Source organism: Liolophura sinensis, chromosome 13 (assembly GCF_032854445.1).
Source record: "Liolophura sinensis isolate JHLJ2023 chromosome 13, CUHK_Ljap_v2, whole genome shotgun sequence".
Lineage (NCBI taxonomy): Eukaryota > Metazoa > Mollusca > Polyplacophora > Chitonida > Chitonidae > Liolophura > Liolophura sinensis.
The window spans coordinates 9,617,254-9,756,632 of NC_088307.1; the positions used below are offsets into that span (position 1 = coordinate 9,617,254).

The window sequence follows — 139,379 nt, forward strand, 5'->3', positions numbered from 1 at the left end:
ACAGCTTCAATGTATGGAATGTCCACCTTGGGCAAGTCTGAGATTGCTCAGACATGGTATACTATATATGCCAGCTCTGACGTTAGACGAAGTGATCTCCAATGCTCATTATGGCACACACATTGAGCATTGGAGATCACTTGCTTTCCATCAATATGGCACACACATTGAGCATTGGAGATCACTTGCTTTCCATCAATATGGCATACACATTGAGCATTGGAGATCACTTGCTTTCCATCAATATGGCACACACACTGAGCATTGGAGATCACTTGCTTTCCATCAATATGGCGCACACATTGAGCATTGGAGATCACTTGCTTTCCATCAATATGGCACACACATTGAGCATTGGAGATCATCAGTATGGCCAATGTGGCACACACATTGAGCATTTGAGATCACTGGCTTTCCATCAGTATGGCACACACATTGAGCATTGGAGATCACTTGCTTTCCATCAATATGGCACACACATTGAGCATTGGAGATCACTCGCTTTCCATCAGTATGACACACACTGAGCATTGGAGATCACTCGCTTTCCATCAATATGGCACACACATTGAGCATTGGAGATCACTTGCTTTCCATCAGTATGGCACACACAATGGGCATTGGAGATCACTTGCTTTCCATCAATATGGCACACATTAAGCTTGCTCTATGGGTGAAAATCTGTTCTACATGTGAGAAAGTAGACCCTTTATGAAAGTGACCACCAATTAATAAATGAAACATTGTTGAATACAGGTAAGGCAAATAAAAAAGTTATATAAAATAAATGAATAAATGTGTAAATGTGTGAATTTATTTTCAGACTTGCCTGTAATGAAGAAGGAGAACAGAAACATGAGGGTATTTTTAAGCAGGTATTGACTTTTCTGTTTTTGTTGACAAAACTTGCTCTTTTGTTGTAGGTTGAATGGTTGTAAAGGTGAAATGTCACTTTTCTTCACTGATAAAAGGTCATATCTCACTGGCTGAGTTAGATATCATGTGTGTTTGTTATTACACACCCTGATGCCATGACGTCAAAAGAGAAACATTTTGTTCAATGATCTTCCAGTCCGAGCTCAGCGGAATGATGCCATAATACAAGTTCAGTTAACTTTAACGCTCTTAAGTCACACAAGAAGACACGATATCATACAAGACGTCATGTACGACGTCACGCTATATACGAGAGTCTGTGAAGAACAGCTAAAACATTGCTTAAATTTGTTCAAATACACAAAATCATGATATTGTCAAAATATAAATAATAAATAGGATATTGCATAGTGAAGGTTGAATACCATAAATATTATTGGCTTTGCGTGTCATGGGTTATCATTTTCAACTCTTACTCAAAAAATATCTATGATATTCAACCTTCACTGTGCAATATCCTGTAATATATCAAGTTCATCAGAGTGATGAGAAATTTAAAGGTATGCAATGTATTAAATTCCTTTTAGAAACATTGTACAACAACATGGAACTGGATCAAGTACAACAAATAAATCATTTATGTGTCAGACATTACAAATACTTGAAAAATTCATTGTTACCTTTGGGATGACCTATTCTCAATGTGCAGTCATCATTTTTATTTTGAGCTCTTAATAGCAAGTGCGTGATCAGACATTTTGACCCCTGCCTTGTGGCTACATGTTTGTATATCCAGTGAGTGTTTTCTTCGCCATCTCCAAATACTATACTTAACCTTAAAATTTGCCCCAAAATGTGAATTTTTAGATTTAAATAAAGGTCCGACTCAGAATAACGTAAAATTAGTTACTTTGTTTTGGATGCAGTTTTAGATGATATGCACAGGCATAAAGTTTTGTTCCAGGTGGCTAACTTCAAACTTAACTGTTAAAAATTTGGAAAGCAAATAACAACTGATTTCTTCAGAGCAGGTGGTTGCTAATGTAATACAGAGTTAGGTTAAGGAATTTTGAGACTATTTTGGGAAACTTAAGACTATTTCCTCATCATCAATTTCCATATCGATAATATGTTCTACAGCGAATTGTCTAGGGTAGGTAAACATATGGACATTTGTAGCAGATCTAAACATATGGAGGTTTGTAGCAGATCTAAACATATGGAAGTTTGTAGCAGATCTAAACATATGGAGGTTTGTAGCAGATCTAAGTTCAAATTTGAAAAATAAATTAATCAAAGCAAGTTTTTTCCAGTCTTCACTAATGTAACCAAATAACAATTAAGGTGTCACTATAAAACATGACTTTGACACTCGGTTTTAAAATCTTTCTGTTTTTTAGTGATCGGTCCTGCAGGATGAAGATGGACTGTCATATCTTCATGCCACATGCCACTAATTGTGAAACAAGTTTCCCAGGAGTCACATGAAAATCTAGGTAGGTTTGTTCACATTTAGTCTTTAATGTCCAGTCATTAAAACTACAGATCATGCGGTTTAGCAAAAATCAGGGTGGGTGAAACTCTGAGATGCCCCTCACATAAGATATTGTAAATACCCCTAATGATGGCATAAGTGCTGAAATATAGAAAAACAAAATAACAGAGGTTCTAAGAGTTTGTGTAGGTGCCATTGACGTAGACTTACATTACTTGAAAATCATTTGTCTTTGGCAAGTGGGATTTGCAAGTGTGCCACTCACAGTGTGGGAAAATGCCTGTAACTCATGGCAAAGGTCAATGGGTTACCTGGAGTGGGACACCTTTTTTTGCAAACTATCATACCCTAAATAACTTAAAATTTTGCCTGCAAAAGTGCATTTTAAACACAAATAAATTTCACAAAATATTATATGCGGTGCTGAAACTTACAATTTTCCAGTAGAATATCATCCCATCTTCCAAGCAAACCTCAAAACACCTTTCAAAAATCAATAGAATTCAGGAAAAATGGGCAAATTAGTCATTGACGAAATTTATGGTCTTTTAGAGTACATGTATTTGTTAAAAATTCACGAGTAAGAAATGAAACAACAATCAAATCAATAAATTAATCTTTTAGATGTTTTTTAATTCAGTAGTAAGACCAGCCGATTAAGACCTGCTTGTACATGTACAAGTTACTTGTACACCATACTGGTTACCCTCTGTGTTCTCTGGCCAATCTCCGTTTTCCACCCACCATAATGCTGGCCGCCGTCGTAGAAGTGAAATATTCCTGAGTACGGCGTAAAACACCAATCAAATAAATAAATAAATATTTGGCAAATCAAACCAGAAGTGGAAGAAATTATGCCATAGTATTTTGTGGATTTTTTGCTTATTTTTTTTCTAATGTGATTACCATATAAGAGTTTGTATAGTAATTAAGCCAGATGATGCGAACCATTGAGGCTATCAAGGGTGAAATGTACCGAAACTTATTAGAAATATATTGACTTCAGAAGAAATGTTCCTGGAACATCTGATAAAAACTTGTCAGATTCGAAGATATATGTTGTGTCGCAGTATAAGCAAGTACATGATATGAAACTTCTGTTAATACCTGGAGAAAGGAATGCATTTTTCAAAACAAAATTGCTTCCAAAATTGTTACATGTTATTCAATAAAATTTTTAATTACATGATCCTACCCAAAATCATGTATATAGAGTTATATGCAAAAAAAAAAAAATTTTCCACATGGGTGGAATTTTATTTTGGGCTAGGAAAATGTATTCTTATTCTAAGGACAGGAGTTTTTGTGTTGCTGAAAGACATTTCATGTCACAGATCCGTACTATGGAATTGTCAAATTATACCCTGTATGTGTGTTAATATTGTCTGTACACTTTGCTAGTGGGGGAACCCATATTTACATATACAAGTGTATATATCATTATATGCTTATATATACTCGGAGGCCTGAAATACTGGTGTGACTGTGCTCCAGATTTATCAATGCCATATGTTGGGTTGAAGTACTTTAATTGCTACTATAATGATTTAGAGTTCTTGCTTTATGTATGAAACCAAAGAAGTTCTATAATTGAGTGAGAAATTCCCTAGTATGACACTACAGAAAACAGTGAAATAAATAAATTGCACGAGGTCAGATACTGCTGGAGAATAATAACATGTGCACGTAGATGTTGTTTATTGTTTTCAACAGGGATGTATTAATTCCATTTGTCAGATCATTAAACTCTAAACTTCCTGTCATCTAAATGGAGTAAATGTTTCCCATGTTGCAAATTACACAAAAGGAAAGCTCAGTTTTACTAAGTTTCTATGAAGTGTTATTCTGTGTCAGGTATCCCTTTTGCTTGCCCATAACAATTAAGTGTCCAGCATCTTACTATAAATTATAGTACAGACCTCCCGCACCCCTTTTTACTGTCAGAAGACTTGTCATGCACAACTTTCAGCATTATTCTCCAACCCCTTCCTGCCCCCCTTTTGCTATCCCCATTTGAGCCCCTAGATCCTGGGATGTCTTGAGGGTTTCAAGGCCAAAGTCCCCTTGTTTTAACCCTGCACCCCCACATGCTTCTGCTTAACCCAAGGACATTTGTCTCAAGAGTAGGCAGCTTTAATCATTTTCATCTGTCCCCTGGCATCACCATAAGCACTGGGAATTACATTGGTTTCCCTTGCCCATTTAGTACATAAGCATCTGTCTGCCCTCTAGGGTGGTGCTTGGTTGGGGTGAAACACTGGGCTGTACTGTGTATATATGTGTTTATAAAGTCTCTGGGTAACAAGTGGATAAGAATAGATGAACCTGGTATAGTATTTATATGTTTGCAAATAACTTTTTGAGCAATGCCATAAAGTAGAAGCAGTTTCAAAATGCATTCAATCCAACTTGTGTTTCTGAAGATTCTGCATATTATTTACATTTAGTTGAATTTTTGTATACCATAGACAAGACGGGATTTCATTCCTGAGAGTGTCTTTGCAAGCTTGTGTCGTCAGTGCATACATGGGCGTTTACATTTGCTTTGTGGTATAATATAAGAATCATCACTATTGTGAATATACTGAAACCAGTGAATATACTGAGACCAGTAAATGTACCAATACCAGTAAATATATCCAAACCAGTAAATATACCAATACCAGCAATTACAACAGACACTAGTGAATATAACATCAAGGACTGAATATATTTACTCACACCAATGTGTGAATATAACTGACATTAGTGATAATAACTTACATCAGTGAGTATACAAGTAACTGATATCTGGAAGGGAATATAACTGACATTAGTCATAATGACTTCCAGCAGTGAATATACAAGTAACTGATATCTGGAAGGGAATATAACTGACATTAGTGATAATAACTTACATCAGTGAGTATACAAGTAACTGATATCTGGAAGGGAATATAACTGACATTAGCGATAATAACTTACATCAGTGAGTATACAAGTAACTGATATCTGGAAGGGAATATAACTGACATTAGTCATAATGACTTCCAGCAGTGAATATACAAGTAACTGACATCAGGAAGTGAATATAACTTACACTGACTCCAGTGAATACACTGACACTAGGAAGAGAATACACTTACACCAGGGTTGAATGTACTGACACCAGGGAGAGAATACACTGACACCAGGGAGTGAATACACTGACACCAGGGAGTGAATACACTGACACCAGGGAGAGAATACACTTACACCAGAGAGTGAATATACTGACACCAGGGAGTGAATACACTTACGTCAGTGAGTGAATACACCTACTCTAGAAAGTGAATACAGTGATGACAAGGAGTGAATATACTGATGCAAGTGAATATTCTGAAACTGATGCCAGTGAATATACTTACTCTTAAATATACATGTAAATACATGTAAATATATGCTGCTGAAATTTAGTGTGATTTCCAAGCTATGTATTCGATATGAAATTTTAATAAAAATACTAGATAACTTAGCAGGAGATATACTCTGAATATGTGCAAACTTCTGAAGCAAAGTGAAAATTGGTGGTGAAAATAAAAAGATATATGTAGATGAGGAAAAGCTCAACAAATGCTGTATGTTTGGGTATTACATGAACACATATTATATTTTGGTTAGGTTCCTTTCTCCTCAGTCCAACTTTCCTGAGCTTAAAGAATGTACATACATGCATGTATATGTACATACCAACATGGTGAAACCTCACCAGCCAATGGCCATGTGTTTATAGTTTTGCCCAAAGAAAGACCCTTACACCATATGTGGCAATGGTTAATTGTAAAATGGAAGGGTTTGTGTGCTTGAAGTTATACACAGACATGACCTTTGTCCTGTTGTTAACACTTTGCCTACAGCTACTGTCATGGTGGGATGTCCTTTGTGGTTTTGGCCCTCTGTACCTACATGTACAGTAGATTCTCTAGTTTCTCAAAGCTATATGTACATGTATATTCAGGCATTAAAAGAAGCAAATTTGCAAAAGTCTCTGGCTTATTCAGCTAAATTAATGGTTGTTGTTGCCCCAGTCAAAATTAAGGCAAGAGCGACTCATATTCTTCTGTACAGCATTAAACTACGGACAACCAAATTAACTGAAAGCCTTTCTTAGAGAGCAAACCTTAACCACAGCCTTTGACAAATTCCCTGTCTGCATGCAGATGGTGTCTGCAGTGATCTGTCATTTGAAAAATCTCTGGATTCAGATCTTGAGGTGATTCATGATCCAGATCCAGGGATCCAAATTTTAATGAAGTGATCCATATATAGCCAATCAAATTCAATTAAAGCATAGTTGAAGGTAATGTCTTTACATTACACCTGGCGGCCATAACATAAGCTAGAAATGTGTTTTTTTTTTTAATTTATGTCTCATTTTGACAATGGATGAAACTTTTTTTTTTTTAAAGAGGATTATGGCAGAATTAAGAGTTGTAAGGTAATGGTGAGTGTATATATAACAACTCTGTAGGGTCCCCTTCCTGTCTAGACCTGGGTCTATCATCTGTTAAGTATTCAGAGGAGAAAAGTCTAAAACAAGAGAAACACAACATTCCTGGACCATTTAACCTAAACTCCGCATGAGCCTGTATCATGCACATGGTATGCTCTATAGCTGGATTTCTTGTGGAGGCTAAGCGACCGTGTGTGGGAGAGTCTGACAGCAACCTGCTGATGGTCATGAGTTTCCCTTGGGCTCGGCCCTGTTTTCTCCCACCATAATGCTGGCCGTCATCACTATAAGTGAAATATTCTTGAGTATGGCATAAAATACCGATCAAATAAATACAAAAGTATTGACGCTAAGCGATATTTGGAGGAAAGCATTCTGTCATTTATGAGGCTGAACTTCTTTGCTGCCTTAATTGTTACATCTACATTAAGTTACTTAAGGCGCCTTGCTGGTTTGAAGGTTATTTATTTATTTATTTGACTTGGTTTTAAAGACATTCTAAAGGGGATTTTGCACTTATGCAACTTCAGTCAAGTTTATAGGTGAAGAAAACTGAGAAACTGCCCTTCATCACAAACATGCCAATTCTGCATCCTGACTTAGAGGGACTCCATACAGCCTGTGACTTTATTGGTCCATGCAGTGACACAGTGCTATCCATAAATAGGTCAGCAGTACAGTGTTAAAGCTAACTTCAAACAGACAGGGGGCCTCCGTGGCTCAGTCGGTTAGCGCTAGCGCAGCGTAATGACCCAGGAGCCTCTCACCAATGCAGTCGCTGTGAGTTCAAGTCCAGCTCATGCTGCCTTCCTCTCCGGCCGTAAGTGGGAAGGTCTGCCAGCAACCTGCAGATGGTCGTGGGTTTCCCCCGGGCTGTGCCCGGTTTCCACCCACCATAATGCTGGCCGCCGTCGTATAAGTGAAATATTCTTGAGTACGGCGTAATACACCAATCAAAAAAAAAAAAAAAAAAAAATCAAACAGACAGTCATGGTGTCAATGACTTGTATAGTTTGAAAGTAACTTCTCCCCACCCATAAAAATAAAATTATTAAATTTAAAAAAAAGATGCCCCCCCCCCCACCCATCCCCCTGGGACAAGAACTCTTCTTCCCAAAAAAACCCCCAGAAAACAAACAAAACAAAACACATGGTGTTATTTGTAGCTCGGGAACTGACTTCCTCTAGTGGATGTAATCATCATAGGTAGGCTTAAAATTCTGTCCTTGTTTGAGTAGAGGCCTGGCCTCCGTGATCTAGTGATTAATGACCAAAGAACTGCTCACAACTGTGGTCGCTGATAGTTAATAATAATAGTAATACTGGCTTTATTTCAAGAGTGTAAAATACAATGCGTACTACAATCCGTATACTCAGTCAGCAGTGGGTTGATCTACCCTGAGGCCCTCAGACACAAACAAATTTGAAACTATATGTTATATTACATATGCATTGGAAAACATGACAATTTGAATTGTGTAAACCAGTTGCAACAAGATTTTGACAACAATATATATATATAGATATACAGTGGCATATTAAATCAACACAAAATACTTAAACAGAGAAATAATAATAAAAGCAAGTGGGAATTTTGCCACCATAACTATCCTAAGTTCAAGCCCAGTTTATGCTGGCTTCCTCCCTGTTTGTACGTGGAAAAATCTGCCAAAAACCTGTGGATTGCTTGTGGGCTGTGGCTCTGCTTGATTTCCTTCCACAACCCCACCATAATGCTGGCCACAGTCATAGTGAAATATTCTTCACTACGGCGTAAAACTTTAATCAGATGAATAAATTAATCAGAGGGTCATCAGTGAGAAATTAAGGCCTAATAGCTACAAACAGAAACAGTTATGGTGTGAATAACTTGTAAGGTGTAAAACAATGTCCCTCTATCCGAAAAACAAATGAACAAAAGAAAAAAAAATTGAAAATCAAATATTGTTATTTTTAGCTTTGTTTTGACTTCTTATAGGGATGTAATTATTGCTGGTAGGCTTATAAACATTCTATTACTTGTGAGTAGTAAGGAAAACTGTTAAAATTGTATTAGTGTCCCATTAAATGAGAATAGGCCAAACACACTTGATTCCATGTGTCTGGTCACCTTCCCATATTTGTAATTACTGAATTAACATTATTTTACCAGAAATTGTAACAAATGTCATTTATGTGATCAAATAACAGCCGAATTAACAGTAATAAAAAATAAAAATTATTTGCGCCACATGTACCTTGTCCAAAATATTGAGATGGAAAGCAAGGAGTCAAGTGTCACTGGCCCCTCTGTGTGTTAAACCACACCTCCTTTTTCCTTGAGTGGTTAGGTCAAGAAAGATGTGTTATGTGAGTATATGGCCTGCAGCAGCCTTCCCTCAGCTTCTGCAGTCCAGATTGTCAGCCAGTGTAGTATGTAGCGGGGGTTTTCTCACACCCACGTAACTGCTCTCTTAACCTGTTTTGGTGGCAGAGTATGTCTATTATGTACAGGGAGAGGCTGCGGGTTAGAAAATACATGTACAGTGCTGGAACTTATAACTTTTTGAGACAAATGCTCTGAGGGCAGGTGATTTTCAAAATCTGCCCTTATACGAGTTACTTTCCAGAAAATCAAGTAACTTCTCAACAAATTACATGCTGAAAAAGGCTTGCCTGTTTATATGGTACTGTATTACCCACCTAGCCAGTGGAACATGTACAGTGTATGCTGCAATGATTAAAATCATGTATCAATTTTCCGAAAAAATAATAATAATAATAAGACAATAATTTAAACAGTAAATATGTCAAAAAACTATTTTTTTAAATCAGATTTTATAACTACATGTATTAGTATTACCCAACATAAATTCTGACTTCATTTCATGAGATATATTTCTATGTTTATCACCGAATGGCAACACTTCTGGAAATGGTGAAAAGGTTTCTAAGAGGCTGACGACATCTGACATGAAGGTATTATTCATGTATATCTGGAATTGTCCAAGAGATCAGCACGAAAGAATATGTTTGGAGGGCATTCATAACCTAGGCTTAGAAGTAACTGAGGTGTGAAATGCATATTTGATCTCAATAAAGCAAATGAGAAGTGACCATAGACTTGTGGTATTGCCTACAAGGGCAACCATTAGGGACATTTTGCTTGCCTGCACGTATTTTCACTTGCCCACGGCAAACAGGCAAGTGTTAAGTTCCAGCAGTGATATGTAGGCACTTGAATCCTTGTCATACAAGTATATTATCTAGGCTTTGAAAAAAGACACCAAGACATTTTGTTTACAGCCAGAATCATTCTTTTCTCAGTGTGTGATTTTTCTTTTACTCAGTCGTGGTGCTAGAGTGTAAACTGCTACTGTTCATGCATTTACATTCTCTGATTTTACTCTCTGTGCTATAGGCCTAATTATATTGTGACACCTAGCAAATTGTTTTGTGCAATCTAACAAACAATCATTTACAAAACATACTAACAAACTGTTATGTGCAACAGGCTACATGTTTAGGACAGGCCCACCCAGTCATTGGCCTGCTGTTGGCTTCATCCATGTGGAAGAAATCTGCAGAGGTATTTAATGATGTAACTCACTGAGTGTTGATGAGGATGACTGTGTCACCCTGTCTATGTCTGGCCTTATTTTAAGGATTCAGGATATGTCCATGTACATGTAGTGGACTCATTGTTGAAGGATAAACCAGTTTAAAGAGCTAGTACAACATACATTTACCCAGATATTGTTTAAAAGCTCATAACTGTCACTTTCATTTCATTATTATAAGTATGTAAAAGAAGTAAGTATGTAACCTGTACATGTACAGGTTGCTTCTGTCCCCAGATAAGATATCTGATAAGTCATCAGATTGAAGCTTACATCCAAGTCCAATTCTGTATCTCACAAGTTCTAGAATCACTTGCTTTGATCAGTTGTTTATGGTGCGCTGGTGGCATTAATGGAGTGTTTGATGGCGTTAGTGGTGCCACTTGCGCAGTTTTGCATTTGTTGACCACTTGTTTTTCAACAACATGAATGGTATGTAAATCTGTATGTAAGAAAGTTTATCAGTAATTTGTCAAAGGTCATTATTTTCACCATTGAAGAATTACGCTCAGAGTCGATCACTCAGAGTCTTATATCGCTAATTGAGCTTCTTTCCACTGGCTAGATGTGGGAATTAAGTTTGCAGATTGATTTATAAAGGTTCTGTACTCATTGTTTGGCTTTCCCTTTGTGGGAAATGCAACAGTGTCTGATCCAGTCAACATTTGATAAGTATGACTTTTTCAAGCAGTGTAGTATATGCCTATCCGATTTCCTCATCAAGTTCTCTCTAAGTAGCCAAACCTTGATGAAGGATAATTTTTTTTTCAAATTTGCTAACTTGTTAATTTCAGGTAATATTGTTATGCATTGATTTAAAGGTTCCATCATGATCCACACATTCACCATGCAGTCATCCTCTGCATGTACATGTATCTCATTTATCCCTCACTTTCCCTGTAGTCCATACACACTAGGGACACATTGTCTGGGGTAAAGACTTTAAGAAATTGTAGTGGGATCTAAATGCCTCCCTAATGACATCCACATGTGGGATTGAACTGGTGTACATTGTACATGTTCTTATATCACTTGAAGGGGTTGGTCCCTGATACATGGTAGACTGCCTGAAACTTTAGGCTTTAATGCTTGTAGCATGGGTAGGAACCATGGGTACAATGGGGAATACATGTTCCCTAAATGCACAGGGAAGATCAAGGCTCATTTACATGTGTGTGCAGTAATTTGTCACTAGAATGACAATTGTAATGGGACCAGACAGGTCTCTGTGCAACTTGTGAAAAGGAATTCAGTGATTTTTTGTTGTAAGGATGGAGTCTATTTTATTTATTGCATAGCCTAGTGCTAATTTGCATTAAATACTCAAAAACTTTTTCCTGTTGTTGAAAGCAGCTAAAGTTATTGAATTTCATTTTTGGTACAACAACTAAGCAACATTTTTATAGCATTTTTGTCGATCTTCATTCAGGTTCATGTATTGATATCTACAGCTGTCAAACATCTTTTAGCTGAGAGAAAAAAACATTTCTCCTGTTACCAGCAGTTTTGTTGCTGGTTTACAAATACATGTATTTTACTACTTGACATACGTGACCATGGTTACATATAAATGCCAGTGGTTTTGCGGATTGTTGCAAAACTGTTATGTCAGAGGATGTATTATTACTCTCTCAATCGCTTTTGGTAAAAGTTTCTGAAAAGCTGTTCTGAAATAATTATATCAATCACTGATCATTGAAATGGGATCAGCTTCTTTAATATTCCCAAGAAAATGTTTGTCTGGGGTTCTGTTGTAGAAATACTCATAACAGAAAATGTCAGTGGTTAAAGACCATTCTGTACAGGTTGTTTTCGTAGTCAGAGCGATCGATTTTCTTTTGTCATTCTTTTCTTACAAAACAAATGTTAGAGGTTATGGAAAAAGAGACAAAAAAAGAAAACAAAACAGGAACAACAAAAAATAAGAAGAAAACTCGGACAAGAAAGTTCCACAGCTTTCTGGATTTTTGTTACAGAAATACTCATAAAAGAAAATGTCAGTGTGGTTAGAGACCATTCTGTACAGGTTGTTATCATTGTCAAAAGCACTGATTTTCTTTTGTCAATCTTTTCTTACAGGACAGATGTTAGAGATTATGGAAAAAAAAAGAAAAAAAAAAAACAAAAAGTAAAACTTGGACAAGAAAGTTACACGACTTTCTGGATTTTTGTTGAAGGAATAAAAAGAAAATGTCAGTGGTTGGAGACCTCTCTGTGCAGGTTGTGATCATGATCAAAACCACTGAGTCTCTTTTCGGAAAAGTTGTTAGATGACAGGTTTTGGATAAATTAAAAGAAAAAACTTGGACAAGAAAGGGTCATTGGGTTTAGGCCTAGATACCCATCTTTTGGTGGTTTGGGTGACAGGATGCAGCCTCAGGATACTGTGACTGGGTTGTGAATATAGCAGGTTACATTTTGGTCCTGAGTGAAGACCATATCCCCATCAGTAAACTCAATAGCTGGGTAACTGTTGGTCTAAGGTTACCACTGGAACCACTTCAAACAGGGAGGAATTTGGTTGTGATCTACATATACATATGGGACCATGTGGAACACAGGGCTGGGATCCCTGCTACAGTTGAGCTCAGGGGTGACCTCCCCCAACTAAGACCATTGGCTGCTTGCTAAGACATATGTCACCTAGTCAAGTCAGTCAGGCAGGCAGGGTTTGTCAAGGGGCCGCTGGGTTGTCCTTTTGCAGCGACGGCACATCCACAGGCTGGAAGCAGTAGAGTTGCCTTCTTACATAGTTCTGCCCTGTGACTGCTTCGAGTGTTCAGCATAGAGTTAGACATTGTAGGCAACCTAGGTTGATTCTGCAGTGGCTGACTTTGGCGAATACATGTAAGTAGGGAGACTGGGCAGCAGTGTGCGAGGGTGCCTCAATAACTGCCAGAGCCTGCCTACGGGTGCTTGCTCTATTCCCCCTCCCACAAAGCTTGTCCCAGATTGTCGCCAAGCCGACAGGGCCTGGACTGCAATCCAAACTAGAGCTGCGAAGCTTTGCCTACGGCGACATGGTGGTGTGAACGTGGTGATGAGGGAAGGGTGAGCGTTTTTGTAGTCGGATTGTGATTGGAGAATGGGAACTGGTGTTGGAAGACCTTCGTGTCCAAGGTGTTCTGGGTGGAGTGGGAAGACCATGGGGCATGGTGCCTCCATAAGGAATACTCTCATGGATCTCCACAAAGTTATGGAGTCGCTATTTCTGGTGCTACTTCTCCTTCCCGCCATCTTTGGGGCCAATGTCCACCTTACTCCAGGTAACATTAATTTTTTCTTTAATTAATATAAACTATGTATCTACTTGTGTAAACTTTTTGCATCAGATTTATGCATTTTCTGGCAGGTTCTCGAACCCCATTGTGACTTTCTTTGGTAAAATTCTTTCTTCGTGCTATTTCGTTTTGAAACTGGACATTGTTAGATCTTGTTTCATGTAAGGATGCCTAACCGTAATTTGAACTTTCCTCTTTGACCACAAAGGTCAAAGGTCATGTGTTATTTGATGATTGCTGATGGGCTCTGGTGACAGACATGGCCATTGAGATTGTATCAAAGAGGTGTAAGCTGATAGCCAGTATCTGGCTTAGGCAAGTTTCTTGGTTCCCATTCACTCTGAGGCTTAGCAGGCAATGGCTCCAAGCTGTGCCAGTCTGTAATGGGGACTCTAATGGCTCCTACATCATAGAATGATAGCTTCAGAATGTCTCACCCCACTCCCCCACAACTTATCTCACCAGAGTCTATGTTAGCTGACTGGCTGAGTGAAACCTGTGAACTGGAACAGTGGGAGAATCTGCCAGCTGTAGCATATCTAATCCATACCCTGTGGTCAGGGCACATGGACTGACGATCTCAACACCTAGATATTACCTGGGCCTTTTTCACAAGAGGCTTTTGACTTCAGTCAAAAATTGAAAAGTTCATCGAAAAACTTTGTCACACATCAAAAATAATTTTAATTTTAAATTCAACACCCCTGGGAATTTTCCTCGTTGACTGATTTCAGACATTTTTGTTTAGAATTAGAAATACAGAAAGGAACTGATTGCTATTGTATCACTGTTCTCATGGCTGTTTTGATTAAAAGTTACTTCATAGAATCATCCCCTTTTACAAGCACGTAAAAGTCGTAAATATTACGTTTGGAAATGAAACTTACATTTTTCCAGTATGATATCATCATGCCTTCCACATAAACTCCAAAACATCTAAGACCTATAGAAATTTCTCAATCAAGCAAAATGAGTGTTTTGCATGTGGATTAAATTTAAGTGTTGAGTAGGTGTAAGACATGACTAGCCAGGCCTCTCAGTAGCAATGTGAGTGTTGACTTCAGTTTTGCTGTTATGTCAGAAGGTTTGTGACTGGCAGCAGAGCAGAGTTTTCTCTCTTCAGAAACCTAAAAATGTAGTAAATACACAAATATTTGTTTATTTTAGTGGAGTTCTATGCAGTACTCAAGAATATTTCACTTATTTGACAGCAACCAGCATCATGATGGTAGGAAACCGGACAGAGCCTAAGGAAACAAAATACACAAATAAGTGAGATATTCAGCAGCAGATGTCACCAGTCGACTAAATATTCAGACAATGTCCTTATTAATGCCTTCAGATGCCAACGTGAAAGATAACAACATATTGTACGTTAAAATTGTAGCACATCAAGAGCACGGTCAGCAGTAATTTGGTGAGGGGAAAAAAAAGACACCATTGACACCAAGACCTATTGTAGAAAACGAAGGGCCCTTTCTAGGTTAAAATTTGCCGTCAGGTTTTTGCAAACTTTTGGCAGAAATTCATCACAGTGAGTTTTGAACTGGTAAATACATGTAGCAAGGGGACTTTCAGTCAAGATTCCAAGTTATAGGTTTAAGAAGGTAGCCTAGGTGTTTTAAGTGCTTATAATTTCCACATTCTTCAAAATGTGTTTTTACCTTAAAGCCTGGTTTATTAGGACATCTACATGTGAGCTTGCAATGTTAATGTTTTTGTTTTAGCATGTGTTGAACAGCTGATCCAAATTCACGGTAATGTGCTCATGTTCAAATAAATTTAGGTCTGATCTCCAGCATACGATTTTAGTTAATACTTCCGCTGAGAAAGATCATTCACCACGCCTATGAGCTCTAGTAGTATTGACTGGTGTATTTCTTAACTGGTCCAGTGTTAGAACATCATTTGTTAATACATATATGCAGTTTGTTTCTCTGCTGGACTTTCAGTTTGTGCATCACTTAATAATACAGATACAATAGTACATGTAGATGTCAAGAGGATTCCACATGTACCTGCAATTTTCTGTCTTAAAATTAATGTATTGGGGCTAAAGTTTGGACTGTAAAAATGCACATTTATAAGCTGAGAAAGGCTGTATGATCATACTTTTGATGCTGACATTCATGAACCTTCAAAAAAAACTTGTAAAAAAACATGTAAGGTGGATGAATCAATCAGAATCAAGCAAAGTGTGACGCTAGAAGGTGAGTTTATGTATTTATGTGTATTTTTGATAGGAGTTTAATTGCCTAATGAATAATGTTGGTCAGGTTTATGGGTAGAGAAAAGTTTAGAGTGCCCAGAGTGACCAATGGCCCTATTCCAGATACATGACAAACCTCCTGATTTAAGAGCTGTGGCAGAGCTATGACAAGAGCTGTATTCGGGCAGGTATTTTCTTTCTTTTGGTACCTGATGTCAAAACCAACCCTTGACTTTGGTGCTCTGAGCCACAGACTTGTACGCCAATTTCAAAATATGCTAACCTAATGCCTCAGCTTATGCATATGAAAGAGCAACTTTGGTGCAAGTTATTCACTTGGTTGATTTCATTTTGGAGATGAAAATACATTGGTTAGGTTGGCCAGTTTCAGGGCTTCATAGAAAGTCATATGGTTTTAGTAGTGTGCACAGAATAATGTCCTTATTCCTGGTTGAATAAACATCTTGCAAACATGTTAGAAGGTTAAAGAATTACAGTTCATGGTTTTAATGAATTTCACATGCTAATAATGTAAATAGTGCTCTAAAACATTAAGTTCCTTTTAAAGCATTTTCGCCTGTAATGGTTGTTCTGGATAGCCTACTTTCCTGGATGTCATCTGTTTGTTAACTGCAACAGGGTTTGGTCCACATACATTACATGTACATGTAAGCAAGCATTTGATGGCCTCTACCCATGACTGCATGAAAATGTAATGATTCGAACACAGTTTAAGAATGTGCACAGCCTGCCTGTGGTGCTCTACATACAGGTGTGATACACCTTCACTTTAAACTACATTTGGCAAAAAAAAAAAAAAAACCATTGATAATTACATTAATATCATATCTGATAGGAATTACATGTACTCTAATCCCAGAACCTTTTCACGTATAAAAGAGTAAGTTTAAGTGCAATTTATGCACATTTTTTATTTGAGTTTGAAGAGAAAACTATATTAGTTGGATCAGCCAATTTCAAGGCTTCACAAAAAGTGTAATTTTATCAATCTACACAGGGTAATGCTCTCAGAATTTGCTTGAATAAACACCTTGCAAACATGCGAAAAGGTTAAAGAATTACAGTATGTGTACGTGTGCCTATATAAATACTAATCTTATGAAAATGTGCTCATGGTTTTGTGGTGCAGAATATGCCGCTGTCGCTGATGGATATGTGTTATTTCAGCGGTGAAGTTATCCTGGTCACTAAGCCGTAAAATGAACATTTCTTGCTGAGACATGCATTTTTCCAGAATAGTAGTGGTGTGCAACCTTCCCAACAAACTCTCAGAATAAAGCAAAACGAACAAGTTAGTCATGTTGGAATTTTAGGTCAAATTCACTGGTCCGATTCCACAGAGCCATTTCTGGCTTAAGTCAAAATTTGAAATACGATTTGAAAGCTTATTTTGGGGGTTTTAAAAATTAAAATTTTGTATCCCTCATTAATGTTATCTTAACACAGATGTGTCCAGATTTCAACTTCCAGTACCAAAAACTAAGCATCGTACAGAGTTTTAAAATTTTGACTTCAGTCAGATAGGACTTTGTGGAATCTGCCCCAGGTCAGTACTAAAACTAAAACTCAATTCTTCCATTCTTCCCCCTCCACCCCCCCTCCCCCCCCAAGAAAAAAGCACTCCATAAGGATTGTATTGGGCTTACCGCAATGCTCACTAGGCTTTTTTGGGGCATCAATAGAAAAAGCAATTTCATTGTATTATTGGTCCAGCTGAGGAAGTTGGCATGGTCTGAGAATGGCACCATTGTGAGCTGTGGAATATTGGAGTTAAACCTTGGAGTGGGTGTGTTCAGAAATTGTCGGTTTTGTTTTCACCACACATACTTGACCATGTGCTGACAAAAGTAAGGTTGTAAACACATGCTGGGAGAAACACATACAAGGTTGGTGATCAGGCTGAACAGTCCTACTGTATATGCCTTCATACCACTCTCTGCCACATTGGTATGTACTGGTTTCCTGTACTTACCCATGTAGGGCTGGCCATGTATATGTATGCTCTATCAGTACAGTACATGTACTGTGTGTATTGCTGAGCTATGTATGTCCCTTTTCGGAATCTGATGTCAAATATACATGGGCAGAATAAAGTGTATAGATGGACAAGCAGGCATGCACATGTATGGTCAGTTTTGGACAGCTTGATATTTAGGCCAAGAGACTGAGTTTTTTTTTTTTTTTTTGCAGAATTGTACATGTAGATATATAAATGTACTTGATGACCTTTGAAGAACCTGGATGCAAAATCAGTAGTATAAATGTTCGGTTGGGCTTTTTGAATTAAGTAAATGATATTCTGTTCAAATATCTGAAATGAATGCTAATCATTGCAGAAATTTTTTAACATACAGTGTGAAGGCTTAAAATTGTATAGTTGCTTCATCGGGTTCAGGCTTCTTGGACAACAGAGCATTAGTTCGGGAAGAGGAAAAAGGGTAGGTACAAGAACTACCATTGCCTAGATGGGCCCTTGCCGTTTGTGCTGTTGGGACACCTGCCCACCCCATACCTCCTCCCCTTATGTTGAAACTCTTCTGCCATGTCTGGGTTCCATGTTTGAAATTAAATTTTTTAAACATATATTGCAAAGCCTGAAGATTGTTTTGATTGCTTAATCTGGATAACGTTCCTTTAGCAATAGAACCTTAATTGGGAAGGAGAAAGGGCTATGTTCTAGACAACTCTTATTGTTTGTCTGGGTGATGCCCCCATCCTCCAACCCACTCCTCCAGTATTCATGTTTCATGTGAAATATTTCAGATGGCCAAACTGCAAATGAAAACAGTCAATGCTACTGTGGTAAAACCTGGTTCTTTGCCTCGTCCAGTTAGTAAATATGCTGAATAGTACTGAACAATCAGAGAACTGAAATTTCAAGGAATGTAAAAGTCACTTTATGCACGTGTTTGTTAAGAAATGTAGAAAAATCTCTTTTTACAGGACGTACACCATTGAGACCATTGGCACTCATTCCAGTCCAAAATGTGTAGCAAAATTCTTAAGTATGACATGGTAGAAATCAAATAAATAAGTAAAACATTTCTCTCAGATGAATGTCACCAGGTGCCTCTGGGTAGGGTGGAGCTTTGCTGGTTTGTCAAGTACGTATCAAAGCCATGGGACAAGGGTTTTCTCATCCCAGTTTTGTCTACCCATAATCCTGACTGCCCTATAAGTGAAAAAAAATTCTTGACTGCAGCTTCACACATCATTCTTATAAATCACATTTTTATAAAGTATTAAGCTTGTAGCTTCACTTCCGTTTCGGAGGTCAGGTGTAGTGTGCCCTTTTTGTAGTAGGCTAGCAGAAGTCAAGGAAGTATATAAGGAATTTATATACATAGGTATAAGTTCTACAGCTTCTACTGAATGGCTTCCGTAAACAAGTGGAAACAAGTCACATAACATATCAGTGCCTTGTCTGGCTTAATTATGGTGGAAACTGGGTAAAATGGCATGGAAAAGTGTCCATGGCTTCATAGTTAAAAAAGCAGTTGTCTGCAATTCAAAGTTGCAAGTAGGATTTCATGGAATTGTCAAGATTTCCCTGCTTTCGTTGGTGGGGTCTTGGTGACTTGCCTTAGGTCGGTGGTTACTCCAGGCAGGCGGGTTTCCTGAATTGATAAACTGGTGACTATAGTATATAAACATAGAGACCATACTTGGAATGTACAAAGCTGAATATCATTTCAGGAATGCAATTTCATTCAGAATCAAAGGGTTGCTTTGTCAGAGGTTTTTAGACATCTTGGCCCAGTTTTGTGAAACATCTTAAAGTGAACATAAAGTCAGCCACTAAATGTGAATCAATTTATAAAGTAGTATTACAGAAATGTTCTGAAAATATTTACAAAAGCCTACACCGCTTATTAACAAAATAAATAGCAAACAATCGTCGGTACCTAGCCACTTATTTGGTGACGCCATTTTGCCATGTTATAGCTGTCTAGAGTGACGTCTCACTACCTAGGAGCTCTCCTGTACCATCGGTATAAACAGTGTGACAAAAACGCCTAACCAAAGACTATCAGCTATGTTCCTACATGGGTATAAGCCTTAGGCCTAGTTGTCTGTACCGACTTCAGGGAATTTACTGAACATAGCAGGGCCTTATGAATTATAACAGACTCTTTCATTCAGATTTTGGGAAGATATTTTCGTAATAAATCTGACTTTGCTAAAGAAAAATAATGCCAGGTTACAAAAGTTTTCTTCAAGCAGTAACTCTCCTGTAGCGGTTTTCTTGCCAGCTCACCCTGACAAGTTATCTGCAGTCTCCTGCCCAACATATATGCACTGTGACACGGACAGATGAGTTCCCTGCTCATAAATGTGTGGTCCAAAATGCACCCGTTAACACTTAAGCTAACCGCAAAATCCAATTTATTGCATCAGTATCTGTCTATCCACTATAAGAAATCGCACTGACAATGGAGAGCTAATAGGTTTTTTGAGGTAACAGCTAATTATCATGTATCACTTTCAGCGCTTGTGATTGGCTAAGTTCATAACATAACTGCACAGAGTGAATTGTATGTCAGTGCTATATCCTCAGTACTGAATTTTATCTTCTCGGCTTTCAAAACTTAAAATTTTTTTACATATTTTTCTGTGATAACTTTGTCCTATATTCTTTTTCTGTGTATATATAGTGGCAGAATTTCTATTCACTTTAAATATTTTGGCTTTAACAAAAGAGTTTTAGAAATATTCCATGTTTGACTTGCACAAAAAACTTCCAACTTAAGCAATTTACAGAACCTTCTGGGAAGTGGGCCCTGGCATATTTGGAAAAGTGGACTGTTGTGTGCTTTAATAATTGGCTTAAATAGTTCCCTCCACCTTAAACCTTGTCATGTTAGTGTAACATTCCTGAGTACAGAATAAGACAAGAACAAGAAAATTGGTTAAATAAATCTCTGTTAATAAAATGATATGGAATATGACTTAATATTTCTGAATTAATAACCAACATGTGTGCATTATTCAAGAGGTCCCCCTTGAGCTTTGCCACTAGAGAGGCCTGCCTGGTCTGCCTGGATGGCCTGGCTCTTTGGTGTGGCCTGAAATCTGGGAGGTATTGTGAGGAGTATGGTTCTAATTCCAGACGTGAAACAGAAAACCTGTCTGTGAAGTCTCATGTGATTCCAGTTTAGCTAACCACTTCTGAGGATTTTCTTGAGAAATTGGTTCAGTTTAAGATCTGGCATTGTTGGTGGTGATACAGTTTAGGATATCTTGCAGTGTTATTTTATTGGAATTCCGAATGTGGTTTCTCTCAAAACACCCCTAAACGTGGACAACAGAAAGCCATGGTAGACACATGTATTTTGTCATCCAGGAGCCAGTTTTGGGAAGGTTACGCTTTCAGTAGGTGTTCTGGTTGACATTTTTGTAAGTTGTAAGTTATTGAAAGTACAGGTTTCTAGCAAACTCGTCTCTATCTTACCAGATGGAGTCTGTAACCATATGCTCATCATAGCCAAGAAAGACCACTACACTGTCTCACCTGCTGGTTGAGACAATTGCAGGGGCATCAGCCATACTGTATTTGTCCTTCGTTACTGTATACATGTAACTGTTTCTACGTATTGTTTTGTTTTTGTTTGGCTTTGGCGAAGAAAACAGTTTTGGACAAATTGACTTAATTTCCATTCATAAATAAAGATATTTTTATTATTATTATTACATTGTGGTGTTTTTGTTCAAAATAATTCACCAAATGTTTGTTCCACAACCAGTACATCAGCATAGGATGTTTACAATTTCGTGGAAACACCATTGTCACCAGCCCCTAAGGACAAATCTCGTAACAATAATAACTGCTTGCAACACCAGTGTTTCTACATAATCGTAAGAGTCGTGACAAAGAAATACATTAATTTACTTCACTCGTGTAAACAGTGTTAGTAATTTGGGTTCTTGCGATGCCTGGGACATATATGAAAAGCTTGAATAGCTAGTGTTATATGCATTCAGTTTTCATGAGACTTTTTTTCCTGCAATCAGCCAGTTCCTTCAATTTTTTTCTTGGAATGCATTATTGCACATTCGTATATGATGAGCTGTTTTGATGATTGTAAGAATCAGTGTGAAGTGGAGGTGGAAAATTATCTAAAGAGCCTGTATGTGCTTCTCATGTTATGCAATATTGTGGTAGTGGATATTAAATAGCACTGAGTGACATTTATACATCATCCTCTTTTATAAGCATTTTATTATTTCATCACGCTTTATGTGAGTGTTTGGGTACTTGATGATATAATCCAGGAAGGGAGTTTGATGATGTGGACAGAAGATAAAGCCGTGTCAAGTGGAGAAATATTTAGATGCACATGTAGCTATAAACCAATGCTCTGTCTGCCTCCAGTCATGCATTGTTACCACTGATAGTTTCAAGGGCCTCTTGACCTACTCTCTGCAGTGTGGGCAACTTTTACTTTACTTAATAGTAGGAATTCAGCGGTTTGTCAAGTGGGATTGCGATCCCCATGGCATTGTCCCGTGGTTACGTAACAGTGATTGATGTAGTTAAGCAAATAGTACTTTGTACTTCAGGGAAATCAGGCTTCATTCCAGCTTTCCTGCCTTCCACCCCTCATTCCTAAAATGTTATAGTTAGTGATGAAAAATTGTTCCACTCCCTGTTTCTGCCCATTTCCAAAATACTCTGATGGGGAAACAGGAGTTAAGTTTCAAATGTCATTAGCCTTCATACTTGCTGAATGTTTACAGATGATTAGTAAGGGTGTTCTGAGCTGTGATTACTTTGTTACAAAAGAACTAGAAGGTGGTATTTGGACACACATGCACATGCATGTAGTGTATTTTGCCAGCATAAAAAAGTGAGAGAAAAAAACACACACATAAACTATTCATTTTTAGGCAAGTAATTATTTTTTATTCGTTCATAACCAAAAACACATTTCTGTGGTTTGATCGTGAAGAACCTTCCAGAAAGGTTTCTGGGGATTGAAATCAACATTGAAAAATATCATTGATTACATGCAAGCATGTGTACTGTTTTGATTAACTACACTTTTCTCTTTCTGGCAGCAACATATGACTAGTTTGGCAAGTACATTTGTGCAGTAATTCAACTGAATGTTGGGAGCCAAATACATGTACTCCTAAATTTCTGTGTCGGCTCTTACTTTGACTTAATAGCATATCCAAAGTGGCCAAATTGGGTATCAAATATTTCATTGGCTTCTGAGTTAAGACTTCTGAGTTTGAACCCCTAGTATGATGTGCTAGTTGTCCCTATAGAATGATTTAAGCAGACACTTGGTAATCACCAAATCTGTGTACCAGTGGTTTTCTCCTTACGTTATCACTTGTTACATGACCTTCTTCATATCAGTTGCACATTTCTTTTCTTTCTTAGGCAGTATGACTTAAACAATAAAAAGTATTCAAGCAAATGATAAGTTAGGAGTGAACAAAAACTATCGATAGTTTCTTTTTCTCCTGCATGTGTACATGTATTTATTTTTTTTAAAAAATCTGTTTCAAACCACAAAAGTGTGCTTGTAGTTACGTACCACAGAGTAACTGCCCCTATAGCCTACATTTTGCTCGAATACTTGGGTTGTAAGCTGTATAATTTAACATACAAGATATTAAAAAAAGTTTTAAAGCTTTTTATTTGATTAATTTATATCATCAAAGTTCAGCACGATACTCAATACTTCAAAATGTGTACATGTGGCTTTTTTCCTTTTGAAAGATTTAAAAAATGGAAAGTAAAAAGTGAAATATTGATTTCTGATGCCTGGGGGAGGGAAACCAGGATTGAAGTGTATACATGCTCCTTTTGCTGCATTGAGGTTCAATCCATTTTCCCTGATAGTAGAGTTCTCTAATCTGAAAGCCTTTTGTGTATAACAATAAACATTTATTTCTTACATTACTATAATTTGATTTGAAAAATAACACATGATGTAAATTTGCCACATGGACCTAGTCAGAATCTTCAATCTTTCATGCACAGTATGTTTACGCTGCTCATGTGCACAGAATGGTGCTTTGGACATGTTTTTAAAGTACTTGGTGCGGAAAGATGACTTTCCGTGTTTCTAAACTACATGTAACAACATTGCACATGTAGAGTAATTCTAGTCTTTCTCCAGTGGAAGGCAGCCACATGCATGTAGCAACAAACTGTCTGTGTGTCCCTGTCCCTTTTATTGTGACCTACATGTATAATTCCACTTTAAAGACAATGCGGCAGTGCCACTTGCCACTTAGGCATTCTTTCAACTTGGGTGGCAACATCAGACTTGATATCAGTACGACATCTTCATACTAAGATTTTTGCCAGTGGATTTCTTGTATGACATTCTCTTCAACTCAAAGTCGGGAGCCCTGCGATCAAACCCGGATCGGATCAGTCCCAGGACTTTACAAATGGTACTTGTTGCTAGGCGCTCAGCACTGGCAGGTTAGAGCAAGGAAACATGACTAGTGGGCCTGGTGGCTTCTGCATGATACTTCATTGGCAGCAGCACTTAGTGCCTGTTGGCACATGTATGCAGGCAAAGATAAATGTCTCTTATGATGTATGGCACTTGCACATGTTCATTAATGTGTGGCATTTAGAAATGTTTTGTGTGATGAATGGACATTTTGATAGTGTGACCCCCCAAAAAAAACAACAAGCCACTAGAAAAAGATGACACAAGGGTAACAAATTGAACTACTAGTGCATTCAAATTTTGTAGGAGTTAGATATAAATATATAGGTATATTCCCTGTGTCTGAATATATTCTTTCAAAGACATCCAGTACATACTTTCTGTAATTTGTACAAGTTTTACTAAAACATGTGACGGAACATGCTGATTCTATGGTCATTACTCATTGCAGTATTTGGTGAGTTTGTGTATATGTCATTCTTTACCATTTACTTCTACATTCAAGTGGATTGCATAAAAACTTGTGGCTCAATCCAAAGAAGGCCAGATTAGCATCCAGGTTGTTTTCACAGCCTTCTCTCGTTCGGTTGTAGACAGCAGAACACTGTTTACACAGATGGAAGCACGGTTACCCTGCCATTTGTCAGCATTGGAAGCAATTTGTCCCAAAGAACACTTTTGTTAGAGTAGGAATTCTTTTCAAGTGAAGTCTTTGCGATATAATCATTCTGGATGCAGTAAAATTCTGTGATGTTGGGGACTTTAGATGGCAATGCGTTTTGAGGTTGCCTCATTGATTTGCACCATGTCACACTGACATATTATATGCTCTTGTACATGTGCTTGTACTAGGTGTCAAGGCCAAATCTCGGTTAATTCAGAGTCATATCCGAATACTGTCCTTCCTAATTTTGACTCAAAACTGTCCTTTTTAAGGCAAATATAGTTAAAAAATATTTAATGTAGCCTATTTAACCCTCTTTAAATGTCTTTCGCCACAACATGGCTGAAATATTGCCATGGACAAAATGGAGTTAAGCCATTATCATCCATTCTACAATGTCCTCTGGAATAAAAAAAAAGGGCACTTGCCTTTCAGCATCTGTATTAGGGCATGCCTGTATGAACCCGTCCCTAGTATGCAGTAAGTTTGTCAGTTATCATTGAAGCTGGAAGTTGATTATGTACATGCATATTGCAAGCAGCAGAAAAATATGCACATATACTGGATTACAGAATAATTGTTTACTTTTCTTAACCTGGAAACACTTCCTTGTATTGTTGAAAGTTTTCATTACATTTTTTAATGAATAACTTTTTGTTTAATAAATTTTGTTTATTCATACTTCAAGTTATTAACACTTGTTATGCAGCTGCACAGTAGTGTCATTCTGATACTTTTGTTTTTAAGGAAAGTTTCACAATTTTCAGTAAAATGTTTCACTGTAATCTAGTCAAGAGCATTCGGAGAAATTGTAAATTGTTGCTATCAGGTTCAGAATATTTGTATTCCGTGTTAACAACATTATAAATTGCTGGCTAAAGAAACTACATTAGTCAGCAAGTTATTCTATGAAGAGTTCTATCGTTACTCTGCAAACAGTTATATGCATAGTTTTTCCATGGGAGATATAAAGCACAGAAGTGACATGTGTTACCACACAAGGTGGGGAGACACATGTATGGCCGTATTTCGGGATCTGGCTGACAACCCTGTATTTATTTTCAGAAGGTGCAACCAAAGTTCAACCATATTGTCTGTTATATTTTTAAGCTGGCCTGAAGGTTGTTTACATAATTCCAAAGCCTTTGACATGTTGCCTTCAGAACAAGGGGTTCCCCAATCTGTTAAATGCTTTAGAAAGTCTGATTTCAAACCTGTGTCTGGTCATGTCTAAGTCTTTATGCCTAAGCAATCTTAGTGCTTCCCTTGCATGATGACCAGCAGAAGGAAATCGGAGAAGCACTCTGGAGCAGTGTTAGTACATGATGTACAGTGTATGCACATAATCATTGCAGGGACAGGTGGGGTGTCATATGTGGTGGGGTGTTGTATGTGGTGGGGTGTCATATGTGGTGGAGTGTCATATGTAGTGGGGTGTCATATGTGGTGGAGTGTCATATGTGGTGGGGTGTCGTATGTGGTGTTTTCGGTCCACTATTCCTATGATATATCACTTTTTATAAGTACCCTAAATGACCATAACTTTCGTTCATGGCTAATTTGCTCATTTTTTCTGAGAGTCTGTGAGTTGTAGTCATTTTTGAAAGGTGTTTTTAGGTTTGCCTCGAACATGGGATGCCATTCTACTAGAAAAGTTTCAGCACCAGAAATAATATGGCATTTATTTTCAGCCAAAATGCTCTTTTTTGGGTGAAATTTTAGGTCATTTAGGGTGGGAGTTGGGACGGACCTGATATCAGGTGACATGCAGTGTGAAGATACGAACAAAATATGTTGATAATGTCAAAAGTGATGGTAAACCTACACCTATTAAAGCAAAAAGTAACAGAGCAACAGATCCACTTTTTACCAAAGGTATGAAAGTGTGTTTTCTTGATTTTGGTGCTGTGCATTTAGTTTTCAAACTCTTTTTGTATGTCTTCATCAGTTGGAGACATTTTATTCTGAAATCTCATCACATGACATTTCCAATTGCATCTTATCTTGCAAATTCATATTTTGATATAAGGTGTCAGGCAAAATGTACTTTTTTACAGTTTACGTTTTTTTTTTTAATTTAGGCTGTATGAATTGTTCTTGACCAACTTCAGGTGTGGTGGTTAGAATAGGATTTTTTGGAGCGGTAAATGAAATATGGTTTATGTCTCTTTCATACATATGGTCTGTGTTGAATGTTGTTTTGGAAATTGATCTTGCGATCATTCATCATGGCTGTTATACATGTATGAGTGTCTGTTTTGATGCTTACACATAGCTGTACACATATGAGGGAGTGTCCTTTCCAGGTCTTAAACTCAATAGTGCCCATGTGATACATGTATTTGGTCAGACATATAAAGTTTTGTGACCAAAAGTAATATTTTACATGTATGACCTGTATTTGCCTCTAAAAAATTCTCATTTTGGGCCAAATTTTAGGTCATTTACCATAAGTTATATAGGTTCGTTGGTTTCTTTTTGTGGTGTACATTTTGAACTGGGGATCTAAGTTCTGTGGTATCCACTAAGTAAGCCTATACAGTGCCTTTTGACTCTGTCCAGACAAACTGCTGAGTAAGGCTGGCTTGTCCTGCAAAATTGGGTCAAAACCTTGAGGGACAATCATGCAGCGACTCAGGTTTCCAGCGGTACAATAACATATGGTCATCATGTGGCCAGATATGCTGAAATGTGGAATGTCGCGGAAAATACACCTACAGACCAACATTTCTGTCTATGCCCTTGAGAGTATTGCAATTTCCGGAAGCGCTCTCAGGGATGGTGAATGAAAAAGACACATATCCACAATGTCCTAGAATAGCACTCCGCATGTTGTAAGCATTTATATAACAGGAATTTTGAGATGTGAAACATTTTACCCTGAGAATATTTAAGTCTTGTGTAAAAAAAAAAAAATGAGCCAAATTGAAAATGCTGTGCATGACCTAAATTTTTGTTAAGGTCATCACTCTGAAGAGATCAAAATTTGAAATATTTCAACCTTTGACAATTGTGAATGAGTTATTGGCTCCGTCAGCTATAGCTCTTTTGTTAGTAACTTGCACAATTGGCTCCCTGACCATAGAGCTTGCAGACTAAGCCAGGAAATTGGTCAGGTGCCTGGGAATTACTGTAGCACATGTAGTTTGCTCCTGGGTTTAACCACAGAAGTAGAAATGAAAGATTAGTGACCACACTGTTAAAACACAACTAAGATAATTAAGTAAATAAATAGATAGATCCTAGAAGTATGTGTGTAGACTGTGACTACCCATGAAATTGTGTGAATTAATTGTCATTGCTGGTCTTGTGGTGTAATAAGATGTGTTATGTACAGATTCCAATAAATGAATTTAAACAGATATTTGTGTATTAAAATTTTCTTTAATTTACAATGTTTAATTATTATTTTCTTTCCTGGGAAAGTAATGCTCTATTATGTTTGTATATTTTAACCCATGAGTTATATTTACAGGTGAATCCTTAGAATAGGATATCCAGTATCTTTTTCATTACTGGGGTATTAAATAGGTCATGAGGGACGCCAATAAGCCACATTCACATTTCAGGCTGAGACCTACTATGCATTTGGCACAACAGCGTTGATCAAATTAACAAACACTCAAGTACAGGCTTCTTTAAGGTTTGAGGTCAAACCTAATTTCTGTTATGTGGCTAATAAAATAGCAATATAGCAGAAATATCTCCCTCTACTTAGCATTTTTATTTTCTCCATTGTATTCCTTACAAGTTACTTAGAGTGGAAATAGGGTTTGTTTGCAGTGTGGAGCTGTAATGAAACAGGTACCAATATTTAATGTAATTAGCATGCCGCTGCTAGATTAAGTCATGGGCCATACATGTAGGTTGAAATTCAACACTCAGCTCTCATCAACCCTGAGATCTCACAACATATCAACTGAAAAAAATGGCAGCTATCTGAAACGTAAATGTGGCTTATTAAAAATGTTGTACCTTTGGTCTACAGGTTACTTCTTGTGATGAAAATTCTCAGATTTGTTTTCTTGATTAACTTATTTATGTAGCTTGATTTTGAGCTTGAAATATTGAATCATTACCCTGTTGCTCTCATGCATAATGTTCTGCATTCCCCAAAGCCCCATCCCCACTCCCATCTCACCCCCTTACAAGCCTTTCAGAATTCTCTATAGGGTGGTAACACAGCCATATCAGGAAAAAGTAGAGTCATTTGGTAGGGAAATTTTTATTTTTAGTTTGAATAATGAATGGAATTTTTCAAAAAATTAACCTTGAGAAAGGAATTTTGTCTAATGTCTAATAATCACTGTAGACAAGCCCTGTTTTGGAGGGTCATTCTGTTTACCCCAATGAACATACATATATTTTAATAATGGCTCTGTCGCTGGTTTCATAAGATCCATAATATTAGATTTAACCTGGAATCTTGATTACGGCAAGCATTTCCAGGATGGTAGTCACATGCACTGATGGGACTAACTCTCCTGAACATGTGCAAATGAATTGACCATTTACTTGTGGATGTCTCAAAGTATGAGTACAAATTAATTGTTCTGTACCTCTTCTGGGTAGTAATATATAAGTTATCTTGGACATGTGAAGGATGTTTGTGCTTGTACAGAGTGTCTGTTTTGATAGAATATATTGTATACCAATGTCATGTGACACTCGCTCATTAGCTGAGAATACATGTATATATAAGCATATACTTACATATGTAGGACATTTTATAGTAAAATTGAACATGATAAATGAATGAGGTATATCCACATTTCACAAAAAAAATGATGTCTACAGCATCTTGTTAAACGTATAACGTCTGTGCTACTGCTTTCTTCAGATCTTGTTTTAAATCAGTGACCTAATTAACGGTTTTTGAATTCCCTCTTTTCCAACTCTGAATGAAAAATACTTCCCGGCCATAAGAACGTTCTGGAATTTCCAAAAGACAGTAAGCTTCTTTATGTGACCCAATAGAATTTAGATGGACAAAATGTTTATTAAATACTTAATGAAAATTGTGAGAATAGCCATGTAACAGATGCAGTTTTTAATAGGTGACATGTAATGGATTCATTTCTTTAATTTTTCAAATAGACGTGAGTACTTTCTGGAATATCCTAAAAGAAGTCACGTTGTATGCATGATTGGTAGCTGATGGTAGTAGGATACATGTAGGTATGTAGGGCAAACATGTAAACATTGTGTCATCAGTCATTGGTTATTCATGCTCATCAGACTATGATGCATAAGTGCCACTATAGGATAGTGTCATGTTTGACCTTGTGGACATTGCCCCTTCAAGGATTTAGGTCTTTTGTTTTGTTCCAGATCTTTCTTGCAGAGATCAGTGTGTTAAATTTACGATCTGATATTTTACATACATGTAGGGCAAGCATGTAAACATTATGTCGTCAGTCGTTGTTGTTATTCATGCTCCTCTGACTGCAATGCGTATTTGCCAATAAAACAGAATGGTGTCATGTTTGATCTTGAGGACATTGCCCTTTCAAGAATTTAGGTGTTTCGTTTCATTCCAGAACCTTCTCCAGAGATCAGTGTATTAAATTTATGGGCTTATATTTTACACACATGTAGGGCAAACATGTACACATTAGGGCATAAGTCATTAGCTCTCATACACTTTTGGACCAGTATTCAGGATTACCGAAATCTAGGGTGGTGTAAATGGAGAGCTATTGTGGTTATGTTTGACCTTGAGGTCACTATGGTTTCAAAGATTTAGGTGTTTTGTTTCATTCTAGAATGTTCTCCAGAGATGAGTGTAAATGGGATTACAGTAAATGAGCCAAGGCTTTGCCCATGACTAACTTGCAAATTTTGCTTGATTCAGAGATTCAGAGCTTAGAATGAGGTTTTGAGATTTTTGGAAAATGTAAGTTTCAGCACCAAAAGTAATATTTGCCTATTAAACATGCACATTTTGTGTATAAGATTTTAGGTAATTTAATGGTATATGGTACATGTATATAATTCAGTATATGTGCCTTTTTCATGGCATATTTGTATGGATTCTTTGACCAGTGAGGCAAACTAGTTGAATCCTGAGCTTTGCTTTTACATCAGGGAGTTTGTTATGTGATTGGCAAGTTCCATTGATTTCATGTGGGTTCTGTCCAATTTCATTTGGGCTCTGTCCAATTTCATTAACACATACATGTAGTAATAGTACAAAAACAAATGATCTCAATGCCGTGATACACGTGCAAGTGACATCTTCTAGAAATTTAGTCTCTTGCATTTGGACAGAATTCTAAAAGGTTTGTGATTAACATTCTTTTTTTAGTCAGGGTGGGGTGGTGAGGGAGAGTCGTTCGTGGTTGTGAAGGGTGGGTTTTAACATAACATGCAATTTTCAGCAGCAGTTTTGTATTCACATTGTCTTTTTTTCCTGTCACCTGTTGATTTTCATATGAGCAAACTTGTGTACATGTCATGACAGAATTAAGCATTGTACATGTAAACAAACAAATAAGAAGCTCTTATCACCCTCTTATTATGTATATGTACTTCCATATAACCTTTCATCGTTTATGTGGTCATACTCTGTCTGGAAGCTTCTGTAACTTGACATCTCAGATTTCATGACCACATTTTGGAGGTGATGAAATAGGTCAGGGCTGCTTGGAGTGCATTGGGTATGTTTTGTACATGTACATGTACACATAAGATGTGTGAGGCCCCAAGAGTTTTATATCCTTGTAAACTAGATGTTAACCTTAACAGCTACTGGTTTGTGCTTTTGTGTCCAGTGTTAATGTGTGTGTAAATACTCATCAGACATTTTCCAACCAAACATGCTCTTTAAAGTGCATGTGAATATCTACAGTGTTTGTCCATTGTTGGTTTGTTTAACGTTGGTTTGTTTTTTTAACTATCCCACCCTTTCAAAAGCGCTGTTAAATTTGATTTTTATAACGTTTTTTGTGCAGATTATATTTGTGGCCCCTCAGATTGAGTTTGAAAAAGTTTTGCACATATAGTGTTGGATGTAAATTTTCAGAATTGACTTGTGTTTCAATATTTTCTTTCTTGTGGCAAATATCAAGCCATTTCTGATGAGCCTTTTTGAGGATGATAGTTTTGCACTGTGTTCTGAGAAGGTTCCTAGCTTTGTGAATGAGTAATGATTTAAACTTTTATATTGGAATTGAATATTAGAAAAATTTATTGAATATTGGAAAAATATTCAGGATTTTCTATCCTCTGGCTGTATTTTTTAATCAGCAAAAATTTTTTATTTAACCTTTAACCTGGCTAAAGAAAAAAGTTATCTAGAAAAAAGAAAAACATTATATAAACACTCAAAATGATGAATGATACCTTTCTTTTTCAAACCTTGGTTACTAATATTACATGTATTTTAAAAATAAAAATCCTTTAAGTTTGAGATTTTGAATACATGTAAATAGATTATTAATCCAATATCACTTACAAATGATTGTACGGCTTCATTCTTTCATATTACATTTTATGCCATATCTCGGTGTCAGTTTGAATGATATCTCATATCTTAAGCCCCAGTCACACCAGTGCTACATCAACATAATAAAAACTTGTGTGATTCGTCATGATTGTTTAATCATGGTCAAGTGCAGCTGCTTTACCCCAGTTGAAGGCCAAGAAATTGTTAGCAGGACTCCAATATATCCCCAGTATGGTGATGTGATCATATTAAATCAAAGGCACTCTGCGATAAATATGTGAATTCAGTTGATGGAGATTGTTTACAGTGCTCATTTGCAGCTCTTACCACAAAGCCAAACCAAGTAAGATCAGTCAGAATTGACTTGCATTGCCCATGTAGCTGGTTTTGCGACCACTCCAACTGCCTCATGTGCTGGAGATACCTCCAGATTCATCAAGATCTGTGTGGCTTGAGTGTGAACAATGAAACATTTATGAAAACTGCTCACAGTTTTTCATTAACAATTTGTTTTTACCAATCATATTAAAGTGTATGTGTGACTGGGACTTTATTGGAGTCAGCACACTCATTTATGTGCAAAGTTTTGTTCCTATGATGTGGGAACATAATACATGAACTTCAGGGCTTCATTCTGCATGTTTCTATGTCAAAGTTTAGAATTCAAGGAGAGAAATTCATTCAAGCTGCGCAATATAATATAGTAAGAGTATTATAATTTATGTAATTTAAATTTAATTTATAATTTTATTGCATATGAAATGTTGACAATATATTAATAATGTCTGTAAATAGCAGTGAAATTAAGTTGATGGTCGTTAAATGTAAATGTTTCTAATGGTTAAAGTTAAAATGCGACTGAAAAAAAACAGACAACAAAGGTCTAAAAGAACAGTTACCATAAAGCCTGTAAAAACAGTAGTCTCATGTTTATAACATTGGTGTCATATACTAGTAACTCAGAATGCTATGTTTTTCTCGTCCAAGCTAGTTAACCGTTTAAAGTATATTTAATAGTGTAAAAACAATGTTTGCCCTAAATGAAAGGGTGGAGAGAACTGTATCCAGGGACCTTTTGACTAGGTTAAAATCAATTATTCCACTGGGTGGGTTTTTGAAATCATATATTTTCCCAATTTTTTTTTCACATTATATTTGAAAATTTATTACAACTTACTAGAATTATCCTTAGGTATATGAAGTTTGTACAGACATTACCATTTGCAAAAATGGTTCGTCTGCAACTACGTGTAAGAGAAATTCTGATGAAAACAGTGATACATGTATGTTCCTACAAGGCCACTATATGTTATCCTATGTTAAATGCTTTCTCTGGCGCAGCAAAAATTCTAAAAAACAAAAATGAAATAGTTTCAGGGACAGTTTTGCTTGGCGTCTTGAATGGCACTGACTTTGTCCCAAGTATGTTCCTCATTCGAGGAAGACTTCAGTAAAACATGTAGGTCACCTTGCTGTTCATTCCATGCATAGTGTGTAAAGTAGGTATTGTGTTAGACAGTGTTTAATAGCCACTGAGTATCCATTTCTGTGTAGACTTGAACCTTAACTGACACATTGACATACTTTCTTTTGGCTTTGAATCTAGAAACTCTATAGCAAGCCTTCCACCTACATGTACATCATAATAATACCAAGGGACAGATTTTTATGTTTCTTTCAGGTGGTAAAAAATCATACCATGGATTTTCCTTTCTTTTTTTTTTTTTTAACAATTTTCTTTGTCGTAGATCAAGAAGCTGGGTGGAGAGGGGCTGTATTTGTACAGGTTGGCGTCCTTCACCTGAACTTCAAGATTTCTTGAAAACTGCTGGGTGAAATTTAATCGAGTTTAGTTTCAAAACAAAAAAAAATTTGTTTTGGTGTCCTTAATAGCCCAAAACTGATTAGACTTTATTTTGTCAGTTTGTAGCAATTCTGATTCTGACTACTGCTTGTCTGCAAGATCTTCCAAACAGCATTATGAAATTTAGTTGTATTTGGTTTCGAACTTTCTTACATATATGACTCAGATCCATAGAGTTGAACTGCAAAAGTGTTTGGTCTGAGCCTAAAAGCTACTGAAGTAAATAGATAGTGATCATTGTGTCCAACTTTCCATTTTCTTGTATATATGTGTCTGCAATTTGTAGCTTATGTTTGACCAGAAATAAACTGTTTCAGATTTTGACAGTCTACAATTTGCTGTACCAATTGGCTTTTTGTGGATTTTGGAATATTTTGAACACATCACCCTGGTTCATTCATCTGGCCACGGACATCGCAAAAACAGTGTCACTTTTTGTAAAACATGAATTTTAAAGTGACCACCACAGATGTCATTGCAAACAAAGTTTTTCTGAACAGTTGTAACCATTTATGTCAAAATACTTAATGAATTTTTTCCACAATGAAAACTTCCACAATCTTGTATAATTTCCGGAGAAGTCTGTCAACAACTTATGCAAAAATTCGAACCATTGTACTTGTGTATCACTGTTAATAATGGATAGATTTTGGAGCCTGTTCGGCAGTCAGTTTATCCATTTGAATGTGTTTCTCTTGAACTACTTGTGTATGGCGTCTGATTGTCCATTTTATTGTTTTAAACAATTTAATTGGCTATTCCTTGTTGGTAGTGTTTCTGCTGAACTCCATGTACTTCAGCAAATGTAATCAAAATTTGGCTGGAAGCTGTGAGACGTAAAGATACTGCCAGACAATAAGTAGTCTTTATACTTTCTAACTCTCTCTTGTTAGAAAGTATCTTGAAATCATGGTGTTTATTTGTGATCTGGTCTGCTGTTTTGTCAAAAACATAAACGTCATTATCTCATTCAGCATGAAACATCATTTTAAAAATGCGTGATAGAAGTAGTGTTGAGAGTTATTGGAGGTGGTCACCTGATTTGGGAAGTTTTGTGTCAAAAGGTGAATGAGCTAAAAGACTAGTTTTAATCCCCCGTGTTACATGTGGATGTTCTTTGTGTTTCCAGGATCGGTGGACCTTCTTCATGAGGTGAACATAGAGGGTGCTACTCAGGGTGTTCAAAGTGAGATTGGCTTCTGTAATTCCAGAGCTGGCGGGGCTCCCGATTTAGCCTTTAGCTTAGATCCTACAGCACAGCTTAGCAACACAATGGACAAAGTCTTCCAATGTAAGTATTGTCTGCCATGTACTTGTTTACAAAATGGCACTGTGTCACCTTATGCATGTACATGGTCGTCCCTGTCACTTCATCTGTCCTTTTTAATGCTATCATACAAATATACCTGTGTCTCACAGTTACTTCATCTGTTTACAAAATCATGTTTCACCTCATAGTGATGCTTGTACTGATACCTCACCATTACTTCATTTCTTCACAAAAGCATGTTTTACCTCATACATGTACCTCACCCATACTTTATATGTTCACATAAATGATATCATGTTTCACCTCATAATGATGCTTGTACTGATACCTCACCATTACTTCATTTCTTCACAAAAGCATGTTTTACCTCCTACATGTACCCCTCCCATGCTTCATATGTTCACATAAATGATATCATGTTTCACCTCATAATGATGCTTGTACTGATACCTCACCATTACTTCATTTCTTCACAAAAGCATGTTTTACCTCCTACATGTACCCCTCCCATGCTTCATATGTTCACATAAATGATATCATGCACGAGTACTTCACCAGTACTTCATCTGAGCTGATTTGCAAATAGAAGAGAACACATTGGAAAAAAATGATTTGATTTAAAAAAAAAAAATGTATTTTCAGATAGGTGTTTAGTTGATAAGCATTCATTTTGTTGTGTCATGACTGAATCAACAATGTGTGACATATCTGTGCCAGCCTGGGATTATGCAGCAGGACAAGGACAACGTCATCCAGCAAATAATATTAATATTTTGATAAGCACAAACTGCTTGGTATAAGACAAAACTGACATGTAAATAACATTCTGATAGTAACTTTTTTTGAAACTGCCATTTACCATTATGTTCTGCACCAACTTAAACATTATTTCCAGGCTTGCTATGATGTATTCAAGCTCCAAACTTTATAAATCAGTAAAGTTTTCGAAATAAAATCATGATTAGATAGTTTATGGTATAAAGGCCATATGTCTGTATATAAAACATTGAACAGGAACATTGCATGCAGGTATACATTTAGCTTATTGACATTTTGCAGAATTTCTGTGCCTTATGACACAAGTAGATTAAACCTATGATGAATGAATGAATCATTATTGCTTAACGCCACATCGGCATTATTTCAGCCATATTGTGGCAATTAATCTTTAATCACATGTAACACTTAGTTTATATAATAAGATATTAACAACCCTTATAATCAACTTATTTCTGTTACGTTTCAGATGGCTTTCCAGAAGATTTTTCAATTATAATGACTATAAAACCCAGAAAATTCATATCAGGGAAACTTTTCACAATATATAGCTCATCCCAGGGGCGTGAACAAATGTCCTTCCGTATTGGTCAGCAGACAGAGTTTTTATATAGTGATGAAAATGACCGTCCAGGACCTTATGACTCCCCCATTATCCCACTCAATCTGGCTGATGGAGAGTAAGTTCTTTTCTTTCTTACTTCCCTAATTCGTCTAATTTTTGGGACATCTGATCAGCTCTTTTCGCCCATCATATTTGTAACTGTTACCGGAATACACAGTGTCCCTTTTCTCATATAATTAGTCCATCTAATGAACAACACATACATGTACATATCGTTACTTTGCTGAAAAACAAAAACCAAGGGAGAAGTGTAATTTTTTGTTTACAGGACTACTAATATCTGCTCTAAAAATTAGAAGAATTAGTTGTATGTTGCTCAGTCATTTAACGCTTTGGTGTTTGATATTCAGATTTATCAATAGAGATTGAAGTTTCAGAATTTGTAAAGAATGATGAATGTTTTGGACTTATAAAGGTCTAATGTGTGCATATAATTTGACCATATCTGGATTTTGGACAGTTCTCTGCTTCCATCTTTGTCGCAAGCACCAGGGCCCAGTTTCACAAAGCCATTGCTGACTTAATGACCCCATAAATCGTTTACATCGGATTTGGTTAAAATGAATGAAATGAACACTCAAACAATGGGTGTCAGGTTCTTTTGTTTTTTTTTTTCCTTGCATTCGATTATTAGAAATAGCTGTAGAGAGAGAAGGTCTGGAGCAAGTAGTCCCGCTAGCACAGCAGGGATTATCTTTCCAACATGACATGTTCTCAATGCACTACATTAAATACCAAATTAAGTTACGAATCAATTTTTATTTTAGCTTTCTCACCTTTTAGTTTCTTGCTTCAAGAAAATGTAATGTATCCAATGAGTCGATTGTTACGTGGCAAGATTTACATGGAATGCACCTCCCTGTGTGTCTCGAATTTAGCAATCGCTTGGCTCCATGGCCAGTCGTATATTGGACTTATATGTGAAAACAATTATACAAGAAACATGTACGTTACAGTCCAATCAAAAAATGTATCTATATATATAAAACAAGATAAAGCACCATGTAGTTTGAAAAGAGAAACTATATACATTCATACATACAAAAAGCAACAATACAACCAATAGTGCTGACCCCGCAGCTGTCCCATCCAGCAGGAGAAGTAAGGTAGTGGCCAACACCTTCTTCACGTTGCCCCCCTGCTGGCTGGAACCCCCTACACACATGTACAGAGAACAAAACGATGTGACTGGGAGAAGTTAAGAATGCTAGTTTCTAAATTATTTCTTGGAGAATTTTAATGCAGATAAATGAGAAAATAAATGAGGGATGAGAATGACACAAACTATACAATGTGTGTGGATTACAAAATCAGACAACTGTTACATATTTATTTTAGAAATTATTAGCATATAACAAACACACAAAAAAGCGTGATTAAAATATTATCCAAAACTTCAGACAAAAGCTGAAAGTTGACAGCTTGTATGTATCCTGCGGAGATTTTTAAGCAGCTTTCGCTAATCATCCCTGTGTGAGCTAGTATGCCCACTTCTACATATTTTGCTTCACCAAGACTAAGGTGTGAATAGATGCTAACACATGGTGCGCCTGACCCAGTTTTCCGTTAGCCAATTAAAGTGCTCCATTTAGTATTCGATATTCATCCGCAACCGGCTATCCGCTAGTGTTACGCGATATGAGATAATTAGCATGGTTTTACCCAATTTGTTTAGCGTTTGAGTTTATTTACTTACGTTTTTGACAAGTGGGTGTATAATAAATATCATACAGGACCATACAATCCAATAACTTATAAATATGACAACAAAAAGTTTTAATGAGCGGGAAGCAGGGGTCATCAGCAGGAGTCGTCACCACCTGCATGACGGCCTGAGCCACATCGGAAGTCGCGAGGCTGGATATAACATTTCACATTAAATGACTTAAATATTCTTTATTAGATCTCAAGCTAATATTTGCCCAAATCTGAACAAATGCCCACTGCACAGTATAGTAGTCAGCACTCGACATCCGCTTTTATTTTTTTATTTATTTTTTTTTTGATTGGTGTTTTTATGCCGTACTCAAGAATATTTCACTTATACGACGGCGGCCAGCATTATGGTGGGTGGAAACCGGGCACAGCCCGGGGGAAACCCTCGACCATCCGCAGGTTGCTGGCAGACCTTCCCACTTACGGCCGGAGAAGAAGCCAGCATGAGCTGGACTTTGAACTCACAGCGACCGCATTGGTGAGAGGCTCCTGGGTCATTACGCTGCGCTAGCGTGCTAACCGACTGAGCCACGGAGGCCCCTCATCAGCTTTTACAAAATGTCCAGTGCTTCTGCAGAACCTATCATGACTGGACACACATGTAGGCCTCCATGCGTTTTGGACATAGGCAGGCCTACATATTTAGGCCTGTATACATGTAGTTTGGGCTGGTGAACTCTGGAATATCATCAAAATATGTAAGTGTGAAACTTGGGTTTCCTTGGGGAAATGTTTCATGAGTGCAGCTTCCGTTCTCGCAGTTGTTTCTTCGGATTTGTGATCCAGTGTAGACTCTGATAGCTGCTTTACCGATCGCGGGTTTACAAAACAATGTTTAAACGTATCACTACGCAGTGACCAACCGATACGAGGATTTGTTTGATTCCTTTCATTTGTTTAAACCGAATGTGCAAGCAAAGGGTGCAATTTTGATTCGGGTTTTTTGGAGAGAAAAAAAATAAAATAAATCATATATATGCGAATGATCTCTTGGTCAAAATTTAAAATCTTCTTACAATGATCGGTTTTTAGTTTTGGGACTTGAAATTTTGACTCATTTGTCCTAAAATAACATTTATGAGGAGCTCCAAATTTAAATTCCATGCCTTCTAAAAGCTGTTAAAATGGCATTTCACATGTTTTAAGTCAGAAATAGCTGGAATTGGTCCCGTATAAAGGAGGATGGGTTTGCTTAATCCCTCTCTGGGTTTATACATTCATAACATTGACAGCTATCCTACAAGTGCAGAGTGTTTGTAGGGGCCTTGAAAATCTTGAAAGGCAGGAATTTGAATGTTCCTTTTCCAGGCCTTGAAAATCCTGGAAAATCAGAAAATTTTTGTATTCAAGCCTTTGAATTCAGTCTACATGTACAAGGCCAACTTCAGCTAGTGTTTCCGCTCTGCTAACATTCCCTTGAGTAAATTTTGTTAAATCTAAATGCATGGCTGTGTATATGTGCAATAAGCCAGGAATTTCAAAGTGTCTTAATAGACTGGAAAGTCAGAGGTGTTTGTAGCTGGCCCTGGAAAAGTCTTCAGGACCAACCTGAGTTCATAGCAATATTTGGCATAATATCGAAATAAGATAACTAATTTGTGCAAATTTTGTACGTACAATACATGTATCTATGCAGCCATTGTATTGCATACCATTTTACATCAGTTGTTGTCATTTCGTTTTAGATGAATGTACGTATTCTACATTGAGAAACCGATTAGTGAAAATCGATATACTCTAATAACCTAAAAACATGTGTATGTAGCTCTAATGTATTGAAGGGAATCCAAAAATTGTTCAGTGGGCAGACTGGTTTTGCTAAAAAAAAAAAGGGGGCTTACAAATTGCACTTAGGAGCCATACATGTATGTACAGTTGTATTGAAGTATAAAATTCAACAGTGCTCAGAGGAAATAGCTGGTCCACAATCATTTCATTGCTTCCAGAATTTATGCTCTGAATCTTTCACTAGTACACAGCGTATATTCGGTGATGCAATACTCCAAGATACAAAGCCATCCTAATACTAACATGTTTTCTTGGATGTTTCTCCGATCAGATGGCATAGGATCTCACTGAGCATTAAGGGTGACTCTTTGACTGTGATACATAACTGTAAACCCAACGGCACCTTTGAACTGGACAGGACAATCCCGTCTTACTGGAACAATGAGGGCATCTTGCTGGTGGGACGGGAACTCGTCGCCGAGGAAACATTTGTGGTTTGTACTCAAATATTTGCCAGTTTACTTGGCAGAGAAATATGGAAGTACATGTAGTGAGCATTTGTATGACAGTTTGTTATTAATGTAGAGAGTGGTCATACTGTGGAATTGGTCCAAACTTTGTGATGATGCGTGTGACATTTGCTGTGTAGTGAGTCATCACGCTGTGGAAATGGTCCAAACTTTGTGATGACATGTGTGATAGTTGTTATACGAGACAGTTGTTATACGTGACAGTTGTTATATGTGACAGTTGTTATACGAGACAGTTGTTGTATGTGACAGTTGTTATATGTGACAGTTGTTATATGTGACAGTTGTTATATGTGACAGTTGTATGTGACAGTTGTTGTACGTGACAGTTGTTATACATGACAGCTGTTGTATGTGACAGTTGTTGTATGGTGTGTTATGATTATGTTGAATTGACCCAAACTGTATTATGACATATGTCACATTTGTTGTATGATGACATGTGTGACAGTGTAACAGTTGTTGTATGGTGTTATGATAATGTGAAATTGACCCAAACTTTGTGATGATGCATGTCACATTTGGTGTGTTATGATAATGTGAAATTGACCCAAACTTTATCATGACATGTGTGACAGTGTGACAGTTGTTGTATGGTGTTATGATAATGTGAAATTGACCCAAACTTTGTGATGATGCATGTCACATTTGTTGTATTATGATAATGTGAAATTGACCCAAACTTTATGATGACATGTGTGACAGTGTGACAGTTGTTGTATGGTGTTATGATAATGTGAAATTGACCCAAACTTTGTGATGATGCATGTCACATTTGTTGTATTATGATAATGTGAAATTGACCCAAACTTTATGATGACATGTGTGACAGTTGTTATATATGTGACAGTTGTTGTACGGTGTGTTATGATAATATGAAATTCACCCAAACTTTATGCTGATGTCCATGACAGTTGTTGTATGGTGTGTTGTGATAATGTTGAATTGACCCAGACTTTATGAAGATGTGTGTGACATTTGTTGTATAGTGTGTTGTGATAATGTGGCGGCAACACACACAGTATATGTACACACACCTAATGACTCCTATGACTGAAAAATTGTGAAGTACAACGTTAAACCCCAAGCATACATACACATACATACATCACATGGTCTCAAAGTTTACGATGTAGGTTTACACTTGTATGATGCAGAACTACACTTGTATGAGTTTTTTGTATAATGTCACGGTGACCTGGAATTGACCCAAATCATATAGTTTGTATGATATTGTATTGTGTAATCCTATCATTATGTGGAATTGAACCAAACTTTATGCTGTATATTTGTACAGGGCCTTGTACAAGACCTTATCATTGTGCCCAACCCAGAAGCTGCCTACGACCAGTGTGAATATTACACTCCTGACTGTGAGTATTCATTCCCGGTCTTTGAAGAGGAATCTGTGGACATCACTATGGAACCTGAGATGGTGACGAAATATACAGAGGTACATATAGGCCTAAACCACTTAACAAAGCTTGAAAGTGAAAGTGAAAGTGAAAGAAAATGAAAGTGAGCGTCATCAGTGGGATATCTGAAAACTGTACAAGAAAAGACTTTTGTTAGTGACAAATAAAATATTTTCAAAAATAGACATTATCAATCCATCTGGTAACCCGTACTTTATTTCTAAGGTGTCTAATTAAAAAAAATCTTTTAACAGATTCAGGACTCTTTATGTAGGTCATGATTTTTGTACAGTGACCTCATGTTTCTCATAAGCATGTTGTACAACGGCAGACATGACACATACATGTACATGGATTGTAAAATTTGCTGTTGTTCATTTCTTTCCAGAGGTTTGTCACACGGTATAAGGTGGGGCTCCTCTTTTAATAGTTTGCAGCTCTCCTTTACAACATGTGCTCCAGATATGCAATAATTCTATAGCCTTACAAATTAAGCAGCATTACACAAGTTTGAATCCGTACTTATCATTGAACTGGTCAAATATTAACACAAAAATGGTGCCCTTGCTCGTGTTCTTAAATCCAGCTCTTGTTGGTTATGGTGTTAAAATAAGAAGGTTTGCGAAATACCACGAGAAGGTTGGTGGTTTACTCTCAGCACTTAGTGTCTTCAACATATAAGTGCATAGTTCGTCAGTACACCTGTTAAATAAATATACAGTATTTGTCACTGTTAACCGCATCATATGTCATATTAACAACTATGTGTAAATTAAAGTTTGACTGGTACAATTGCTTTTGTGAGAAAAATTTATGCTCTGTATCAACGTTTCTGACAACAATGCACGACTCACAAAAGAGAAAGTACCTGTATCTTCATTTCTAATGTGACAAAATTTTCTTCTCAAACTTACTACTGCACTAAAGAGTCTGTCAACTGTATGGCCATGCAAATCTTGAAAACCAGGTGCTACAGAATCTTTGTGTCTCCATTTGATGTATGTGTCCAAGCATGGCAAAAGAAATGCCTATGCCTGTATTCTCAGTCATGATTTGTAAGATTAGCATTTTTTTAGTTTCAGTAATCAGTAACGTGTTCAAATCAAAGGATGCAGTTACAGACTAAATGTCATTTCCTACAGCTATGCCTCAGCATCTGTGCATTTTATTTATTTGATTGGTGTTTTATGCTGTACTCAAGAATATTTACCTTATACGACAGCAGCCAGGGTATGGTGGGAGGAAACCGAGCAGAGCCCGGGGGAAAACCACAACCATCCGCAGGTTGCTGACAGATCTTCCCACGTACGGGGCATCTATGCATGGAAAATGAAACTATTGAATTTTGCTACTGTGCTGCTCGGTAATATTATGAGGAATGTTGTTTGTCATTAATAAGGTTGTCTTTTCATGATTGACATATAAAAGCCCCAGTAGTTTTTTTGGAAATCATGATCTCCACATTAAGTGACACAGAATGAACACTGATTGTCATTGATAAGGTTGTCTTTTCATTATTGATGTATAAAAGCCCCAGTAGTTTTTTTTTGGGAAATCATGATCTCCACTTTAAGTGATACAGAATGATCCTTGATTGTCATTGATAAGGTTGTCTTTTCATTATTGATGTATAAAAGCCCCAGTAGTTTTTTTGAAAACCATGATCTCCATGTTAAGTGATACAGAATGATCCCTGATTGTCATTGATAAGGTTGTCTTTTCATGATTGATGTATAAAAGCCCCAGTAGTTTTTTGGGGAAATCATGATCTCCACGTTAAGTGATACAGAATGATCCTTGATTGTCATTAATAAGGTTGTCTTTTCATGATTGATGTATAAAAGCCCCAGTAGTTTTTTTGAAAACCATGATCTCCACGTTAAGTGATACAGAATGATCCTTGATTGGCATTAATAAGGCTATCTTTTCATTATCGATGTATAAAAGCCCCAGTAGTTTTTTGAAAACCATGATCTCCACATTAAGTGATACAGAATGATCCCTGATTGTCATTGATAAGGTTGTCTTTTCATGATTGATGTATAAAAGCCCCAGTAGTTTTTTGGGGAAACCATGATCTCCACGTTAAGTGATACAGAATGATCCTTGATTGTCATTAATAAGGTTGTCTTTTCATGATTGATGTATAAAAGCCCCAGTAGTTTTTTTGAAAACCATGATCTCCACGTTAAGTGATACAGAATGATCCTTGATTGGCATTAATAAGGTTGTCTTTTCATGATTGATGTATGAAAGCCCCAGTAGTTTTTTTGAAAACCATGATCTCCACGTTAAGTGATACAGAATGATCCTTGATTGGCATTGATAAGGTTGTCTTTTCATGATTGATGTATAAAAGCCCCAGTAGTTTTTTTTGGAAAATCATAATCTCCACATTAAGTGATACAGAATGAACACTGATTGGCTGACAGTGCAGATGGGGTTTTCTGGGTTAAGCTCTGCAGCCTTGGTCTTGCTTGAATAGATATTCAGCTTAGGCTAGGCATAAACTGGAATTCCCAATCTCTCACACCAGGCAGTCTGAATCGATTCTGTGTGCCTCTAAAGACAGAGTCCGCTGTTGATAGCTACAGCTGTACATGTACGTTTTACTGATGCTGTGATTAGTCCACTCTCATGACACAAAGTGATGTTTCAGTGTTTAGTTAAAGATTTCCAGATATATTTTCTGCAAAAGATTGTTATTCAGTTTTACGTAAGTTTCCTTGCATATCACACCATGTTTATGGTGCTGATGTTAAGAAAAATAGTGCGGAAAGTTTGATTTACACCATTTTGTGAAAGTAACCCTATATGTACATGTTGGCTACATTCAGTATGTATTCTTCCAAGTACATTTAGCTCTCTAGGAGCACACCTAACAGTTATATCAAAAGACCGCTTCAAAGTCGGAACCCAGGTTCAAGCTCGGGTGGGGTCACACCAAAGGCTTTAAAAATGGTACTTGTTGCTGACTCACTTGCCGCTCAGCACTGAGGGATTAGAGCAAGGAAACAGGACTAGTTGACCCAGTGTCAGTATAATGTGACTGGGTGGGGTGTCATGTCTGGTGTCTTCGACATGGTACTTCAATGGCAGCAGCACTTTGGTGGCACGGCCTGGCCCTGCCACAAGAGAACACAATATACGTACATACACTTAATAACTCCTTGTCGTCATATGACAGAAGAATTGTTTAGTTTGACGTTAAACCCCAAGCATTCGTACCAAAAGATCTAAGTGATGTTTCAAGGGGTGCAGAAGGCAGGCCAGCTAGAGGTGGTTATGTTCTTAGTCAGACACACATAAAGTATCAAAACTAAGCTTGATTCTTTCATAATCATCACTGACATATGACCCCTCCCCCCCTGTGGGGGGTTGGGGGGGTGCAAAACATTGACACTCCTGTTAGATATTTTCAGGCCTCTTGTATTTGGGAGAGCTGTCCTAAGCTTTAATTATTTATCACACTCCCTAAAGTGTGAGGGCCTGCATTATGCCTTAATGTCAGAAAAATAAAATCACCATCTCTTAATGTATCAAAGGATGAGTGACTAGATGGTGAACCCTGATACATGCATTGTGTGTATGTATATACATGCCTATATATGGTGGTGAAGTAATAGTTTCACTTTCTGTTTGTGCAGGCTGCAGCAGAAGTGGGGTCTGGAGAATACGGATATTATAATTATATTCCTGTGAGTACTGTCAATACACGAGTAACTTACATTTGATATGTTCCAGATGCGATACAAAAGGTTGCGAAGCTTATGAAAACCTGTGTTTATAAACAAAAACTAAATTAAATTTGATATTTTAATATTAATTCTAACGGGGATCCTTTCTCGCTTTAACTGATTTGGCTACATAGTTACATAGTTTGTTGTTAATTCCTGCCTAAGCAATGAGGATTTGTGGGCAAATTCGTAATGAGTACTGTAGAGAGTAGAGATCAGTCCAGCTTGGACCTGTGTCGCCATTACCCTTAATTCTTCTAATTTTTAGGACAGACATTATCGGTGTTGAAAGCATAGAATTACATTTCTCTCCCAGTTTTAAGAAGTTTTTAAGTGAAGATATGAATATGTTGTTCATTAGATGAATTAGGGTACACAGAAAAATGTATCACATTGCTTTTATGCTTGCCTTTCTCTGTTGTATAGCTTTTTTGTCACATGTGTGTCTTTCACAGGGTCCACAAGGCCCACCTGGACCCCGTGGTCCCCCTGGATCTGTAGGACCTAAAGGAGAGCCAGTAAGTATATCTGACCCTGGCTTTCTGGTTTTGGTACACCCAAGAAACCAAATTCAGCTGGTAGTGCTAAAGAACTAAAGTATTCCTTGTTCGAGGAAACCAAGTTATTTGTAAAAATACAATTGGACATTTTTCACATTGTTTCATAATTTAAAATTTCCCACTTTGTCCTCAGTTATTCCCTGGAATTTGTGTATACACGTTGATGTATGATTGTATTTTGACTATTGCTTGTAATTAGCTGTAAGCTTAGGGATGTCCTGGCAGGGATGTATTGACATAAATGGTTGTATTTTAATTACTCACCGGATTTCAGGGATATATTAACATGTATGCAATCATGTGTAATTTTAGGGATGTCCTGGCAGGGATGTATTGACATAAATGGTTGTATTTTAATTACTCACCGGATTTCAGAGATATATTAACATGTATGTAATCATGTGTAATTTTAGGGATCTCCTGGCAGGGATGTATTAACATGTAGGGCTGTATTTTAATTACTCACTGGATTTCAGGGATGTATTAACATGTATGTAATTATGTGTAATTTTAGGGATCTCCTGGCAGGGATGTATTAACATGTAGGGCTGTATTTTAATTACTCACTGGATTTCAGGGATATATTAACATGTATGTGATCATGTGTAATTTTAGGGATGTCCTGGCAGGGATGTATTAACATGTAGGGCTGTATTTTAATTACTCACCGGATTTCAGGGATATATTAACATGTATGTGATCATGTGTAATTTTAGGGATGTCCTGGCAGGGATGTATTAACATGTAGGACTGTATTTTAATTACTCACTGGATTTCAGGGATGTATATACATGTACATAATCATCTGTAATTTTAGGGATTTCCTGGCAGGGATGGTCTGGCAGGTGGTAACGGTGTTCCCGGTCCTCCAGGTCATGTCTTCGTCATACCCGTAAGTAGCAATATCAATATCACTATAACCTGTCTCCTAAAGCCAGAGACAAAACTAGGTGAATTTTTTCACCCGTCATCCTTGTGCAGGTGGATTTTGTAAATTGCCCCAAATCTCCTTAGTGTATCCGTGATGGAATATTTTGCTGTCTGTTCGGAAATTTGGTTGCATCAAATATGTCAGACTCTAGCCAAAAAATATGCTGACCTGTACCTACAAGCCATTATAACTGCCTGATACATTTATATCCCTTGTTTAACTTGCCAAGGTTCAAGTAGAGGGCATTGAAAACCCTGGAAAACATGGAAATCCAAAAAAATAACTTTTCCAGCTTAGGAAATCAGGAGTTTTTTTGTTTTTAGACCAGGGAATAGTTTATTTGAGAACTCGTTTCACACAAATACTGTGGGATGATCTATAAACAGACTTTCAAACCAGCCTGAGCCCGACGTTAAACCCCAAGCACTCAGTCACTCAAACCGGCCTGAGCACGATGTTAAACCCTAAGCCCTCACTCACTCAAACCAGCCTGAGCTTAATCTGTAAATTAGTTTTCTAGCATCCTGGAAATGACTTGATGCACTGCTGTGTATATGTAAAAGTTAAAATGATCAGGCCATTTTACACTGTGGTATTTGTATTACGGCACAGTTCTAGGCAGTGTACTCAGACTAATTGAATTTCCATGTTTCTGTTTCTGTATTTTGGTTTAATAATTGTAAACCAAACATATATATTTTGATTTAATAAACTAAAATGTATTCATCCGGAAACTTTGGTTTAATTTGTGCCTGGAAAAGCCTTTGAATCTTTAAAGTGTATGAATTAACTCTGCTTGTCCGTGTTTCAGCTGAACTTTGACACCGCCAAAGGCCCAACAACACACGCTGAGGCACTGAGAACAATGCTGAGTCAACACATGGTGAGTTCAAATCCAGCTTGCGTCTTTGTTTTTTCTCATTTTATAACATTTTATCAACAGACAAATGAAAGAAATTTATGAATCACCACCATAAAGGAAAAAAATAACAAGAATAAGCTGTCTGGTTATGGTAAAACAGTTTTAGTTAAGATAGCTGTCTTTTTTTCCAGCAGAACTCCATTTTAATCTATATCACTCATTGTTGTTTATAGTACAAATGAAATGGATTTTGTCTGATGAACATCAAAAATATCACATTTACTCTTTACTTGGCCTTTGTGACCAAGTTGCTAGCTCAGGAGCCTTGCACTGAGGCGGTCACTGCTAGTTCAAGTGCGGCTCAGGTTGGCTTCCTCTGCGGGTCATACATGATAAGATCTCAGAGCAGCTTGCGAATGGTCGTGGGTTTCTGCCTGCTCTGCCTGGTTTCCTGATGTACCATAATGTACCATAATGTTCACATGTAAAACAACAAATAGTGACAAATGCAGGGAATCTGATTCCACAAAATAAATAAGCAATTAAAATCTTTCTAATGCTACCTGGTATTTATGATTTTGTTCCCTTGCTTTTCAGTTGGCAATGCGAGGTGCCACTGGCCCAATGGGAATGACTGGCCTGACTGGTCCAGCTGTAAGTACATGAACCCAAGCTTCTTGTAACCTTGTGCCTATGACATTAAACTAAGAAGACAGTTAATTGGTTAAGGTGCCAGTTTTGGATAGGCAATACCATAAATCACCACAAATTTAGTCCATGACTAATTGGCATATTTCGTCCGGATTCTGAGAGTTTTGTTGAGTTTAGAAAGGTGTTTTGAGGTTTGCTTGGAACATGAGATGATATTCTACTGCCAAAAATTGTAAGTTTCAGCACCGAACATAATATTTTGTGACATTTATTTGCCTCTGAAAATGCACTTTTGTGGGGGAAATTTAGCCTTGGTGAAAGTAGGTGGGTGGCGATTCTTGTGCAGCCTTTTATGCAACGTTCATTGATCAGCATTTGTCTTCCGCCAGTATGCTGTGGACAATTGTGCGTCACACTTGGGAAAGTTTGTCAGTAGCTTGCCAAAGGCTAATGCTTTGTGCATGGGCACTCTGGTTTCCTCCACCCATGAAATTGACTGCCATTGTACGAGTCAAAAAAAAAAAAAGGAAAAAATAAAATTTTTAGCAATGTGACGAGATATTTGAATTTCTGAACTTTTTATTTCTGTGCTATTTCATGGTAAAATGGTAAAAGTTTCAGCGCAAAAAGGAATATTTTATGATCTCTATTTGCCTTTTTTCAGGTAATTGTCAGGTAAAATACAGTATTTTCCTGTATGAATATGATATTTGTGTTTTTTTTGTGTGTTTCTAGGGCAACCCAGGAATGGATGGTAGTAAAGGTGAAATGGGTCACCCTGGAGAAGCTGTGAGTAGACAGTAACCTATAAATGTGTCTTGATAATGTGATTTGGATAAGTATTCTGTGGAATATCTGGATATACATGAGGCATTTAAAATGGGAAAATGTTTATCTGGACCACAACACTCTTTAGCTTCATGCATCAATATCCCATTGTCTTTGGCGGAGTAGTGGCTTTATGGCTTATAAGTGTGACGTTTTCCTCCACCCAAAACTAACATTATGTCCAAGAGTGTTTTTGTTTTTTCTAATCGTGGTATTTTATCTTTCAGGGTGGCACAGGCCCAGTTGGATCCCCAGGTCTACCGGGCATCCCAGGCAAAAGGGTATGTGTGTTGTCTGTCTGAGAGTTTTCAGGGAATTCAGTGCAGTGACCAAAAAATCCTGTGGCATTTTATAACAATTTTAGTCAAAATGTGACAGAAATGCCAACTGAGTCTCATTTTAATTTGAATTTTAATTTGTCTTTTATAAATACAGTATAAATGAAGTGACTAAGTCGAGGTATTTTTTGAAATTTGTGAAATTTAATGCAAATTTGCATACAGATACATGGCGTTAATATTTCAAATGTGTACAGGTTTGATAAACGGATATAGAATTGACTATGGTGATAGGTTTTTCTGGATGAATCCCTAGAGCTTTGGTCATGCTTGAATGTCTTCCACAACTAATATTCAGTTCAGACTAAGTATAGTGTGATGTTACCTATGTCAGCAATGATTCTGTATCTCTGTAAGTGATCGCTGAAATTGAACAAGAAATATATACCTTTGTATAAAAAGAGCTTTTCTTTGTGTGTCTCTATTGCTTTTAGAAAAACTGGTAAATTCACAGTATTTTCTTAGATGTTTAATGAATGGGATCTTCTCGATTCAAACTTTATTTACAGGAAAAAGTAAGGGGATAAAATGCAAATATTTCACTGAAATGTAATTTCTGAGCTTGTGTGCATTTCAGGGTCGGATGGGTAGAGATGGAGAGAGGGGAATATCTGGACCACCTGGAAATAAGGTCAGTGTAATTGTAATGGCACATGTGTTGTATTGGGGAAGAGGCCTATTTAATCACCATGACATATGAGGGCCAGGTTCAAACCGGGCATTGGACAAAGGATTTCTCCAGTGTCACTGTTAGTGGAGCCTGCGTGACAATATAAATTGGTCAGTGGTGCTGGTATACAACAAGACCAGTTATCCTTGACCAAGGTATTGTGTATGTCTATTTGTTACATGTGGCGAAAGTTCAACCATAACTTTGCATTGGTTAAAAACTGTTCACAGGCGTTTCAGTTTCCTCTGCCTCTATTCTTTAGCTTGGTGTAACAGTGATCAAACAAGTAAATAAATAAGTATTAAGGAGGTGATTGGATATGTGAGTTGCCTTTGTTGGCCGATTAACGTTGGGTTTGCCTCAACCAGACGACCTCTGACCAGTGACATCACAGGCTTCAAATCTCACTCTTGCTGGTGCACTCACGCCCTTATGCCAATAAGGTAGGACGTTTTTGTCAGGCACGTGGCAGAGACAGTGGTTTACTTACACACTGCGGTTTCTTCCACCCATCAACGTGATTGCAATTGGTTTACATTATGTGAAGTGAATTAAGGTTTTATGAGTATACTACGAGTAAGATCTAATGTTTGACTTGTGCAGTAGGAGTTACATGTAGAGCTGATGGTTATGAAATTTCGTCTTAGTACTGTAGATTTTTATAGTTAATTTCTACAGAAATCACCAACTGAATTACTAAGCAAAATCATGTGTTTAGTAAAGTCATCAGTTTGGAAGGTATCTGTTTTGATTGGTTAAGAGTTGACATAAAAATCTCATATTGGGTTATCTAACTGTGAAAACTGCACTGAATTATTTGTGTTTATTTTCAGGGAATGCCAGGGTTCCCAGGTATGCCAGGATTACCTGGAGAGAAAGGCAACAGGGTAAGTGTTTAGTGCAATGTGAATACTGAGATGATTGAAGAAAAGGCCATTATTAAAAAATTCTTTGCTGGTTGTTACCTGTCTATACCAGAAAGAAGTTGGGTAGGCTAGTAGGGAATATTTTCTTAACTCAAGCTACAGTTAGAGAAAAAAAAAAGTAGCTTCTATTAAAATTACAATAAAATCTTTAAATTAGGGCCCTGTTTTGGAGTCGGGTTATGCTCTGTGAACATATTTTTAATTACGACTTTGTATGAGGATCAACAAACAAATGCAAAATGAAACAAAGTTTGTTTTTATTGAAATAAACTTAGCATTTCCAATTATCCGACGTGTACTGAAATATTTTGCACCTGACTTGAAGCCCATTTTGACTCCCAGTAGAAGCAATGTTTATCCAAGCTGCATGGTTTCATGATTTCCTTGTTCCAGTATGTTGTAGGAATATTCTTCGGTATGGCGTAAAACACAATACAGTAAATATGTATGTTACAGGATAGAGTGTACTGGCAAGGCACTAGCAGGCCAGCAGGAATTTTCCTTTTATGGTATTAATACTGATGGAAAGAGATCAGTTCTTAATCCTGAGCAATGATCACCAATATCAGAGTTCTGACCTTAAAGATTAAAATATTCCTTCAGTCTGTACATGTATCTTGTTATGTATAGCATATTATAGTACATTAAAATGTTAGGCAAATTTTCTGGACTGATCACATGTCCTACCCAGTTTTTGGAGGTACAAGTGAAACTTCTTTCCTTCAGGGATTTCACAGACACTGAGCTCCTTGATTTCATCATTTGTCAACTCTAAATACACTCCTTTGTGAAACTCTTTCAGGTGTCTATGCTATACATGTTGTAATTTTTATTAAAAATACAAACCTAATAATTTAAACAGGTCACATGGTACAGTAGGACTGTCTTTTTACCTTTAACGAAAAAGTGTTGGAACCTGAAACTCCCTGACTAAGTATGTCAATGAATCTCAAACCTGGAAATAACTTTTGAGTTGGAGCAGGACGTACATGTAATTGGTAAAATTTACAGCTACCCACTTTATTAAGAAGTTAGCATGTTGTTCACAAGGCAGGTTTATCCTGTACCTAACAGTAGGTCCCTGTCAAAGTATCAACTGGTGCATTGTTTTTGTCCTGCTTCATATTTCCAGGCTTGGAATCAATACGGAATCGCTGGTGAATAAAATGTTTATCCTGTCTCTGTATTCAGCCAATGAACTGACTTTATCTTATTCTCTTTATTACAGGGTCTTCCTGGGATTATTGGTGATCCAGGAATGCCAGGTCATGATGGAGAATCTGTAAGTGAATACCAATGTGTCTGATGTTCTGTGTTTTATGGGGGGAAACGATGCTACAAAATCACAAAATGGAATAAAAATAACTAAAAATCCACCTTTTACTTTGTCTGATGTTGATTTTTTTTTTTTTTGTTTTTTTTTCTTCTGTTTTTCAAGAGTTTCCTTTCATGCAAATATATCTTTAACAGAAAAAATTACCGCAAAATCTACATTTTCAACAATTTAGATGATTTTCAAATTATATTTTATACTTTCCTCTGATATTGAAAAAAGTTTTATTCCAAGGAAAAAACAAAACGATATAATTTGGTGTGGCCTAACCTGTTATATGGTCACAATATGTATGCCTTTGTTTTATAGACTGTACTGCTCTTTCTGTAACTTAGTTTTAGATAATATTAAAAATATTGAAGATATATCTAAAACTTAATTTTTTATAGGTGAAATTCAAATTGATTGTATGCTCTCCCCTGAAAGATATCACAGGTTATGCTAAAAGTAAACCTAAGTTATTGGCGGTTGACCATGACCTGGATCAACTGCTGATTTACATGTATTAGTAAATCAAGGAGGTTTCTTTGTTCAAATCAGTCTATTCTCTTCATGTATTCTCTAATGATTCAAACAACATACACTGTATAATTTGGAAGAGTTAGAATAAAATTCCTTTCATTGATCAGTTGTTCTTTCTGATAATCAATAATTTACTTGTTTTTGTGTTTTTTTCAGGGTGACCCTGGTGAAATGGGACCTCATGGTGCTCCTGGAGAAATTGTAAGTTTTTGTTTAAAACCTTGGCTTTTGATTTTTGATTTTTGTTTTTGATTTTTTCTTTGATGTTTTGATTTTTTGTATGAACTCTTTTTTGCCCTTACTGTGTGTCTGAAACATTAATGGACAATATTTATGTGTCACTTTATTATTGAACTTTATTGTACCAGAATTCTTTGGAACCCTAACCGGCTCAGTCTACTAAAGTGTTGCCCTTGCCACAGCAGATCATTTCCTGACAAATGAGGGTGCAAACTTTAATCCACTTCTTGCTGTTTCATTTGCAGCTTTAAGAGGTTTGACAAGTAAAACAAAAGGGTGGTGGTTTTAGTCTGGCCCTCAGGTTTCCGAAAGCCATAAACCTTTCGGCTGTCATATAAATATAAAATACTTGAGCACAGCTGTAATCTGCTATCACATACAAATAAATGTAGTTCTTCAGTGAACCTAGAAGTAACATGTTCCTTGATTTGATGTCAGGGCCCAAGAGGATTCCGAGGATCTCGAGGCCGTCCAGGACCCATTGGGCCACCTGTAAGTTTTGTTGTATTCGTGTCATCAGCCACACTGGGCATTCTAGGTCACTAATCGCAAGACCAAATTACGCAAGACCAATTTACAGAACAACTTTTGTCTGTGGTTGTTTGTGGGAAGGTCTGTCAGCATTCTGCAGATGGTTGTGCATTTGCCCCAGGCTTAGTTTGACTGGTTTCCTCCAACCATTATTCTGACTAATTGTCAAATAAGTGAAATATTCTTTAGTACAGGATAAAACACTAATCAACTATATACATAAAGGTGAAGCGACATTCAGTTCAGAGACATGCAATACAAAAAGAAGGAGTTAACAATTTTTGCCAAAGAATTAAAGAAAGTTAATAACTTATATTTTGTATAAATTTCCATTTTTAACTTGACATGTTAGTAAGGTTTATCTTCTTAGGAAGATGTCAGAAGATGTAGGTCCTTAGATTCCTCCGCTTTCACTGTTCATAGGGCCTTGGTGGATGTAAACAGTCCCTGGTGGATGTAAACAGTCCCTGGTGCTTTTAGGGCTGAAGCCTTAACGTAGTTCACCTAAGATCACTTCCAATTTGCAACAATATTACCAGCATAATAATTGATGCCTTTCTGAACATGATTTCTGTGTGTCGTGTGGTAAAGTTCATTAGTTATTTGCCAAAGGCCAGTGGTTTACTCCAGGCTATAAGATTTCCTCTAACTGAGTATCTGCTATTGTATGTCTGAAATATCCTTGAGATTATTGTTTAACTGTGACGAAATAAATAAATGCAATGAAATCTTAAGAAATTGTGATCATTTACTCTTGGCAATAAAGTTTCCTCTAACCAAATATTTTCTTTTCTGTAAGTGAAATAGCCTTGAATACATCACTTAACACCAATGAAATGAATGAATGTCTTGAACTCACAAGAACATCTGATCTGAAGTTCTAAATAAGGACACTTTTAATCTGGAATGTAGAAAACAACCAAAATACACTGTATTTGTGATTTACCAATGCTGTTTTACATGTATGTATAGTTTTCACTTTCACTTTGTGTACAGGGTTTGCCTGGAGCGGAGGGTTCACCTGGTGCTAAGGGCAATCAGGTGAGTGTAGTACATGCAGCCAAACACAGTAGCAAACCTGAGCCAGTATCATCTTTTTAATATTTCTATATTAGTATGTTTTGTTATTATTTTGGTGAAAAGCAAAATAAAAAAATTTCACAAATTGTATATGTATGTGTGATTGTTACATGAAAAATTCTGTGAACATTCGTTGTCTTTGCATCACCAACTTCTCTGCACTCGCTGATGTTACAGCATGAAGAAGCAACAAACATGTACTGCATATTGGTTTCATATTGGTTTTATTAGAGTAGTCTGGTGACCATTACTTAAAACAAATTCAGAAGAAAACCTTCAGAACAGGTGTTGACTATACTTTTATTAAAAGAATGTCCGTATCAATATTTATTTAAATCACAGCTGATTGACATTAATTTTACATCCATGTGAGCAGTGTGAATGAAATGTGAGTGAAATTTTACATTTTTCTAGGGTGCAATAGGGTCCCCAGGTGCCCCGGGGAGGGCTGTCCCCCAGGACCCACGGTGAGTTAAGATATTCTCTTTCTGTTTTTCTTCTCCATTGTGTTAAGAGATTGGTGGTAAGAAGGCGGCCACTGATTTCAAGTCGCAGGAAGATCTGACCAAACCCTCTGACAGTGTTCAAGGCATTTGTTAAATATAGGGAGAGTGTAACGTAAATTATTTCCACACACTGTAGATTCTTGGTCTGACATTGATCAACAGCAGTTATGGGGCAGTGGGGCTTAATGTTCATACCAAAATGCACTTGAATGGCCACTCCAAACGAAGCTGTCAAGCCATTTTGCAAGTCACGGTTATTTCTATACTGAGATGTAAATGAAGCGTTCCTAAGCCATTACTAAAACTTAATGCTATCAGGTAAAATTCTGGCGCACCCCATCTTAATCTGACCCCAACTTGGGTTCCTTTACATATGAAGATGATGTGTATTATAAGTCATCCTTGAAAATGAGCTAGGGCCTTGAAACGGACAAGACAGATTACCCCCATCAAAAATGTAAATAGAACTGTATTTGAGCTGGTAAAGAGTTACTCCGAGTCTGACAGCATTGGCTAGTTAACCATTCTTCCTCTTTAGACAATTGGGGGCCTCCGTGGCTCAGTTGGTTAGCGCGCTAGCGCAGCGTAATGACCCAGGAGTCTCTCACCAATGCGGTCGCTGTGAGTTCAAGTCCAGCTCATGCTGGCTTCCTCTCCGGCCGTACGTGGGAAGGTATGACAGCAACCTGCGGATGGTTGTGGGTTTCCCCCGCGCTGTGCCCGGTTTACACCCACCATAATGCTGGCCGCCTTCGTATGAGTGAAATATTCTTGAGTACGGCGTAAAATGCCAGTCAAATAAATAAATAAATCTTTAGACAATTACGTCCATAAAACTACCATGTGAATCACAAACAAATGCGTGAAAACAGATATAGTGATAAATGTACAAAGTATACTGTTGATATTTATTGTCGCCCACCCCATTACTGTGACCATGTTACACATTTGGTATAATTCCTGATACTTACTTTGTTACTTACTTTAAGTTTTGTTTTGCTCACATATGTTGGTTTGACCTTTTTTGCTGTTATGTACAATTTGTCTATGTGTATAACAAGTAAAGGCAAAATATTGGCCTTAAAAAGACCTTGAATTTTTTTTTTAAATGCTGAGGGTATGACCTTCAAAAGTCCTTGAGTTTGTATGATATGAATATGTAGTGTTTGAACCCTGTTAGAGCTGTGATTTTGAATTTGTGTTATGATTTCTCCTTATTCAAGGGTCCACCAGGAGGCCCAGGTGATTTGGGCCCACCAGGTGTGCCAGGTATCAGGGGGAAGCAAGGTATCCCAGGCTTACCTGGGGCTTCAGGACCACCTGTAAGTATAAACAAAGTAGTACTGCATACATGTAGATCAATATATTGTGTGTAGGGTGCTCACTATGCAATTTGACATACATGTACATATTTGTTTGGATTTGTTATGTAGAATAATGACTCTCCTTCCAGTATCATTGAAATAAAAATCTACTTTTCTTCTGAATGCTTGCAACTTCATTTAATATTGGATATATTTATTTTTTGATGTGCTTTTTTCATGATTCTACTAGCACACTGTAAACAAACTACAAACAAACTACTGCAGGCTTTTGATCCACCAATGGGCAACCGGTGATGAACTGTAAAGACATGTATAGTCACATAGGTTGTATGCAAGTGTAGTACAGATAGTCTCAGTATATTTACATTAAGCAGAGTTTCATAAATGTCATCAATTTCAGCATATAACCATAGTTCTCGGTGTTGTTGTTTAGGGTTTCAATGGGGAGCCAGGTGATGATGGTCCAAAAGGTGATCAGGTAAGACTTCAGGTGACAGCTAAGTGATCAGGTGATATTAAGAATTAAGGCTACTCTTTAGTCTATGCATTGTGATTGTGAATCTTGATCTGCTGCCTATGTATGAGATTTTATGTCTTGAGTTGTGAAGGCCAAACACATAATACAAAGAAGGCTGTTCAGTTATACTACTTCTCTGCCTTTAACATTAATTTGTACTTAAAAAAGTTGTTTCGAAAGTTGTTTTCATGGCTGCAGTGTATTTTTGTTTCATCACAGTGTTACAGTTGTTATTTGTGAGCTGTGTATTACAGGGTCCACAAGGTATGGCAGGAGCCATTGGCTACCCAGGACCCAGAGGTGTTAAGGTGAGGAGAAAACTGAAAAAATCTTTGATGTGAAATACCATGTGTTAGTGAGGTCATTGCATCTTATCAGGGTGTTAACCTCCAGAGAGGTAATGCTATACAAAAAGTTTTCAGTTCTTTTATATTATCAAAAATTCCAGCCAAATACAGAAATTTATAGTGTTAATGTACGAATACAATCCTGCATATGTTCTCCAACATTCTGCAGCTCTAAATTTTTGGTATAATTTTGTTGACTAAGGTATATATTTGGTAACATTTATCCTGTGCTTAGCTCTATCCTCTGTACAATTCGTGTTTTATTCAGGGAGATCCAGGTCCCAGAGGCCTGATTGCTTCAAGGGAGAGAAGGTATGAATTTCTACTCTTTATTTCTGTTTATAAATCACTTTTCTTCAAGGATTATTGTCTAAAAGGCTTTGAGTGACTATGATTCTTCAGTCTTTTTGTCTCTTGCAAGAGGTTTATTCAAGCATATTCTGAAGGCATTATTCTCATTCACTATGTTATTGTAGACTGATAAAATTGTACTTCGTACGAAGCTCTTAAATGAACCAACCCAACCAGTGTAACTTTGTTTTCAAAATCAAATTAAAAACTGCACTGAAAGTTGCTCTTGCATATGCGAAAAGGTTCAGGAATTAGGATAGATGTGCATTGCTTCTCCTTGACAGAAAAAGGTGAACATATAGAGACATATATAGAGAATATCTTGTTCTTATTCAGAAAAACAGCATGTATGACAGCTAAAAATTTCTGATGGTGTTAATGCTTATAAATAATAAATAGTTTATTAAATTAATAATTCATTTATTTATTTAATTAAATAATGAATTTAATTTATTAATACATAATTATAAATACTTTATAATGCCACTGACAACATTGTATAAAGATGGTTTAAAATTTATAAACTCTGCTGCAAAAATGTTGATTTTGATACTGGATTTTTTTATGACAAGACATTTAGTTTGTGAGCATGTCAGGTGTTATGAAGGAGAAGTGCCCTACAACCTAGTTACATCATCAGTTGTTTCTTTCAAAGTATTGTTGGTAAAAATCAGTGTTTATGTCTCATTGCTACGTTAGGGAAAGAGTCCTTTACCTTGTCTGTGCATACAACCTTTAGCCTGTATAGCATGTTAACAAAATTTAAGCATTTTTTGAAAATAGCAAAATTTAAGCAGTTTTTGGTATACAAACCAGAGAACAAAGAACCCAGGTTTTTCCCAGAATGCCCCTTATATGCAGTGACGTGAGGGCTATTGACTGACAGGTGGTGTCTTTCAGGGTACACCAGGAATTGACGGTCCAATGGGAGAGCTGGTCCACATGGTGACAAGGGTATGAAGGGAGAACGAGGCCTGTTTGGCATTGAAGGCATAGAGGGATCAAAGGTAAGGGGTTTTACCTTTACTTCAGGTTTTGTGTGTATTGGGAATTTAACACCTGCTTCATTTCACATGTGGCTGTGTGTGGCTTCTTTAGTACAAGGAGTTATCTTAGGATTTTGAACATTACACATATAATATTCGTGTCAGCAGTCCTTTAATTTTCTTCAACAATTAAACAGGCACTCTCTTCAAGCACACTGCAGCCAATCTAATGACAGGCTTTTGATCTACCAGTGGGTAAAAGAAGTATCTTTGAATTCTGTTATAAATTTAGTAATTGGCCTGGCTGTTTCTAAAATATCTGCAGTGATCGTCAGGGAATCAGTATACTGGAAATTTCATCCATGGTAAAAACTACAAACTTATTCTGGGAGTTTTAATGATCTTAAAAAGGTGTTCAGTGCTTGTTTGGAAGGTAATATTATATTCTGTTTGTAATACACAGGTTTCAACACCAAAAATATAAAGATATTTTATGCATAAGCTTTATTAGTCTCAAAAAATGCAGTTTTGGGGGTTTATGTTTAAATGAAATAATTTTATACACAGAAGTGAAACTTTTGGGTATAGTTTATCGCTGTTATTATTATTATGACTGAAGAGGATTTTTTTGGTACTGTGTTGTTATTATTGTACTATTGATCACATGACTGTTAAATGTTTCAGGGTGACTATGGTCCCAGAGGAGAGGTTGGCCCACAAGGACCCCCCGGAGAGAAGGTAAGGGGTTAATCTGGATCAGTTTGCACAACATTCTGAGAGTGGAATTACATCTATGACAGGAATTGTGTAGTCTATATGCATAACCTTTGGGGAGTAGGAATTTGAGGCATGCTATCACTCCCAAAACTTAGACAAGAATTCTGAAACAAAATCTAAGTGTGCTAACGTACACACTTGAGATAATGAGATCTAGGCATGCTAATTTACATATCTGAGATAATCAAATCTGCGTGTTCGAATTTATATGCTTGTGATAATCATATCTAGGTGTGCTAATGTACACACCCGAGATAATCAAGTCTGAGGTCACAGGTTCAAATCCAGACATTATTAAAGTGAAAAATTTGTGATATGGTTTCAGATGTGAAAAAATTTAATGAGCTGAACTTTGTATTTGTCAGTTTCATGAAGACTTAACTCAAATACATATGTCAGGTATAAGTCTGCTTACATGTAAATTAGCATCGGAACATACATTTAATGATATGACAAGACAAGGGTTAACAATTTCTTGTGGGTATTTCTTTTTAGCAGAAGACAAAAATACATGTACAGATTCATTGACTTTGAAACTTTTGTGACTCTTGTGACTTGTTCCTTGCTAAACACCTCTATTGATGATATGATTGCAGGGTCGGCCAGGTATTCCCGGGTTTCCTGGGTTCCCCGGACCCACAGGGGAAAAAGTGAGTAAGGCAATTAATAATGTATAATAGAGAAGTTTTGAATTTGAACTCTTTTCATAGCTATTTAAAATGAAGTCTTATTGTACAATGTGACATGTCTGAATAATCGGGCAACGATTTTTTTATTTCATATTTACTATAACACGGATGCCTGAAAAATAGCTTCATAAAAGTTATTTTGAGTAGAACGATATTAGTTAAAACGAAAGGGTTTAATGTTTGGGAGAAACAACTGTGTTTCTGTTCTGCCTTTATATACATTTTCCTCTACATTCAGGGTGCTTAGAGAATATTCCTCATTGACAATTTGTGAAGCTTCTTGGGAAATGGATGACATTATTGGTTTATCAGAATTTTTAAAGCATAGAAAATGATTAAAAGTGAAATTTAGTCATGCTCACACATTACTGCTTTTATTGCTCTCTCTAGGGTGATGAAGGCGGTAGAGGCCGTCGAGGAAAGAGAGGAAAAAGTGGAAAATCTGTAAGTTTGTTGGTCAAATTTTAGTCCATAATTGTTATCAGGGTCATAAATAGCTGAATTCAAGGCACATGGTCTCTGTGGCTGAGAGATTAGCATGCTAGCACAGCACAATGACCAAGGAGCCTGTCACCAATGCACTCACTGTGAGTTCACATCAAGATTTTCTCTTTGGCAACCTGCTGCTGTTCATGGGTCTCCCCCTGCGCTCTACCCGGTTTTCTCCCACCATATTAAAACACTGGCCGCTGTTGTGTAAGTGAATTATCCTTGAGGACGGTGTTCACACTTACAGGCTGTTTCTTCCATTTTCATCAAAATTAAGGCCATGTTAGTCTTGTTTTGGACCTTGATATAGCTGATATTCTGACAGCTCAAATCAATGGGCACATGTATTGGAAAGCAGTGCTTTCAGAATGCTTGTTGATGTAGTAACACCTCGTTATTATATTGTTATGATCCTCTTGTTGAAGCCATCATTAATGAGACATGTGTCGTCGTGTTTGAAAAGGAATCCGGTCTTGTAAAATGCCTCAAAATTCTATTAAATAAATAAATATATCTCAATCAAATGAAACTATGGCAAAATGTAACAAAATCATAAAACTGATGTGCCAGCATGTGAAATATTCCTGTAACCTAGGCAATAACAACAGGTAGCTGTGGATGGAGAGATGATCTCAAGGGAACAGACCAGGTACAGTGGTTAGAGGCGATTACTTGTCAGTCGCTAGGACACACAAGGTGTTGGTTCAAACCTGGCTTGGGCAAGGAATTTGTTGATTCCTCTCTCTCTCTCACTGCTAGTGGTGCCTTGGTCAGCGGTACTCTTGTGGCCAAATTCGACAGTCAAACATTTGTTGAAGACAGCATGTGTCTTATTATACATATTTATATGTCATATCTGGGAAAGTTTGTCACAAAATTGCCAGAAGATGGTGGTTTTGACCAGGCACTCTGCTTTCCTCCACGCATAAAACTGACTGCCTTAGTACAAGAGATAAATTATTAAAATCTGCAGTTAAAATATCAATGAATGAATCAATCAGATTATCTCAAAGGGAAATAGAATGCTTTGTCAGGTTAATTTATGTCTATGTTTTTTTTAAATTAGTGTACACTTTATTAAACTTAGAGGAAGAGAAAAATACTATTCTGAATCAACTTGTTATATTGTTTTAGGGTTCCCCTGGACCGCAAGGTGACAGGGGAGAGCGTGGACCAAGGGTAAGTAACTCTTTGGCCTGCTGGTATTATTGGGTGCTGTAAATTAGCACTAAGCCTGAATTCTTTTGTGTTTTGAGGAGATAAAGTAATCGTACATTTTATTGTCGACTTGCACTTTATTGCAACATTATTTGCATTCTTGAAAAAGAAAAGGTCGAATCTGTTCTATATATTAGGGGATTGTAATTTAAACAATTAACATGTCCTTGAATATCATCTTTTTTCCTGAATTATTGATGTGATAGGAATAGACCACCAACTGGTAAATTCACTATATGACCTAAAGTTTGGCCTGCAAAAAAACTGCACTTTTTGAGGCAAATTGATGTCATAAAATATTTCTGTTGGTGCTGAATATTGTCCAATAAAATAAAATACTGCCTTCCAATCAAACCACAAAGCATCCTGATCAGACCAACAGAACAGATCAGCAACAGAATAATGTGCAACTTAGTTATGGGCATTTTCCCATAGCATAGAATATAACCTTCCAAAGGAACCTCAGAACACAGATCAGTAAAAATCTCAGAATCGAGGAAAAAAATGCAACTTATTCATGGTTGAAGTTTTGGGCCATTTTAAGTGTGTACATGTAGCACTGTGACACTTACACCTGTAAAACACCAATCAAATCAATAGATAAATAATACCTGATTACTTGTTCTGATCCCCACAGGGTCAAAGAGGAGAACGCGGGAAGCAGGGAATCCCTGGTCCATTAGGACCCAAAGGGGACACCGGCCCGCCTGGGCCTCCAGGCATCCAGGGTGAGCAGGGAATCCAAGGGCCACCAGGTCCCCCGGGGCAGATGGGCATCCCGGGAACAATTGTGAGTGTACACCTGGAATCAGGAACAAAAAGCTCTTGAAGCAGACATGTACATGTAATCTTAACTTGTAATTCCTAACCTTAGATTTGAACTTAATATCTGATTTTCAATTTTTTTAACTATTAAGACAGTAACTATTTTCATAGGGCAGATGTTATTATTGAAATAAAACTTTCTAAGGTAAGACACAATAAACAGTAAACTGTTTTAAAGTTGAGACTGTTTTAAAGCCTACATGTACATTGTAATCCAGAACAAAGTGTATTAGGTTCAGTAGTGCGGCGTTTGTCATTATGGCCTAATCTATGACATGACAGGTTCAGTATTGCAGAGTTTGTCATTATGGCCGATCTATGACATGACAGGTTAAGTATTGCAGAGTTTGTCATTATGGCCGATCCATGACATGACAGGTTAAGTATTGCAGAGTTTGTCATTATGGCCTGATCTGTGACATGACAGGTTCAGTATTGCAGAGTTTGTCATTATGGCTGATCTATGACATGACAGGTTCAGTTTTGCAGATTTTGTCATTGTGGCCTGATCTGTGACATCGCAGGTTCAGCATTGCGGATTTTGTCATTTTGGCCTGATCTGTGACATCACAGGTTCAGTATTGCGGATTTTGTAATTATGACCTGATCTATGACATGACAGGTTCAGTATTGCAGAGTTTGTCATTATGGCCTGATCTATGACATGACAGGTTCAGTATTGCGGATTTTGTCATTATGGCCTGATCTGTGACATCGCAGGTTCAGCATTGCGGATTTTGTCATTTTGGCCTGATCTATGACATGACAGGTTCAGTATTGCAGAGTTTGTCATTATGGCCTGATCTGTGACATCGCAGGTTCAGCATTGCGGATTTTGTCATTTTGGCCTGATCTATGACATGACAGGTTCAGTATTGCGGATTTTGTCATTATGGCCTGATCTGTGACATCACAGGTTCAGCATTGCGGATTTTGTCATTATGGCCTGATCTATGACATGACAGGTTCAAATCCAGCTCCTGCTTTCTGGATACATTCTGGAGTATGGAGTTTTGTCAGATACATTGCACCTGAAAAAGGGTGGTGTTTTGCTCCTAAGACTCCTGTAAAAGCCACCTGTAAACCTGATCACGGTTGCACAAGGGAAAATTCTTGAGTACAGCATTTAAACAGAAATGAAACAAATGAATAAATACTTACTAATTCTCATAAGGACAGTTAAGGCCACCATTCTTGTGGCATTGACCACTGACACACAGCCATCAGGGTGCAGGTCAGCACGAACACACTGGATTCAGTTCAGCACCTCACCACCTGTCCAGTTTCTGCTTTAAGTCAGAAGGTTTGTACCTGATAAAGGAAAGAGGCTTTAGTATGCGGTACCTGTTCAGTGTCTTCCACCTGTTAATCAGACTGCTGTTATGGAGGTAAAAATTCTGGACTACGGCCTTAAACACGATTCAGATAGATAAATAAATAAGCAATAAAGTGGATGTGTTTTTTTGTCCGACAGGGTTTACCAGGTAAAGATGGGGCACCTGGATTCCCTGGAGAAAGAGGCGAACCTGTAAGTTTACACATCTATGCTTTTCTTCATCTTTCCACTAGAAATGCAAATATCCAATCTGTGTTTCACTTTCGAAACAGGAAATACAGATTGAATCATTAAAAAAGAGATAATGTAAGTGTATTAAAATTGATATTGTCTTTTTTTTTAACCAGTTTTCACATTTTAACCAGTGATAATTTTTTGCTGTATAGAATGTTATTTGTGAAATTTTTATTTTTTGAATTTAGATACGCCATGCAAACTAGGCTGTGATGCAGAATTCTTTGTCCAAATTTTCAGTGTTGTAAAATTATAAATTCCTTTGTTCGGAGTTCAAAACTTTCAATGTCTACCTAGGAAAAAGTCCTAATGTAGTGGTGAATGTTTATTGTTAATCCCTAACATTGTGTTTCGGTAACTACTTTTGAAGAAAGAGATACATGCTGATAAATAAATTGAAACGGTATGTGTCATTTTGTTTTCAGGGCATTCCTGGAAGCCCTGGCCAGTCGGGTGCCGTTGGTGTTGTTGGCCCACCGGTGAGTCAAAATTGAACTATTTTTCTTGAGTAACTATATGTCAGAAATACCATTTATGTCCTGGCATAAAATGTACCATTATAAATGCGTCTTTGATTTAAGTTGGTTGCGTGATTTGTCTCGAGCAGCCTTGGAATCATTCTGTTTGTGTGAGAGCTTTTATCTTTTGTATTGTACTAACAGAAGTCTTCAGCATTAAACATAAGCCGTAAGTCTCCAAAAGAAAGATTATCTGCTTTATGGCCCAGAGAATTAAATACGTCCCTGATAATTGCAGTTGTGATACATTTGTGTAAGTATAATGCATATAGGTGTGTAATTGTGTTCAAATGTCTTTGAAATGTGTTTAAATCATAAACGTACAGTGTGATATAGTACTGTAATTCTTCAACCTTTTCACATATTTGCAGGTGTTTATGCAGTAATATTCTTTATAGACTTATAAAATGATGCTTTCTATGAAGTCCTGAAATTGGCCAATCCAACCAGTGTAGTTTTGTGTTTGACATCAAATTTTAAGTGTACATAAATTGCACTGATAATTGCTCTTTCATAAGTGAAAAGGTTCAGAAATTAGGGTACACATCTGTAAGCCTTCCAGCGAAGTAAGCTTACAGTTGAGTGTATTGCCCCATGTACATGTGTCTGTGAAATATCTTTGGTAATATCTCACCTGTATGTTCTTTCTCGTTAGGGTCCACCTGGAGAACCAGGTATTCCTGGTGAACCTGGACCACCAGGAGGTCCTGTAAGTATGGCGGGTTCTGACTTATTTTGCTTATAACCAGCTAAATGATATATATTAATTTGCAATTATAAAGCAGATGTTGGTGAAACGAGGGAAACTAAGTTTCTTTATTTGTTTTTAGTTTCTTGAATGAGTTGTTAATTATTATATCTTTAAAAGCTGAAAGAGTTTTTTTTTTTTTTTTTGTTCCATCTCTAGGCCTGAGTGACCTACCATATATATGCTGTAGGCAAGTCTTTAGCCTGCTGATTCATTGCCTTTATTTGCTTGTAACTGTTCACTGATAGAAATGAATTATAAAAATTACAGTCAATGTTACTTTCTTGCCCAAAGTCTACAGATGTATTCAGAAATAGTACAAGGTAATGCTTACTCACTAGCAAAATGAATTACAACAAAGTTGTAAGGGAAAAGCTTGTTTTCATCCCAGAGTTGATGACAATAGAGAACATGGATATACATGTAAGTTTCATTCACAGAGCAGTTAATGATTTTGAATACCAGATGTATAAATGACTTGTAAATACCTGTATTCCTACCTGTAGGGTATTCCTGGGGATAGTGGTATACCTGGCGAGGCTGGGAAAGAGGGACCTCCAGTAAGTATTCGCCTGTCTTTAAGGTTGTAACTTTTCACCTGTACAGCACCTGGTTACCAGGTGTCAAGACTGCCAATGTAAGTTTCTCAAGGGAGTAACTTTTCACCTGTATATCAGTTGATTACCAGGTGTTATGAGCGGAAATGTAAGTTTCTCCAGATTGTAAATTCTCACCTGTCTATCATGTAATTACCAGGTGTCATGGTCGTGAATGTAAGTTTCTCAAGGCTGTAACTTCTCACCTGTCAGTCACTTAATTGCCAGGTGTCATGGTCGTGAATGTAAGTTTCTCTTTCTGGGAGTCTGTCTTGATTCCAATAAAGAAACAGTGAAAAAAACTTATTTTCACAAATCAGTAAAGATCTCTGATACAGCTCACACTTTACCATGTACTTGACTTGAGAAAAGGGATTAAAGGACAATTTGAACATACAAGGATGTAAAATTGGTCTCTCACAGATTCTCGAGAGATGAAGATACAGGAATCCGCTTAGATTTTGGTAAAATTTGATGGAAAATAAACTGTACATGTATATGTATTCCTTAGACCTGATCAAGCTTGGGTAAATAATGTTGTTATGTGTAGATAGAAGGATGTTAAAGCCAGCTGGATCTTCTTTGAGTAATTGGTTTAAGAATGATGCAGACTGTTTTCATAAATGAATCGCATGTATGTTTCAGTGCCTGTATTCTTGTTTGTAGTTGCTGTTATCGTTTGTTGTCTTTTTGTCAGGGTCCCCCTGGTCCAAAAGGTGTGCCCGGAGGTCCAGGTGGAGAGGGACCCGTGGGCTTCCCAGGCAAACGCGGTCATCCAGGCCCTGCGGTACGTATATAAATGTACCATAGCATAGTTCATATGTCATAGTTTATCAGAGAGGTTTGTTTGTATACAGTACTACTCTAGCATGTTTTTCAAGAATTTATATGAGGTTTCCTGGATAAATGTGATATCGGATGTGTTTGGAAGAATTCTGCTGATTATATATCCTGGCATGATTACTGGGGTATTTGGTTTTACATGTAAAATATCCAGATGTAACCTACAGCTGTACCTATTGATCACTAACTCGTACAGAATTAATAATTTTGCTATGACTTTTTGTGGATTATATACTAGTGTACATGGAAGATTGATTGAAGAGCTTGTGTATTACATGTAACATGTACCAAGTCGGTCCATTTCACAAGAAGTGACGCAGCTTTGACATCAGCCAATGAGAAATTATCAGGAGCTTTATTTAATCGCTTTGTTGTCTGAAACATGATCAGTAATAACAAATGAGGTCACAGGAACCAAGCTTGAAAGCTGGTTTGTTTGTGGGTTTTGGCTGTGAACTTTGTCAGAAACATGAATTGCCGAAGGGCAGTGGTTTTATCTAGGCATTCCACTTGCCTCAAGTTAACCTGACTGCTGTCCCAAAGGTAAAATATTCTGGAGTATGGCATTACCTATATCATTTACATTTACAGGGTTTTCATTTTGAATTAGAGAAGGAGACTAGAGCTCAAAAGTAGGCAGCTGAATTAAAACTGATTCTTTCACAGTTACTGTTGGTTTGAATGGTCAGAATACCCAAAGTAGGCGGCTACAGAGATAGCTGTGGACAGCTGTCTGCAGCCTGCTATGGTCAGAATATCCAAAGTAGGCGGCTACAGAGATAGCTGTAGACAGCTGTCTGCAGCCTGCTATGGTCAGAATATCCAAAGTAGGTGGCTACAGAAATAGCTGTAGACAGCTGTCTACAGCCTGCTATGGTCAGAATATCCAAAGCAGGCAGCTACAGAGATAGCTGTAGACAGCTGTCTGCAGCCTGCTATGGTCAGAATATCCAAAGTAGGCGGCTACAGAAATAGTCTACAGCCTGCTTCATGCCCTTTTTGAACACCTTGCATGTACATGACATCTTCTTGTTTGATGTCATGGCATCCGGAGTGAAATATCAAAATGGAATAACAAATGTTATATCTATCATGTGATAAAAAAAACATTGACAATATACTTACATCTATATATAAATAACAGTTAATTTTTCCTCAAGCTGGGCCAGCTGATTATTCCTTGTAGAAGGGAAATGATGGTTGGAATGTCTTTGTTCTTTTTAATCTTCTCCAGGGTAAAGATGGTACAAAGGGTGAGCCTGGACCTCCAGGTGCCATGGGACCCAGGGTAAGAATACAGCGCTGTTAAAGCAGAATGTTTTATACATTTGTTGTACCAATTATGTTTATGGATGGAGATTTTACAAAAATCTTGTGATTTCAAGAAATATGATGTAAGTATGGCACATGACTTTCTGTATTTTTCGATATTTTCATGTATGGAAATGCAACTGAAGTGTAGATTCAGGTTTGGCCAAAAGCACGTTTTATTGCTTTTGGTGATTTTCTTAAGTGTCCATTAAACTAGCTTTTCTCAAAAATATGAAATATACATGTATGTATTAAGGGTTATTTTCTCAGACAATTTCTAGTGCACATGAGGTGCGAGGTTCAAATCCGATCTTGGCCCAGGAATTTGTAGATACCCCCCACTGTCACTGTTTGTAGGGCATTGGTGACAATAAACTGTTGACTTCACTCATGTGGCAGTTTGTGCAGCCTAACTTTCGACCAGTTGTCTTAAACCAATGATTATGTGATGTGCATATGTGTACATCACATTTAGGAAACTTCATCAAAGGCCGGTGGTTTACCCAAGGCACTCTGGTTTCCTTTACCCATACAACCAATATTTTCCCAGAAGCATAGTGAAGCGGCATCAAAGGATGTAAACACTATAAGTAAAAAGGTGATGATTGTCCAGAATACACCAACTAACAATGTTTAAAGGAAAAGTAAAGAGCAGTAGTAAGGACTGAAACATCTGAGCTCATCTGTGTTTAAAGGAGAAGAAAATATAAAAATGACGAAAACACCAACTAACATTGTTTAAAGGAAAAGTCAAGAGCAGTAGTAAGGACTGAAACATCTGAGCTCATCTTTGTTTAAAGGAGAAGAAAATATAAAAATGACGAAAACACCAACTAACATTGTTTAAAGGAAAAGTCAAGAACAGTAGTAAGGATTGAAACATCTGAGCTCATCAGTGTTTAAAGGAGAAGAAAATATAAAAATGATGAAAACACCAACTAACAATGTTTAAAGGAGAAGTAAAGAGCAGTAGTAAGGACTGAAACATCTGAGCTCATCTGTGTTGAAAGGAGAAGAAAATATAAAAATGACGAAAACACCAACTAACATTGTTTAAAGGAAAAGTAAAGAGCAGTAGTAAGGACTGAAACATCTGAGCTCATCTGTGTTTAAAGGAGAAGAAAATATAAAAATGACGAAAACACCAACTAACATTGTTTAAAGGAAAAGTAAAGAACAGTAGTAAGGATTGAAACATCTGAGCTCATCAGTGTTTAAAGGAGAAGAAAATATAAAAATGACGAAAACACCAACTAACATTGTTTAAAGGAAAAATAAAGAACAGTAGTAAGGATTGAAACATCTGAGCTCATCAGTGTTTAAAGGAGAAGAAAATATAAAAATGACGAAAACACCAACTAACAATGTTTAAAGGAGAAGTAAAGAGCAGTAGTAAGGACTGAAACATCTGAGCTCATCTGTGTTGAAAGGAGAAGAAAATATAAAAATGACGAAAACACCAACTAACATTGTTTAAAGGAAAAGTAAAGAGCAGTAGTAAGGACTGAAACATCTGAGCTCATCTGTGTTTAAAGGAGAAGAAAATATAAAAATGACGAAAACACCAACTAACAATGTTTAAAGGAAAAGTAAAGAGCAGTAGTAAGGGCTGAAACATCTGAGCTCATCAGTTTTAAAGGAGAAGAAAATATAAAAATGACGAAAACACCAACTAACATTGTTTAAAGGAGAAGTAAAGAGCAGTAGTAAGGACTGAAACATCTGAGCTCATCTTTGTTTAAAGGAGAAGAAAATATAAAAATGACGAAAACACCAACTAACAATGTTTAAAGCAAAAGTAAAGAGCAGTAGTAAGGACTGAAACATCTGAGCTCATCTTTGTTTAAAGGAGAAGAAAATATAAAAATGACGAAAACACCAACTAACAATGTTTAAAGGAAAAGTAAAGAGCAGTAGTAAGGACTGAAACATCTGAGCTCATCTTTGCTTAAAGAAGAAAATATAAAAATGACGAAAACACCAACTAACAATGTTTAAAGGAAAAGTCAAGAGCACTAGTAAGGACTGAAACATCTGAGCTTATCTTTGTTTAAAGGAGAAGAAAAAGATATAAAAATGATGCAAACTTCAGATGAAACAAATTTATTAGAAATGCGTCACATCCTAATCAAGGACTTTTTTATGCAAAGGCTGTATACAACTGTATATACCAAGAGGGGTCTCAAATACCATATTTACAAATAACTGTTCACATTCTATCATCTGAACTTACATAAGTCTTATGTTTTCTCCACGTTTAAGATTTTGACAATCACTCATTGTCATAAATGTGCTGTACAGGTTTGTTTCTGTTCACTTGATAGGGTGACAAAGGAGCTCAGGGCTTCCCCGGACCTCAAGGGCCTCAGGGTATCATGGTAAGTGAGAACAGAAAACTCATTAATTTAAAAATGAAAGTGTAACCAGCTGTAAGATGTAACATAGAGAAGAGAGAGTGCAAAACATCTCACCAAGATTAAGCTGTTAACAAGAATTTGAAGTGAATCTTGAAATGAAGGGAATTGATAAAATGGCGCTCTGTCGTAATATTAATAACATCTATAGACTTGTTCATGGGTTTGATATCGAGCCTGCAAAATGTTCATGAAAATTGTAACATGCTCTATTTGTCACTAAGGATGTTAATGGCAGTGTAATTTACTGGGTATTTAGACTATACAAGCAGATATTTGTAGGAAAATGTAAAGACTGTTTGTCCTGACATCAGTTTACTGTAATTTGGTGGAATACTTCAGCCCAGGGCAGATTTGTTGTGGAAAACAAGATTTTTAGATCCCAATGTCACATGATCAGGAATTTGTTTAATTTTTTATTTTTCAAGATTCCAACAGCGAAAAATACTGTGATATAGACAGTTAAAGGTCTTGTGAAGGCACAAAACTGTCATTTTGCCTATTGTCACATGACATTTCTATCAACACTGTAAAAATATTTTTCTACCATGCAACGTCTCTCACATCATGTCTAATAAGTGGTCAGGGATGTTCATTGAAGACCACTTGTCTACCACCAAAACTATGTATCTTTATGTCACACCTTTATTACATTCACCTGTATTTCTGTATTCTAGGGCAAACCAGGTATGAGAGGTCCAGCTGGACCTAGAGGAGAGAAAGGTGACCAGGTAAAAACCAGAAAAGGGTGATCTCTTACCAATGTATCCTAAAAAAACATGTGATAATTTAAAAGCTTTTGGTTGCAAAATATATAGAAAAATATTGATTCATCAAGTAAAAACAGATGCACATATGCCAAGGTTTAGGAGTATTTCCGAAGGGCGTGCTGAGCTATCTTACATAAACTGTAGCTGCCTTAATTAAGTTTGTAAGCGTCACAAAGCCTAGGCACATGCCTGTCCATCACTGTAATGCCCAATTTGCGCCAAAAGACAAAATCCACCAATACATAAGCTTTATTTTGGCATCAGTATTTTAAAATGTCTTTTGATACATTGAAACCCTTTTTCCTTAGAGAAATTTTAGTCTTCACTGTATTAAACTTCCTTGTTGAAAAAATTAAATAATTTAGATTTATTTATAAACTAGGACATTTTTTGTGTCAAAATTGGGATATACTTATATATTGTGTTAAAAACTAGAACAGCTATGCTCAATATTACATGAGCAAATCATATTATTTTATTAATAGTATCTATTGTTAAAAAAATGAAAGCTGTCAAAATATCTAGAAATTTTGATTTAAGAATCTTTTTGTTAACTTTGTGATTTTGTTTGTGTTGTAGGGCTTTGAAGGACCCCCTGGGCTCCCTGGTGGCCCTGGGTTGGTTGGACAAAGGGTATGTACATAATTTGTTCAGCTCCAAGGAGCAGGAGTCTTATTCTTAGTTACACCATTAGTATACTGTGTTAAACTTTTCAGTGGGTCTACTATTAGCAGTGGAGCCTGGTATTAACTTTAGTCTGGACTGTAGCCGGATTAGTTATGCATTAAAACAAGACTGGTATTAAGAGCTAAACCTGGCTTAAATAGTAATATATTTTTGGACAATTTCCATGATTCTAGAAGAAAGATGCAGGACATCATCTCAAGATTATGGTATTCTCATTATTTTTAGATTTAATTTGATAATTGAGTGTGTGTGTGTGTGTGTGTCTGATTGTAGGGTTACCCTGGACCACCTGGGCCTGTGGGACCTCCAGGAGAAGACGGGGATAAGGTGAGTGCTAAAAGTGTGGATATGTCTATAACAATACATGAGCAAAGAGAAAACGCTGTTTTAAAGTACAGTGCTGTAATTTAACCTTAGAATCTGATACGAAGGGTCATAAAATAGGTATCGTCCTACTTTCCGAACAATCCTTCAAACGTATTTCCTAGGTGAAGGTTATCACGCCAGAGCGGGTCAATAACCCAGGAGCCTGTCACCAATGCAGTCGCTGTGAGTTCAAGTCAAGCCCTGGCTGGCTATCTCTCCGCACGTACGTGGAAAGGTGTGGCAGCAACCTGTGGATGGTAGTGGGTTTCTCGGGCGCTGTATAGTTTGCTCCCACCATAATTGTGGCTGCTCTTGTATAAGTGAAATATTCTTGGGTGTGGTGTGAAACACCAATCAAGGAAACAGGTCGAATTCTAAGATGACTATTACTATCAGAATCAGGTTTAGATATGCAAATAGCTCTGTTTTTGTTTTGTTCATTTTGCACATTGATTCATTTAGGCTTATGTACACGTTGGCTCTTACAACTCAGTCCTGATCGGCTTAAGTAAGGCTTGAGAGTGTGATGATACTATTAAAGAAACAAAATTTTTTAAAAATTAAAAAAAAAGAAAATTGTGTACATTCCGGTTTAATATATATATGTGCTGCAGATGAATTGGTCTGAATATTAGGTCTTCATTAAATGTATGTTCTTTGGGGTTAACCCAACTGACCCCTCAAAAACACTTTCGTTTTCATTTTAGGGAGACACGGGTCCAGTTGGAAGTCGTGGTTTTAAGGGAGATCATGGTGTGATGGTAAGCATACATTGAAAAAGCATTTTCTTTTGTGTGTGTGTATATATATATATATATAACTCTTTCTTTTCTTAAGGCACATTTACAAAATAAAGACCCCATCAGTGTTTTGAATTCCAGAGACCCTTTATGAAAATAAATCCGTTCAGTTTACACGTAGTTACATGCATCTGTGTAATAATGTTTGGATTGTTTTGTATTCTTAGTGGTTATCACCCAACTTTTGTAACTTTTTGTGAAAAGAAATATAGCCTTTTATATGGTTTTACTAAGTAAATACTGCATGCGGATGTCAAGAAGATGGAAACGCCAAATAGATGTACATATTGCATTTGGCTCGTGAATATAGCGTCATTTAGCTGTAAGCTATGAGGATAGTTAGTTGACCTCAACAAAGTTACTTCCCCTTATTCCTCAACCTTTTCACATGTAAAAGAGCAATTTGTGCACCTTTTTAATGTGATATTGGAGAGAAAACTAAATTGGTTGGCTTGGCCAGCTTTAAGGCTTCACAAAGAATATGATTTTATCAGTCTGCACAAAATAATGCATTCAGAATACTACCATGCTTGATTAAACACCTTGCAAACATGCGAAAAGGTTGAAGAATGTTTACTACATCATGTAGAAGGCACAAGAATAAATGGCTTGTAAGAGCTAGACAAGTGACAAAACGGCTGCGTCTTTAAATAGAAGCAGGGTTATTTGATAAGGATCTAGGGAGCTTGAATTGTTTATTTCAGTTACAATCTGCAGTGCTTTCAGATGCTTTTGATGTCATTCCAGCATAATTGCATATGCCAGGTGCATTGCCTCATAAGCAATATTAGTATGTCACAACAGGCAAATTTTACAGATAGTGTAAAAGATTTTGCTTTTATGAACTCTTCAGATATTGGGGGTTACTAGTGTTACTCATTAGAAATCCTTTTGGTGTTGGGCTCCAAGCTTCTTTGAGAACTGGAGTAATCTCTTTTAATAACAGTATTTCTTGTACAACTACATTTTGTGTTTTTCTCCTTATTTCACAGGGTCCCCCAGGACCACGAGGGCCTCAAGGGCTGATGGGACCCCCAGGTTTACCGGTTTGTACCCAAATTTACTGTTGTCTCCATCCATCCAAATAACATCATGGTCTGAGCATTTTTATCCTGCAATAGTCACTGGCTCGAATCCGGCTCTTGCTTGTGGCTTCGAAGTCACTGCACCCTGCAATGGGATGTGGTTAATTTGGGACAGTTCATTTTCCTACATCCACATACCTAATGGTTGTGCTATATTACAGTGAGTGCTGGCTTCCTCTCCAGCTGTACATGGGAAGGTCTGTCAGCAACCTGCAGATGGTCGTGGGTTTCCCCCGTGCTCTGCTCGGTTTCCACCCACCATAATGCTGACCGCTGTTGTATAAGTGGAATATTCTTGAGTACGGTGTAAAACACCAATCAAATAAATAAATATTACAGTGAGAAATTCTCGAGTGCAACCAAGTAAATATATCAAGTAAATTTTCAGCTTCTTTCTTGAAAAAAAAAATATGTTATTTATTTTTTTTTTCGACTATGAAAAGGATATTGGAAATAAATCGTTTTTGTGCATGTAGGATAATGCTGTCAGAACTGATCATTCTAAATCAATGGACAGTGAGTGTTCACTTGTATTACATTATACCGGTGGCTTGAGCTTGTTAATATCTTGGGTATGGTTAACTATTGCAGTTATGAGGGAGGCTGATTGCTGGTTTCATGGGATTCAGTTTTCCTGAATTTTATATAATCCAAAATTAGAAATAAAATGTTCTATGCAATGTGAAAAGTAACTGTTTGAAGCAAGTACATTGAGAGTGTATGTGTTATACTCTGGTGCTATATAACGAAGGTGTAACTAAGGTTCACAAGTTCAATACAAACCTCCGACAGGGAATTCATAAATTCCTCAGCTCTCACTGTCGGTGAAGGCCTTGCTGACTTTAAGCGAATTACAGCGCTCGTGTGGCCTTTTGTGCAGCCCAGTACCATATGAAGATCACATGTCTTCCACCAATTTGTGCTGTCTACTGTTTGCTGAAGACCACATGTCTTCCACCAATTTGAACTGTCTACTGTTTGCTGAAGACCACTTCTTCCACTAATTTGTGCCGTCTACTGTTGGCTGAAGACCACATGTCTTCCACCAGTTTGTGCTGTCTATTGTTTGCTGAAGTCTGCATGTCTTCCGCCAGTTTGAACTGTCTACTGTTTGCTGAAGACCATGTGTCTTCCACCAATTTGAACTGTCTACTGTTTGCTGAAGACCATATGTCATCCACCAATTTGAACTGTCTACTGTTTGCTGAAGACCACGTCTTCCGCTAATTTGTGCCTTCTACTGTTTGCTGAAGACCACATGTCTTCCACCAGTTTGCACTGTCTACTGTTTGCTGCAGACCACATCTCTTCCACCAATTTGCGCCATCTACTGTTTGCTGAAGACCACATTTCTTCCATCAATTTGCGCCATCTACTGTTTGCTGAAGACCACATTTCTTCCACCAGTTTGCGCTGTCCACTGTTTGCTGAAGACCACATGTCTTCCACCAGTTTGCACTGTCTACTGTTTGCTGAAGACCACATCTCTTCCACCAATTTGCGCCATCTACTGTTTGCTGAAGACCACATTTCTTCCATCAATTTGCAATGTCTACTGTTGTTGAAGACCACATGTCTTCCACCAGTTTGCGCTGTCTACTGTTGTTGAAGACCATGTCTTCCACCAGTTTGCGCTGTCTACTGCTTGCTGAAGACCACATGTCTTCCACCAATTTGCGCTGTCTACTGTTCGCTGAAGACCATGTTTTCCACCAGTTTGCGCCATCTACTGTTTGCTGAAGACCATATGTCTTCCACTAATAAAGCTTGCAGGTCCGTATTTCACATGTGAGAAAGTTTGTCAGTATCTTGCCAAAGGTCAGTGGTGGAATCAAGTTTTCTCCACACATAAATGGTCATCCTGTATAAGTGGAAAATTTTAGATTATGGCATTATCAGTCAATCAGTCAATCTGAATCTGTGGTTTATTTTATATACATACATGATATATTCTCAGGGCCCCATGGGTGAGATGGGAGAGAGAGGAGAGCCAGGTCCTCCAGGTATGAAGGTAAGTCACATAAGATTAAAGGGGCACCACCCTGCCAGGATTCACGGGATGATGTCCTGAGGACAGCACTGTATTGTGTAGGCCTGAATTCCATTGAGTACATTCAAATCTAGCTCGGATTAGCTGGTCTTAATTATCTGTTGGGAAATTCAGGCTCTTGGCAAGTATTGCAGTAAGTAAGTGAATCGTATTCGTAATCTTAGAAATTTGACGTTTCTAATAAAGTAAAAAAATCCTTAATGAGCATTAAAACTGAAGTAAGTAAAATAGTGGACTTGATCATGTTTTGTGTTACATTGTTGTTTGGCAGGGAGCAGAGGGCCCCAGGGGTATGCCAGGTCCCACAGGACCCCCAGGTCAGCAGGGTATGCCAGGTTTTCCTGGAGACCCCGGAGCAGCAGGAGACCCTGGACAGCCTGTAAGTGGTTAACACATCCCCTCTGTTGTCAGTATTATGGCCCCTAAGGCCAGTGTTGTGGCTCATTTTGACACGGTTTTCAGGTTTTATCCAGAATTCATGATTTTGTTGTACTAAATAAAGGTCTAATTTCCTGAGAGATTACTGTATTTCACCCAAAGTTTAGCATTTTTCAAGTCACACATTTTGCTAGACTCTGATTGATTCTTCCACTTGAGCAGTTTTTGTGACATATGATTAATATCTTATCAGAAAACATTCTGTGTCCACATCAAGTGCATCATTTTAAGGTCTTTATGTGCTTTTGAAAGCGCATTTTTACAAACCAAAAATTTGGGTAAAATACAGTATATCAAAAGTTTGCTAAATTTTGCGAGGAATTTTCAGATTTAGAACAAGTTGGACTTTCATCTCTGCACGGACATCGTTGATATTATGAACTTTGCTTTATGCCATTTAAAACCATACAATAATATCTTAAATCCTCAACAATGAAGTCTAAATTTAGGTGCAATCTGAAAACAAAACTGTTCAGATTTTGAGGTCTGAAATGGGTTGTTTAGGTTGGGGCACATATGTACCTACACTAGCAATTATAAAATAACCTATCCAGATTAGGTAACATTCATCTAATATGCCAACACATGCACTATGTCTGTGGTCAGTTTTGTTGAGGCTTTTTGGGTATTGGCTAAACGGTTAAATGATGACAGGATATACAAATATATGGGGCGAGTAACCCTCATATTGGGCGTGCTGTCTTCATCATGCAATGGATGCAGCAGAACGATTGAGTGAAACTCATTATAGATATTAGAGATATAACATGACTCACTTTGCATCTTTCTCCGGAGGATGAAGAACTAGAGGGGTTTCTAGTTGGAACTCTTTCGGAACTCTTTTGTGGTCAAAGGTAACGAAAGTCCTACTGTGCCATGTTAATGGTGAAAAATGTTAAGCATGCAACCTTTTTGAAATTGATTTACTGATCACCTGTCTCACCTTTTTTTCCAGAGGCACAAATGACAGCTCTTTCCTGTAGGAACTTCTCGAGTTCACAAAATGTTCAGATTCTCAGTTTTCTCTTTTATTCGTCTACTCTAAATTACTTTTTATATAGATGCCTAACATTTTTGACAGGCAACACGTTACAGTTGGACTTTTTCTACATTCAACGATAAGACTCGAAATTTCCCTGTAAAAGAGGGTTTCACTGTTTATTGATTATGCTAAGGTGTTCAGTGGATTTTTTCTTGTGTTGTAGGGCCCACCAGGACCTTCAGGACCCCAAGGTTTGACTGGTCCAAGAGGGGATGGGGTAAGTCTTGATAGTGCTGGGTTCATTGTAGCTGTGACAAACTGAAGCATCTGTATGTCAGATGGGGGTGAGGTGAATAGCATAGACCTCAGAAAGGATATGGGTTAAAATGCTCTTGTAAAATGGTTCCTGTAGCATTTCGGAGAAACTCAGATTTGAAACTGAGTTATTTCCATTATATTTACTAAATAGTATTTCTTCTTAGTCATAAAATGTTTAGACATTTACTAAAGAAATCCCATATTATACTTTAAAGATTATTAAAAATAGGGAAAAAATAGAAGGCTTAAGACCTCATCTGATGTATTCAGTTCACTGCTATTGAATATTTACTGCACAGTTTTTAGGACAGGGGTAAAATATGGCTAGTCTAATCTGCACCGGTAACTATCTCTTTCACAGGGCACACCTGGATTACCTGGCCCACCTGGTCATGAAGGTCTACAAGGTGCGAAGGGCGACCCTGGAATTGAAGGGGAACCAGGAGAGCCAGGCGTTGATGGACCACCGGTGAGTGCATGTTAACTGAGACCTGTCTTTAACTGTAACATGCAGCAGAAATTTAAATTATTGACATCGTTTTACTTTTTATTTTAGTTAGACATCTTTTCGTTATCGTTTAAATTTAACATGTGGACATCAGCATAAACTTTAGGCATTGTTCTAGAAAAAGCCAGTTTTTTTGTAACATCTGAGCTGAGTGGAAGGGTTAGTTATTCTCGTATGTACCAATTATTTGTGTACCCTCCTTATAACAGATAGGACGTAGGTTCATATACAACTCTTGGCTCGAGATTTATGTCAGGTGGTTTTGTCTGGTACATGTCTAAGTGCGATGGATTGCTGCAGGCACTCCATTTCCTTCACTCATAAAGCCTGGTCGCAGCAGTATACTAAAAACAGAAAGTTCATGATCACATCACTGTTAAAATGAAATAAATACTTATTTGTGCCAAAATTTGGGGGGGGGGGGGGGGGGGGTTGTGCTAACCTTCTAAAAGGTTAAAAAAGTAGTGGTATCTCTGCTTTTAACTGGTATTTCATTTGAACAGTAGGGGTACAAAAGTAAAAAAAAATCAGAATGAACTGTTCTTTATACATGTGTACAAAATGTTGTTTGCTAACCTGCACTGCTACTTTCAGGGCCCACCCGGTCCAGCCGGCCCTAAGGGTGACACAGGTGCTAATGGACTTCAGGGACCACCTGGTCCCAGAGGTATTGCTGGCTTTGATGGCAAAGGGAGAACCGGTAAGTGGAGCAGTTTACATACTGGGGAAAGCTTGTGTGAACAAGTAGTGGAATCAAATGGTTATGTTGTACCTAACATTTAGGAAAGTAAATTGGTTTGGATGCTCCCATAAACGGTAGTTAACAGATAGTTTAATAATGTCAGTAATGTACGTCATGACACTGCTATTAAAAGAAGCTTTAACTGTTAGGCGGGAATATCCCATGGTAGTCAGCGTCCTCAAAGTGTCTAGTGAATTGGCATTGTTCAGATAGTCAGATTGTGCTGTTTATATTTTTCTCTTGTAAGCAATTCAGGTATCTTTATTCCTCTACATTTTGGAGTATAAAAGAGTAGCTTTCAGTTCAATTTTTGCACATTTTTAATTTGATTTTGGAGACTTCATTGGTTGGGTTGGCCAGTTTCAGGGCTTCACAAAAAGTATAACTTTATCACAGAATACTACACAGAATGATGCCTTCGGAATATTCTGGAATAAACACCTTGCAAACATGTGAAAAAGTTGAAGAAATACTGTAAGCAATTTGCTGACTGAAATATGGAGAAAAAACAGTGGTGTATAACCTCATCACAACTTTTTGTGGCACCATTCCTCACGATCACATGAGTAAAATATATGTATTGGAATAGTGGTCTCAAATGTAGTTTTGACATGTGTAACAAGGACTTTCATGTTTGCCCCAGGGTCCACTGGGTCATCCAGGGCCCCCAGGAGAGCCAGGGGCACAAGGGCTTAAGGTAAGGGAAATGCTGATGTGACGAAAAAAAGAAAAAACATCTCAAGAATTTTAGTTAATCTGTTAGTGTAAATGAAATAACTATAAATGTATGGGTTAGTAGCTTTTGAGTTTTTGTTATTGTTTAACTTTTCATAATAAAAAGATGTAGAAGTAAAATTATTTTATAATTGTAAAATTTGATTAAAATATCACAAAATTTATTCATCTGTTCTCTGTGTGGATGATGATGTTTTCTGTTAAACCTTTCATTATAAAAGAAGATTTTTAAAGTGAAAATAATATTTTATTTGCCTAATCCTAAAATGTGATTAATTTTTGAAATGTTCTTATGGATGAGAATAATTTAAAAAGCGAAAAGAAATTGTCAAGCGCTGAAATAAACACTGGCAGGATTGCTACTGTAGTTACATGTAATGTTATTTGTGTTGTTTTTACTTTCACAGGGAGAGTCCGGGATACCTGGAGATGATGGAATCCCTGGGAAGACAGGTCCTATGGTAAGGTCTTAAGTTGTGGAGAGTCTGTCAGAGTTTGAAGGATCTGGCCATTTTCATAAAACCTTCATAACAGAAAACATCCTTTGTTAATAAATATGACTGTAACTAAAGATCCAAAATCAAAACATTTCCTGCTATAATTCCCCAATATTGTCTTACCAGAAGATCAAAGAAGATTAAGTTAATCTATGGCATGAGACGTCGAACTTGCTCATTGATGTAGTGTTACATGAATTTCTGTGGGGATCACCAATCAGTTAAATCTTGAGATTATTCAATGCTGTTGTTATTTCAGGGTCCAGTTGGTCCTCAGGGAGAAACCGGCTTACCTGGATTGACCGGCAAGCAGGTACAGTGCAATGAATTAGTAACATGAAAGTCGGGTCACCAATAATTTTGTCAGGTCTGTTCTCTGGACTAGAGAACCGCTGCATGTGGGGGCAAAAAAGAAAGACTTTGTGCATATAAAGAAGCTTGGATTAAGTTGATTTCTGATAAATATCTTCATTGGATATAGATCAGAATTTTATGTCATGGATATTTAAGGAAAGAAATGTTTGAAGCAGGTGGAAATAAATTTTGATTGCCATCTACCAAACTTTACATGTACTTATGCAAATTTTTCTTTTTTAACGTATCTGTATCAGTTACATTTACCAGCCTTTCTAAATTTCCTCAAATTGGTTTCAACTAGAATTAAACTTCCTTCAGTATGTGACAATTCAACAAAAAATCACCAATTTAGCACATGTAATAAATAGATTCCTGATTCACAGAGCCATCTTTAACATTACCATCACATGCCTTGATGGCATTGAAATGCCTGCTGGTTACCATGTTAGTTCTGTAATGTACAGTATGTGTGATATATGTATAAAGCTTGCCAGGTATGAATATAATTAAAGACGTACTGCACAGAGAGTAAGACAAGAGCAGCGACGACAGTGTGATATAGCTGGCAAGTGGTCACATGTAACCAGTGAAATTTGGCCTCTTGTCAGTTTACCTCATCCTTTGTGGAGGAAGTAATAAACTGTGTTCACAAAACCCTCTTAATGTTACAAGTGCTTGACTACTGTGTTCACAAAACCTTCTTAATGTTACAAGTGCTTGACTACTGTGTTCACAAAACCTTCTTAATGTTACAACTGCTTGACTACTGTTTTCACAAAACCCTCTTAATGTTACAAGTGCTTGACTACTGTGTTCACAAAACCCTCTTAATGTTACAAGTGCTTGACTACTGTGTTCACAAAACCCTCTTAATGTTACAAGCGCTTGACTCCATTGTTACAAGATGCCCACGGTGCAGGTGGCCTTGTTTGTTCTTTAACGCTAAAAGTACTTCACTAATTTGGCCGCAAACTTTGTATTTGCGAGTACTGATGACATATTTATGTTGTTGCAGGGATCTATTGGAGTGCCTGGAATCCAGGGGGAGCCAGGTGTACCAGGGGACAAGGGAGACCGAGGGTTGCCCGGGCCAATGGGAAGGCAAGGTGCCCCAGGACCAATCGTATGTATCACATTACAACCACAACTTTGATGTAGGCATACTGCAAATGTTTTGTCTGTCAGAATTATATGAACCCCAAGACAAAGCTCAAGGCTTGGGATGGAAACCCAGCAAACACCCGGTAGCAGTAATAGGACACCACTCTATTGAAGTCAAACTTTCCATTCCCAGCTCAACATAATTACATCACACTATTGACAATAAAACCTTACAGTGCAAACTGATGCATTGATACATTGTAGTCGTTGCTCTACAGTCAATTTTTGACGTAATAATGACTTCATACTAGAAGTCTCATTATTAAATATTGGGATAAAATCTCCTTTTAATGCATGTTCTCAGCTGTTGGAAAATGATTTCAAGCTTATTTGGTATACATCCTGATTAGCTCCAAGTCATAGAAAGCTGGCTTTGTCTCAGGTGCTATCTGGACAGCAAGGTTGTTGTCTTCAAGGGGAACATTCTGTAGGTTGGTTAAAGTTGATGCTGAGGAAGTCCTGTCTTAAAGGCCCTAGTAAGAAGAATGATGGGTAGCAGGTTTTGATTTAGTTTTTAAAGGTGCTTCCCTTTCAGTCGCCATGGCCTCAGTAAATTTTAAGTCTCACAACTCCATTAAACTGCTTGTGGTGAATTCGTGGCAATAAACGTTTGACCCTGTGCACAGTCCAACATTCATTGAAGATCACCTGTCTTCCACCAGTATGGTGTGCACACCTGTACGTCACCTTGACTTGACAAAGGGCACTCCAGTTTTCTCCACTTATGAAGCTGACCGGCAACTTACAGATTAAAACTTCTTGAGTATGGCTTTACACAACAATGAAATAAATAAGTATAAAATAATAAGACTCACTGTCTATTCCATCGTGATTTTATTTCCGTGTTTACACAAGTTTACATTGATATGGATACATCTAAAAGTATTAAACAGAGCACAGGTTTCAAGAAACCATTCAAAGTAAGAAAATACAATTGGAGGTAATCATTTTCGTGTGTGTGTTGCAATTCTGCTTTTGCAATGGAGTTGTGTGTACCAGAACGGTACATGTTCCACTTTTCTTCTCCAGGGTCCAATGGGGGGTCCAGGATCCCGTGGATTGAGGGGTCAACCCGGTCCAGCTGTAAGTACACGCTGTAATAAATGTATGTCATTTCATTTTTTTAGCTTACCTGTTTTATTTACTCTGCTCATGTTGTGACAGTGAAATCAAACTTGTTAGTGATGAACCTGATGATGTTGATTGTTGATATGAATTTACTTTCTGTAAAAGTTATCTGTGCCGAAGATGTCCAGAACATGTTAACATGGTAAGTTTCAACTGCACTATTCTTTGTTGTAGGGAGAACCTGGGGCTGCTGGTACCCCTGGTAAACCTGGGGAACCTGGTGCCTTGGTAAGTCCTACTAAAACACTTCTGACACCAAAACTTTGTTACAATACATGTGGTGTTTGGACTTGACACTGCTGATACCTTTATAGACTTGACTATACTGTCACTTCTGACATCAAAACTATGTTACAATACATGTATCCTCTCGACTTGACTATAATGCCACTTCTGACACCAAAACTTTGTTACATGTACTCTCTACTGAACCATTCCTCAAAAGACAATTAACTCCTGAAACTTTAAAACATGTATCCTCTAATCTATAGTCAGTTATCCTTTTGGCCATTATGTGCTCCCATCTTCATTCTTGCCCAGCTTGATTTAATCAGTTTAGTTGACCACATTGACAGGAGTATGTTTGCTTATTTTGCGACTTCTAGAATATCGATGAAGTAATTAAGATGGTGAAATGGCTGCCCTAATCCACTTGCTTCTGCACAAACCACCAAAGAACAAACCCCAGCAATATTATTAATCCGAGCTGTCCCTGTTTTCCAAATTGGTTGGAAATCATTTACCATCCACCTTTATTGCAGATGCCTTGAACTTGCTGCGGGTGAAAACCTGTGTGTTAAATGTGGGAAATGGGTCAACTTTGGGCACTATGGTGTCCACCTATTTAACAGACTGTGTTCGTATTAGTGAAATTATCTTAAGCATGTAGTTGACATCAATCAGTCAGTGAAAGTCAAAATAGTTTAGGCATATCTGAAAATACACCTACTTGTAAGTAAGTTGGAGAAGAGTTGAGTTTATTATTAAAATTGTATGTCGTTTTCTTCTTTGCTTTTTGTTCAGGGAGTGAAAGGATCTGTTGGACCTAAAGGTGATCAAGGACAGAAGGGCGTGAAGGTAATTGGACAGAGGATATAGCAGTTTAATGAATTATTAAATGATATGTACATGGATTTTTCACAATTCAAAGGGGAATTATAGGCTTAACACTGATTATAATCAGCCATGAAAATGCTGCTACATTCGCCAAAACAATCCTCACACTTTGGTTATTTTTTCTTAATGTACCTATGGAGACATGGGTGCACAGTATTTGAATTTTTTTTTAAATATATATATGTATATGTATATATTCATCTGTCTTTTAAATTCATGTACTTTGGTCGGTCCTAAATTTAACACAGCCTGCTGTTAGCTGGTATACTGTTACTGTACACTGGTGCTCTGTGTGCATATGAATTACTCTAAATGACCAAATTCACAACTTCAGTACTTTATGTATTGAGCTGAAGTTTTGCATTCATGTGTTTCCTACAGGCGAGCTGTCTGATAGCGTTGCTGTGAAGTCTAATTTAGTCCTATTAGGCAGATCTTTTTGAAGTGTTGTTAAGTAGAGCTGAACATTATAAACAGCTACAGAATGTACATGTATGTTCGGTGTTGTAGGGTCGTCCTGGCAAAATTGGTCTGACCGGCCTTCAGGGTGAACCTGGGGAGAAGGGAGAACCTGGACCCCCAGGGATTGACGGTACGCCGGGCATGAAGGGAGATCCTGTGAGTATACCATAATGTATAATATGCCCTGAAACATTTCTTTTTTGTTGTACTGCGAATGAAGGGAGCCTCTCGATTGAAGAATAAGTCCTTTTATATCAACTCTTGAGGCAGGTCCAGTCAGGTCAGGTCAGATCTTGAGAAAGACAATTAAACTTTCTGGGATTGGTGTCTGCAGCATTGTTGTTTAGTGAGGTGGCATTATAAAGGCATCAAGACACCTTCATCATATGACTTTTGCAAACAAACAAAACCTACCTTGTTTGTGTGGCATTTCCATCTCTCTGACAATGCTGTTGTTGTTGTAGGGTCCAGTCGGTCCACCTGGCCCAGTGGGTCCCAGAGGTCCTCCAGGAACTGAGGTAAGCAGCATGATAGACTGATCACAATGTGAGCACTGTCTGATTCTTTATGTTATTGTAATACCATGGGCAGGGCTTGAAATAGAAAATCTTTGGTGGCCTGCTACTTTTCTTGGCTTGTATAAATTTCGCTGTCCAGTTGGTGAATGATATGTTATTGTAATACCATGCGCAGGGCTTGAAATAGAAAATCTTTGGTGGCCTGCTACTTTTCTTTGCTTGTATAAATTTTGCTGTCCAATTGGTGAATGATATGTTATTGTAATACAATGTGCAGGGCTTGAAATAGAAAATCTTTGGTGGCCTGCTACTTTTCTTTGCTTGTATAAATTTCGCTGTCCAATTGATGAATGATATGTTATTGTAATATCATGCGCAGGGCTTGAAATAGAAAATCTTTGGTGGCCTGCTACTTTTCTTTGCTTGTATAAATTTCGCTGTCCAATTGATGAATGATATGTTATTGTAATATCATGCGCAGGGCTTGAAATAGAAAATCTTTGGTGGCCTGCTACTTTTCTTTGCTTGTATAAATTTTGCTGTCCAATTGGTGAATGATATGTTATTGTAATACAATGTGCAGGGCTTGAAATAGAAAATCTTTGGTGGCCTGCTACTTTTCTTTGCTTGTATAAATTTCGCTGTCCAATTGATGAATGATATGTTATTGTAATACCATGCGCAGGGCTTGAAATAGAAAATCTTTGGTGGCCTGCTACTTTTCTTTGCTTGTATAAATTTCGCTGTCCAATTGGTGAATGACGTGCTAATTTTGAAATAGAATATTGTATTGTTTATAAGTAAGTTTAAGTACACTTATAAATATAATTGCAAAGAGGAAAAAAATGAGACATTTTAATTATGTTACTTTGGAATATGTAAGGCGAAAGAGAGTTGGAGCTCTGCTACTTTTAATGTACTGCTGCAGGTTGTTGCAATTTATTCATAGGTTTTTGGTGATGTTGAACTGAATTGATGTTGAATTGAACTGAATTGATGTTAAACTGAATTGATGTTGGTGTTTGTTGATTTCAGGGTCCTGAGGGACCACCAGGACCAAAGGGGGAACCTGTAAGTTTTTGTCATCATTTTTTAGTGCTTTTAAACATGCAATATTTTATGAATAAAATTGTGAAAAATAGTTGTAATTCTGTTAAACATTCATGTAACAAGTGTACAGCAAACACATTGCCGAGAGTATTGCATTGTTATTGTAACATTGTAATATTTTTAAAGTTATATTTGATACATGAAGTCCAGAAACAAACTGAAAATGTATTACTTGAAATCTAGGAAACAAAACTTTACAAAATAAATTCAATTTAAGTAAAGTGATTATAATATTTTCTTTTATAATAAATATTACATATTACATTGGTAGTCAGCTGTTATGTCTTTAGACGAGATGTGTAATGTACATGTTGTGTTTTGTATCTGAGGTAAGCCTGAGATATGTGTACTTCAGTCTGTATTTTGTTTTCAACACCCAGGGCATGAGAGGTATAAAGGGAGAGGAAGGACCACCTGTAAGTACATTGCTTTGTATGTTTTTTATTTTTTTCAAATCAGCTGGACATTTTGTTAGTGCTATTTATTGCTTTGTTTTTTTAAGTTTCTTTTGGTACAAAGGTGTTCTTCCAAGATGACACAAGGGTACAAAATGCATGAATTTCTGAATAGGCTTTGTTTATTGGTCCAGAAAATGTTTAGAATAGAAATTTTTCCTGATTTCCAAGTAAATGCCTATAAGCCATTGGCTTGTAAATGATTTACTTAATATAAGACAGAGTCTGAATGCTCAGCGTAGAATTGCCATACTAACGCTTGGTCTGTTCTAGTCAGAGAGCTTTGCATTTAATATATTAAGAAGTGGGTCACGTCTTTAGGACTATTTGAAGCCAGCTGACTCTGTGTGCCTTGAAATGTTTAGTAAAAGAAGGCTTACTTGTGCTTTATCTGTCTCCATTGCTGCATGTACTGTCTCCAGGTAAATTTATAAATTCTGTAATTATGTAACACATCTCTTTAAAAACACAAGACTCTTCTTAGCATTCTTAAATGCAAGGCACTCTGACTAGCAATAGCCAAGATGTCAGGCCGCATGTTGGTATGGTACTTCTGGGATTATACAGTAGATCATATGTGATATTGACATATATATGTACACCATAGAACAACCTCCCCTTCACAAAATCCAGAGTAATCTCCCTTTTTCAGGGTCCACAAGGTCCTCCGGGTCCACCAGGGGAGGCAACTCCATTCCCCGCTGAACTGATGGGTCAGACTCTGCGTAGAAAGCGTAGTTTGAGCACAGAGCGTCGCAGAAAGAAGAGAGATGTCGCTGATGTCCATGAAGTCATTGACAACATGGCTGATAAGAACGTAACCGTAGAGGAAGGCTTGACTCGTGTGGTGGACAAAATCTTTACTTATATAGACGAGTTACAAGAGGAAGTGGACAATATCCTCAAACCAAAAGGCACCAGAGCAAACCCAGCCATGCACTGCAGAGACATCTTCTTGGCACACCCTAACTTTAAAGACGGTAAGTGCAATAGAAGAAAGGTAAACAAAAAGATGTAAAAAATATTTTCCGTGTGTAAAAAAGCTCTATCAGAAGTACTTAACAGTTGTAAACTGATATTTTTGATATTCGTGACTGACCTTTGACCTACTTTTATAGAAATGAGCTTGTATTAGATTGATGGCTGGTAATATCTGGCCAAGTTTATGTCTCCAAAATCACTGAGGCAACTCATATGAAACTTCGCTGGGTGCTCTACACCAGATTTGACAGTGGAAATTGTCATTGTGAGGTGCCTGGAAATTAACAGGTGTTTTATGTTTGCAAAGGTTGGTACTGGGTGGATCCTAATCAGGGCGTGGGCACAGATGCCATCCAGGTGTGGTGTAACCTGACAGCTGAGGGACAGACGTGTGTCTACCCACTCACAGAGACCAGGATGGTGAGATTAACCTGTTAATGATTATGTGTTTTCTATGGTTGTTTTTGCTTATTATCTCCCTTTTTCGCAAAACAAGCAAGTGTTGTTAATCTGTCTGCCTGTCCTTCAGTCCATCTATCACACTTTAGTTTTTGCGCAATATCTGCTAAAAATTATTGTCCAGCTTCGATTAAGTTTTGTGTGTGACTTCAAGAAACGTGAAGTTAGGTTTCAAAACCAGCCCAATCCATGCAGAACTTTTGCACATTTAACGAATTCTGTGACTCTCAGTAGTTGTACTGTGCATGGATTCCTACATTTCCTTCAATAATGCCACTTTAAATAAAAATTTAAAAAATTTGTAAAAATTTGTGTGGTGTTTAATTGGGACCATGTTTTGGTGTAATGGATGCCGGATACATTTATACCTAAACATGATGGAAATGAGGATATGATGCAAGTGTAATAAATTTGTTATTTATATCCAAACACATGCATTAAAAATTATGGCAGTATTTATGAATGTAATAAAAACATGAATATGACTGAGGTTCTGGTTTAACAGATTTGTTAGGAATAATAACCAGACTCTAGCATGATAGCTGTGTATCAAGATGTTCCATTCAGAGCTCAGTAGTACCTTAGTTGCCCCAGACTTAGCTGTTTGTCACTATCATTATAACACTACTGGTTCAATGTTGACGACTTCAATGCCCTTATGCTTAGACCGTCTGCCTGGAAGTTGGGAGACCCGGGATCAAACCCAGGTTTGAGCATATCAGGGACTTTACAACTGGTACTTGTTGCTGCCTCTCCTTGGTGCTCTCTGAGAGGTTAGAACAAGGAACTGGGCTTGTTGGATTGGTGTTAGTTTAATGTGACAGGTTGAGGTGTCGTGTCTGGTGTCTTCAGCATGATAGTTCAGTGGCGGCAGCACCACTTTGGCTGCATGGACTCACCCTGCTACAAGAACATCAAATATATGTACACACACCTAATGACTCCTCGTCACCATATGACAAATTATTAAGCATGACATAAAACAGCAAGCATACTTACATATACACGTTCATTCGTGTCTCCATTTTCAATGTTAAACAGATTGTGTCACAGTTCTGGAAGAAGGTGAAAGCTGGTCAATGGTTTAGTGAGATGAATGGAGGATTTGAGGTGAGTGACATGATTGTTTCTGCCTTTTCTTTTTGTGCATCTAGTTATTCTTGTCAACATATGCCTGGGATATCGCCAATGTTGCTTTAATCCCTAATCTGTCACTCATTCAATCTTGAGTATGTTAAACTCTTGTTATCGTATTCCATTTCAGATTCTCTACGGCAACACAGTGCAGTTGAAGGTACTGAGGATTCTGAGCTCCAAGGCCTCGCAAAAATTCACATACTTCTGTACAGGCTCTGTGGCCTGGTACGACAAGAAAACCTACGGATTTGAAAAAGCCTTAACACTCTTAGGCAACAATGACCACGAGTTTAACACCCATGATTTCACCCAGCATGAAGTGCCTTTTGATGGTTGTAGGGTAAGTACATTCTGTCTTATAGAGGCTATAGATTTATTGGAGGCTGGAGATTTATTGGAAGGAAAATTCATGTTTGCAGATAAAGTTTTCTGTTTTTACCAAGAATAACTCAAAATATTGCCTTATGGCATATTTCAGATTCATGCATGTATGTACCTGTAATATTTATGTTAAACTGATTCTAAAGTTTGATAAGTTATAAAGCTAATTTTTTAAAATTTGTTTTGAATTATAACACATAGGCAGACAAGACTGATATTTAGTAAAAGGTAATTAATTGGGATATTCTAAAATAATAGCCAAAATTGGGTTGGATTTGTACTGATCAAATTTTCCACAAATCTCTGGTAGATCCTCTGCGCATAGAAATGTAACGATACCTCTAACCGCAATTAAAAGCAAAATGTGTTTATATACCATATTGTCATTCAGAAAATGCATTGGTTCCAGTTGTTCAAAAGTGTACGAAAAGCTAAGCCAGGCTTAAATCTAAATACCTGTCTTATTCTGATTAATTCAAAACAAATGGGAAAGTTAAGTCCAGACCAAAGTTAATACTGGTCTTGCATGTAAATCTTATTACACTTTTGATCAGATGTACAACACAGTTCATGATCAGTTTAAATTACATATTAGTATCTGCCCTTTTGTCTAGGCTGTCTGGTGCAGACAAGATTGTTATAGGGCTTTTACTGTGTCTGAATTTTTCTTCAGTCAGTTTAATCTTATGTTTACTGCTGTGTTTACAGACCAATATAATACTGGTTATATCTTACATAGGGTGGGTGAAGGAATTGTGACACTTGGGGGCAAAGTTTTGATATCCATTGTAAATAGGGAAGCATATTGGGTTATTTGTCTGTTTTTAATAGTCTGTTAGCACGTTTATGTGTGCTAGCTACACATTAACACCTACATGTAATCTCGGTCTATATCTCATGAAGGACTACCGTACTTCACCTAAAATTTAGCAGTTTTCAGTGACATCTTTTGCTTTCTCCTAATTGATTGAGTCATCCACCTATAAATAGGGACACATAAGCATTTTTGTGGCGTGTCTTCACCAAAAATGCAGGTGTTGGCGTGAAATGTGTCATTTTAAGGCCTTTATGTGCTTCTAAAAGAAAACTTTTACTTACCGGTACTTTAGGTGAAATAGAGTAGTTAGTGATAGAAATGTGGACCTTAATTTGGAGGGATATCTGTGATGTTCGTTGTACTTACATGCACTGATATACATATACTGGTCGTCTGTCTGTTCAGAGTATGTTAATAATGTCCTTTTTTTTTTCTCTTTTGTTACAGAAGCAGATGAGAGCCAGCTACACGGCATTCCAAGTGACGACAAATCGTGTCCACCGGTTACCCATTAAAGACTTCATGCCTAAAGATTATGGCGAGCCGTGGCAGCAATTTGGCTTTGAAGTGGGCCCAGTCTGCTTCAGCTGAGCCCGGCCCCTTACGCCAATATAAAACACCCCGCCTCCATCACTGCCATTACTCTTGTGTATACATATCTGATTTAGAGCGAGAGAGACAGCAGCCAGAACCTGAACAGTTGATTTGGTAGAAAAATTCCCCACAGGTTTCTAATAGTAATCATATACCATCGATAAACTGATCGTATATATAGCTGCATTAACATTAAAGCTAATTACCACTTTTCCCTCTTTCCCACATTAGAAACTTTTTGTAAAGGTAGAGAACTGTGTAGATATAAGGTAGATAACCCATCCCACTCAGCTTAACAGTGCACACTTAACGTAGACCACTAACAATTAGTGTAGGTAAATTTGTTCTAACACGCATGTCACCATTTGAATATAGATTCCCACCTGGTAGAATGAGATGTTGAAAGTTTGAACCAACATTTGGTTTGTTGTATTACAGCATTTGATTTACTGTTTTTCCTTAAATGTTTACTGTTTACCTCTTTGTTTTTTTGTTTTTTTTTTTGTTTTTTTTTTTGTGGCTTGTAGATATTCTTGGCGCTATATCCTTATCTTACCCAGATTGTTCACTATGATTCAGTAATAAGTTCTTAAATCTGGTTTAATTTGGAACATAAAAACTCAGTGCCACAAAGTTAGGATCTGGTCTGACTAGGATTTGCCTTTGCATTAAAGGGTCTAAAAAGTGGGAAAATCAAATTTTGCAGCTTCTTAGGAATGGCTCAATAAAATCAGCTGGGGATGTTTGACTTGGCTTTGCTATTTCGTTTTTTGAGTGGTTTTCTGTTTTTCTCAGATCTGTAAGATATGGAATGAAACTTAAAAGAATTTCATGCTGTTGTTTTGCAATTTCTTTCATACTGTGTACAAGACTAATTGGGCCATGCAACAGTATGATGAATTTACTGTAAACAGAGAAGTTTGTGATGAAGCAATCAATGTTCACGTCATAATTTCCAGGACACCTTGTCCAGGGTTGTTTTGTTTACCTCATAAGTGCAAGACAACAGGTGGTAGTGGTCTTTCATGACAAGAGATGTGGATTCAAACCCAGTCTTGAGCTGAAAATTTCTTGATTTACTGGCTCTCACTGTTTGTGGGGCCTTGGCCACTATATTTGCTTGAAGACACTGGTGTGGGATTCTCACGCAGTCAAACATTTGTTGAGCAGTCCATCAATATAGTGTTAATGTCGTTGCATGACTCGTGAGAAAGTCCATCAGTGTTTTCCAAAGGTTCATCAGTAACTTGCCAAAGATTCATCAATAACTTGGTAAGGGTTCTTCAGCATCTTGACAAAGGTTCAACAATAACTGAAGGTTCATCAGTAACTTGACATAGGTTCATCAGTAACTTGACAAAGGCTCATCAGTAACTTGCCAAAGGTTCTTGAGTACCTTGACATAGGTTCATCAGTAACTTGCCAAGGGTTCATCAGTAACTTGATAAAGGTTCATTATTAATTTGACAAACGTTCATCAGTAACTTGACAAAGGTTCATCAGTAACTTGACAAAGGCTCATCAGTAACTTGACAAAGGTTCATTAGTAACTTGACAAAGTTTCATCAGTAACTTGCCAAGGGTTCTTCAGTACCTTGACATAGGTTCATCAGTAACTTGCCAAGGGCTCATCAGTAACTTGACAAAGGTTCATTATTAATTTGACAAACGTTCATCAGTAACTCGACAAAGGTTCATCAGTAACTTGACAAAGGTTCATCAGTAACTTGACAAACGTTACACTGGAAACATTGTTTCCATCCACCTCAAAATGAGACACCCATTGCATTAAATAACAATCAAATAAATAACTAAATAACATATGGAGAAGTTCGTCAGTACCTTACCACTTGTCACTGCTTTACCATGACCACTCTCGTTTCCTCCACTCATGAAACCGACTGCCATGGAAAAAGCTAAACATTTTATAGTATGGTGTTAGAGAACAGAGAAGTAATAAAAATCGTAGGTGGTAGACGTATGTACAATCCTGAGTCAGGTCAGTTTTGGTGGTTTCCCAGCTGACAATCAGTATAGGCCTTGGACTGACTAGCCCCATGTCAGAAAGCTGTGACCGCGTGAAAGGTCAAATGTCAAGTGTATTCAGATTGACACTGTATGAGAGAGCACTCTAAACATGTTTTAGAGTGCTTTAATTTTGGGTGGGATTTAATGAAGTCCTCAAGAGTATATCTCTTTTTATATACGATAGCGGTCAGTAAGGAAACCGAGCAGAGCCCCTGAAAATCCTGCAACCTGTTCGGTACTTGAGAATCCAAAATGCGCGGGCTGAAGCGTCATGAGGAAGCGTAAACTAGTTTTATACGTGGACCTCAGTTGTCAAGAGGTTTATGGTGACCTCAAGAGAGACAGTCTAGGGCAGCAGTACAAGGCAGTAATTTTTTGTATGAGAGTGTTTTTTTCTGGTTTGTGGTCAGGTGTGGTGGGTTCCAAAGTACTTTCCCCAGGTTTCCGGAACTTGGAACATTAAACGACTGAAACGACACAATTATTCATTCAGCCAGAGACGTTCATGTATGGTATTTTGTAAATTACTTGGTAAGGGATGATGGTTTCCTACGCCTGATACCATTAGACTCCTAGCAGCAGAACAGTTATTCATTTTTACTTTAGCACAAAAGTCGATATCTGGCATTTTGTCCAGTTTAGTAAGGTACAGACTTTTTCCTAATGTCTGTGCACGGTTTATTATGTCTATGAGCTCGTACATTGTGTGCATGACACATCACATTTTCTCGTTGACAGGGAAGCCTCTTCTGCCTACAAAGGGTATGCTAAACCCTTTGTCACCTGAAGAAACTCGGGTCCAAGGCATTTAGCAGTTTGTCCACTTCTTTCTTGGTGAGGATACCGCTTCGGGACCGGTAGATCCAGGATCAATCCTTGATCGAGTCACACCTAAGACTTTAAACGAGGAAGTTGTAACTTCCTCGCTTGGAGTTCAGCATGAAGGGGGTAGTGCAACGACTGGTTGACCCGTATCAGTATAATGGCTCGGGCGGGGCGGCTTACTTGCCTTCGTTAAGTCGTCTCAGTGAAGCAGCACTAAATAAAAGAGCGGTGGTAATCCGTCCTGCAACAAGGAGGCACATTACACGTACATGCACTCTAAGGATTCCTTCGTCGTCATATGACTGAAAAAATGTTGAGTACGACGTTAAACCCCAAGCACTCACTCACTCACTCACTTGGTGAGGATATGTGAGCTAACTGTTCTTATGTGTTGGCAGAGAAAAAATCAGGTTTAATTCCACAAAGATATTTTTTACACTGAAATGCGTATTCCATAGATCCGGGAAGTGTGACACTGCGATTTGTTTTGACATAACTTTTGTTAAGTGATCCATAAAATACCAACATCTGAATGACATTATCACTTCACTACAAAACTGGCTGTGGGGAACTGTTCTGGGCGCTCCACGGCTCAACAGAAGGATTTATGATTGTGTGCAGTTGTATACTTTATTAACAAAGGACATAGACAGACATTACTTATAATACCCAAATGTACATGCGATGTGACCCTTAACAACTTGCAATAAAATGATGGAAATTGTGAAATGTTGCATTAGAAACCACGTAACGCGTGTATTCACAGACATTCATATGCACACTGAAGTCGATGTGTTTTTGTTTTTGTCTTTCTTCAATACACCGCAAAGTTAAGCTGTATATATATGCAGTAACACATTTTCGATTGAAACTATGTCGTTGGACAATAATAGTAGATGGAGAGAGGACAGCCTTCTAAACGTCTCCAGACTTTAAACAAAAAAATACTTCAAATGGAACATGGAACTACGTTTGGTTTTATGGAGTGCACGGTGAGCGGAGATGATGCATTCTGGAGGTGCCCTTACGTAGAAAACTCCAAAAAACAGGCATGATTTTTTCCCGCTTTTTAGCGGAATTCCGCTTTTTCTTTGTTCAGTTTCGATTAATTTACCTGTTTTCCGCAGATTTTTCTAGCTTCCGGGGCCTAGGCGGCTCCTGGACCCCGGCCTTTTTGGGCTATGATAGTAAATTTCAGCTATTTTCTTGGTTCACCACAATCATGTCTGAAAAAAGCAAACCCTGAGATGTCTTCTTGGGGTTGTAAAAACGGCTCCTCTCGGTCCCTCTAGGATGATTTAATGAGAGATATGACTTTCTGTATTACCCTTAAAACCACATTCTTTTACTGTTAATTGTTGCGTGAGAGCTACACCAGTTGGTTATGAGGAGTTGTGATGAAGTGAAGCTGACGGTTCTTCATCAAAATCTGCTCTGTGATCTATGTAGTTGTACTAAAATGGAGCTGAATTTAATTCACTGAAAGCTGACATCGACTGGTCTTGCGCTCTTCTTCTAGAACAAATCTTTTGTCAACAAGACTTTTTCGTCCTGTCTAAAAGACCTAACCTATAATTACGTCACTGCTTATTCATATCAATCTGGAAAACAGAAAACGAGCGTAAAGCCACCATTTTGTTTAACGTGCCTTTTTCAGTGGCTGCTAAAATGTCTCTGTAAACATGCCCCACCGTGTGCCAAATTTTGTGTCGACAACTTGAAGGACACCTTTCCTAACATTGCAACTGGGCATGGGCCCGGATTTTACCAAGAATGCCTTGTGATGAACTACCGATGAGGTAACTGAGTTTCAGAGCCAACAGGCCTCTGTCCCGCCTAAAGGCCAGAGGCCGGGACAAAAAGGAAGGATAAAGAATCTCTACTAAGTGGAACTGTCGCCTAATTGTCCTGGATGTTTGCACTATCTGTTTGACGACAACATCGGTCCAGCGTACGAGACGTCGGTACACTTCCGGCCGCCGTCAATCGGCAATAGCGTTCCGGTGATGAACGCCGCGTCCTCTGACGCCAGGAATGCTATGGCTTTCGTACAGTCTTCCATGCGGACGTTGCGGTGTAGAGGATGCTGGCGTTCCTTGGACTGGTTGAACTGAAAAGGATAAGTATACATTAGCTGTTAATCTTATACACTGATTAACAGAAAACATCTGTTAATTTTAACATAAAGCCTGTTGTCTGAGTGAAATTATAATGTGTTCCTTTATTATAAGATTGCGTTATATTCGACCTATTATTCTGTTGGTCCTAAAACAATCTTTAGGTTGAGCTAACAGAATGTGTGTATCACATTTAACAGAATCATCTGTCACAATAACAGAATGCATGACATTCTGTTGATTCTTTTAAGAGTACAATCCTGTACGGTTTCCTCCTGTCTTCGGTCAAAAGTGAAAAATGACGACCTCATTGGGCAAGCGCCACAGCGATCCTAAAATGTGTAGCACTAAATTGAAGACGTCTTTTCAATTTATCTTAAAATGTTGCAGAGATTTCTTTATATTTCCTTTCTGAGCATATACTATCGTGGTAATAACGCGTATACACATTTTAAGCTTTTTAGTTGCTATTTTTCGCCTTACAATAACATTGTAGAGGACGTTAGATTCTCATTGGATGACGTTAGATTCTTTTGCGATAACCAAAGAATAAGCTTTTTTGTCATAAATTATCTAGGTGGATGTCTGCTGAAGCTTTTTACTGACACAAAATGAAGTGAAATGAAATTTCTTTTAAGGAAGTTTAGCTTCTATATGAAGAGGTTGAAATCCAATAGATATTAAATTAAGGAACGCAACCAAACATTCTGTGTAGAAATCAGTTACAGGATTTATGTTCTAGTGCCATGTTCACAACAATACATGTATTTTCTTATTTATTTAATTATTTATTTGATTGGTGCTTTACGCCGTACTCAAGAATATTTCACTTATACGACGGCGGCCAGAATTATGGTGGGCAGAGGCCGGGTAAACCCACGACCATCCGCAGGTTGCTAGAATATCTTCCCACGTGTAATACATATAGGTGATGGGCCTAATGGAATACTTACACCTTTTGTGACTGCTAGCTTAAAACACTAAATAAGGCGTTGTCCATAAGAAGCGATAACAATCATGGATTGCTCATGCAACAGACAGACATACCGTTTCAATGTCCGGGATATTCAGCAGAGACCCTTCTATAAACCGCGTGTCCTCAACATAAGACGGACTGGAATCATACAGGAAAAAACGATATATGTACACCTAATTACATCATAATCAAATGCTGAAAAACAAAACCACACAGAAATCGTTCAAAATGTTTCCCCAAGGTTGGCTAATTACACTGACCATCTCCACTCACCATGAAACGTTATCCATTCTGAGACCAAATCAATTCAAAATCCTCCCGTAGTCGTACGTACGTCGTCGTGGTTTTTGTCCTGTAGTACTTATTTATTTATTTATTTATTTCACAGGAGCTCATAAGCCTGTGTTCAAGAATACTTTAGTTATTCGACGGTCTGTTATCTATTCTGGGTGGAGAAAATAGAAGTAAACCACCTGCCACTGGCAAGAAAATGGCGAACTTCAACATCCGCAGTGTGAGTAAAATGTGTATACGATGTTGGTGGAAGACAGTGGGTCTCCAATGAACTTCATGTAAGACCACATGAATAGGCCCTGTACCAGTTTATTAGCCCCAGAGAGCAGTTGAGGTAGGCGAATCTGTTTAAGGCTGGGATTGAACCCACAGCTACTGCGTCAGGGCTTAAAGACAAGCATCCCAAACGCGATCAAAACTCGCCCGATGGCGATAATTTAAAAAAAAAAACAAACAAAAGAAACAACACACGTATAATCGACCTACCAAATAGCGTTTACACGAACACCGTGAGGCGCCAACTCTGCAACAAAAAATACAAAGTCGGAAGAACAGATTTAGGCATACTACTCAGTACAGCTGAACTGTACAACGAAATACATGTTTAAAAATATGAAATGTCTCCATCAGGTCATTTAATTGGTGGATTCGAAGAATCATGTCTTGGTGGCAGCAACAACAGTGCGATTATTGGCAAATGGTCACACGTAACCTCTGAAATACGGCCTCCTGTCAATTTACCTCAGTTAGGGTTTTATTTTAACTGTTCGTGTAAATGCTTGACAAGTAACAAACGCACCCCTATAGCGAAATGGAGGCACTTTATCAGGTATTCATCGACCTATCAATCAATCAAGACAATGACTAAACTGACATACTCACCCATGGCGACACACTTTGTAAATTGGTTGATGGAAGCCTTCGCCATGGAGTAGACCAACGCTGCTGGTACCTTGGAATCATATCATATTGAGTTGAAGAAAAGAAACTAAAGTATTTGGCTAATGTGTAAAAAGATTTGGCTGCAATTTTGCTTTGTAGATTAGTCGCGCAAAATATCGCATTGTCTCGCGTTATTTGGAGTAGGCCTACAACGAACAGCCTGGCACTGGAACCGTTAAACGGCTTCAAAACACTAGTGTTGTGATGACGTCAAATTCCTGCATTACATCGTGACTATATACAAGCAGAATCAGCAGAGATTGATCTTAAAATCGTTGACCGCACGTGGGAAGAGTCACACTGATAAAATGACTTTAGGATATACGACATGAAAGGTAGTGAAATTAAGATAGAAGATTTGAAAACTTACCGAAATTGACCCTAATAAACTCGACACATTGACAACGTTTCCTGAAACATGGGGGAAAAAACTATCATAACAATACACCGGATGTGTTTTCGTGATAGTATATTTGATGACATCTGAAATGTTAACGTTGAATAATTAATAACAGCGGCATTTTTTGTTTTCGTTTTACTGTAACTTTTGTTACGCCCTCCGCCTCGCCCTTGTAAATATAATATTTAATACAGGCATGAAGCATTATCTGATAGGTTGGAAGGTGCACAATGAATATTTACAACTGATAACACAAACATGCATATGGTTGTTTGACATGTGACAAGAAAGAGGTGTGACAAATTATCCTGATAGTGAATATTTGACAGATGGTGACAAGAAAGAGGCGTGGCAAATTATCAAGCTACTGAATATTCATGAATCATTCCATACTATTTTTTCATGCGAATATGGAATGGCCTCGCACATTAACCACGCTGACAAGTTTTTAACATCCTTATCATAACTCAACGACCTCACTATGAGCATGTATACGTGGTTTATCACCTATGAATATTCATTATTCAGACATTCGTCCAAATGACTATATACATACCTTTTGTCTTGATAAGATGTGGCGTGGCTAACTTGGTAAGATTTAACACCGATTTAACATTTGTCTCCATACATTTGTCAAAATCATCCGCTGTAGATTGCATAAGTCCCCCAAATTTGCCCTCTCCCGCGTTGTTTATCTGCAATGGGATTATCGCCAGTTTTAGATCTGGTTTTACCTGAAATTGTTACCACGATGCAAAACTACAGGTATTAACAAAATGTCCTAAGGTCGTCGTATAAAAGAAATATTCTTGAGTACCGTGTAAAACACCAATCAAATAAATAAATACCCGAAAACCTAATGTTCAGTCAAAGTTTATGAAGAGTGTCGCTTTCGTCACCAAGGCCATAGCTGTCCTTAGATGATGCATAAAGCTCCAAACGAAGTTTTTTATTTTAAAGGAGAAATAAAAACGTTACGCTAAAAAAAAATAAATAAAAAAAAAATAATGAAATAAAAGAAAAACAAAAAAAATACATTTAATGCATACTTTGTATCTCTTGATAACTCCTCTAATATATGCATATTTTTCGTCCATGGTCGAACATTTTCGGAAATGGCATCATCGCTGAACCTACTGCATGGGAACTCGGGACCACCTATGCTCACATTTCGGACTAGTAATTACCACGAGCATTCCTTGATATTTTTCGCGCAGAGCTGGTGTGCTTTATTCTCTCGCAATGAAATGAATGTGAATTCAAAGAAAAAAACATGTCACAACGAACCTAAAAGTCGTATCAAAAGTGGACTTTAATGCAGGAGTATATATTTATATTAGGACATAACAGGACTTACCAGGATGTCGATTTTGCCAAACTTTTTAACAGTCTCATCAACAATCCTTGCCAGTTCTGAACGCCTTGTGACGTCAGCCTGGATCACAAGCAACTGTTAGAAAACAAACATGAAATCAGGAAACACATTGAGACGTATGTGAAATAGTAAAAAGCTCTATAGCTACCGCTGGTTCGGCTACGGTTTTAGGTCAGGAATTTCGTCAAGTACCTTTCGATGTGCGGTTTAACAATCAGCTCATTCAGGCTGAACGACGTCATGTAAGTATATATAATCTTGACTACTGATAATTCGTAAACAATAAATAAAAATGAAATAAAACAAAAACAGAAAAAATAAAGGACCCATGGTAGAGCCTAGAGGAACTCAACAAAGTTACATAATGAAAATGAATCAAATAAGAGATTGTTAAAACAAACGTCAAGACAGTTCCGGATAAGGTCTCCAATTGTTTTCAGTTATTTGTTTCATTTGTTTCATAAATTATAACATAGCAGAAGATTTATCCGTTAACGTAACAGAATTTACAAGATTTACAGGTTAAGGAAGCAGAATTGGTAAGGAGTAAACCACCACACACGTGTTTGACATTAAGCCTCAGTCGAACCAGCCAGAGTTGGATTCGAACTTGCGACCTGACTGACGAAAGGTTGCAGCGACAACTAACAACGATTTATATCGGTCAAAGAGCCAGCTTCTCATTTTCATGGTATAAAGAAATTAACACATATAGGAGGTTTCCTGTTGCAACATGCACACATATGAAAAGCATTGCGCTAAAAATAACACAATGATGAAAGATCAAACATATCCCATCAAAGGCCTTCGCTGCATCTGCTATAAGCATTTTATACAACACTCAGATTGAAACCCTGAGGTAAATTGACAAGAAGCCGGATTTCACTTGACCATTTGCCAACTATCAAACTGTCGTCGTTGCTCTAGATTTACTTCCTATGCAGTAGCCATTTGTACGGTTGTCAAAGGCCTTGAATTTGTGCGTCAAAACTGTATACCAGCCGTCAACCAAGATGGACGTACCAGGTCAAAAATCGCAAGACCAATTCCTGGAACGATGTTTAACACAAACTACCAAAGAATTATATAAGAATATAATTAAGACGCACAGTGTAAAGAGAAAAACCAGGGCAACCACGACAGTGTGATAGCTGGCAAATGGTTACACGTATAATTGGTGAAATACGGCCTCTTGTCAATTTATCTCTGTTAGGGTTTTATTCTAACTGTTTATATAATTGCATAAATAGTAGCAATTCACACGCCCCCTAGCACCATGGCTTTAGCAGCATTAGGTAAAAAAAAATACATTGATGTTAATTGCAATTTATTAGACATCACTGTTCTAGAATTACTCAAAATGCTGTATTGCTATCACATTTAACATACAAAGTATATAAAGTACGCAAATAGGACTGGATCATGCCAAAAAAAGCAAATAACAATTTAGATGTAAAGAGAGACGCAAGGTATGTTCTGGGCGACTGAGTGAAATCAGTATTCAAACAGTGTACCATGCTAGAATATAAGTTCTCGATAGTAAAATATGTACCGGTATCTCAGTTGCGATCAAAGCGCAACTGAGATAAATACTCTGATTAACGTCCACTAATGAACTATTCATTCGCTTACAGCATCCCTTACGTCTTTGCGTCACCACTGGAAACGTTTGACTGCTTCTCTTTGTATGACTCCGTCCAAATTCTTACTTCATATATACTTTCTTAGTTCTTAGGTAGTTGGTGTTAAACGTCGTCTTGGGATTTGGCCTTGCGATAATTAACCTAGAGCATACGAATGTCAGTTTCGACCCAAAGATGTGAACAACTCCCAAATAAATGAGTGAGTGAGTGCTTGGGGTTTAACGTCGTATTTAACAATTTTTCAGTCATATTACGACGAAGGAATCCTTGGAGTGTATGTATAGTGCCTCGGATTTGGACGGGATTTCCACCGCTCTTTAATCTAGAGCTGCGTCAATGGGACGCCTTACCCCACCTCGCCCGAGCCATTATACTGATACGGGTCAATCAGTCGTTGCACTATCCCCTTCATGCTGAACGCCAAGCGAGGAAGTGACAACTAAAATCTTAGGTGTGACTCGACCCAGGATTGACCCTGGATCTATCGCTTCTACCAACTGTGCTATCGGGAATTAGAGCATCAATTGTTCATTATAACCCACTGATATGAACCTAATCAATTTATACGGACGTAGTACATATATCGGAAAATTGGGTAGCTAAGGTGTAATAAACACAGAGCCACATATTGATTACATAAACCCGGAGATAGAAACCGCATAACCAATCACGTTTACCTCAACCCAGAACTGGAAGCTGTATACGCATTTAAGTTTATTACTTCAGCTCGGGGCCAGGGGTCTTAAACATTCAAGGCTATTACATTAACCCAGCGATAGGGGCTTCATAAGCATTCATATTTACATCAACCCGGGGCTAGAAGCTGTATACGCTTTTAAGTTTACATCAACCCCGGGCTAGAAGCTGTATACGCATTCACGTTTACATCAACCCGGGGCTAGAGGCTGTATACGCATTCACGTTTACATCAACCCGGGGCTAGAGGTTGTATACGCATTCATGTTTACATCAATCCTAAACTTGGGGCTTTGTCAATTATTTCAACCTGATTGGTGTTTTACGCACCACTCAAGAATATTTCACTTATACGACGGCGGCCAGCATTATAGTGAACGGAAACCGGGAAGATCCCGGTGGAAACCCGGTGGAAACCCGGTATGGGCTGGACTTGAACTCACAGCGATCGCATTGGTGAGAGGCTCTTGGTTCATTACGTCGTGCTGGCGTGCTAACCAACTCAGCCACAGAGGCCCTCGTCAATCCCAAATTATGAACCGTAAAAACTTATAAGAGTTGTAAGAGTTATTAAATCAAACCGGGGCTAGGGACAGCATACGCATTCATGTTTATTACATCAACCCGGATCTACGACCATAAGAACATTATAACATCAACTGGGTGCAAGGGGTCGTATAAGTATTCATGCCTATTACATCAACCTGGCGCAAGAACAATACAAGCATAATAACATCAACTGCCTGGACGCAAGGGGGCGCCTAAGCATTCAGGTCTATTACATCAACCCGGCGCAAGAACAAAACAAGCATAATAGCATCAACTGACTGGACGCAAGGGGACGCCTAAGCATTCATGTCTATTACATCATCCTGGCGCAAGAACAATACCAGCATAATAACATCAACTGACTGGACGCAAGGGGACGCCTGAGCACTCATGTCTATTACATCAACCCGGCGCAAGAACAATACAAGCATAATAACATCAACTGACTGGACGCAAGGGGACGCCTAAGCATTCATGTCTATTACATCAATCCGGCGCAAGAACAATACCAGCATAATAACATCAGAAGAATAACAACTGACTGGACGCAAGGGGACGCCTAAGCATTCATGTCTATTACATCAATCCGGCGCAAGAACAATACAAGCATAATAACATCACAAGTATAACAACTGACTGGACGCAAGGGGACGCCTAAGCATTGATGTCTATTACATCAACCCGGCGCAAGAACAATACAAGCATAATAACATCAACTGACTGGACGCAAGGGGACGCCTAAGCGTTCATGACTATTACATCAACCTGGCGCAAGAACAATACAAGCATAATAACATCAACTGCCTGGACGCAAGGGGACGCCTAAGCATTCAGGTCTATTACATCAACCCGGCGCAAGAACAATACAAGCATAATAACATCAACTGACTGGACGCAAGGGGGCGCCTAAGCATTCAGTTCTATTACATCTACCCGGCGCAAGAACAAAACAAGCATAATAGCATCAACTGACTGGACGCAAGGGGACGCCTAAGCATTCATGTCTATTACATCAACCTGGCGCAAGAACAATACAAGCATAATAACATCAACTGACTGGACGCAAGGGGTCGTATAAGCATTCATGTCTATTACATCAACCCGGCGCAAGAACAATACCAGCATAATAACATCACAAGAATAACAACTGACTGGACGCAAGGGGACACCTAAGCATTCATGTCTATTACTTCAACCCGGCGCAAGAACAATACAAGCATAATAACATCAACTGACTGGACGCAAGGGGGCGCCTAAGCATTCAGGTCTATTACATCAACCCGGCGCAAGAACAATACAAGCATAATAACATTACAAGAATAACAACTGACTGGACGCAAGGGGACGCCTAAGCATTCATGTCTATTACATCAACCCGGCGCAAGAACAATACAAGCATAATAACATCAACTGACTGGATGCAAGGGGACGCCTAAGCATTCAGGTCTATTACATCTACCCGGCGCAAGAACAATACAAGCATAATAACATTACAAGAATAACAACTGACTGGACGCAAGGGGTCGTATAAGCATTCATGTCTATTACATCATCCTGGTTCAAGAACAATACCAGCATAATAACATCAACTGACTGGACGCAAGGTGATGCCTAAGCATTGATGTCTATTACATCAACCTGGGGCAAGAACAATACAAGAATAATAACATCAACTGACTGGACGCAAGGGGACGCCTAGGCATTCATGTCTATTACATCTACCTGGCGCAAGAACAATACAAAAATAATAACATCAACTGACTGGGTGCAAGGGGACGCCTAAGCATTGATGTCTATTACATCAACCTGGGGCAAGAACAATACCAGCATAATAACATCAACTGACTGGACGCAAGGGGACGCCTAAGCATTCATGTCTATTACATCAACCTGGCGCAAGAACAATACAAGCATAATAACATCACAAGAATAACAACTGACTGGACGCAAGGGGACGTATAAGCATTCATGTCTATTACATCAACCCGGCGCAAGAACAATACAAGCATAATAACATCAACTGACTGGACGCAAGGGGACGCCTAAGCATTCAGGTCTATTACATCTACCCGGCGCAAGAACAAAACAAGCATAATAGCATCAACTGACTGGACGCAAGGGGACGCCTAAGCATTCATGTCTATTACATCATCCTGGCGCAAGAACAATACCAGCATAATAACATCAACTGACTGGACGCAAGGGGACGCCTGAGCACTCATGTCTATTACATCAACCCGGCGCAAGAACAATACAAGCATAATAACATCAACTGACTGGACGCAAGGGGACGCCTAAGCATTCATGTCTATTACATCAACCTGGCGCAAGAACAATACCAGCATAATAACATCAGAAGAATAACAACTGACTGGACGCAAGGGGACGCCTAAGCATTCATGTCTATTACATCTACCCGGCGCAAGAACAATACAAGCATACTTACAACAACTGACTGGACGCAAGAGGACGCCTAAGCATTCATGTCTATTACATCAACCTGGCGCAAGAACAATACAAGCATAATAACATCAACTGACTGGACGCAAGGGGTCGTATAAGCATTCATGTTCATAACATCAAATGTGTTCTAGGGGTCGTCTAAGCATTCATTTTTATTACATCAAGCAGCATTTAGAGTAACAACCGCATCACTTAACGTCACTATGCTCAGTTATGCAAGTTTGGTTTCACTACAGTAAGCCATTGTTTTCGTGGTTTGCAGAACTCTTTCACTCCACCTGGAAATAGCCTATTGTATAACATGTCGACAAAGAGTAATTTTAAGATAATACACAAATTAGATAATTCTTTAATCCAATGACACGTGCACAATACTCTCACGTTTTTTCAGGCTTTAACTGCGGGGCAATTTGTTATTTTAATATGCGTTAATAATATCTGTGCACGATTTTTTCTAGATCGTCTATTGTTATCTTTTTGCGTAACTCAGCCTTTTTGATGAAACGAGATTTCAATCAATATAGCTATGCAAGAATGTATGACCTTCATTAATCACATATATATAACTTGCTGGCTGTTACATCCAAAAATAAAAAATTGCAAAATTTAAACAATAACAGATTAACACCCTGTGGGTGAGTCAAAGTGCAGTTCTCAAACCTTTGATTAAATGCTAACACACAACACTCCAAATCACGACAATGTTTATTATAAAAGCTTTAGATAGTCTTACCATCAAAAACAAAAACGCCGTAAAACCCCAAGCATACATGCATACGGCCTCCTGTCAATATTTCTCACTTAGGCTTTTCTTCTACCCGTTCAAGTAAATGTATAAATAGTAGCAAATTACACCAAGGTTTAAGCAGAATTAGGTAATAAAAAATGCACTGATGTTAATTGCACTTTATTACACGTTACTGGTCCAGAATTCCTCAAAATGCTGTGTTTTCATCACATTTACTATACAGTAACATTGTCTGTCCCCAGTTTGTAATAAACTGATAGCTTGAGATGTTAAAAATACGTATAATATTGAAAATATGAACGATATGTTTGACCGCTAGGGCACGGAATTTGTCGATTCCCCTGTTCCCACTGTTCTTGGGGCCCGGCGACAATAAGCACTGGACCGTGCTTTTTTGTGTGGTCTTACAGGAAGTTTGCTGGAGATCACTGACCTTCCACTAACATGACGTATGGCACAGGTGCAAATCTTCGCCAGTAAACTTGCTTAAAGAAAAGAGTTCTAAAAATCGACACAGGCACCAATAAAAAGACCACTTAAAACTATGGATAAATACACTTTCATTTATTTTTTTTATGATTTTTGTGAAGAGAGTTTAAGGCGTTTAAACTGTTGAATTTCAAGATGGACTTTATGGAACATACTCTCAGGGGTTAGGAACTCTGACGTCACTGGAAGTTTACTCAACTCTAATCACGACACTAAATGTTGGAATAACTCTTTTTACCTATGAGTAAGAGATTAATGAAATGAGTAAGAGATTAATGAAATAATGTTCCCAAAAATTTCTTCCTTCATCAGGAAAAACGAAAAGGTGATGTGACGTCAGAGAGACTAGATGCCGTAAGCATGGATCATAAAGTATTCCAATATTTGAATGCCTTTCAACAATCTTTTAAAAAGTCTGACAAAATAAAATGAAAGTATTTTCACGCATAGTTTTCAGTTGTCTGTATGATGAACCTTACTTCATGTCTTAGCTTTCTTTCACTTTAAAGTCTTTGACATCATCCAGTTTCCCTCTGCAATAATGGATTTGATCCGGAATGACTATGTATGTTTTTGAAGTATCCCATGTGAAATTAGGCTGAAAACATTGCTACAACAGAGTGTACAGTGTTCAAAGTACAATATTGCGTTGTTATATTACAGATTGTTTATGACTATCTTGTTCATTGTACGATTGATCATAATTTGTTTGTTCTTCACACGTTTGTGTGTCTTTATACTTCCTATCACTTCAGTCACGTGACTTGATTGATAGAGCTCTCTGATCAGTGAAGGTAGATTTAGAAGCTCGCATTGTGCCAGGTTTGCGAGAAGAAATGGTAATGCTCTGTGAATCTGTCGGAAATACAAGTTTAAAACTGTACATGGGTCTTTGTTTGTATACGCAAGTATGCAATAGCATACACGTGCGTTTAAGCGTACCTGTGTTGGAGGCCATTATATAAATGAAACCTTCATCTGGGCTGTGCTCGGTCTCCTCCCATCATAATGCTGGTATCGTATATAAATGAAATATTCTTGAATTAATACGGCGTAAAACACCTATCAAATAACAAAGATGGTATATATAAATGAAAAAGCATTGAACATGGCGTTAAACCACAATGTATAAGAAACCAGTGCAGTTTTGCAAGAACAAAGACACCTCATAAAATGTCAAAAATATATATTCATCACAAAACCTACCCGCTCTCTGGGAACACCGGACTCCTTGCATTTGCGGAAGACTTCATTCAACCGCTCAACATTCCGCCCAGTCAACACGACACTGGCGTAATTATATGCGAAGTAGATCGCAGCATGCGCACCGACACCGGAACTGGAACCTAAAGACAAAAAATTCAAAATATCTGGTTAGGTCTACGCTATAGTTTCATCTTTTGACTGATACTTGCTTTAGGTGGTTTTATATAGCCAAAACACAACTATCAGAATCAATAATCGGAAGGTTTCTATTTCGATAGAATTATTATACGTCAAGATAAATTCCCATGCACAAAAGACAAACATGTAAAATAAAAGGCTGGAAATTCTCGTGGACATGAGAAGCAGTCGTCAGTTTCAGTGGTGCATGTCAACATAATGTAAACAACTCCAAAACAGATTTCATTTTCGAAGCCCTAAATATTACAAGTGTATACAACAAATAGAGGTATCACAGATACGTTTTGCTAGCAACTGTCCCTAGGAGAAATTATAAATAATCATGAAACAACACAACAGATCTTGAACGGATGGCGGCCATAAGTTATTATTTCAAGAAGTGCAAACTCGCAATTCTTCTGCAGCATTCCGCAAAAGGCCGATGTCGTCTAGGGCAGTCTGTCAAGTGAATGACATATGTTAAGAGATACAGGATGTTATATATCTAACCGACCCATTGGCAAACCGACCAATCGACCGACCGACCGACGGAGAGACAAACCGAAGGACTGGCAGACAGGACGACCTAAAAAGCTGGTTGTCGCAGGTAGCAACCGCTGATGATAAAGCTGGTCGTTTCAGGAAACCGTTTGCGGTACATCCATGTTGCTCAGTGCTAGCCTTCGTGTGGAATGACAAGGTATATACTGTTTGATAAATGAAAATTACATCTCGCCGGTACAACTTTGTTTCATCGAAAATTCCCCTTTAGGCCTATATAAAAATTATAGTCAATGGCAGGGTGAATGCTACGAGTTCATTTTTTTAAGAACTTTGAGATTACATTGACTAATGAAATGAATATACTTTATTTATTTGATTGGTGTTTGACGCCATATACTCAAGAATATTTCGCTTACACGACGGTGACCAGCATTGTTGTGGGAGGAAACCGGGCAGAGCACGAGGGAAACCCACAACCGTCCACAAATTGCAATTCAGATTTTCCCCATGCATGTACGACCAGAGTATTTTATTACATTTTCATTTAAAATCTACATGCATGGATTTATGATGTTTAATCCGTCATGTTGAAATTCCCTTGAAAGGTAAAATATACTGGTTGTTGATAAGGCTTCTTGTTTTAAATCGGGCTGGCGTCAAATCACAGCAAATAAAGTCCATTTCATATTCTCACTTTTTAGAAACATTGGAGGTATATCTGGAAGGAGGAAAACTCGCCTGGTCAGCCCAACGAGTCGGCCAGACATACCCGCTGTGCCTTTGTTTCAATGAATGATATCTCTCGTGGCCACGTCGCCTTTGATGTTCAATGTATGACACCGCGCCTCACAGCGCGTGCGCAAGCCGGACCGTATATAGAATAGTAGAATTCTATGGAATGTATGCTTGAGGTTTAACGTTGTACTTAACATTTTTTCAGTGATATGACGACGAAGAGTCATCCATGGTACAAAGTAGAATCGGAATATGTTTCGATCGAGATGTAGAGGTGATTGATTTTAACAGCGTCTACTACTACAGAGCATACAGTGACACAGCTAAAGTTACTAGGTGTTCTGAGCACTTTTAACCTAGGTCATTCTTTGTGTCCTTAAGATGTTTCCAGCTGGGGCATTGTCTATATATATGTTATTTTAAATGTAAAATTCCAGTTTTGCCCAAAATTAAATAAAACACAGAGATTGGAGCAGAATGTTGACTCATTAACCCAATTACATTAGTTTATTTCCTTGTGCAAAATCACATCCGTCGCTATGCCTTTTTCACTCTGGTTTTTTGAACTTCCGTCAGATAAACAAACAACGATTGTTGTCAAACCAGATTCGGTCCTCTCTATGACTGGTTGTAAGTCTGACAGTCAATTAGTTTTAACGAAACAAAAGAAAATGTCGACGATTAAATCTAAAACGAATCAAACGGGAAAAGGAATAGCAAGGCGTCCTTTTATATTTTTATTTATTTGTCAAGTTAAAACCTGTTCCCAGAGATGTTTTAATATCACCTAACTATGCAGTACACTTTCCACACAACTGCATCACCCTGCTAACCGAATTATGCTGATGGGGTTTGGAAAATAGAAAAAAATAGTTATTCGCAGTCTGAAGTGAAACGGAATTCTACCGATTCTGGACAATCTATGACAAATTTCTGCTCCAGAGAGAAATTGTGATAGCAGTTGTAATTTATTGCATTTGTTTTACCTAATTTTGCTTAAGTCATGGTGCTAGAGAGCATGTAAATTGTTATTATTTATGCATATTTATGAACAGTTAGAATACAACCCTCACAGGTAAATTGACAAAAGGCCTTATTTCACCAGTTACGTGTGGCCATTTGCCAGCTATCACACTGTCAGCTCCGCTCAAGTTTTACTCTCTGTGTTGTACGTCTTTAATTATATTGTAAGTGCAGTAGTCTTGATGACATTTATCAAAATACAAAGAAATGAATGAAAAATAATTGGAGTGCGCGGTTTGACTGAAGCTACTAGTATATTGTTAGTACTTTATTCTTATAAACCAGCAACAAAAAAGCGAGGAAATAAAAGTTCCCATTGCAGTCCGGTTTGCAGCAAATGTATTTTTAATGGAAATTATAAATGCATAGTTTTTAACAATGATTATTTAACGCACCTATTAATTTATGCCTATCATCAAAATCAGACATGCACGCTTTCCGGCAGTGTTTTGTGAAGGTCGTGTCCATGATAACGGTGGCTGATTTGCATCTGCACGAATACATTTCTGATCGTGTATATATCTTCAAGGCCTAATGTCACGTGTATTGCTCTCTTATAGAAAACCCGACACTGATCAATGTAACAGCGTTAAGTCAACGACTAATAATATACCACCAGCACGGCGCAATGACCCAGGAGCCTCTCACCAATGCGGTCGCTGTGAGTTCAAATCCACCTCATGCTGGTCTCCTCTTCGCTGGGGAGGTCCGTCAGCAAGCTACAGATGGTCGTGGATTTCCTCCAGACTCTGTCCGGTTTCCTTCCACCATAACGCCGTCCAAGTGAAAGATTTTTGAGTACGGCGTAAAACACCAATGAAATGAATAAATAAACTATCCGAAGTATAATGATGGGCGTTAAGGGATATATTAGGCGGATACAATGTTTATCTCACTGGCTCAGATGTTTAATGCGCTACATCATTGCAAAGACCACGGCCTTTGACTGGTGAGGTCGCGTGTACGAGTCCAGCTCTCGTGTTACGACGACGGCTGCATTTCACCGGTTACATTTCACCATTTACCAATTGTGCCGCGCTGTCGTCACTGCTTTGTACGTATGCGTATGATTCATTTAACAGTTTCTTCAGCCATATGACGACGAGCAGTCATTATTGGTGTGTACACAGATACTGTGATTTCTTTATGGAAGGGTGTCCATGCGGCCACAGATGTATCTTGCCGAAGACCCCTCACACCCCAACAGATCACACTCATAATATCAGTGGCCTATCCCGTCATATAGAATGACGAGATAGGCCACTGATATTACGAGTGTAATACTGACACTCGACAAACCACTCCGGTTTCCTTGTTCTAACCTCTTTGTGATGAGCTCCTCGTGATGTGGCAATAAGTATCATTTTGAAAGTCGTTAACAGGAGCCAACCTGCGTTTGAACATAGACTTGATCCCAGGTCTATGGACTTCGACACGACACGTGGCTCTAACGACGCCGTGTTAGTATTAGTCTCTCTGCATGCTGTGGTTAATACACTCAAGTACTAGTGTTCTGAGAAGGACTTCGGCCGTTAGTCACTAAAGCACGAAATCTTAAGGTCACGAGGAATACATGTCCAGACGAGCTTAGCCTGCGTTTGTGATCAGACAAGGATGGTCCCATCAATAATCTACCAGTATATTTACATATCTACATGAAGCGAGTGTATGTACTCAGCGCTTCACCCTGTAGTGGTGCTGAAATGACCACTCTGTCACGACTGACCGGTCCACAGTCTAATGCCCAGACACACTCTGTCTTGTGTTGAATTAACCGAAGGTCTTGTGTTGAGAGAACTGAACACAAAATTTGTTTGATGTTACACAATATTTTTGTTGCAAAATACCCAAGATTTTGTGTACCAACACAATTACCGCAGTTTAGTTCAACACAGGTTTGTGTTTTATTCTTTTGTAATAAAAAACATAGGCCCCTACTTCACAGAAATGTGTTAGTCCAAGACAAACATGTGTTAAATAAATGTGAAATACACATATTTGTATTACAAAGTAACAAAACACACACTTACGTTGAACCAGACCGAGGTAATTTATGCATATTAACCTAACTTGTGTTGGTGCAAAAAAAAATTGTCTTGCAACAGTATCGTGTATAACACCCAACACATCTTGCGTCGAATTCATTCGACACAGAAAAACTTATTTTCCTTCTTTAATTATGACCCATCACTACAAAAACAAAACAAGACAACCCACTACCATCCGCAGGTTGCCGCAGACCTTCCCATGTACGACCGGAGAGGAAGCCAGGATGAGCTGGAATAAACTCGCACCGACCACATTGGTAAGGCTCCTGGGTCATTACGCCGCGCTGACCCGCTAACCACCTCCGCCACGGAGGCCCCTGCACTTACATAATCTACAATCGTATTCACGTGAAGTGTCCAAACGAACATGAGTGTCCACTAGGTTTTTTTTCCCCAAAATAATATGTACAGTACTTATCTGTTCTCTGATCGAGTTGTAACATCACTGCATACTATCGGTAAAGTATTTGACTGGAAATCCTAGTTTACGAGAAAAAGTCAGGTATTATTATTATTTCATGAATCTTACCTGTGACAAATGCGAAGTACGTGAATATTACATGGAACTTACCTGTAACAATAACGACCTTATCTTTGAATGACCTGCTCATTTTGCGGTGTATCTTATCCACAATTCTACAGCAACACTACGATATGTGTATGTATATAGCTGCAGTGACCGTACAAACATCCACGCACGCTCACCGAAAGTTAAACTGTCTGACTGCAGATGAGCCGTCAAAACTGTATATGGGATTAAAAAAAAATCACATCACTCTCATGGGCAGTCAACCATAACCAGTATAGCTTATAAGCGACTATATGCATATAATTTTATGTACTTTACTGCAGCTTGCCACTAATTAATGCGCAGATATTTTCGGAACAGAGCCCAACATTTCATCACGTCGCTATCGTACCACTCTTTATAACTTTTCCGGTAAAACAAATCATATTACGCTCCCATAATATGAGGGTCCTACGTGTCCGCACAACGGGTTACGTGTATCCGTATACAGGCCTATATATCAAACCCTGATTGGCGGATGCAGGGTTGACACATAGGGTCTACGTGGATTACTTGTACAGGCAATATAAAAAAAAGCGGACAGGTTGATACAGGATTGAAAAGAAGTGTCTACGCATGCTTAGGGTATTACGTCGTATTTAAAAATTTTTTCTGTCAATTGACAACTAGGAGTCATTAGGTTTTTTTTTATATACCTATACCGTGTGTTATGGCAGAGCAAGCCCATGCCGAAAAAGTGCTGCCTTTACTGATGTGTCATACCGAAGACACCAGACATGACACCCCACCCTGTCACACTATACTGACTGCAGGCCAACCAGTCATAACCAGACTAAACTCTGTGCTGAACGCGAGGCATCATAAAGTGCCATTTAAAAGTATTTGGTATGACCCGACCCCTACTTGATCTCGCGTCTCCCCACTTCGTCGATCTAACCATTTGGCTACTGAAGCCGTATTGACGCGTATATTTATTTGACTGAGGTTTTACGTCACTTTCAACCTAATATCAGTCATATCACGACGGTGCATCAATCTTTGTAGTAGGTAGAACCCAATGTCGACATATTTATAGCGCTGCCTCACTGAAAAGTCATGTTGAAGACACCAGTCATGACGCTGCACTAAGTCACATTATACTGACACAATCTTCTTTTCCTGTTATGTTGATCTCCAAGCAAGGTAATGCCAAGACGAATGATGTTAAAAGTGTACGTGTATGCACAGCATTACGTGCATCTCCACCTGTTTAACTGATATTACCTTTATACCTTGGGTCCATCTGTACAAACAGATATTGCATCAAATGTATTAAACGACTCCAGCTGATATCACGTTCTTTATATAGGGCCTACAGGTTCTGTACAGCATTACGTATATCGATATTAACAGTTCTAACTGATAGATATCAAATTCTTTATGTAGGGCTCTACATGTACAAGTTTGTACAGCATTACGTATATCGATATTAACAGTTCTAACTGATAGATATCAAATTCTTTATGCAGGGCCTATACATGTACAAGTTTGTACAGCATTACGTATATCGATATTAACAGTTCTAACTGCTAGATATCAAATTTTTTATGCAGGGCTCTACATGTACAAGTTTGTACAGCATTACGTATATCGATATTAACAGTTCTAACTGATGGATATCAAATTTTTTATGCAGGGCCTATACATGTACAAGTTTGTACAGCATTACGTATATCGATATTAACAGTTCTAACTGATAGATATCAAATTTTTTATGCAGGGCTCTACATGTACAAGTTTGTACAGCATTACGTATATCGATATTAACAGTTCTAACTGATAGATATCAAATTGGTTATGTTGGGCCTATACATGTACAAGTTTGTACAGCATTACGTATATCGATATTAACAGTTCTAAGTGATAGATATCAAATTGGTTATGTAGCGCATGTGCTGCATTACGTGCATCGGCAACAACTATTCCAGGAGTAAAAGACAGGACCTTCGTTTGTAAGTTTGTAATGGAATATGTGCATTGGTAATAAGCCCAGTTGATAGAGATCACGTTCTCACCTGTGCAAGCATGTACTGCATTACGTGCATCGGCAACAACTATTACAGGAGTAAAAGACAGGACCTTTGTTTGTAAGTTTGTAATGGAATATGTGCATTGGTAATAAGCCCAGTTGATAGAGATCACGTTCTCACCTGTGCAAGCATGTACTGCATTACGTGCATCGGCAACAACTATTCCAGGAGTAAAAGACAGGACCTTTGTTTGTAAGTTTGTAATGGAATATGTGCATTGGTAATAAGCCCAGTTGATAGAGATCACGTTCTCACCTGTGCAAGCATGTACAACATTAGGAGCATCGGTAATAATCTGATTTATTAATTCGATTGGTGTTTAAACTGTGAAATTATATATAGCGTCTAATTGCCATTGTAGGTGTCTCCACCATATTAAACTACCTGAAACGCCAGCTTTTTTTTTTTTTTTTAACACACATACGGACAAAAACACTAGCACGTGCGAACGCAAGCAAGCAGGACTCACAGTCGCACATGTGATAACAGTCTAATTATGGCATGTACACTCGTGAAAAACAGGTGCAAATGTGCAACAACTCACAAGTACGTGAAAATTTGTCATGTACACGTACCATTTTTTTCACCGTTCGCACACGTTTCCTGGGATCACTATCATGGTAAAAGCTCTTCATTAAACAGGGCCATAGAAGAAAATATTCAAGTGTTTTCACAACTTTCATTTCAAGCTTCATCTATCATAAGCCTGTTTCACTGTGCTTGTTGGGCAACGATTGGACTGCGCCAATGACCCTTCACCAAATAGTTTTTATCCCTTCCGTTTTAAAGTGTACACCATGAAAAACACACCTCCTGGGTTGACCCATGTGGCATTTCTCAATGACAATAAATTATGATATTATTCACAATATGGGTGATCAAATAACTGGACACCTAAAACGTGGCACACGCGGGTAGGAGTGAGAGTGATTGCCCAAACCATAACCCCCACCCCCTCATCATGGCAGGGCCTGGTATCAATTAAGATCCACATGTTAAAACGTTACCTTCATACCCCCACAACTCGAGACATTAACCCTTTAAATTATAAATTTTGCACGACCAACTGAGAAAATATATATATACAGGCTGTTTATTCTCATGTGTTTGATTCTTCTTCCATATCTACGTCTTCAGGTGATACATCAGTCTTTGAACTCTTCTTCGAACGTTTTCCAGGATTTTTGGAAACTTCAGCCATTTCTGTTTCTTTCGATTCACCACTTGTGGAGGCTTCTGCTACAACTGCAAAAAATGGTAGCAACAGTAATCAGAAAAACTAATTCACCTTCTTTAATAAAAATCCACCAATTTATTTATTTATTTATTTGATTGGTGTTTTACGCCGTACTCAAGAATATTTCACTTATACGACGGCGGCCAGCATTGTGGTGGGAGGAAACTGGGCAGAGCCCGGGGGAAACCCACAACCATCTGCAGGTTGCTGGCAGAACTTCCCACGTACGGCTGGAGATGCAATCAGCATGAGCTGGACAGGAATTGAACTCACAGGGACTGCACTGATGAGAGGCTCCTGAGTCAAAAATCAACCAACTGAAGTGCTTTATTTTCTGCACGAAAAGTGGTTTTCAGCATACTGAAATTAATCTCTCCTTTTTCAGGATTCATTTAGACCCAAAAAACTTTTCTAACAAAGGGAAGTAGCTAAAAGAATACATAAAAAAAACTTTACAACAAAGATTGTGCTTCTATAAAGTCAAATGAAGAAAATTATGCGCAAAAAATTTTTTTTTTTTTAAATTTTCATTTTTGCGGTATTTTTACACCTATTAATATTTTCCTTCAATGATCAGATTTTATCGAAGCACAGTGAACACCCGAAAGTCCCACAAGCCCTGTGAACCATGGTCGCTATAGTGATGAACCTGAGTGTATTTAACTGATGATATCATCTTGTTTTTCTCTCAGATTTTCTTCAAACAAACAACGCATTCATTTCCAGATATTTCCCTATGCTCAGATATGGTTTGTTGCCTCATATTTAGAAGTTCCAACAAAGGTGCGGTGGTTTCAAGATTCAGATTTCCAAGTGATGTGACATTTTGACTGGAATGGACAAGGAAAACGAAGTGATCCAACTTTTCCCAAAATCACATGATCGAATAGCTCTGAACTGTCACTGCCAAACTCCACCATTAAACTGTCGTAGATTTTGGGTTCAAACTGATACCCATGTATACTGAATGACATATCTTTCATGTTTTGTAAATTTACACTGATCTCTGTTTACTTATATACGCTGAACCTGATTTGTTATTCGCTGGCTGCTAGCTCTATATACACGTATATGTATGTAGGCAAGCTGACACAGACAGACGCTGCACGGGTTAGCAGGGCCAGCATAGCACCCTATCCTCACCCCCATTCGGTCTGTTTCTCACCCCCATTTGGTGTGTTCCCACCACTGATTTCTGTTTAGAAGGGATCATCTTGACATTACCACTGCTTAATTTCCAGACTGACTGCTGAGGCCTTAAGAAAGCTATAATTTTAAGCCATTTTTAACACCCCCCTCCCCACCATCCAAACAAAGGTTGAAAAATTTGTTTGTACTGTTATATGTTATTCCACATTCTAAACTATAGACTAAGAATTAAAGCCAAAGCGTTTCGTGTATCCTTTCATTCATTTTGGAAAACTGAACGTCATAGCTGAACAATCTCCTCAGCTAGAGCCAATGCTTTTACCACATGCTATGAAAGAATGAATGAATAACTGACTGAAAAGCATTTGTGAATTCTGATGTCTGTTCTGTTGACCTTTTAAGAGACAGGTTCCTTAATCAATTTTCTAAAGGCCTAGCCAGTGCCACCGGGCATTTATTGTCAAATGCCACTTTTAACAAGGTCATTTATATAGCCTACTGTCACTGAATTCAATTTCCAATCTTGATGTCAACTAGAGTTATTTCCCCTGGTACATCTTTCTTCTTCTTCTCTATATAAATATGTAGTCACCAAGCCCGAGCCGTTCAAATCACAAAATCTTTCCATCAGCTTGACGCTACCATCTCTTATTAGAAGCTAAAATAGATTTGTATTGGGAATCCTTTCAAAATCCCCCAAACAGCTGCCCATATTTCTGCAACAAGAAATTCTTTCTCACCATCCATCTTGTTCTGTTCCCTCTTGGAATGTCGCAGACGCTTCAACATTTTACGCCTGCGTTTTCCGGACACTGTGATGTTGCTGTTGGGATGAGCACTATAAATCATAGGAAAGGCAAGAAACTATTGCTATGGACACGGAATATATAAATAATGTCCAGAAAGTGGGTCAAATTTATTGTTTTATATATCCAGAATTTATTATTACTATATTTATGAATATATTTTTAAAAATATTAAATATGATTCAAATTTGAACCAGTTTTTCTTGTTCGGAAAATGTTAAAATTCTAAAAGAATAGATCATATCCTAATTTATTAAAGCATATTTTTGTATGAATGTATCGGACATCCATTCTGAATTACCAACCATAAAAAACTATTTTCAAACGTCCTTTTCTTCCTTTTTAACAACAATTTTTTGACAACAATATTGAAGAAATTACACAATTATTCAAAGCAGGACCTGTCAAACTTCCGGAAGCAGGACTTTGATGTCATTTTAATGATGTCAAACGTCCCAGCTCATCATGATGACGTCACATTAAAGACAGTATGACGTTACAACAGAAACTGATACGTTGAAACATTGCAACATTGTGGACATTGCGCTACGATCCACTTTAGGCATAACAATGGCTCAAGGTCCTGCTTCTCAATAGTGCGAAGCAGCGCCTCTGCGCAGGATTAAAAACTATGCTGCCGCCTCATTTTATATGATGTTGGTATGATCATATTTCTTTTTTCTCCATTAAAACAGTTGCGAGTACCGTGGACATTTCTGACGCGCCTAGGCAGTTTATGCTCACACTTTACGCTTGATCTGTTCATCACTTAAAAGGTGAATGTCTTCCAACGCAATTTTCTTCGGTCCTCTTTTTGCTTTACGGACTTTGCGTTTCTCTTTGGCCACAGCATAGTTTTTCTTCTGTCTGCGCTGAGAATAAAAAAAGAACGAAAGAAGATATAATTGAAGAGAAAACCAAGTTTTCAGTGTGGTAGACTGGAGATTATGTGGTAGATTGACCACATATTTCGTTCATGGCTAACTTGTTCAGTTTCCTGATTCTGAGAGTTCTGTTCATTTTAGAAAGGTGTTTTGAGGTTTGCTTGGATCATGGGATGATATTCTACTGAAAAATTGTAAGTTTCAGCACCGAACATAATATTTTGTGAGCATCATTTGCCTCTGAAAATGCACTTTTGTGGGCGAAATTGAGGTCTTTTAGGGTAATTTATATTACATGTATGATTTCAAGAAAGTATGTGAAATAAACCAATTTTTGGTTTGATATAGTTTTCCTGATTATCATTCTGCGGCTGATCAGTCTCTGCCCGAAGATTCTGTGGGGAACAGTATTTGCTCGGTGTTTATTTGACTGGTGTTTTATAACAGTTGGCTAAGAATTGGGAGACAGTTTAAGAGTGAAGGAAGTTACAAACATCTTGACTTGAATGAAGGAATGAATGCTTGGGGTTTAATGTACTTAACAATTTTTCAGTCACATGACGAAGAGTCATTAGGTGTATGTACATATAATGTGTCTTCTTGTGGGAAGATGAGCCCATACTGCCTAAGTGCTACTGCCACTGAAGTATCACACCAAAGACACCAGACATGACACCCCACCCAGTCACATTATACTGACACCTGGCCAACCAGTCATGTTTCCTTGCTCTAACCTCTCAGTACTGAGCGTCAATTGAGGCAGCAACAAATACCATTGTTAAAAGTCTTTGGTATGACCCGTCCCAGGTTTGATCCTGGGTCTTCTGCCTGCGAGGCAGATGCTCTATAACCATAATGCACCGACTTTAAGCTCTAGTATAAAATAAAAGACAACAAATATTAATATAACTTCAGATATTTGGTAAGACAGGTAGATAATCTCGATATAGGCCTAAACAGCCACAGCCACTTTTTCTGATATGCTTAGTAACTCTATAAATCAACTTTTAAATTGGAATTTTTACATGGCCATGGGATGCGTCATACTAGAGAAACAGAACTTGCATAACTTGCATCCTACGCACATATGCCTAATGGGCAAAAGGGGGCAGCAGAAACTGCTGCATTCTTGGGTTGTAGAAGTAAGTTGTGCCTGATTAGTCAAAATAACGTAACGGCCATTTTCGTTTTCTCAGTTAGTGAGTTTTGACTCGCTTTGATCAGTGATATTTCACTTTCAATGCCAATGCAATAAAAAGGTCCATTTTTTAAAGTTCATGTGGCATACTTATCGATGCAAGCATACATTTCGTGGAACACTGAGTTATTCCAAACATTTTAAAATCAACAATCTTTTCGTGTCCCTAGCTTGGAGATAAGCAGAAGAGGATGAGACAAGAACTGGTTTGCCAGTTGCCGGTATAATGTGACTGGGTCAGGTGTCAAATCTGGTGTCTTTGCCAAGGTGTTCAAATGAGGCAGAACTATGGACATGTTGAGATCATGGCTACAGGCAGACACTCAAACCACCATAAATTTCATGCAGGGGTAAAGCCAAGTTCTAGTTCAAACATCAATCCACATCAGCTATTGACCCCCTCTTGTTTCAAGTTGATGTTTTCAACCATGTCTTTAAAAACAGGTCGCACAATGCTTGTCATCCTCAACATGGCGGAGCATAGCGTAATGACCCAGGAGTCTCTCACCAATGCAGTCGCTGTGAGTTCAAGTCCAGCTCATGCTGGTTTCCTCTCCAGCCATACGTGGGAAGGTCTTCCAGCAACCTGCGGATGGTCGTGGTTTTCCCCCAGGCTGTGCCCGGTTTCCTCCCACCATAATGCTCGCCGCCATCGTATAAGTGAAATATTCTTGAGTACGGCGTAAAACACCAATCAAATAAATAAATAAATCAACATTGCGGGGACAGAAACTGGCACGACAATGGGCAAATAGCACAAGGCTTTAACATACTATACATTCTTTCAAGCCTTAAAATCTGAAAAGCACCACTAACTTTTCCTCCAAAGATAAGTACAAGTCATTTTGGCCTGATGGGCCAAGTGGCCAACGAGAATCAATGCCTTTAGCTACGTGGGTTTATCCTATCACAAAATCCATGATGGTTTCAGAGATACCCTTGCATTTGTTGTTGAGAGGTAGATAGTTTTCACCCAGCTATAACAGTGCTGGAGATAAGTGTAAAACAAGAACTATATAAAAACAAATGAATTTAGGACTAGTCGTTCCATATGAACTTGATCAAAATTCACCAATATTCCCAAGTCACACTTTCAACATTTAATTAAATTTGCACTGAAAGTACCTGTATATGAATCGATTTATAATTAATAACGGCATCTAAACTTTCATGCCTAATTGTAAAAATCTTTGAAGACACTGTAGCCCTTCTGAATCTCTGTAGAACTGGACGTCACACACATTACGTGTATGATCACATGATCACAAAATCACTGCGTCCGCTGCTCTTCACACGTCAATATTTCTGAAACACCTAGCATACGTACTGTTGGTCTGTTGTTACTGACGAGTTGATGGACTCCCATTTTGACAGCCTCTCTTGATTTGGACAACGAAAAGAGCTCACCACACTTGACCAAAACAACCCCTACTTTTGAAACACGTGCAATTATAGACCGTAAATGGGTCCTTCTTTCGTTTGCGACATCAAATACAAGGGAAATGAACACATTATGCTGTGCCTGTAATAAATTCAAATGGGAATGTTAAACAAAGCTTTCAATAAAACTATTTAGTACGTCTAATAATAAATTAATGCCCGAACTAACGAATTCATTTATTTAATTTTTTCACGACATTCATACAGGCATTACCGGAAAGCGGAAGTGAACTTTGGCAGTGTCGCAGGAAAGGAAAAATGGAACTTGACGTCGTGCAGTGGTGTGTTATAAGTTTGCTGTTGCTTCTACCAATTCTGTACGAAGTCAGCAGCTACTTTAAATACCAGGCGAAGTTCATTTTCTACTATGCAATTATCATGGTGTCAGCTGTGATAATGATACCGATATTTATGTTCAGACCTGGAAATGTCGAAAACCAGAAGTAAGTATATCGATGCATACAACAACAACACGTCAAAACAAACAAACGCGATTATCAGGGTACCCGCAGAATTTTTGCAGTTCCACGCAGAGATCGACGGGGTGGCCCAGTTTGAGACCTGAATTTGAGGTGGGCCCCTGATGAGATCATATTGAATAATAACAGCCATTTTGGTTTAATTGCAAATGTAAACTTCCTGTTGTTACTAATGTTAGTGAAGTTACAATAAAACTCATAATGTGAGAAAGTTGATAAAATGTTATATCAATCTTCCTGCACCAACAGGAAATGATCATTTTTTGATTGCAGCATGTCATGTCATGTATTTATTCATTTCATTTTATTTTATTTTATTTTATTTTATTTTTTTGGATCTCTTAGTAAACCTCTTATAAAGGACTTAAGTGGGCTCCTAGTTCATGGGAATTGTGTAGGCAAATAGCATAATGGTTAACAATGTAGGAGTGTATGAGAGGGGAGCAAATCCAGTGCATTTTCATTAAATAATTTGCATACCACGTTTACATGAATTCTTGTTCTTTTCAAAGTTTTCCAAACTTTTGTGGCAGTTGGCATACATGTCAGCAGTTTCTTTAAATGATATGAAGGTTTTACCGTTTGTAAACTGCTATGTTATTTTCCAGACTTCTGCTATATGTGTTATCATCACCAAATGAAACACTTTGAAATTAAGGGAACTGCTTGAGCCCTATAGACAGAACAGTGAGTCATTACTGAAGACAGTGATTTTGTCTGAGAAAATATCTAAAGAGTAAATTGAATTAAAACTGCCTGTACAACCATCAGTCATGTTTATTTGAGACATTTTGTCATAACGATGAAGAACTGTACATAAAGTTGCCTTTGCGAAGAAGCACAAATAAAATATTTTACCATAAGGTTCATCAGGTATTTGAATCATGTTGCTTCCAACTTTTCAAACAGTCAATTCTTGATTCTATTATTTGCTAATTTGAAGAGAAGATAGTGAAGAACAAAAATTTAAAATGGAATTTTCTGTATTGTAAAATTTCCAGGCCGACATCTCGCTTGCACAAAGCAGAGGCCACAGCGCCCCACACCTCTCAACATGCGCCCTGGTAATCTAGCACTGGCTCAGTTTACTGACTGCATGTGTGTTTTAAACTCCTTGTGGGATGTAGATCACTGATACGTACTTAAAGACAGCAGGGTTAATTTTCTGTCTCCTAGCCACCGTAATTTAGTGTCAAAATTCACCACCAAAATTCACGCTTGGTGGTTAGGTGTGAAAAGTATTCACCATGTTTGTTTTATAGATATAATTAGAACGGCGATGCTCATTTAACAATCATCTCAATTGCACCAATGGGTAAACCCTTCCATCACAGCCTCGTTTTCATTACTTTCATTTTTCCACGCAGTCAGTCAAGTCCATCAAATTGGTCCTGTCAGATGATAAAACGCTCGTAGGTTCATTGTTTGTTTAAAAATAAAAACTAGAATAGACTGCAGATTATGATTAAGATTAGGCAAGTTACAGTATTTTTGATTTGTTGAAAAACTGCTGTATTTGGTCATCAAACATGAGAAAATCTGCTCCGTTACGATCAAGCCACCGTTGACCTTGTGATGTCAGGGGGTTGGGTGGGGGGGGGGGGGGGGGGGTTAAATTCCTTGCAGGCATCTGAGGCTTCTCTATGTGTATAACACAGACAGCAGGAAACTATCGCAACACTTTAACAGATAATTTTGAGATTATTCAATGCCCAAGTGTGGCTTGCTACTGCAGCTACATACATGGCCTAAAAAGGGAACAGATTTACAAAGCATGGACAAGATCTCGTCAAACACGCCCTTTGATTACGAGAGACTCGATTGTAGTCGTACGAGACTTGCTAATTCAGCCATAACTTTTAAAAGAAAAGGCCAAAGGACGAGCCTTATAATATCCCCCCAAAAAGCCAAAGGGAAAAAATGTTTTTTTTGTGAGATTTTGTCTGCCCTTTGAAATGAGTATACACTTTAATTGTAAAAGGATAAATATTTTTTATTTCTTTCCCACGTGGTTAGTACGTCCAAGGAACAACATATAAATGTCTTTATTTTTTCTGAAAAACTTAAAATTTTCAGTTTTCTTCTCTAATCACTTTCAGTTAATATGTCATGAAAATTAGGCTTACAGTTTACATATGCATAGCGGAGTGCTGAGTTGGCTATTTTTACTCCTAAATATCTTTTGAATATTTATTTATCACATTCATTATTAAAGAAAATAGTTGAGAAAATAATGTGCTTTTAAGCTATTGTTCATCCTAAAAAGTGTCCCTTGTGGAAAATTGCCACCCTGCCCCTTTTTGTCGGCCAGGTCATTGTAATCTGTGAACTTTAATATGCAGTACTGTAATTCGTTCAACCTTTTTGCATGTTTATTCAAGCATATTCTGAGGGCATATATTCTGTGTAGACAGACTGATAAAATTATACTTTTTTGTAAAGCCCTGAAATGGGCCAGCCCAAGCAGTATAGTTTTGTTTCCAAAATCTAATGAAAAAGCTACATAAATCGAACGGAAAATTGCTCTTTCACATGAGAAATTTTCAGACACTTACATGGTACATATGTATTTCAATTTTCGAGACTTGGGAAATTTTTACCTATATGGCATTTAGGTTTATAGTTAATAAGGGTGAATGGAACTACTAAGAGCAAAACACCACCCTTCGCCAGCAACCAGAAAAACCTCCTGGCTTACATCTGTTGATCCAGCTGTGAAAGTTTCATCATTTTAACATAGTATGGCATGTATCATGTATTAACATGCTAGGGTCTAAACACACACACACACACACACACACACACACACACACACACATACACACATATATATATAATATATATGTATATATTATATATATATATATATATATATATATATATATAAATTTGCTGACCTAAACTTATCATTCCCCTGACCTGGTAAGGCTATGATCCTTACAAAATTCTTGGTTGGGCATATCCTGACCAGTCAGAAAAAAGTTGTGTTAGTCGGTTGATTGTGAATTGTTTTTTCATTTTTCATTATAGTAATGAAAAAGAAGAGGAATTAACAGTATGAGAAGAATTTAAAAAAAAAAAAAAGATACTTCTATCAAAATGTCCAGAAAACCTTGAAAAAAGACAATTAATATACCTTGGTTTTATTCAGAAGACTGGCGATAACAGATTTAAACAGCACAAGTTGTGGGTTTTTCTGACATTTGCGTAACATTAGAAATCCGGTTTAATCTGGAATTTGTTGATTGGTCATATGATACTCCATGTTTGAGAAACCAGAAACACAATTTCGTGTCACTTGCATCCCAACGGGCGAAACTGGGTGTGTGTAAAATCAGTAGAAACAGGTGTAATATCTCGGGTTTTAGCTATATCTTGTGCCTGAGTGATTAGAATTGATAACTTGTGGTGCTTTCAGTTTTCTCAGTGTGCACGATTTTGCTTACTTAAGGCAGCGATATCTCGGTTATGCAATATCACAGAAATACAAAAGCATGCTCTTTAAACTTTATGTGGGATACTTTTTTGATTCATATATACCTTGGGTCTAGTGTTGTTTTTTATTTTAAGAGTAATGCCCTTATGTCAATTCGGTTACACCAACAAACATGTTTTTATCAATGGCATTTTACCCATATTACTGTTTTTGTACTTTGAACCTGATAGTGCTTTTCACAAACCAACTTTCCTGAGTCACATAAAAATGGTTTATAAAGTTTGTTCTGTGTAAACAAACATGTCCTGGACTTTGGACTTTAGTTAATATGAGTGTCAGAAATTCCTTGTGAGTAAAAGACACTGAATATCATGTAAACTTCTTGAATCTTAATCCTATAAAGTTCTTGTCTGAGCTTGAAGATCAGAACACATAGCTGTGGATTTCCCTGGGTGTACTGTATTAAAATTTTTGGGGGAATATGTTTTGTGAATACGTTATTAGAGATGGGGAAAATCAACAGCTGTCTTCGTATCATCTGATTTTTTCATTGAATTTTTTTTTTTTTGTAATTTTGCTACTTTGTGTTTTTCATTATCCTGGGAAGCAGAGAATTTCTCTTCCATCTCTAGGATTTATTTATTTATTTGATTGGTGTTTTACGCCGTACCCAAGAATATTTCACTTATTACGACGGCGGCCAACATTATGGTGGGTGGAAACCGGGCAGAGCCTGGGGGAAATCCACGACCATCCGCAGGTTGTTGGCAGACCTTCCCACGTTCGGCCGGAGATGGACGTACTAGAACTCACAGCGACCACATTGGTGAGAGACTGCTGGGTCATCACGCTGCGCTAGCGCGCTAACCACTGAGCCACAGCGGCCCATCCCGTCTCTAGGAGTATGGGAGTGTGTTTATAGTGTCAGAATATTTTTTTGTTCTTGAGATAATTTTAAATCTTTTATTGTCACGTATATGCATTTTGGCATACATAATAAAATCAGGGCTGGCATCTACATGTGTGTCAAGGATGTACATTACAATGTTGAAATTTTGTTACCATAAATCATATAGTTCATTTACGGATTCAAAGCTGCACATGGCGTCGTATGGCACAGAGAGGTGGAGTAATGTGGGAAATATAATCCACAAACAGAAGGCTGCAAAGTGGATTACTCTTTCAATTTATTTTAAAGACTGGCTTAGAATTCATAACTTCACTGTGAAATATTCTTTCCATTTATGTCAGTTAACTTTGTCAGAGAAAGATCAATAAATACATGTAAATCTCTGTCCAAATTATATTAAACAACTTTTCCCTCCAAACAAACTGCTGCACAATATTGTTCTTAGATCAACACAACATAATATTTATCAGCCTAAAGGACGACTTACATGACAGACATATAGGCATCAAATTATGACACTGCCTCCCAATCCACGTAAAAAGAAGCCCTTTCCCTATCAAGCTTTTAATCACGCTACTTAAAATTACACTTATCTCCAGACAGCAACTGACATGTACATGTGTGCATGTATGCTTTCATTGTATCAACCATCTAGATTATCTCCCATCTCTATTTACTTTGCTTGTTCAGAATCTAAATGGTATATGTTAAAGCCTAAGATGTACTTTTTTTATTTTTATTTATTTTTTAATTAATACTTATAAATTAATTAACGCATTATTATATTTAATTTATTTGATTGGTGTTTTACTCCGTACTCAAGAATATTTATATTTCATAAGAGCATTATGGTGGGTGGAAACCGGGGCAAAACCATGACCATCACAGGTTGCGGGCAGACCTTCCCACTTATGACTCCTAGATCATTACGCTGCGCTAGAGCGGTAACCAGCTGAGCCACGGAGGAAACCTTTTCACAAGGCTAGATCTCTCTAACACTCTTGCACACTTGTGCATTGTTCAAACCTAACAGGGGATGGGAAAGGGGCCATCTCCACTCACTTGAATTGTTCTCTGTACATGAGTGTAGCTGTATGGGGTTCCAGCCAGGGGGCATTGGCTGTCTGGTAATGAGCATGGTAATGGGCCGTCTCCCACTACCTTACTTCTCCTGTTGGTTGGGGCAGTTGCAGGGACAGCACTAGTGCTTGTGGTGGTGTTTTTTGTATGTATGAATGTATGTATCTTCACTTGGCAAACTACAAGATGCTTTATCTTGTTTTATATGTATATTGATGTATTTTTCGATTGGACTCTGAAGTATATGTTTCCTATATATTGTTTTCTTTGTGAAGGCATTGGAGAAGAACAGTTTCATTGTAAATTGACCCAAGCTACCTTCAATGAATAAAAGATATTATTATTATTATTACTAATAATTGTTAAATACAAGTGTGAGATAATACTTCAGTTCTACAAAGTGTAAGTTATGATTTTTCATCTATTTTAATTGTAACTAATGAGTAATAATTATGTCTTCAATTTTTATGCTTGACAGAATCATATCAAGTTATTTCCGAAGTGTACTGAAAGTGTTTGGGATCACTATGGAAGTGAGAGGCAAGGAAAACCTTAAGTCAGAGAAGTCGTGTATTTTAGTCTGTAATCATCAAAGCTCACTGGATTTGCTAGGTATGGAACATATCTTTTTGATTTGTTAAAATGTATCAGTTTTTCTATGCTGACAGTTGGTTACCAGGTTTATGGCTAATGGAAACCAGGTTTAGCAAGGAAATCCAAAAAAGACAAATGTATAAAAGGTTGCATTTATCATATTTGGATGGCTCGAAAACTAACCTCATGTTATGTCATAGCTGCTTCCATGTGACAAGGGAAATAATTCAGATGAGACCTATTGGTATGCTATCTTAAAAGACGGAAAGATCAGCTTTAATGTTTTACATAACCGTTGGGTTTCCTCCTGTAAGAAATGTCTGAAAGTCATTTGATTGGTCAGATACGAAACCAATCAGATTTTCAATGTGTAGTAAAATGGGGGCTGTCTCCCCCTCCCCCCCCTTTTTTTTTATCGTTCATTTTTCTCTTTACAAGGCCAGAAAAAGTTAGACTGAATTTGTGGACATTGGAAGTATCAGAAGAAATGTCGCTGTATTGATTCATCATGTTGAACATTCCAACTACAAAAAATATGTATTAAATGGTAACCAAAACAGAGCATCGTTGGGACACGACCCTGTCACCAATGTGGTCGCTGTGAGTTTATGACCACCTCATACCGTCTTCTTCTCCGGTTGTACTTTGGATGGTTTGACAACTGCAGATGGTTCTGGGTGCCATGCCCCCCCCCCCCTCTTCCCACCACAGGCCACCATTGTGTCGTTGAAATATTTTTCTGGAAAAAGTATGGCAAGAAACACCAATCAGATAAGTGAATAAATAAGTAATTTAACCTTTGCTTAACCATTTGTTTTTTCCTGTTAGGCATGATGGAAATCTGGCCAGATCGCTGTACAAGTTTGGCCAAAATGGAACTGAAATATGCCGGCCCGTTTGGCCTGGCGGCTTGGCTGGCAGGCACGGTCTTTATCGACAGACTTAACAGAGAAAGGGCTAAAGACACCATGGACAAGACAGTTAAACTTCTCAAGGAAAAAAATGTAAATCCTCTCTGATGTTCCTAATATATCAGTTTGTGTGTTAAAAACAAATATATTTTTCTTGTTTTTTTTTTATTTTTATTATTTTGATCTAGCATATTGAAACCCACAACTATTTTCTTTTTGATCATTTTTGCTTGCGTCAAAACAGAACAGCAAATTTTTTGTATATCTTGAGAATCTTTTTGTTAAATAAACATTGTGATCTGAGATGACTGAAAAAAAAGAAAATCTAAGTATTAATATTAGTTTTTAAGTTCATGTCAAAATTTATACTGTAATTTAATACTTTGCATCCTAGAAGTTCAACAATATTTTTCAGATTTGAAAATTTTTATCTAAATTCTGAAATCGTTGTAATGAACCAAGAAAAGTCTAATATCTGCACAAGAAGACAGTATCTTGTGTTCATGATGTTTTTAATTTCTGTGTGATCTCACACGTGATAGGCCCTTGGTTTAAGTAGTGACCCTTGTTAAAAGGTAGGATTATAAAAAAAACCTGAGGATTCTAAAACTGCTTTTTACAGCTAAAACATGTAAAAGTGAAGTAATTCCATATGTATTTTGTTGCAGATAAAACTGTGGGTATTTCCAGAAGGAACACGCAACCATGGCGGCGCCATGCTGCCCTTTAAGAAAGGTGCTTTTCATTTAGCAGTTCAGGCCCAGGTGTGTTATATTCTTCTGATAATACATGCGCTTCTTGAAGAACGTATCAAAATTCATGAGTATGGCACTAAACAAGGCTCAGATAAAATCATTCATGATGGATCATGTTATGATGAGGCATTCTTTATTATTCCGTAAACAAATCAACAGATCCGCGTCACTCAGAGGTTTTAAAGGAAAAGGCCTCTGAAAATCAAAGTAGGCGTCACTAAATTTAACACTTAAAACTATGCGTTAATATACTTTATTTTTTTTTAGATTTTTGGGAAAAGAGGTAAAAGCATTTTAGGGGCCTCCGTGTCTCAGTTGGTTAGCGCGCTAGTGCAGCATAATGACCCAGGAGACTCTCACCAATGGGGTCGCTGTGAGTTCAAGTCCAGCTCATGCTGGCTTTCTCTCCAGCCGTACGTGTGAAGGTCTGCCAGTAACCTGCGGATGATCATGGGTTTCCCCCGGGCTCTGCCCTGTTTCGTCCCACCATAATGTTGACCGCCTCAGTATAAGTGAAATATTCTTGAGTACGGCGTAAAACACCAATCAAATAAATAAATAAATAAAAGCATTCAAACGCTTGAATTCTGAAGTAGGCTTTGTACTATCAGAGTTTAGGAACTCTGATCACGACACAATGTTGGAATAACTCTTTTTACCCATGAGTAAAAGGTTACTGAAATAATGTTCCCAAAACTTCCTTTCTTCTGATGAACAAATTCTTTTTTCTGGAAAAAAAAAGGTGAGGTGACATCATAGTTCCTAGATACTGTCAGTATGTCTCATAAAGCTCACCATAGTATTCAAATATTTCAGTGCCTTTCAACACTTAAAATGAAAGTAGTTTTATGTATAGTTTTGAGTTGTCTGTATGATGAACCTTATTTCATATTTCAGCTTTCTTTTACTTTAATCTTGAGGTATTTTATATCACCTAAAGTGTGTTATGTAGAAACTTTTTTTTCCTGATAATCAAACTTCAGGAAAAGCTTTTTCAGTGTCCCAGTAAGGTGGACAAATCAGCCTGAATTAAGGGATTCATGAAAGGGAAACCTAAAAGGAAGGTTATGGTTTTATGAAAAATGGAAAAAAGTGATGTTGAAAATAAAATATGAATCAAAATCATTTCGAGACATATTTTATATCTCTTAATAGACCCTGTAAGTTGTGCATATTTTTCCATTAGTGGTCGGAAGTATTCGGACATAACGTCATCAATGAACTTATTGGGAATCCGGGACCTGTTTAGTGGGCGTCAATTCAGGCTCTCCCCCAACAAGGTTATTTTGACGGATATCACCATTGACATCTCCACAGGAAGCTACGTAATATCTGGACTGACCACTGGGTCTTGAGGGAAACTGTAGTTTAAAGCCATTTTACTTCCCAAGAAAGCTGAGAAGTTTTTTTGATACTTTTACATCTTAGGCCACATCATATACTCCATACTGTAATTCTTCGACCTTTTCGCAGGTTTGCAAGGTGTTTGTTCAAGTATATTCTGAAGGCATTATTCTGTGCTGACTGCTAAAATTGTACTTTTTGTGAAGCCTTAAAATTGGCCAATCCAACCAATGTAGTTTTGTCTCAAAAATCAGATTGAAAAATGTACATAAATTGCACTGAATGTTTCTCTGTCACTTGTGGAAAGGTTGCAGGAGTAGGGTATTAAGAAAATAATTAATCAAAACATTTTATGTATCCATTCGTGTATCAGTTAATGATAAACTTCATGGTGGTGAAATACGGTACTGGTGTACCTACCACTGGCTTAAAAAACTGGAACTAGTTTCAGTCTTCTCAGGTGTGTATTCTTCCAGGACTGTCAGATTGATTTACTGATGATGCTTTTTGATTAACAGGTTCCTGTAGTCCCAATTGTGTTCTCATCGTACTCTGAATTTTACAGCAAAAGAGAGCATCGATTTGGCACAGGTAAAAAATCTTTAGGATTTGCATTGTTTTTCTCAGAACGTTATGCTTTTACAGTTAAGCTGACACCAAAAGATGTTAAAATGGAGTAATAATAAAACTGGAAATCCACCTTTTTAGTTCGGCTTCAAAAACAGAAAGCAGTCTTAAACTACATGTTAGGGGTGGTTTAAATAAATAGAGAAATAACTACAGAAAGGTTTTTAATTAATTCTTTCACTGAAAGCCACCTGTAAATGTAATGTAGGACACTGTTAGCATTTTGGGGATTCAAGGTCTACTTTTAATTTCTTGTTTTTTCCTGCCCAACTTGTAAATGTAATTGGCATGCCATCACTCAGTTTTTATCAGGAAAACTCTTAATTTCTGTTCTTCTTAAAAGCAGTTAACAAGGGAAACTGTGCAGTAAATATTTATAGAAATATAACTAAAACTACCCTACACAATAAAAGATGAAATTTGCCTTGGTTTGTGAAAAAAAGTCAATTCAGTCTAGACTATCCAACATCGTTCAACTTTGTTGATTCAGTAAGTACAATGCTACTGAGGTAATTTTGGTCCTACAGATAAGATAAGTCAACATTGTCCAACACTGTTGTTGTGTGTTGAACTGTGTTGAGGTGTGTTTTTTTTTACCAAACTTTCGATAAATGCATGAGACACAATGACGAGATGAGGATCATTGAATGGAATCCGGCGTAAAACACCAATCAAATAAATAAATAAATTCTAGGAGGCATTGCCTGGACGCTCATCCTTGGCTGCAGGCAGATGTTCCGCGGGTAATAAAATCAGTCCAAAGAAAGATATGGACTGGAGTTGCTGTCTGATATTTATATGTATCATCCCCGTTCATATAACAAACTGTCTCATCATGAGACCAGTATCTCTCTTTTGCCTTTAGCGCCACAATTTTGCTCAGGTCACGTGCCTTAATACGGTCACATTATTTTTACACACCCGCTGATTGGCTACATTCACTCAACTTGACTCATCTTGTTGGCAAAAAATACAAATGCACATTTCAGATGCAGCAAAGTTGGATGGTGTTGAGTGTTGTTGAATGGAGTTGAAGACCCTGTCCAGACTACTCAACACGGCTCAACTCGTGGACACATGTTGAGTCAACAAGAGTTGAGTCAACAAGAGTTGAGTTACGTTGGGTAGTCTGGATGGGGTCTTTAGTGTATTGTGTAATATGGTAAATGTTAAACAAAATGTTAGGGGTGATATCTCAAATAGTATGAAATGTATTGATGTGAAGCTTTACATGCATACAAAGTACATTGACACAAAGTCGGGGTAGGGGTGGTGTTCCATTGCTGATGCTCCGTGTTTATACTAATTACTGTAAATTATCAAATTCACTAGTTCAGTACGTCACGTATTGAGCTCAAGTTTTGCACTCATGTGTCTCCCGCAGTCAAGCTCTTTGGTGGCCTTGCTACCAAGTCTAAGTTATTTTGTCTGATTTTGAGGGTTTTTATGAATTACTTGCTTTTCAAGGCTTTCTGATCACATAAATATGTCCGCAAAAGGAAAAATTGTTGCAATAATCCAAATTTTCTACCAGTTAGACAATTTAAAGTTTTTTTTTTATACCTTCCACTGAAAAAAGATTCATTCTACTCGTAAAACAACAGTTTATATTGTTGTGGCCTTACCCTGGAAGTGTTGATGGTTATATATGTATTCCTTGTGTCTAAGGCTTAAAATTGACAAGCTTGATATTTGCCTGTCTCTTCCTTTTACAGGAAAATTCATCATTACTGTCTTACCTCCCCTTTCTACACAAGGACTCCAAGAGGGAGATGTCATTGAATTAACAGAGAGAATTCGATCTCAAATGCTGTCTGTCTTCAACCAAAGTTCACTAGAAACCACACAAGTGAAACTAACCAATGGCATAAGGAACTAGTGCTTTGAAAACTGTTCATTGGATGGTGATCCGACAGCAGTGAGAGCTGGAAGACGTTTTGACCCTTCAGGACGATGACAGTGACATGAAAGAAAAAAAAACCTCCACACAACAGAAGCCATTTTGGTTTTTTGTTGTTTTGAAACAAGACTTGTGTGTATATACATGTACATTGTAATTATAAAACTTATAAAGTGATGTCTGGTTCCAACAGTGTATAATTTTGAGAATCAATGAGAAATCTATAAAGCTATTGGCTGTTTCTAGTATATTAGATCTGTTACGGTCAATGCGTATAAAGCTGGCTATATAGCATCTGTGATAGTTGTGCTGTTCACTTGCTGTACAGCAGGCATGCTGTTTTTTTCCTCCTTTTTCTAACCAGCAGGTATGCTAAGTAGGAGATAAACTATTAAACGTTTTACCTGCTACATGTATGAATGAACGGATGAAACCTTATATTTGTTTTACTGTTTATTGTTTTGCTGTTTTTTTTTTTGGTTTTTTTTTTTGCTACATGGCAGATGATTGTGTTCTGCTGTTTTCTATCCGAGTAGCTTACTAGCAGACATACATATCTTGTTGATAAATAAACAGGATTTTGGGACTTGTTCATTTGCAGCAATGGCACTGTTTTATTTCTTATTTGTTTTTTGTTTTTGATGGTTATGTCACATTAGAAAATATTTTTTCTTTATTATTTTCTTCCTTGCTGTGCTGCTAATGTGCAAATTGGTGAATAGGTTTGTTTTGCTGTTTAAATACCAAATTCCAAATTAATGCCCTTTTTGTTGTTGAGTGTAAAATGAAATAGTAAGCTTTTTTCATTGATTTTGTAGATAAGAGATTGTGTTTTAGGACCTCATGATTTTTTGATTTGATTTTAGGTAGGAATTACCCATTTTCTTCTTATTTGTTTTATTTTTTGTTGTGGATCATGTTGGATGTGTCAAAGGAATGGGCACATCCAGGCAAAGCTTTGGATAAACTGAATTTTAGGTCCAGTACATGTATTCAAGCGTGGTCTTACTCCTCTGTCAGCCAGTCAACAGTAGTTACGTGCTCCTTTAAGGTTAACTTACTGGTTACTCATTGGCTGACTGTGGATATAGGATCCAGCAGGTTAAAGCAGCTGTATTGACTAGATTTTGACTGCACAAACCTCTCACTGCGCAATATCCAGGCTTATTATCTTGCATCACAGCAAGCAGTGAACATTTTGCATCCTTTCTGATCTGTAATAAACATTTGAATATTCATTTTGTTTATCCTGACGTATACGGGATTGTAATTTGGGAGCTTTTCAGTAAAGCTTTCCAGTATTGTTAAAAATATGTTCATTGAGTGTACTGTATTTTAGCAATCTTTTCTCAAGCTGCGGACAGTGAAACTTCCAGAGAAGTCAGTGTTAAATCCAAGGTTTGCAAATGGGGAGGTTAGGGTAACCCTTTGATACCAGTTAGATTTAGGGGCCTACACTGCATGTCTATAGCCTTGTCAGCATTGTCCATACCCATAAGTGCTCGGTGGTGTGAAAATAAGTTAATCCCCCTGCGCTTTTATGTTCTGATAGCTCGGGACAAATGTGGTAGAGTTATGAGGTATTGCAGCAAAATGTACTGGTCTCGGCACTTTGCGAAAAGATGGCAGAATCACTGTAACTCTACTAATGCTCCATAAAAGGCCCCTACTTTAAAGGTGTTTTTGGAGATTTTTTTGGAATTTTTTTTATTATTTTTTTTCTCTAAATGTCAATTTTCTAAAAAAATCCAAATCTTTTTCTTTTAGCCAGAATGAAATATGAAAATTCCCAACCGACCTGCACTAATCTTGATATATTGGGTCAAATTTTTTAGAGGATCTTTTTTTCTTTTTGGGGGGCGGCTTTCTTTTGGCCATGCTCTTTTCTTTTTTGCTAAACCAAAATTCGGGATTTGTTTGGCTTTGTATATTTAATTATTCTAATATCATTTACCAGTATACTGAAATGTGAATATAGATCAGACCATATTCAATCCAGAGGTCAAGAAATGTTTTATTTTATGCCTTAACCTTTAGGAAGGTATTAATGTGGGTGCTTTTTACTTTGCATTGGTCAAATTTGAGTTTAATATGGACACTGTTTAGGATTTACGTTTATGCAATGGCGGGGAAAACGTCTGCTCCACAGGTCTTTTTAATTATTCATTTATTTAAAGCGCACGCTAATAAATTGAAGTTTTTCAGGAAAACTTTTGTGTTTAGTTTGCAGAAAATGCATGCTGAAGTGTGTGTTTTTTAAAATCAAATCTTTGTTGCCCACAATAGAAAGGTGTCTCGTTTTTCACAAACGTTGTTTGTCTTATTCTCTCTTTAGACAAGGTGGTTCATTTTTTTGAAAGGTTTTTCTTCGCAAGGTTCAGGATCAATTCAACAAAGCCAAATTGACTGAAATCAAAATTGATAGCGTTACTTTTAGAATGCTCAGTTTGCTCTTAAAATTTTGGTAGAATTTTTTTAATTGGCTTGCTATTAACTAATGTCTTTATTTTTGCTCTTAGGGTCCAAGTTGAAAAAGTGAAAGAAGACTTTAACGTGAAGTATACGTTACATGAAAGACCATTGTACATATTTTTTTTTCAAATTTTTAAAACTTATAGCCTATTCTAATGTTTTAAAACCATTTTACTCGGTTGGAAACATTGAACTAATGTCCTGGGCAGTGTTTAATGGTCATTCATGATATATAAATCATTTTATTGTTTTCATTGCCTTTAAGTGACATTTAAGCTGGCTTGGTTGACTACAGCGTTGTTACGTCTTGCCGCAAGCGATCGCGGCATGACTCATGAGGTCGCAGGTTCGAAACTTGCTTGCCACGTTTTGTTTCAAGTGGGTTAAGTCCGGAGGTTTGTCAGCCACCTGTCGACGGTCGGTGGTTTACTCCGGGCACTCTGCACTGACCTGGTTTTCGCTGTACAAGTGTAACCTCCTTTAGTACAAGCAGCATTGGACACAACCCTAATTCCTTTTCGCATATGAAAGAGCAGCTTTAAGTGCATTTTATGCATGTTTTTAAAAAAACTACATTGTGGAACTGGCCGTTGTCAGGGCTTCACAAAAAGTATAATATTAGCAGGATATTACACAGAATTTACTCGAATAAGCCCCTCGCAAACATGTGAAATGGTTGAAGAAATTACAATAATTAAATACTGAAATGGCTTTACGGAAGTGGTGACTTATATAGTCAAGCAGACTTATATCCCTGATACATTGGGGGTAATATCACACACAGTCATAACATATATTATGTATGTTCTTAAGGTATCATAACATGTCATGGCAGGAGAAATAATATTCTGGTGTTTCCTAGACAGTAGTTAAAGGAAAAGAAAGGAAAAATACAACTGAGAAATGAAAGTTGTTGTCAACCGATGCGCCACGGAAAGTTGTATTTAAAAACACCTTTGTTTTGAATAGAATTGGATGCATTTAGACATTTGAGTTACAAGGTGCGTTTATGCTGGCTTGTGGACAGTGCTACTGTATTAACGGACAGAAAAGCTCTTCATCTGTATTGATGCTCGATGCGTGGGAGCTGCAGAAATTTTGTCGCACCTAGCAGGCGATAGGAATATCAATAAGAAATCCAAACTAGTTCTCTGGTGATGATATCACATCACCAGACCTAGTTTGGCTTTCTTTTTGATATTCATCGAAGCTCGGTGCGACATGTTAAAGTTGACCAATATTAAGGCCTTTGGCATGTGGGAAGGTCTGCAGCAACCTATGAATGGTCGTGGGTTACCCACGGGCTCTGCCCCAGTGTCCTCCCGCCAATGATTCTGGTCGCGATCGTATAAATGAAATTATTCTGGAGTACGGCGTATAACACCAATAAAATACAGGAAACAGTAATGTCCTTTTGATCACACAAAGGTTTGTCTGGCAGAGTATAGATGAGGTAGTTGTAGAATGGGATCAGTTATGTATTTGCAATTAGCCTCTGTCAGATCGTCGTTGTTGTTGCTGACGATACCAAGGTATTGTTACGACCCAAACTGTCTGTATTATAAAGAGATGGCTTGTTCGAAATACACGACAGTTTTAGCCGCACCAAAACGAGCAGATTTTATTTTTTCACCAATTTATTAGGTTTAACAAGAACGGATAACAAGACTTATACAGCTACTAAAGTACTTAAGTTTTACAAGAAAGGATAGCAGTATCTATACAAATACTAAAGTCCTTACAGTGTACAACGGTGTCAAGTCCAAACGTACGCATATACTCCACAATGCTTAAAAATGCACAGAGGGTAATATTCACAAGAGGGGAGAAGTCCACAGTATTAACTGAGTGTATGACGAAATATACACAAAATTCCACAGACAGGGTCCGTGTACTAATAAGCACTGTGTACACAAGAGCCAAATTAAATATACAAGTTCAGACTGAACAAGTGCTCGGTGGAGGTATCACAAAGCCAGAGGCTATAAAGACACTAATATTCAGCATAAAAGGCCTACTA

General features: G+C 37.7%; 4 protein-coding genes across 4 annotated transcripts; 2 read left to right on the forward strand and 2 right to left on the reverse strand.

Annotated features, from left to right (window-relative positions):
* Positions 1–13,242: 13,242 nt before the first annotated feature.
* Positions 13,243–93,108, forward strand: LOC135480177 (collagen alpha-1(I) chain-like). Its single transcript, XM_064759943.1, is given in 65 exon segments — positions 13,243–13,707; positions 35,477–35,638; positions 36,864–37,074; positions 40,795–40,957; positions 42,291–42,446; positions 46,056–46,106; positions 46,601–46,663; positions 47,523–47,597; positions 48,448–48,519; positions 49,096–49,152; positions 49,885–49,938; positions 50,205–50,258; positions 50,893–50,946; positions 51,819–51,872; positions 53,140–53,193; positions 53,923–53,967; positions 54,445–54,498; positions 55,534–55,578; positions 56,032–56,065; positions 56,068–56,084; positions 57,347–57,445; positions 57,882–57,926; positions 58,220–58,273; positions 58,581–58,624; positions 59,564–59,582; positions 59,584–59,670; positions 60,334–60,387; positions 61,023–61,076; positions 61,506–61,559; positions 62,739–62,783; positions 63,460–63,612; positions 65,122–65,175; positions 65,643–65,696; positions 66,391–66,444; positions 66,990–67,043; positions 67,777–67,866; positions 69,157–69,210; positions 71,558–71,611; positions 72,325–72,378; positions 72,997–73,050; positions 73,378–73,431; positions 74,178–74,231; positions 75,263–75,316; positions 77,313–77,366; positions 77,677–77,784; positions 79,049–79,102; positions 79,505–79,612; positions 80,246–80,351; positions 81,037–81,054; positions 81,056–81,090; positions 81,536–81,589; positions 81,885–81,938; positions 82,998–83,105; positions 84,173–84,226; positions 84,446–84,499; positions 85,295–85,348; positions 85,898–86,005; positions 86,314–86,367; positions 87,403–87,438; positions 87,858–87,893; positions 88,585–88,912; positions 89,221–89,333; positions 90,414–90,482; positions 90,637–90,849; positions 92,155–93,108. Coding segments are annotated over 65 exon segments (4,950 nt in total). The 5' UTR covers positions 13,243–13,586; the 3' UTR covers positions 92,299–93,108.
* A 2,720-nt stretch (positions 93,109–95,828) lies between these two features.
* Positions 95,829–117,386, reverse strand: LOC135480202 (uncharacterized oxidoreductase TM_0325-like). Its single transcript, XM_064759973.1, has 9 exons — positions 114,111–117,386; positions 109,053–109,192; positions 101,241–101,333; positions 100,440–100,578; positions 99,854–99,894; positions 99,424–99,493; positions 99,028–99,064; positions 98,319–98,385; positions 95,829–97,264 (listed from the first exon to the last, which is right to left on the reverse strand). The coding sequence occupies exons 1-9, from the start codon at positions 114,148–114,150 to the stop codon at positions 97,076–97,078; spliced, it is 816 nt and encodes a 271-aa protein (XP_064616043.1). The 5' UTR covers positions 114,151–117,386; the 3' UTR covers positions 95,829–97,075.
* Positions 117,387–119,141: 1,755 nt separating this feature from the next.
* Positions 119,142–122,855, reverse strand: LOC135480129 (uncharacterized protein C11orf98-like). Its single transcript, XM_064759890.1, has 3 exons — positions 122,739–122,855; positions 120,074–120,201; positions 119,142–119,361 (listed from the first exon to the last, which is right to left on the reverse strand). Exons 1-3 carry the CDS (start codon positions 122,775–122,777, stop codon positions 119,175–119,177), a joined length of 354 nt encoding a protein of 117 aa, XP_064615960.1. The 5' UTR covers positions 122,778–122,855; the 3' UTR covers positions 119,142–119,174.
* Positions 122,856–123,102: 247 nt separating this feature from the next.
* LOC135480277 (1-acyl-sn-glycerol-3-phosphate acyltransferase alpha-like) lies at positions 123,103–137,176 on the forward strand. The gene is made up of 6 exons (XM_064760075.1): positions 123,103–123,294; positions 129,235–129,368; positions 130,179–130,354; positions 130,930–131,025; positions 132,879–132,951; positions 134,703–137,176. Exons 1-6 carry the CDS (start codon positions 123,110–123,112, stop codon positions 134,864–134,866), a joined length of 828 nt encoding a protein of 275 aa, XP_064616145.1. The 5' UTR covers positions 123,103–123,109; the 3' UTR covers positions 134,867–137,176.
* The last annotated feature ends 2,203 nt before the right edge of the window (positions 137,177–139,379 follow it).

Excerpts from the sequence above, each read along its gene's own strand:
- LOC135480202 (XM_064759973.1), bottom strand. The coding sequence starts at position 114,150 with ATGAGCAGGTCATTCAAAGATAAGGTCGTTATTGTTACAG. Across the intron at positions 99,494-99,853 it reads GTTTATTAGGGTCAATTTCG|GTACCAGCAGCGTTGGTCTA; the intron begins GTAAGTTTTCAA and ends TATGATTCCAAG. Across the intron at positions 99,065-99,423 it reads TACAAAGTGTGTCGCCATGG|AGTTGGCGCCTCACGGTGTT; the intron begins GTGAGTATGTCA and ends TTTTTGTTGCAG.
- LOC135480129 (XM_064759890.1), bottom strand. The coding sequence starts at position 122,777 with ATGGGAGTCCATCAACTCGTCAGTAACAACAGACCAACA. Across the intron at positions 120,202-122,738 it reads TCAGTAACAACAGACCAACA|CGCAGACAGAAGAAAAACTA; the intron begins GTACGTATGCTA and ends TTTTATTCTCAG. Across the intron at positions 119,362-120,073 it reads GAACAGATCAAGCGTAAAGT|TGCTCATCCCAACAGCAACA; the intron begins GTGAGCATAAAC and ends TATGATTTATAG.
- LOC135480277 (XM_064760075.1), top strand. The coding sequence starts at position 123,110 with ATGGAACTTGACGTCGTGCAGTGGTGTGTTATAAGTTTGCTGTTGCTT. Across the intron at positions 130,355-130,929 it reads AACTTCTCAAGGAAAAAAAT|ATAAAACTGTGGGTATTTCC; the intron begins GTAAATCCTCTC and ends ATTTTGTTGCAG. Across the intron at positions 132,952-134,702 it reads AGAGCATCGATTTGGCACAG|GAAAATTCATCATTACTGTC; the intron begins GTAAAAAATCTT and ends TTCCTTTTACAG.